Source organism: Tubulanus polymorphus, chromosome 3 (assembly GCF_964204645.1).
Source record: "Tubulanus polymorphus chromosome 3, tnTubPoly1.2, whole genome shotgun sequence".
NCBI lineage: Eukaryota > Metazoa > Nemertea > Palaeonemertea > Tubulaniformes > Tubulanidae > Tubulanus > Tubulanus polymorphus.
In genome coordinates this window covers 17,009,209-17,153,387 of record NC_134027.1, presented here as the reverse complement: position 1 = coordinate 17,153,387, position 144,179 = coordinate 17,009,209, and the positions used below count along the sequence as shown (strand labels likewise).

At 32.1% G+C, this 144,179-nt stretch overlaps 1 protein-coding gene and 2 long non-coding RNA genes across 3 annotated transcripts; 2 read left to right on the top strand and 1 right to left on the bottom strand.

The window, feature by feature from the left end:
* Positions 1-44,744: 44,744 nt before the first annotated feature.
* On the top strand, positions 44,745-45,921 carry LOC141902681 (uncharacterized). Its single transcript, XR_012618914.1, has 3 exons — positions 44,745-45,023; positions 45,277-45,355; positions 45,456-45,921. It is a non-coding gene; the product is annotated as an uncharacterized LOC141902681 (long non-coding RNA).
* A 456-nt stretch (positions 45,922-46,377) lies between these two features.
* On the bottom strand, positions 46,378-50,392 carry LOC141902667 (uncharacterized). Its single transcript, XR_012618911.1, has 4 exons — positions 50,185-50,392; positions 49,762-49,869; positions 49,370-49,451; positions 46,378-49,236 (listed from the first exon to the last, which is right to left on the bottom strand). It is a non-coding gene; the product is annotated as an uncharacterized LOC141902667 (long non-coding RNA).
* Positions 50,393-51,876: 1,484 nt separating this feature from the next.
* LOC141902133 (arrestin domain-containing protein 2-like) lies at positions 51,877-142,737 on the top strand. Its single transcript, XM_074789772.1, has 7 exons — positions 51,877-51,895; positions 52,003-52,152; positions 52,259-52,479; positions 86,450-86,632; positions 86,810-86,989; positions 142,164-142,270; positions 142,584-142,737. The coding sequence occupies exons 1-7, from the start codon at positions 51,877-51,879 to the stop codon at positions 142,735-142,737; spliced, it is 1,014 nt and encodes a 337-aa protein (XP_074645873.1).
* The last annotated feature ends 1,442 nt before the right edge of the window (positions 142,738-144,179 follow it).

Here is a 144,179-nt window from a genome sequence, read left to right as displayed (position 1 = left end):
ATTTCATCAAATATTAAACCTGATCCTTCAAAATATTTCTCTTCTATTTTAGTTTTTACTTCATTATAACATTTATCTAATTTTTCATCTATATGTTGTTTAGATATAATATGTTGTGAATGAGAATTTATATTATATATTGGTTTATCTTCAGATTTTATAAACTTTACTTTAGAAGATATACTAATTTTAGGGTATTCAACATCAGTAATTATCTTTATAATATTTTTCATATTTTCTAAATGTTTTTTATTTTCTTCTAATGTTTTACCTTTATGAAATTTAAACTCAATAGCTGCTGGACCAATATCACTTTTAAATGCTTCGGTTATCTTTATATCTTTTTTATTATATAATGAATTAATATAATTTCTTACATCTTCCATGTATGGTCTTTTATTGTTTAATTTATTTCTTATTCTTTTAATTGTCTTATGTTTCTTATCATTATCTTCATCAAAATAATCCTCACCTAAAATATCATTATTCATATTTCCAATATGACTTTTAGATTTTAAATGTTCTTTATAATATCTTTTATCACTGAATGATTCATTACATGTATCACATTTGTTTGTTTCTTTTTCATTCTTTAATTCTTCTAATTTAGTTTCTAATCTATCATCTTCATATTCTAATTTCAATTTATTCTCTAAATGTGTTTTAGTTTTATTGTGTCTTGCTTTTTGGGATTTATCTATATTGATATTACATGTTGAACAGTAGTACTTATTTGCTTCCATTTTAATACTAAATTTTTTATTAAAATTGATTTTAGAAGTTCAATGATTTATATATGAATTATTTCAATCACACTTTACTAACACTTTTAATGTTTAAAAATCTAACTCATACAAATATAAATATTGAAATATGTTTAAAATATATCTATATATCTATTCTATAAGAGCTCGTTAATTACTCGTTACTTTTATATTGAATAATCTATCAATTTATATGTTATTCATGTAAATTTTGTTTATATATTAATATTTTAAGAGTAATAGGGGTTTAGTTGTTCTAGGTTAAAGGTTGAATGGTTGAGAAATTTTCCAAATGTGAAATAATAATAATTTCTACTTGCATTAGGAGTGTGCGCGACTAATTCAAGTAGAAATTATTGTTATTTTCACATTTGGAAAATTTCTCGACCGTTCGACCTTTGGCTTAGAACAACTAAACCCCTATTACTGACCCTCAATGCTAGTCTGAATGCAACTGGTTGATGTTTGCCTGCGAACGGAATCTTTTAATAACAATTAATAATAATAATTTATTGAGCCTAAAATCCATATAAAATATGCTCATTGGCTTTACAATATAAAGACACAATTTAAACATAAAGATAGAAGAAACAATTTACATCATTAGTTAAAAGCTTTAGTGAACAAATGGGTTTTAAGTTGCGATTTAAAAACATCAGTAGAAGGATTAGATTAAATTGCATCTGGTAAGGAGTTCCAAAGTAGTGGGGCGGAGTAAGAAAAGGCCCTGTGACCCGCAGAGACTAGATTGACACGAGGGATGACTAGAAGGACACTGGAGGATGCCTTGTATTGCACTAATGATTTCAAATATTGTGGGGCCTGACCATTCAAGGATTTATAAGTAAGGATCAAGATTTTAAATTGGATGCGGTATTTGATTGGAAGCCAATGCAGATCATGTAGAATCGGTCTTATGTGACAAAATTTTGAGTTTCGAGTCAGGATCCGGGCAGCAGAATTTTGAACACGTTATAATTTATCTAAAATGTTGTCAGGGAGGCCAAAGAATAAAGAGTTGCATTAGTCAAGGCGAGTTGTCACAAAAGCGTGAATAAGGCGTTCAGCAATTCCTTAATTCAAAAACTGTCTGATCTTACTAATGGTTCTAAGGTGATAGTAAGCTACAGAGCATAAGTGGTTTACATGTTTTACCATGGACATGTTCTGATCAAAAATGACGCCGAGATTACGTAAGGAGTGGGATGAAGTAATTTCAGCATCATCAAGATTGAGATCAAATGTGCGAAGCTTAGTAAGCTGTGATGGAGAGCCAATTAGGGAGAACTCGGTTTTGTCACCGTTTGCCTGAAGAAAGTTTAAATCCATCCAATGTTTAAGTTCAGTATAGCAAAGTTGGAGATTATTTTTGGACACCAATTCGTTAACTTTTGGTTTTATCCTGATATACAACTGTGAATCATCTGCATAAAAATGAAAATCTAAATTGAATTTCCTTACGATATCGCCAATAGGAAGAACGTAAATGGTGTACAGCAGTGGACCTAAAACAGACCCCTGCGGTACACCAAATTTGAGTAAACATGGTTCAGACTTAGAGTCGCCTATACAAACAGTTTGATAGCGATCAGTAAGGTAAGATTCTAACCATTGGTAGCAAGTACCTGACAGACCAATTCGGTGTTTAACACGAGCGAGTAGAGTATCATGGTCAATAGTGTCGAAGGCGGCGCTCAAATCGAGCATAACCAGCCCGACTACCATACCCTGGTCAATTGACATCAAAATATCATTCTGAACACGTACAAGAGCAGTCTCTGTACTACAACCTGACTTATAAGCCGACTGGTAAACCTCATGTAAACCATTATTTTGAAGATGTTGATTAAGCTGATAAGCTACTACTCGCTCCATTACTTTTGATATGAAATGCAGAGTAGACACTGGTCGGTAATTCTTGAGACATTCAACATCAAGACTAGGTTTTTTTTAAAGTGGATGAATATATGCAACTTTATAAGAGTCCGGAAAGACACCTGACTCGAGACGTTTGTTAATCATAACAGTAAAAAACGGAATGAGGTATGGTAGAGCTGCTTTTAACAGCCATATAGGAATGGCATCGAGTTTACAATGCTTAGAAGGAGACTGCATTATAAATTTGGCCAGCTCAGCCTCTGTAACCAACTTAAATTCATCCAAGTGAATACCATTGAATTCGGGTTCGTCCAAGACTGTAGTGGAAGGACTAGGATAATCAAGTCCCTGATGTTGGTTATCTTTACTTGAAAGAAATTAGCAAAGTTGTTGGCGAGTACAGTCTTGGAGGAACACGATGGTAAATGAGTAGTACATTTGCGGTTTAGGAGGTTATCTATAATTTCCGACAACCTCTTAGGATTGTTATAATTACTATTTATCTTATCAGTTTTTGACGAGCTAATGCCATAGAGTGTGAGTAGGTTCGTATCCTATATTATGCTTCGGGCGCAATTTATACCTACTTTGCGGTCTGTTCATAGCGGGTGTAGAATCAGCGCTTCCAACTGTAATTTCCACTCATGCTACGTAATTGCCATTGTTTGATTAAACCCCAAAAGTTTGATTTTTGGTTCTGGCCGTGGAGAATAGAATACATGGAATTCAGAGAATTGGACCATCTACCCCACGACTGAACCTCTGAGTGAAGATCGAAATAATACAGTAATACTTTTTCACGTTTGAAATTTAGTTTATCAATAAGAAAAATGTATAGCAAAATACATAAAAAGCAACAACTGGAAAATAATCAAAATAAAAACGATTTACGTTGCTCATAAGACTAGAAAATTCGCTAAATTCGGATCACCAGCAGGTGATGGGAAATTGTGTCATTTGAACGAAATGCGAATAATGTATTTTCATTTGAACAGAAATAACCTAGTTAACGGACTTGAATTTTAGTCCGAAATATGTGAAAATCCGAATGTAAACCGAGCCAAATTAAACGATTTATATACATGTACTTTAATTGATGGTGACAACGCAATTTTGATTCTCACCTGGCCCAATTTTCAATTATTAAAATCATCGTACGATATCAGAAATATGTTTGAGCTGTTGTCCATTTCTTTGATTTAATGTTATTAATTAACAGTAGGCCTACCGGCCCTACACCAAAACAAAATCATTTTAGAAAGCACCATGGTGCCTTCTAAAGCCTAACGGAAAATTATCGTAATAAATGGATTTCGTATCCTATATTTAATGTGAATCAAGGGGTTTAAAACCTATATCTAATGCACATAGAACCAAAATCAGTGCAACTTATAATAGAAATAAACTGTAAGTTGTCATGTGAGTTATCATTTGACATCAACCAGTTTTTGTTTCGGCTAAAGCCCAACGCACACGGCAAAACATTTGTTTCGCCGAAACAGAAAACGTTTTTAAGTTCGGCATTTTGTTTTGCCTCTCCCGCACACGGCATAACAAAAGAACATCGAAAACGTTTTTTCACGAGGAAAAAAAGTTTTTCGGTGCCGTGTGCGGCAGCTGGAATGATTCTTAATTTGCAAACTGAAATACAATTTGAAATCGGTTCCTGCCAGGTCTGCAATTTTTGTAGTACCTTCATGGCAAAAAGTAAGGAAGGAGATGTGGAAGAGTACAGAGCTATTCGCCCGTGCCCAATGCAGAGAACGGTAGACCGTGCGTAAACTGTCGGTCCACGTGTAGTTTGAGACCAAGAAATATACCCCGACTTAGAAGTCCAACTTTGAATAAGCAACCGTTTTCTGAAAACTACTAATTCTCTCCTACGCGGAATATTAAATCAGCATCTACGTCAAGTGCATCTAAAGATACTGAAATAATTCGGTTTTATTTTTGTAGTCTAACTCTAACCACAACTAAAGGACGGTTGACTGTTGTTTCTCGATTTCAAGCTAGGAACAGGAGTCGGAATCGGGAAGTTGAAAGTAGGCCTACTGCGGCGAGGTCCGACTTAGAAAAACCCTATACATTCAAAATTTCTTTCAATAATCATAACACACCCCCTGAGACAATGTGTCAATTTCTGGGTGGTACATTGGTAGTGGAGTTAATCATTCCGTGAAAGTGAACACGGGCACGTAGCACGACAAACCTAAAATGAAATATCACAAAACAACCTTTTAAGAAACATTCAAACTCGCCTGAATTATCATTTGGATGATTTATCAACATAAAGACAGTTTTAAATTACTAGAAAAGCTAGTTAGCCTAATATTAAATCTCGTTTATCGTACCGAAGGTACGTTCGGCAAATCTTTCCAGATTCGTTCTAACTTATGATAGCTGAAATCAAAACCTGCAAGTTAATATTTTTGTGCCCAAAAAGGTCAAAGAAATTCTGAAAGACATCGCTACTTTTCAGCTGCACCAAAGTGTACGGTGTCGACTTGACTTACTCCTGCGCTGCATCTATGAAAGTAATTGGGAATATGTTGTTTCAGGCCAAAGGTCGAAGGGTCGAAAAATAAATTCCCGCACACTCGAATATATTTTTCGACCCTTCAACCTTTAACCTGAAACAACATATTCCCTATTACTCTTAAAATATTCATCTAATAACTTCTAAAATCAATTTTGATAGAAAATATGTTGTTAAAATGGAGAGTAAACAAGCACACAGTGAGAACAACAAATCATTTCTAGATAGAATCAAAGATATTACAAATGTCAAATCTGGAGATTATAAATTTAAGAAGTTAACTGAACTAACAATTCATAAGAAATATCTAATTACAAATATTGATACAGTTACTAATAATCATGGAGATAAATTAGTTATCCACATAGAATATGAAGGATTAAAACGAAATAAATATAAATTCAGAACATATTTACTAGATAGATTTCATAGATTATCTAGTGAAGATTTAGAAGAATTATGTTCAAGTGATTTCTATTTCATACATAAAGGTAAGAATGAAAAAGGGCACCATGAAATAGATTTCGAATAAGAAAATCAATTTTAATAAAAAAATTGATATTAAAATGGAAGCAAATAAAAAGTACTACTGTCCAACATGAAAAATCAATATAGATAAATCTCAAAAAGCAAGACAGAATAAAACTAAATCTCACTTAGGGAATAAATTGAAATTAGAATATAAATATGATATATTAGAAACTAAATTAGAAGAATCATAGAATGAAAAAGAAACATACAAATGTGATACATGTAATCAATCAATGAAAAAAGATATTATGAACAACATTTAAAAATCTAAAAGTCATATTAGAAATATTAATAATGATATTTTAGGCGAAGAATATTTTGATAAAGATATTGATAAGAAACAGAAGACAATTAAAAGAATAAGAAATAAATTAAACAATAAAAGACCACACATGGAAGATGTTAGAAATTGTATTAATTCATTAGATAATAAAAAAGAAATAGAAATAACCGAAGCATTTAAATGTGATATTGGACCAGCTGCTATTGAATTTAAATTTCATAAAGGTAAAACATTAGAAGAAAATAAAAAACATTTAGAAAATATGAAAAATATTATAAAAATAATTACTGGTGTTGAATACCCTAAAATTAGTATATCGGCTAAAGTTGAATTTTTAAAATCTGAAGATAAACCAATACATAATATAAATTCTCATTCACAACATATTATTTCAAAACAGCATAAAGATGATGAATTGAATAAATTTTATAATGAAATAAAAAGTAATTAGAAGAGAAATATTTTGAAGAAGTTTAATATTTGATGAAATGATATCCATGACTTTACTTGCGTGTAACACAAAATATAATAAATTACCTTAATCAAAACCAATTGATGAAAATAATTTATCATATTATAAAGATGATAATATAAATGGATCAAGTTATATCAAATTACCATTTAAAACTAATGCTGTTATAAATGTACAAAATGAAGATGATAAATGTTTTCTATGGTCAATTATAAGTTGCTTACATCCAGTTGAAGATTATAATCAACATACTTATAGATTAACAAATTATAAACAATTTGAAAATAATTATGAGATAGATAATTCTATCCTGTTAGAATTAAAAATATCCCAAAAATAGAAAGAGATCTAAAAATAAATGTGTTTGATTTTAATCAAATTAGCAAAAACAAAAGGTAATAATATAAAACATTATACATTAGAACCTTTATACCTATCAAAAGATTATGATTCAAATGGTGCTATAGATATATTATGATACGAGAATCATTATATGTGGATTAAACAAATTTATTTTTTTTTTAAATCAGAAAATGATTATACTCGTAAAATATATCTATGTAGAAAATGTTTACATAAATTCAGTAATGAAAGTGCATTATTAAATCATAAACAATTATGTGATAATCATGATTATTGTAAAATGATTTTACCAAATGAAAAAGATAAGATATTAGAATTCAAAAAATGTGATTACAAAAATAAAGTACCATTTGTAATACATGGAGATTTTGAATCACTCAATAAAGAATTAACTGATCAAGATAGAAAAGAAATATATCATAAAAGAAAGAAATTAAATTCTGAAATGATATAATTCATTATTTTGATCCTCTAATAACAAATACTATTAAAAAGATTCATCAAAGTGCTGCAGCTTTTGGATTATATATAAAATCTGATTATCCAGAACTAATTGAAAGTGAATATTATGATTATAGCAATGAAAATGACATCAATCATTTTTGTGACTTATTAATTGAATATGAAATACAATTTAATAAAAATAAATAAAACAATTTTTAGGATTTAAATTTGGATTTTTAAATGGTGAATATTTGTTAATATCAATATCAGCATTTGGTTCTTCTTCATTTATTCTATTGAGTGCATTCCATATAATTCTGAGAAATTCTGAACCACCTTTTGAACGTTCAATTGTAGATCCTGCCATGCATCATTTTTAAATTCTAAATTATTCATGAAATGTGGATCATATTCTAAAATCTTATCTACAATATCTTCTGTATCAACTTTATCTATTACATCTTTTGGTAATAATTCGTTAATAATTGTATCTATTACTCTATGTTTCATTCCATATAATTGCCTTATCAAATAAGGATCAGTTGTATTTACTAATCTATTCATTAAATCTTTTCTAAATGTTACGGGTTTAATAACTTCCCTTTCGGGAGCTGTCATATATTCTTTAAATTTTTCACGCGTTTCGTAATCAATTACACCATCATCTTCATCAGCTAAACTAGAATTATATGATGGATCATCATCTTCATCATTATTTAAACTATTATTATATGCTGATGCATCATTATAAATATTAGTTTCATTAAAATCAGGTTGTGGTTCATCACTTATACCAGGGGCGTCACCAAAAGTATCCATTGGAATATCTTCTTCCATTAATATATAATAAAAGATTAAGATTTAAAATATAATATTCCTCCAATTACAATTCCTATACAAGTTATAGCTAATTTAGCATTTTCATGTGATTTATTATCATTAGTAGTTTTAATTATATCATGTTCAATAATATCAGTTTTTATATTTTCTGTAGTATTGTAATCTTTTATTTTAGAATCATTATTAGGGTTTTCTGTTACATCACAGAAAACCCTATTGAGATTCGCGTGTTTCTTATTATTAGGGTTTTCTGTTATTTCACAGAAAACCCTATTGATATCCGCGTGATTATTATTATTATTATTTTCTTCCACACTATTTTTACCAAAAGAACATAGGCTTTGTTAGCTTACCGCTGTTTCATATACAATCCATATAATATCGTTCAGCTCACTGAGATCTACAAATAGCCCGCGTGTTTTTTCACGAATCATCGTTACAAAAGCGCTGTCGGGCCGTAGACATCGAAAATTTAGCCCCATTCAATGGGGCGACATGTTTTTCGAGTCGTCATCCCGAAATCAACCGGCAGGCCGACTGTCACTTCGATTATCAATTCAAGTATAAATGAACTAATTTATTGCCGCAGACTTCAAATTCAGTCGCGGTCTTCAAACAGTGATTTTAACAATAGCCCATTTTCCTCATCAAATCATATTACCGATACACTGAAAATTTACTACTTTAGATTTTAAAAGCACTGTCGAGCCGTAAACATCGACGAATGGACGTGTGTTACTACATCGTCGTTCCGGGGATCAGCTGCGAGTTTCTCCTCATCATGAGAATCAAATCGAGTACAAATTAATTTATTACTACCAGTGATTTGGCTGCAGGTTTCAAGGAGTTAGTATAACAATACCTATTTTTCTTTACCGAATTAACCGTGTATTTACTAAGATAAATCTTTAGTGTACCGGGGAATCGTAGGCCTAAACTAAACACGCCGAAGAGATATAGCGGAGAAAAGCAGTTATGTCGACGAGGTATCAAAATAAAAGAATATATTACTTACGATAGGTAGAACACAATATCCGTGTTGACGCGATGAGGAGAGAATCCCACAATGATAATAAAAAGTCCGAAAATGAAACTTCGAGATAGTAGTTTATTTCAACGTTTCGACTATATCCTAATAGTCATCTTCAGGAATAATGAGATACTACAGAAATTATGAGATATATATACAATCTAGGGACAGAGAGACTAATTCAAGTAATCAGAGATGATACAAACTAAAGGAAAATTAACGTAGAAACAGTTACACGCTAAAATAGATTAAAGGGAAGCAAACTAAGGGGTGATTATAAACAACAATAGTGAGTATAAATATAAATGAAACTTAAAGTCAGTAGTAAAAAGAAAGACAAACTAGGGGGCACTTAATTTAAAACAAAGGTGAATACAAGTTAAGTCAGAGACGAAATTGATGAGAGAACAAATAACAAATAATCAAGGGGGAAATCAAGTGTTGAGTTTAACCAGTTTACAGAGGAATTTTGATATAAGTTTATTATGGGGTGAAAAACCATTGTTAAGGTTTACAGCGTTGTTCGAATTTTCAATAATTAATGCAGATTCCAAAATATGTCTTCTAGTTTTATCGCTGCAAGGGTAAACTAATTCAGCATTAGCAAAATCAAAATTGTGTGAAGTCTGAAAAACATGACTAGCAACTCCGCTTTCAGGTTTAAAGTTTTTTACATCTAATTTATGCTCTTTTATGCGTTGATTAAGATTCCGACCTGTTTCTCCTATATATACTTTGTCGCAAACTTTACAAGGTATTTTATAAATTCCACAGTTTAGGGATTCGGTTTTCGGTTTGTTGTTAATCAATATGTTACTAAGTTTATTATTGTATTTAAAGATAAGTTGTTTATTTAGTGACCGAAGAGAAACTTTAGAATTCTCGAGGAAAGGTACATACGGTACAATGATAGGCTGTTTATCGGTAGCCAACGTAGGAGTTCTAAGGTTGTTATTTCTAAAATGCGTAGTACGAGCTTTAAGTAGAGCTTTTTTCAATAGGAAATCGGGGTAGGCAAGTTTTTTGAGGGATTGGTTAATATGGTGAATTTCATCGGGTAGAAATGAGGGGTCGCAAATTCTCAAAGCGCGAAGAAATAATCCTTGAGCTAAACCGAGTTTAATATCCGGAGAAGTAAAAGAGAAGTAATGGAGGTAGGATTCAGCGTTGGTAGGTTTCCTATAAACCGCGAATTTCAAAAAGGATCCACAGTTAAAAATCAAAACATCCAGAAAAGGTATTTTACTATTAGATTCCCATTCATGCGTAAAAGCCAGAGACGGGTAAAGGGAGTTTAAATATATAAGAAAGTTATCAACATTGAAGTCAAAGGGAACCAAAGCCAGAACATCGTCAACATATCTGAGCCAGATTTTAGGGTGAATATCAGTGTAAAGAGGCAATATTTCAGATTCAACATGTTCTAGGAATAAATTAGCTAGAATAGGACTAAGAGGATTTCCCATAGCGATACCGAATGTCTGTTCGTAAAAACAATTGTTGAATTCAAAAAAGGAGTCCGTCGTACAAATAGAGATAAGGTCGATGATACAATCCGTAGGAATGCCGAAGTTAATGTTAAGTGATGGTAATCTGCGTTTTAAGAAATCAAGAGTAGGTCCAAGAGGAACATTGGTCAAAAGGGAAGTAACATCAAATGATATGAATTTGTCGTTGCCAGGGATAATATTCTTAATACGTTCAAGTAAGTGAAATTTAGATAACCGGTATGTAGGAGAATTACAATTGGAGACTATAGGGCACAGTGGAACATTATCTTTATGAATTTAAGGCAATCCATAGATATATGGTAAAGAGGGAAGACGTGAATGGAACTTATTCAGAGTTTCTTTAGCGGAGGGGAAACGTTTAATAATATCCGAAAGACTTCTGTTGAAATTAGCTTGCATACGAGGAAGAGGATTCGATTTAAGTTTCTTATAAACACCAGGATTAGCCAAGAGAGATTGCATTTTAACATTATAATTATCCAGATCTAAAATCACAATCTTGCCACCTTTATCAGCCTTAGATATTTTAATAGTCTTTAACTTCCGTAGTTCTTGGAGGGCGAGCCGAAATCGACGAGGTAGATATTCAAAAAGGTTCGCTGTGTCGCTTGAAGTGTTTATCGAGTTTGACGCGGCTTTAGGCCTACCCGCGACAATTCATTAATTTGGTTTTGTCACCCGCGACAAAACAATATTTTGGTTTTGTCGCCCGCGACAATTCAATATTTTGGTTTTATCGCCCGCGACAATTCATTATTTTGGTTTTATCGCCCGCGACAATTCATTATTTTGGTTTTGTCGCACACGACAATGGCGACAATTCAAGATTTTGGTTTTATCGCCCGCGACAATTCATTTTTTGGATTTGGCGCCTACGACAATTCAATATTTTGGTTTTATCGCCCACGACAATTCATTATTTTGGTTTTATCGCCCGCGACAATTCATTAGTTTGGTTTTGTCGCCCGCGACAATTCAATATTTTGGTTTTATCGCCCGCGATAATTCATTATTTTGGTTTTATCGCCCGCGACAATTCATTATTTTGGTTTTGTCGCCCGCGACAATTCACCATTTTGGTTTTGTCGCCTGGACAATTCACCATTTTGGTTTTGTCGCCCGCGACAATTCATTATTTTTGTTTTGTCGCCCCCACAATTCTTTTTTTGGTTTTGTCGCCCGCGACAATTCATTAGTTTGGTTTTGTCGCCCGCGACAATTCAACATTTTGGTTTTATCGCCCACGACAATTCATTATTTTGGTTTTATATTTTGTTTTTGTCGCCCGCGACAATTTTTTTTTGGTTTTGTCGCCGGCGACAATTCAATATTTTGGTTTTATCGCCCGCGATAATTCATTATTTTGGTTTTGTCGCCCGAAGAAAATTTTGAAGACTCTTTGATCAATTACCTTGATCTTTCGTTTATATTTGAATCTACCAAAGGGCCATCAGCATAAGAAAATTGGGTCGATCTGACTCAAGATGGCCGTCCTATGACCTTTTTAGTGCCCAAAAATGTCAATTTTGGCCAGAATGCTAGGTCCTGTAGCTTCCTACTGGTTTGCCATTTCTCATTGCAATTGCTGATGGATATTCTTTAGAGAGGGATGTTTTATACCTGGGACAGGTATTTTTGATCAGCCAATTATGACGCAATTGGCGGCCATCTTGGTGTCATCAGTACTCATTCGTAGGTGGGAAAAAGTTTTTCCACAATTAATTGATACCTAAGCATATTGTGTTACTATATTTAATTGGAAAGTTGTAGCCCATAACGTGTTCTATGATTTTGGTGAGTTTCAAGGTCATTGGTTTTTGTATGTGGCCATCAGGGGGCGTTGAATAATACAATAACTTAGTATCGCTATATTATATTTGTACCAAGGCATACTTTGTTACCATGATCGATGGCAAAGTTGTAGATCATGACATCGTCTATGATTGTGGTGAGTTTTTAAGGACATTAGTTATTCCATATAGTCACCAGGGGGCGTTGAATAGTAGAAAAGCTTAGTTTTTCCTTATTAGATTGGTACCTAGGCATAGTTTGTTACCATGATCCATTGCAAAGTTGTAATTCATGACATCGTCAATGATTGTGGTGAGATTTTAAGGACATTAGTTATTCCATATAGTCACCAGGGGGCGCTGAATAGTAGAATGGCTTAGTATTTCCTTATTAGATTGGTACCTAGGCATATTTTGTTACTATGATCAATTGCAAAGTTGTATTTCATGACATGTACTACGATTGTGGTGAGTTTTAAGGTCATTGGGTTTTGCATATGGTCACCAGGGGGCGTTGAATAGTAGAATAACTTAGTATTTCCATATTAAATTGGTAACGAGGCATATTTTGTTATCACAATCAATTACAAAATCATAGCTGCTCACATGTTCTATGATTGTGGTGGGTTTCAAGGTCATTGGTTTTTGTATATGGTCACTAGAGGGCGTTATGTATTGAAATTGTTAGATTGTTGAGCATTTGAAACCACTGCCCAAGTGAGCATGGTGTCCCTGGACCCCTAGTTTGGTTTTGTTGCCCGCGACAATTCATTATTTTGGTTTTGTCACACGCAACAATTCAATAGTTTGTTTTTGTCGTCTGCGACAATTCATTATTTTGGTTTTATCGCCCGCAACAATTCAATATTTTGGTTTTAATGCCCGCGACAATTCATTATTTTTGTTTTTTCCCCCGTGACAATTCAATATTTTGGTTTTCTCACACGCGACAATTCATAATTTTGGTTTTGTCGCCCGTGGTTTTGTCGGAACATTAAGTTTTTGGTCGAACAGTGTGTTAAGGTTGTTTTGAAAATTTACTCGGTCTGGTATATTTTGGATTACTGTGTATGTCATTTGTCAGGACATTAAACAGAAGACGACTTAGGATACTACCTTGCGTGACTCCACTAGTTAGACCGTCTCATTCCAAGATGAGGCGTTCCGTTGATTTTGGTTACAAGTTTCCGTTCAGAGATAACTGCTGTGCCATTTGGGCGACCTATCATTGATAATGTTTCCTAATAGCCTGTTCAGTAATGGCTGATGTTGAGCCTTATCAAATGCTTTGTTGAAATCCACCGTTGAACAGGATTCTAAGACTGTGCAGAAAACCCGTTATCGCTGCTTTGCAGCTATATTTTAATTTGATATTCTTTGTTTTAGCTTCTGTTGATTGAATATGTTTTTTAATTTTTTCACCTTCCATTAGTTTTGGAGCAGTGATAATCTTTTTATTTATGTCATTTAATCCGAATGAATTATTTGTTGTTGCAGTTTTAATTAAATTATTATAACCAATTATATTTCCCATCTTTTGATATCAAATCATTAGAAATAATTAACAAATAAGGGCCTATACAATAATTTAATCTAATATGTGATTTATCTAAATAATTTTGGTACCTGACTATATTTTCTGGAATTGATCTATTATTATCATTATGAATAGAATCTTCAAATAAAACTTTACATTGTTTCTGCGCGTCAAATAAAGTATTATCATTTCCAAATATTGGGGATCTTGTTTCAACTTGTGCACCTAAAAAAGAAATTAAATATATTCGAATAGATTGATTCATTCTCTGTATTCCAGCTTTAGTAAAACCTTCACTATTTTCTAAAATGAAATTAATCCATCCATTATTATTATGTTGTTGTATATTATTATAAAATTTTGGTAATTCATTCCAATTTAGTGTTCTTAAATCTGTATTTGTTATTATTTTACCAAATTCTTTAGTATATAATATTCCTAATCCACCCATTGTACCAATTTTTGCTCTAAAGTCATATTTTGAATTAATATTAAATTCATTACATATTTTATAAAACTTAGAAAAAGTAATATTATTATTTAGTTCATTAAAATATTTTGAACCTGGTAAAGGGCACTCTAATTCATTTAATATTAATTTTATTTGAAAATATGGATGAAATCTAAAAAGTGATAATATCAATGGTAAACTTTGTTTATTTAAATGATCATTCCAACAAATACCACACCCTGTTGTTGCACAATAAACTGCAAAATTTAATTGGTTCTGCCAATACTTCATATTAGATTTTAATAACCATTTTTTGCCTCATTTAAATTTTCAAAATTAATTACGTAAATATTGAATATATTTTCCATCTTAACATTAGAATTATTAGTTTCAGTAACATAAATATCTAAATTAATAAGTGAATCTAAAACTGCACTTCTATATGAAATATCTTTATTAAAATCTATTGCCGGAATATTATATTTAATTGATTTATTATATTGGAAAGCTTTTGGTAAACTATCCGCCATTTATATAATAAAAAAATTAATAATTTATTAATTCTAGCAATAATTTATCCTGCTCTTGAATTGTTATATTTCCATTTAAACTTATTATATAATCTAGTGTATTTTTTAATTTATTAATTTCATTTTTATTAGATTTTATTTTTTCTTATTACATTTTATATTCAATTTTGAACTTATTCCAGTTAAAACTCTTGAACTTTATCCTAACACACAAATTGATATAGCTAATGGTGTTAATGGACTGAGATGTTGCTCTATTGCTAGAGATGTAATCACCGAACTAATTGTAACTGAACCACTAATAATAAAAAAATTCTAATTTTGGTTTATTTATATCATGAGGAATAATATTAACACCATCAATTTTACCATCCATTTATTTAACAAAAAATAATATGTAATTAATTAGTAAATTTATATGCTACAAATATAACAACAACTGTTCCACCTAAAATCCAAATTATTTCATATTTCTTCTGTTTACTACTTGGGGTCTAATAATCTGATAATTTAGGTTTATATAGATGTAATATTTCTTTATTTGTTACTGCGTTATATAAACTCCTAGCTTCATCAACTGATTGAAAATCTTAATGTGAAATTTTCTGATCATATAATTCTTTGTTAATATAATCCATATAGTTTTGTTTTTTTTCTCTATATTCTTCTGCAGCTTTATTATATTTCTCTAATGCTAAGTTATGTCTTCTTTTTTCTGCGTTTGAATGAATATCCCCCGCCAGTAAATGCTAAAGCGTTAACAATTGCCGATCCTATAATTGCAGATGCCATTTATTTTGTAAAAAAATTACGCATTTATATAGGAGGAATATATTTTTGTTTTTCTAAATAATCAATTGTTAAATTAGATAAAGTAACTGCTAACGTTAATTTTAAGATATCATTGATACCAAATTTATCAACATTAATACTTCCCATTTTGAATACTTTTTTTAATACTATTGTATATCCAACAGTTCCTACTGATAATAATGCTCCATTATATAATCCATTTATCATCCACTTATTATCACTCATTTATTAATCAAAAAAATTACCATCTTCAAAATATTTAGTTATCTTAGTTATAATTATTTCAACATTTATTTCATTACTACTTTTATGATTATCATATATGTGAGATAATATATTTTTAATATCATCGTAATTCCATCTTCATTTAATTCATAATATTCTAAAGGTGTTTCGATTGAACCAATTACTTTTTGTATATTATAATTTCCTTTATTAATCATTGATGCATTGTTAAATGATTTACTTTTTATATCAGTAATTACATCATCTAGTTTAATTCTCATTTCTTTCTCACGTTTAAAATCAAATCCAAAACATATACTCGGTCCTACTGTTATATTTATTTATATAGGGGAAAAGTACTCTCTACATCTTATAACTAATTCATAAATTACAGGAAAGTTATTTAAATCAATTAAGTATCCATTATGATTTCTTACTTCTAAGTTACAATTATTAAATTTTGGAATAAAAGGTTTAAAATCACACCCAGCTATATTACAATTTATTTGAGTTCCAAATTGTTTAACATTTTTTAATGGTAAAATATTTAATATACTAGAATTACAAATTGTATCTTTAGTTGCTTCAAATGTTTTTGTAGGATCAATTAAACTGCAATAAATATAAAAGTGTGTAAAAGGCATTATATTTGAATTACCGTATATGTTTCCTGTAACAGTATCTGGTGCAATTCCTAGCAATTTAGCTAATGGTTTTTTTGTGCCATAAATGCATTTTGACATTCATCACATACCTTTATTTTAATTTTATTTGTGCTATCACTTTTTATAAATCTAATTAAAAATTTATCATCTCTTCTAATTTTCAACCGTGCTCTTCGATTAATTTCTTGAGCTAATGTTTCTAAATTATATAATCCTGGTTTTAAAATTAGATGAAACAATCTATTTATATTTCTAATATGAATTAAAAAAGTATTATCTTCAATAGTTTTATCCGTTATATTATGAAAAGAATTACATAAACTTACATTTACTAATTTTAAATCTACACTTTCTTTTAAATCTTTGTTTTCTCTCCATTCTAATAACATATTTTCTATCAAAAGTGATTTTAGAAGTAATTACATGAATATTTTAAGAGTAACAGGCAATATGTTGTTGCAGGTTAAAGGTTGAAGGGTCGAAAAATAGATTCGAGTGTGCGAGAATTTATTTTTTGACCCTTCGACCTTTGGCCTGAAACAACATATTCCCTATTACTTATGAACCCTGCATAGATTTCGAATGACGCGCTCGTGATACCGGGATTAGATCTGTAGAACTAACATTAGCAATAAATGGTGAATGTTGAACCTGGTACTATTATTCACGGTACCGCTTCATTCCGTTGACAGGCAAACATCAACCAAATTGTAGTCTGAATACCAGTCGTTATTACGGTTCCCTACAACGTCTGACGCGTAAGTATCATATGGAGGTTAACTCCTGTTAATTGCAATGCAACAACTAATTTTAGCGTCATATCAAACCTTTGTACTAAAATAAATTAATTAGTTACCTTGTTGACTTTGAAAACGTGTTTTATAATAAAATTGTTGCTGATTTAAATCGCGAACCGGAGAATTTATTGATTCGATTTGAATTGAATTGATTGCCACAATCGGGATTTCCAATACGGACTAAATTAATAAAATGTGAAAATTCAATATATCCCTTTAAAATTACTCTAAATGCTTTTTATTGCTGATAAAACGCATCAATTTTGGTCAATTTTAACCTTAAGAATTTGAAACAAGAATAATATCTGCATTGGCATCAATTTCAGTCCAAGTTCAAGTCCGAATCCGTAATTTACACTCCCACCATGCACAACGAAAAGCCGACATATTTGTTATGGTGCTTCACTTCAACTGTTTTTTGAGGCGACTAGTCCGAAGTTTTGAGATACTACGATCGTCATAAGCTACTTAGGATTACAAACTTATGCACAAACAATAGTTAACTTCCATCGGATTACAGAACAGTCAGTTAGTTTGAGGTAAGTTGGTGGTGTTTTAAGGGGTGAAATAGACGCTCAAAGCCTCGTCCCTCAAGATGAGGGGCGAAAATTAACCTTATATGTGGAACAACGGCTAGGTACTAGACTACACTCAATGCTAGTGTTTAAGGCCCGTAAACACGAGTTCTCAGCGCGAAGGGGGCAGGGCGCAGCGTCACGTGGTCCCGCTCCGCGAAAGAGCGTGCGGGCACCGGTGCCTGCTCGCTAGATCTTCAAAGAAATGAGTGCACGCGTACGGCCGTGACCACTTGTTAGTAACGTCATCAAGAAGGATGGCTCCAAGAATCGCCAAATCACAGGTTACTGTGAATAAATGGGATTCGACCATTCAAAAGTTCAAAATGTACTTTCTTGTTTTGTAAAACAAGTTTATTCATGTTGTTATATAAAGCATTTTGTTTGAAACATTCTTTAATAATGTTTGTTGGGTTTAAAGCCAATTTTCGTTGTGTAATTCCATACCTGGTCACTGACATCAAAGTTTTAGTTTCTGTTCACATGTTTCGACTTATAAATATCCACCTTGTATGTTCTATCTTTTAATACAGGCCATGTGATTAATTGCATATCACTCCATTAGTTAGAAAGATCATTAAAAAGAGAGCACATATTTCGATATTGTAAAATAATTAACTACATTTTTTTTCTGTCACACGTTGATTTTTACACATCACTTATACAATTCAAATGTACGTGATGTATTATGTAAGCTATGTAAGCTTGTTCTTAAAAATACACTATGCATTTTCAATTTGTACTGACCTAGTTTATTTTTCATAAATGAAATTTATATTTTAATTAGATAATTTCAAAATCTTTTCTATGCCCCCTGCAACGGAAAGTTACCAAGGACTATTACATATTCAGATGCACGCTGATAATTAATTTCAATCGTCCCTTCAAATGATTCTATGAACATTATTTCGGAAAATGCAGGCGGCGCACAAGCATAATACATACAACTCATCAAGCTGACGAGTCGTTTCCGTAACCAATGTTACAGACGGGTAACCAATCTACTCGACTCCACAGACAACTAAACGACCGGAGTAACCCCCAATTTGACTATTACTACAAATTATGTTATGTTATACCGTATTGGTGTGACTTGACACATCAAATGCGTATCCCGCATTGATATATTTCTATTATCCACTTTTCAAATTATGAATAGCACGCCTGCTCAGAAAACCCGTTATCGATGCTTTGCAGCTATATTTAGGGTTTCTGCTGCCTCGGCAGGAACCCTATTGGATTCCTGCTGATTATTATTTAAACATATTTTCCACTGAGTTTCGTCACATAAACATCATCTTCTATTAGATTTGACTACTAACAACTTTGAAACGAAATGTTAAACTCTGATAATAATATAACAGTCTCTTTCTGCGCGTAGTTTCTATGGATGTACTGTGCTTCCTATTTTAAACTTGAAGTTACTTAAAGATTACACCGGTGGAAATAGCAATCATCAATCATTGCGCGCATACTGGCGCGAATCTGAAAGTTTGTGACGTCATTTCATAAATAAATAAAGAAGGAATGCTCCGAGAATATCCAAATCACAGGTTACTGTGAATAACCATTCACAAGTTCGACCATTCACAAGTAAAAAATGTACTTCCTTGTTTGTGAAGTAAGTTTATTCATACTGTTATTTAAAGCAGTTCCTTTTAAACATTCTATAATAGTATAGTTTTGTTCGTGGATATCAATACTTCGAAAAGTCAACAGCGGTTTATTTATTTATTGTACCGGTACGCGTTTTCTTAATTGAATTGAATTGGTCCGGGTCATACTAGTTAGCGTCAGAAAATGTCAGCGTCGGTGATACCTTGTTATCGTCGATATTGAACGGTCTAAAGTCAGTTTATACATCACATACATTACAAATAAGAAGTTCTTGTACATGTACATCACATCGGGACGCAGCGGCGATGGTAATGTCATAGAAGAACAAAGTGAGTTGAAAATACCTACCCACTGCAGTGCATTATGAGTTTTCCGGTTTGCTCGGCTACCCGTACTGGCGGGGTAGTCTAGATAGGCAAATGAAAGCTCCGGTTTGCTGAACTACCCCTCTTTGCGGGGATGCGGTATGATGTTTGATCTGACAGTTTCAAGTGGTTAATGGGTGTTTCAAGTGCTTACAACGATGCTTATTACTTAATGTGGTACATGGTGGTTTAAAAAAAGATTTCATAATAATACGCTCAAAGTATAGGCCTACCGCGTGGGCTTCGTAGAAAGACCACTGCCTGTGGCCTTCCCAAATTTTAATTGTTCTGTCCGATTTGGTTTCGTCCAATCGAAAGACTGCCTTAGGTTAGGGCATTTTTGGATCACATCACTCAGGAAATGACTTACGCTTTTGGGCCCTTTCGTCGGTCCCACGTGTTTCATTTGAGCTATAGACCACAATGGTGACACCATGATGGTCAGAAACTGACCAATTGAGATATTCCCGAGTCTGAACACCTGACTGCGAATTCCGGAAATTTATCAAGTCATGTTTGTTTTCAAACTACCGAGGTATCATCATTGCAAATTCATAAATTGACCATCACTGACCACCACTGACCAATTCAAACTTCTCGAATATGAGTTCGATATACCGCGTTATAGTGTCAAACTAGAAAGGATTCGCCATAAATATTGAGAATTCATAAATTGACCATCACTGACCACCACTGACCAATTCAAACTTCTCGAATATGAGAACGATATACCGCGTTATGGTGTCAAACTAGAAAGGATTCGCCATAAATATTGAGAATTCATAAATTGACCATCACTGACCACCACTGACCAATTCAAACTTCTCGAATATGAGAACGATATACCGCGTTATGGTTGTCAAACTAGAAACGATTCGCCATTGAAAATTCATGAATTGACCATCACTGACCACCAATGACCAATTGAAACTTCTCGAATGTAAGAAAGATATACCGGTACCGCATTTGGTGTGAAACTAGAAAGCATTCCCCATTAGAATTCATAAATTGACCATCACTGACCACCACTGCCCAAGTGAAACTTCTCGAATATCGTCGAATTCGAAAGTGGTTGTCGTCGTTTTGTTATTTCTAGAGACCAGCAGTATGTTTTGCTACTGTTTCTGAATGGCGTTGACATGATGGAAATATATTACTCCTAAATAGGTTACACATCTGGATCACAGCACCTCACTTGCCGCAGTGCGTTATTTTGACTGCATAGTAATGCTAATACATAACCTTTTTTACTACTTGACTCAAAGCTTGACGCGAATCATCTGAACAGTACTGCGTTTGAAAACGAATAGAAAATGTTTGCGAGAAGCACCTGCAAATAAGTTATGATAAGATGAAATCTATGGTTAATCGATGCTTAAAAAAACAATTAAATCACAGGCAAGATGACTAACAACCGTCTTTCAACCAATCAGCGCGATGCCAATTAATTAAATCATTAAACGCATTAGGCTCCTAATATTTGTAATCATTTGTCGTTCTTTAAACTTGGCCACTTTTGTTTCAGAAAACTGCGTACTAGACCAGTGGTCACCAAGGCATTAAAAAAGTTTTGAAAATTCGATGGTAACGATTTGTCCGTCAAAAAACTGTTTCGTTAATATTTCGAGTTTTTTTTAACTCTTGTACATAATTCACTATATGAAAAGTATTCATAGGAATTGAAATTCGGTGTGATATCAGTCACCTGTTACCCATTTTTCATTGTCAGTTCTTTATTGCACTATCATGCGCTCTTCTAAAATAGAAAAGAACATGTGTGTTTCGTTATAAACAAGGTTAAATTCCAAACGCACATGAAATATCACACAATATACACATCTAGCATTTTCTCTAACTAGGCTCTTTCCAAATGGCAATTGTTTAGTTTTTTAACGGCCGACATTCAGAAGCACCTAAAAACCAGTGGTAGCGCTTGAGATTTTCAGTGTAGGCCACATCTCACATCGACTCGGCTCGCAGTCGGTTCGTTTAATGGGAACACATCTGGTTGACACTAGTTTCACAGTTGACGAAATCAGAAAACGTTTTTCAAATGCCTTTGTTAACATCTTAAACATAGTATTCTTCTTAATTACATTTCGTTGATTCCATAGATATGTTTTTATGAAAATTGCTCCAGTTATAACGGATTCAAACATACATGTGAAATCATTATTTTCAAAATATTCAATTTTCTCCGCTTTTGAAGAAATTCTGACACAATATCATCTCCACTCGACACCTGATTTTACTTTGGCGCCTTTAAGGGAGTGTCCCTTAAAGTTGAGTTCTTACTTAGTCAAACAAGGAGATATGCCTGATTCCTTTTTAAAATTTAGATTTCGACAGATATCATCAAATTACTAGAAAGGGACAGCAGCGTTCGGTCATCCACGAAAAATACCTAAAATGCAGTCCTAGGGTTATGGAAAAACAGGACACGAAACATACAGAAAAATCCTTTGTTTGGTTGACTGAAATTATTATTGAACTCTTAAATAGCGACATTCAGAGAAACAAAAACATAAGAATATAATCTCGCCCACCCGTTAAAAAACATAACGTAATGATATGAGGCCATGTGTCATCTTTAATTGAAATCACATTATATTCATTCTCATGCGAGGATGGGTCTCCAAATTCATAGGATAAGGAGAATAATGGGTTTGAATGATGAATACAACTGATAAAGCGCCGATTTCACTGATTCTTGCATATAATGCTCAAAGGCGCTTTACAGTAATCGAGTAAACAGGTGCGTTTTTAGGAGTCTTTTGAATTTGAATTCAAATCGGGTTTTTATGACGACTATAATTGAGCATTCTAGGGCTGGAGCAAGAAACGTGTGGGATCGTCCGCCAAGGTATCGCTAAGGAGTCAGTCCGTGGTGGCTTTTGAAAGCGACGACCGCATATGAATGCATTGATTGAATGACATCTCAAAAGTCAGATTATATAAAATTAAACATGATATACGGATAGGTTCTTCCAATTAGGCCTATACTGGTAAAAATGAAATGACCCAATATGTGACATAGTTCAATCAAAAAGTAGAAAGTGAATCCGTAATTCAGTATGGTAGGCCTATTGTTACAACATCAAACACTCAAATTCAATCCTTTGTTAAATTAGTTGCCAGTGTAGATGAGCAAGTATCGTGGTCCCTGATTTTAGTTATCGTAATAATTCAAGCCACGCGATGTTGAACTGTTCAACAAGTTGGAGTTTGTGTAAAGATGAATGAGTTTGAAATGGAGTGGACTTCAGATATTACTGTTTGCATGCCTATGTCTATTACTTAATCTTTTTACTAATCATAGAAAATTGTGGTAAAATATTTGACTCGACGGTTGGTTTTAGATTGTATCTCTCCAAGCCAGAGGTAATCACGGATATCGGACTACAAAAAAATTCCTTGTGTAAAGCTCAACTTCGTAAATTCCTGGAAAAGCTCGCCTCGGATATTTCAATAATGATTAAACATTAATTTTCCCAACGAAATACCTAAACAACCAATGTACGCTATCGTTGCTTTTTCTAGCTATTTGTACTGTTTGCCGCAAAAAGATTGCATCCTCTATTACAGGATTTAAGGATACAACTCTAAAACCAGTTAGTTTAAATTAACCATTATACAATATGATAGGCTACATGACCAAATACACTGTTAATATGAAAAAGATCCACTATGTACACATTTCAAATCTCAAACCAAGTTTTATCATTAGAAAATTACGACACAACGTTCGATCGTTCACTAGAGACCATCTTTTTGAATTTGTACACAGTGAATTTTCGTATCGTATTATGGTATTATCACTTCTCCGCATTTGAGTGTGACTATTCTACGAATACAAAGTTATTTTTAGCAATGAAGTTTTAATTGTCATTTAAAATGTTAACTATCCACTGGTATGTAAACTTACTAACTTTTGGCAACTGACCTCAAATCGTGGAATGGGCTCAGGTAGCCTGCTGATCCACTCTTTATTAATACTACTAAAGAAATATTCAGTATAAGAAGTAAAAAGTATATTAAAGTACTATTTATCTTTATATCGCAATAATTTGTGTACGTATCATTGAAAAACGATATTCTATGGAGTGTCATGTTACGTACTTATGATTATTGTGTATAAGATCAATAATTAGCAACCTTCCACGGATACGAAGCGGCCTATGTTTACATCCTACCATAATGTTCTCTAAACTCTCAGCATTATATCAAGATCGGTCTTAGAAAATATATGAAGGACGTGTTCACAGGTTAACGAGGCCAAAAATCTTCCTCAAAATTTCAAATTTTTACGAGCAAAGATGATATACTTCATGCTTTTGATGCAGAAATAATGGATGTCCACAAATTGCAAATTGTGTTTTCAAAGTAAACGATCCGAGTGTGGAATTGTTTCGAATTTAGGGTTCTCCCATTTACTCTCCGGTATTTTACAATGTTTCAATAAGATACGTAAGTCGCACTTTTGTTGTGATACAGCTTTCTCTATTGGTCAGCGTTGTGATCACTTAAAATTACCCATAAGTTTGAATTCTCACTGAACTACTACATCCCTTATAACGAATATATATATTTCATATGAGGCGATTAACTTTGGTGATCTGTGGTCAGTGGTCAGCAGTTACGAAACATTCAAAACTACTACATTATCTTCCATCTATTCATTATTCATATATATGATATGATATGATATGCTATGATATGATATGATATAATATCTCCTTTAGTGTTCAGTTTAAACGTCTTGAACGCAAAAGTTTGACAAGTTTCGCATAATGGTACCGATACGCACGTTCACACTAGTGAAATGTGCACGTTACAGGCTCAAATGCGCACGTTACAATTACAAATCGAAACGTTGTTCGTTCAAAACCCGATGTGAAAATCATTTGCATTTAGTGGGAAATTTCAAAGTTAGCTCGCTTCCTACAATAAAAATTGGACAAGACTTTTAAAACGACACATTTAATAAGAGTAGTACTGACGAAGGATTCAGGCAATACCCCGTGTTATTTCTAAAAACATTTAACCGGTAATTAGACAGTACTGGTGTAGCTTGTACAGGTAAAAGAGTTGTTATATTTACGTTCAGACCGAATGAAATTATTTGATACGAGACACGACTAAGTTGTGTCCGAAACAGATAAATATAGCTATGTGGTCAGTATTGGTCAAGATTTGGTCACTTGAATAGTTGTTAGATGAAAGTCCACACCATTTCTAATTATTTGACACCAAACACGACTGTGTTGCTTCTAGAATAAACAAATTACTTTAAGGTCAGTATTGGTAAAATATTGGTCAGTTAAATAGTTGTTAGATCATAGCCCGCACCGTATCTAGTAGCTCGACGCCCAAACACGATTTTATTGCTTTACTAAACATATAAATTACTTATGGTGGGTTCTAGTTAGTGGTAACTGGTCAGTAATGGTCAAGCATTGGTCAGTTAAACAATTGTTACTTTAATGTCCAAATTATATCTAGTTATTTGACACCAAACAACTTAATTGTTTGCAAAACAGATAATTTACTATATAGCCAGGACTGGTCATGGCATTGGTCAGTTGATAGACCAAGGTCCACGCCACGAGTTATTTGATACTAAACATGATTGTGTCGTTTCCGAAAATTTATCTGTTGGGCAATTTGTGGTCAGCCCTGGTTCGTTGGTTCTTATTTTGCGGGCATTTTATCTCGAACCACCGAAAGACTGAATTACTAATTAATTCAACAGATCATTAATTAATGGAAATGAAGATCAGTGTTAACTAAGTCCTTAGTCTGAATAATATGTATGTGGTATTATATGGGTGCTATGGTGCTGTACACCGAACTGTAACTTTTTATTTTCACTACTACCGTAATTGACTATGATGTTTTCAAGTGGTCTTAAGTACCGCTAATAGCCGAAAGTCGTTGATTTATGTGAAATTTACACACAGCGCCACCCGTTGGTAGTAAAAGTCACCCGAGCAATACGGGTGTTAAATAGATACGCTAGCAAACCGGCATTCTCATAATGGCACCGATAAAGAATGATTGCTATCCAGAGACCAGTCACAGTCAGTAATGGGGAGTGATGGTACCGTTCGTGATAATGTTTTTATAATGGTTATTGGACGTCAATTTCATGTGTGAATTGCAGTCCCCATCTGATCGCTTGACTTGTCAGACTGACTTGTCACTCCTCTACTAATAGTAACTCTATAAGGCCTTCCCTCCTGCATAGTTTACCCTATAGGCCAAATTTGTGCTTTGGGCCAAATTCGGTTTTCTTATCTAGTGGACTTTTTTTGGAACTAATAATAACCGAATATGCGCTTAAACTGTCACTGTTATTTCCCCCAAAACCGGGCACATTAGTACTTTGCGCGTAGTAGCACATGTGGGTCAACATATCCATGTTGTGAGTTGACCCCTAGGTGGCACTCTTTCAAAAAAACGGAATGTAACGAACTGATTTAGGGTGAAATCTTTGCTCGCATCCCTGAACGACATTCAATCCAGAAAGGCAGAAACCCGTTATCGCTGCTTGCAGCTATATTTAGGGTTTCTGCTGCCTTCGCAGAAACCCTATTGTATTCCTGCTGATTATTATTATTATTAGGGTTTCTGCTGCCTTCGCAGAAACCCTATTGTATTCCTGCTGATTATTATTATTATTATTATTATATTCTTTTTCACACTGGATCTTACTGAAAGGATATAAACAACTGCAACTTACTTTCACTGTCGGTGAAACCATTCTGTATCACAAGTACTACGCTACATTGACAAATACTGTACGTGATATTAATCAGAATTCCATTTTTTACTCACTGTAAGCCTCTAAACATCGAAATTTAAGCCCGATTCAAACAGTATCCATCTACGTATGTGTATTGCCTACGTGTCATTCCCACAGCACGTCAGTGCGTCTGTTTGTGTCAGTGTCCCTATAAGCAGAGATAGAGCGTGTGTACTAGATCTGTAGTTTTTTTTTAGTATCTTTATATATGTGGCTCACTGAATGGGGTCAGTCTCGAGTGAACGCAACTGAGGAATTTTTGTGCCACATATACAAGCAATAGCATCCTTGCAGTAACTTCCCTGGATAGAGCTAATGAATGCAGCTACGGTATCTATACGCGAGAGCCTGGATGGCTATATTCTGTTAGCATTACAATATTCCTTGACGGATTTACTTGAAACTTACGTGAGATGTACGGAACACAGGTACCTTGAGGTAAGTATAATGGCTCTTTGATTGAGGACCCCGTTCACCCACCAGGGGGCGTTTTACTTTTGAAAATTCTGACATGGAAAAGTTACTGTGAGAAAAATTTTTGTCTTTGAGTTTTCAGGTTCGGCCGTGCACGAAAGTTGTTCATGACAGCCTGGAGGCTAAAAAAGTCAGTGGCACGCCCCATCTGCGATTAACCGTTTGGGCTCTACGGGCTCGTAAATGGGACCCCAAATTTTTCAAAGAGATTTTTGCTGCTAGCTCCTTAACCGTTGTAGATATAACCGTGGTTGCAACGAGTGATCAGTAGCCCTTGACAAGATGCTTGTATTGATATATGGTATAACTATGTAACTCATATGGTTCTCCAGTAGCGCAACTTATAAGAGGCTGGAAAACACATTTTCATCTATATCGACTAACGGTATCAATGGATTTCTATAAGAATTGATACACATGTACCTGGTTACTAAATGCAACGAACCTCCCACATGATTAGTTCCTATTTTAACCACTAGGGGGCGTACATTTTGAAAAATCGATTTAGGCATCCATTTTTCGTATGTAATGCGGTCTGTTTATTATGAAAATCACAAAACTTGGTATAAGTACAAAGACACGTGTGTAATATGCCAACCTGCATGATTAGTTCATACAACTGCCCCCAGGGGACTGTGAAAACAACGATTTTTGCTCCTAGGTCCTAAACCGTTGGTCATAGAATCGAGGTTGAAATGTGTGGTTAGTAGCCCTTTACAAGACACTTGTATTGATGTATGGTTTAAGTAGGTAACTCATATGGTGCTCCAGTAGCGCCACCTACAAATTGTTGGAAATGCATTTTCATTGATATCTACTTATCGGATGGAGGAATTTCTATGAAAATTGATACACAGGTACTTTGCTACGAGGGAATGGTAGAACACTGTATCACCTATTCTCACCTGTATCACCAAGTTATTTTCCCTAAACTTGGTACATCATTACTTTGCACTTAAGAGCCATGGGTCAACATATCCATGATATGGGCTAACCCATGATACAGGATGACCCCTAGGTGGCGCTTCTTCACAGATATTGGTACGTAATGAACTGATTTCAGTGAAATCTTTTGCAACCTTCCTAGTCCGGTATCTAACCCGGCAAGGCAGAAACCCGTTATCGCTGCTTTGCAGCTATATTTATTATTATTATTATTATTATTATTATTATTATTATTATTATTATTATCATTATTATTATTATTAGGGTTTCTGCTGCCTTCGCAGAAACCCTATTGCATTACTGCTGATTATTATTATTATTATTATTATTATTATTATTATTATTATTATATTCTTTTTCACACTGGATCTTACTGAAAGGATATAAACAACTGCAACTTACTTTCACTGTCGGTGAAACCATTCGGTATCACAAGTACTACGCTGCATTGACAAATACTGTATATAATATTAATCAGAAATGCACTGTTTACTCACTGTGAGCCTCTTAACATCGAAATTTAAGCCCGATTCAAACAGTATCCATCTACGTATGTGTATTGCCTACGTGTCATTCCCACAGCGGCTCCTAAATACGTGTGTTTGTGTCTGTGTCCTTATATCGATAGAGCTGTGTTGTTCTAGATCTGTAGTAAACACGTAAGCAGTAGTGATATTTTTATCTCTTCCTTCTACGAATCGATTGTTGAATTAGGACATTGCTCGACTGAACGCAACTGAGGAATTTTTATGGCCTTGTTTGTGCCGTATGTTAAAGAGCATCATATATAGCTTCGGCAACACAAGTTAGAGCATCATATATAGGCTTTAATTCTTCGAATTCCGCTAGTAAGTAGAATATTGCTCAACAGATTTACTTGAAACTTACGTGAGATGTACGGAACACAGGTACCTTGAGGTAAGTCGAAGGGATCTTTGATTGGGGACCCCGTTCACCCACCAGGGGGTGTTTTACATTTGAAAATTTTGACATCGAAAAGTTAATGTCTGAGAAAATTTTTTGTCTTTGACTTTTCAGCTTCAGGCGAGCACGAAAGTTGTTCATAACAGCCCGGAGGTTAAAAAAGTCAATGGCACGCCCTATCTGCAATTAACCGTTTGGGCTCTACGGGCTCGAAAATGGGCCCCCAAATTGTTTAATAAGAATTTTGCTCCTAGCTCCTTAACCGTTGGAGATAGAATTGTGGTTGCAACGAGTGATCAGTAGCCCTTGCGAAGACGCTTTTATTCATGTATGGTATAACTATTATGGTTCTCCAGTAGCGCCACCTATAATATGCTGAAATGCGCATTTTCATCTATTTCGACTAAGGGTATCAATGGATTTCTATAGAAATTGATACACATGTACCTGGTAACTAAACGAAACGAACCCATTATATGATTAGTTCCCATTTTAACCACTAGGAGGCGTAGATTTTGAAAAATCGATTTCAGCATCCATTTATCGCATTTTATGCGGTCTGTTTATTGTGAAAATCACAAAACTTGGTATAAGTACAAAGACATGTGTGTAATATACCATACTGCATAAATAGTTCATACAACTGCCACCAGGGGACTGTGAAAACAACGATTTTTGCTCCTAGGTCCTTAACCGTTGGCGATAGAATCGAGGTTGCAATTTGCGGTTAGTAGCCCTTTTCAAGATACTTGTATTGATGTATGGTTTAAGTTGGTAACTTACATGGTTCTCCAGGAGCGCCACCTACATTTTGCTGGAAATACATTTTTATTCATATCTACTAAACGGATAAAGGGATTTCTATGAAAATTGATACACGTATACCTGGATATGAGATACAACGAACCCCTCACATAATAAGTTCCTATTCTAACCAGTAGGGGGGGGTACATTTCGAAAACTCATTCTAACATCCGTTTCCTTACGTGTAATTCAGTCATTTTATGATAGACCTAAAAAGCTGGCGTGAGTACATATACATAAGTATAGTATGCAAACCGCCAAAATTAGTTCATCCAACTGCCACTAGGAAATGGTAAAAATACTATATCTTCGCTATTCTCGATTTCCTCTAAACTTGGTACATAAGTACTTTGCGCGTAGTAGCCCTTGTGGGTCAACATATCCATGTCATAAGTTGACCCCTAGGTGGCGCTCCTTTCGGTGAAATGTTTGCCCGCACCCTTGTACGACATTGTATCCAGCAAGGCAGAAAACCGTTATCGCTGCTTTGCACCTATATTTATAATTTTTTTCCCTTTCCCACTCAGTTTTTGTTAAAAGTGCAAAGGCCTCCCTACCTTACCGCTGTTGCCGATACAATCCGTATGATATCCTTCAGCTCACTTCAACCTCCAGTTACTGCATGGGAATTTTGATAAATCCACGTTATAAAAGCACTGTCGAGCCGTAAACATCGGAAATTTGGCCCCGTTCAATTAGTAGCTATGTTGTGTTTTCTTCCGACATTTCTCTCTTCTTTTTGAGGAAGAGCTATCGAATTATTCCCTCTCTTCTCCACAATCAATTTCAAAGGTAAGTGCACTAATTCACTAGAAAAGCCTATTTTTAATACAATACAGTGAAGTATTCACACGCAACATCGGTGAAAGTTTGATTACTGTATACGTGTACTGTAGGTTTTCATGTTGTATGAATATTTTGCCATTCAAATGGGTATGATGCTGATTCCAATGTACAATAAACACATTAAGTTAAATGGTCAGGGACAGTCAACACCAAGATATCTCTCTTCGAGCGATGCTGCACCATAGAAGATCTGACACCTTCAACTCAAGCAAAGTGATTGAACACAATCGACGTAGTAGGAGTAGGTTTGCAGTGACTAAGAGTTTCATTTAGTCCTATGTACTTTTTAGCCAATTTGGATTTGATTGTAATTGAAACTCTGAAACTGTTAACAAGAGACAAGTAAGACAAGTTATTTGAACAAACACAAGTTATACTTGATTCTCATATTCAAATTTAATTCAAATTCAAATTTATTTTATTACATCATATTTACAAAGGATATCATTGGTTCATACAGTAATAAAAATTTGGACAGAACAAATATAATTATAGAATTTTCAAAAAGGCAATGAATTTCTATAACTAAATGAACATTATTTTTCTAATAAGTAAGATCAACAGTGACTCTCCCGTTTATTAGGAAACACTCGCAACTAGTGGAATAGGTTTGATTTGCACACATGTTGCAGGTATAAATGGTTTATCACTATAGAATTTGTAATCCATAAAAGCCAAAATCAACATCAGCCGGAAACCCAGACCAAATCAATTCATAATTTATTGATTGAATCTACACTACAATAAATGTATTTATTCAAATATTTCAATAAAAAGATTAACTTCTTAAATCTATTCCAAATCATAATACGTTTTTATGTGTAAATTCACTCAATCTATCGACTCAGCGGGTGCTTAAGATGAGTTCTTAATAGGACAGATCCATTTTAAAGCATGGTGATAATACAGTATCAAAATGTTTGAATGTCAAAATAAATGCCTGGTCAAATAAATTCATATTTGTTGATTGTACGTCCGCGTATGTTCGGTTTCAAAGCTGAATCATATTTGACGTTTACACAGTGGTTGCATATTAGGTTCGAATCTGCCAATGCATTTTATTCTATGTTTCGGTATTTCAATTTACTAAAATTCACATTATTCCGAATGGCTTTGTAGAAAACCCGTCATCGCTGCTTAGCAGCTATATTTTTTTCTACTTTCTTATTACAAAAAAGCAAAAAAGATAAAATTCGCCCGCCCTTGTTACTTTCCAGAAAATAATCTGATGATAAGCTAGGGTATTTCTTTGCGTTGCCTTATCATAATCACTGGAGCGGCTGATCTGATGGGTAACTAACATACCTCTGATATATGGATGGGTTTTACGCTTAACTAACTGACGTAAAGTTAGGCTTTACGCCCAACGTATATATATATATATATATATATATATATATATATATATATATATATATATATATATATATATATATATATATATATATATATATATATATATATATATATATATGTAGATATTAATAATCCGATGCCATCTCCGAGAGAAACAACCCATAGGTATTCCGTTTTGGTTCCTATATACTCTTATTTCATTTGACTGATTATTTGCGAGGAGAGACTTGGTGTTAGGTCTCTCCCCGGAGCCTGATGGTTAGTAACTGCCGAGGTAAACTACATGACTCAGTACTCATACTGTACTGCGTAACTAAATATGGTCAGCTATAGGAGTACCGGCTACTCTAGAGGTCTATTTAAAACTGAAGAGAACATGCACTGGTGATTATATATAATCATAGCTCAACTCTGTATCACCTCCATCGAAATGTTACTTTAAGTTTTCATTTGTTAAAATGGTGATAGTAAAGAATTAGAACAAAAAATATTGATTATAGTTGTTCATTAGTTGCCGTAGAGCTGAGTAATTGTATAAATAGGCTTTCATACCAGAGCTCATAAAAAATAAAAAATAAATTCTCGCACGCTCGAATTTATTTTTTACTGTTTATTCACTCACCCTCTCAACCTCTGATATGAAAGCCAATTTATACAATTATTCTAATTCCATATATACGAATGACATATAAATGAATAACATATATAAATGGATATCATATTCATTAATAATATATATATTATTCAAACTATCTGAAATATAATTGATATTATCGTTTAGTTCTATATATTTAATTTTACAGTTATCAAAGATATCTAATAACTGTTTTAATGAGTAAATTGAAAAAGAAACTAATCCTGAAAGCATTATAATCAACTTAATGCGCTCTTGATTTTTGTAAATAAGATGTAATAAATTTAATATATTTTCACTCATTTTTATAGTTAAAATATATAAGATAAATTAAATTAAAAGATGCTGTCTTAATCCTCTAAATCATTTTCTAAATGAACTTTTTTATTATTTTTATTTTATGATTTCCATTCAATTTCTTTAATTTCTTACTCAATTTCATATTTTCATTCATTCAATCCTTACTGATATTTTCATAATAAAAGTACAACGCAGCCGATATTAAACCTCCAGCAACTAAATAATGTTTCAAGTCACTACTTCCGGTTGGGAAGAAATCATTCATTTATTAAAGAAATAAAAATTAAAAAATATTTACTAGTTTTTGATTTAATATTTTATAACTATTTTTGAAATATTAAACTTAAAAATTATTATATCAAATAACAATTAAACAGTTATTCATTAAGTAATTTCACAATGTTTTAACTAATATATATTTGAAACATACAGCTTAATCTTATTTCAATATAGAATTATAATTCTTTTCATATTTGATATGTTTAATTGTTTGATAATGTTTTGATTCATGTGATTTTAAATATTTACCTTCACAATAACAATACACTTTTTCATTAGGATTAAATTTTTTGAATTCATTATCTAATTCACATTGAATTCCAATATCTTTATAAGAATTATTATTATCTAATTCACATTGAATTCCAATATTTGATGAACTTTCGTTATAAACTTTATTTGTTTATTATCAAAATTGAAAAAATATATAATTGTCGTTTTTCAATTTTTAAGTTAATTATATCATTGTAAACTTTAGAAAGTATTAAATCATCATTTCTTTCATTGAAAGAAGTTTCAAGAACATTTATTATGTTTTCATCTAAATTACCTTTATAATTTAAAACTATATTAAATATTTTAGGATTTTTAGCACCATTATCAAAAGTACCTACTACTTCAGTAATTAAATATTTTTCATTTGATAATATTTGATTAATTACCGATTTTATAATGTCTCTCATACAATAAATTTGTAGCTGAGATATGATTTTTAAAGTTAAATAATGAAAATATGTTATTAGTTTCGTTTATTTCGATTTTGAATTTAGGTGCTTCTTCTTCTGTCTTTATTTTTTTATAAAAAGAACTTTTATTAAAATGAATTGAGGAGAGAATCCCACAATGATAATAAAAAGTTCGAAAATGAAACTTCGAGATAGTAGTTTATTTCAACGTTTCGACTATATCCTAATAGTCATCTTCAGGAATAATGAGATACTACAGAAATTATGAGAAATATATACAATCCAGAGACAAAGAGACTAATTCAAGTAATCAGAGATGATACAAACTAAAGGAAAATTAACGTAGAAACAGTAAGTCTCCAATTGTAATTCTCCTACATACCGGTTATCTAAATTTCTCGCGAAACAGTTATCTCCGGTGCTCGGTTCGTTCTCTCCGTCGCACCTTCGCCATAATCAACACTTACTTGAACGTATTAAGAATATTATCCCTGGCAACGACAAATTTATATCATTTTTATATCACCAATGTTCCTCTTGGACCTACTCTTGATTTCTTAAAACGCAGATTACCATCACTTAACATTAACTTCGGCATTCCTACGGATTGTATCATCGACCTTATCTCTATTTGTACGACGGACTCCTTTTTTGAATTCAACAACGATTTTTACGAACAGACATTCGGTATCGCTATGGGAAATCCTCTTAGTCCTATTTTAGCTAATTTATTCCTAGAACATGTTGAATCTGAAATATTGCTTCTTTACACTGATATTCACCCTAAAATCTGGCTCAGATATGTTGACGATGTTCTGGCTTTGGTTCCCTTTGACTTCAATGTTGATAACTTTCTTATATATTTAAACTCCCTTTACCCGTCTCTGGCTTTTACGTATGAATGGGAATCTAATAGTAAAATACCTTTTCTGGATGTTTTGATTTTTAACTGTGGATCCTTTTTGAAATTCGCGGTTTATAGGAAACCTACCAACGCTGAATCCTACCTCCATTACTTCTCTTTTACTTCTCCGGATATTAAACTCGGTTTAGCTCAAGGATTATTTCTTCGCGCTTTGAGAATTTGCGACCCCTCATTTCTACCCGATGAAATTCACCATATTAACCAATCTCTAAAAAACTTGCCTACCCCGATTTCCTATTGAAAAAAGCTCTACTTAAAGCTCGTACTACGCATTTTAGAAATAACAACCTTAGAACTCCTACGTTGGCTACCGATAAACAGCCTATCATTGTACCGTATGTACCTTTCCTCGAGAATTCTAAAGTTTCTCTTCGGTCACTAAATAAACAACTTATCTTTAAATACAATAATAAACTTAGTAACATATTGATTAATAACAAACCGAAAACCGAATCCCTAAACTGTGGAATTTATAAAATACCTTGTAAAGCTTGCGACAAAGTATATATAGGAGAAACAGGTCGGAATCTTAATCAACGCATAAAAGAGCATAAATTAGATGTAAAAAACTTTAAACCTGAAAGCGGAGTTGCTAGTCATGTTTTTCAGACTTCACACAATTTTGATTTTGCTAATGCTGAATTAATTTACCCTTGCAGCGATAAAACTAGAAGACATATTTTGGAATCTGCATTAATTATTGAAAATTCGAACAACGTTGTAAACCTTAACAATGGTTTTTCACCCCATAATAAACTTATATCAAAATTCCTCTGTAAACTGGTTAAACTCAACACTTGATTTCCCCTTTGATTATTTGTTATTTGTTCTCTCATCAATTTCGTCTCTGACTTAACTTGTATTCACCTTTGTTTTAATTTAAGTGCCCCCTAGTTTGTCTTTCTTTTTACTACTGACTTTAAGTTTCATTTATATTTATACTCACTATTGTTGTTTATAATCACCCCTTAGTTTGCTTCCCTTTAATCTATTTTAGCGTGTAACTGTTTCTACGTTAATTTTCCTTTAGTTTGTATCATCTCTGATTACTTGAATTAGTCTCTTTGTCTCTGGATTGTATATATTTCTCATAATTTCTGTAGTATCTCATTATTCCTGAAGATGACTATTAGGATATAGTCGAAACGTTGAAATAAACTACTATCTCGAAGTTTCATTTTCGGACTTTTTATTATCATTGTGGGATTCTCTCCTCATCGCGTCAACACGGATATAGTGTTCTACCAATCGTAAAATGAATTTTCTAGATTATTTATATCTTTAAATGTAAATTATTTTACTCACACTTTACTCACACTTTTATGTTTAAAAAATCAAAATTCTCACTTTTACTCACACTTTTATGTTTAAAAAATCTAAATTATTTTACTCACACTTTACTCACACTTTTATGTTTAAAAAATCTAAATTATTTTACTCGCACTTTACTCACACTTTTATGTTTAAAAAATCTAAATTATTTTACTCACACTTTACTCACACTTTTTATGGTTAAAATTGATTTTTATACTATTCGAAATCTATATCATGATGCCCTTTTTCATTCTTACCTTTATATATGAAATAGAAATCACCTGAATATAATTCTTCAATATCTTCACTAGATAATCTATGAAATCTATCTGGTAAATATGTTCTGAATTTATATTTATTTCCTTTTAATCCGTCATATTCTAAGTGAATAACTAATTTAATACCATATATATTAATAATAGTATTTATACAAGTACTGAGCTGTTTGAAAAACGGCAAATCCATCGATTGCTTATCGCGTATATTGAAAACCGACTACAAGCACCGCTACCGACGTGTGACGTCACAAGTTGAACCGGCTCCGTTGCATTACTGTTTGAAACTCACCAAGAAGGCTTATAAAAGACATTTAAACAAATAATTTTTCATGATTTCATCGTGATTATTCGAAATGGACTGAAATAGTTCGGACATGCGTTTTACCTTCCTTTATTAATAATATTTTGGATTTCTAGAAGTAGGGCAAAATGTCGATGCGAAATTAACCCAGGCAGATCTGTAGTTCTATTGTACTGGATGTTGTTCAGGTTTTGATTATGATAAGAATATTGCTCAATCAATTCACAATTGACTTCTTTCGTCAAGTTATCAGACCTGGGGCCGTAGTGTAAACACCGGGAGGCTTGTTGGCGCATAGTAACTACGAGCGTCAATCACTGGGATTCAGAACATTTTTTTATATAGTACCCACACGCAATTAAAGTCTTATCTTATAAACGATGAGGTCTGTTTCGGTTAATCTACGGCATATCTTTGCTGGTAGTCATATGCTACAAAGGCAAAGAGATGGCGGATGACCAAAGTCTAAATCAGTAATTGCAAAATGTGGGTTTCATACCAGAGGTCGAGAGGTCGTCACATTTTCTATGTAAATGGGAGGTAGAAGGAATCAAACAGAAAAAATTGATGATAAAAATGAGTTTGAAAAAAAAGAATCATTGTCCCTATTATAAAAGATATATTGTTAAATCTAAAAAAATCTCGACCAGAAAAAAACTGTAAAACATTTTTAAAAATGTAAAAGATTTTGAAACTCCCAGAAAATTACAATGAAAGAAAAGAACAATAAAAGAATATGAGAATAGATGAAATTAAATGCGATGGTTGCAATGCATTTACAAGTAAAAGGAATTATAATAGACTTGAATCACAAAAACATCAACAAAATTTAAGTAAAAATATTTTAGTAACATTATATTTTGATGATAAATTAAAAAAATCTATTAATAAAGACCAATGGGCCAGTGGCTCGCCAAACTGGTGTGAGAAAGTAAAAAATCTGTCACGTAACCTACCGGTATGCACAAATTCATTTCATTGAAAATTAAACAAGAACTTTTAGTCAGTGTGATCTTTTAATGATCACTGACCTTTCGAGAAGGATTGATAGTGGGCCTTTTGTCTGAACAAATTTTCATAATTTTAATACATCCTTGAATGACTCAAAACAACTAAAACTATGAGTGACCGGTTAACTCTTTGGCGTTGGCATCAACACAATAACATATACTCCATTTAATGTAGATGGGGTTGGCATCAACATACTACCATTGACTTCTACACCCCCTAGATGGTGAATTAGAGAAAACAAACTCCTGCAACGCACTCCATTGGTTGCCTGCATGTTTAGCAAGTGTGCATATACACTATATAAGCAATACTAGCTGGTAGATTACTCAATTTTACACTCGGCGTCTGGTTGCTTAGAAATGTAAGCCAAGCGCTCTATTAGTCATTGTCTCAGATACACGTGCTCAGTTGCTCGTGAATGCGCCCAGCAACATATAAAAAAACACTTATCACCCACTCAAAAGTCTTTAGGGATAATTATCTAATGGTCTATTGTAAATAAATAACGAGGATACTGGAAGAAAGAATGATCTGCAATCATGAGTAGAACATTTGTGAAAATTGTGTCAATTTTCACGCTTGGATGACTTTGACCTTTTTAGGAAATTCTGACCCACCAATGAAAACATTTATCATTTTGATTGAGTAACACATACATTGATAGTATTGAAATAGAAAATAGGCATTTGCTTTTAGATTTATACATTATTCTGGCTTCATTATAATGAATAACATGACTTTTTATAGCACATGACCTGAACATGACCCCATATTTTGGGGACCCACTTGGACCCTGGTGTCAAAAAGTTTTGAAAACCATAAATTTCTAATAGCTATAACTAATAGCTTTCAGAAAGTTATAGGTTATACGCAGGTTATGGCATTAGAAAAGCACTTTAATGGACATCTAAAATCATATGTCAAATTCGCCTAAATTAATTAACATCAGATTGAGTGGATTTTGATTAAAAAAATTCACACATGGAAAGAAATTTAAGATACGGTACACACTTGGTGAGAGCCTGGGTTTCATCGGGAGTTTTTCATTATCATATACGGACCAATCAGGACAGAAGCTACCAAGTTCTTCAAATATGAGGCCAGTGCCTGACGAAACAAAGTTTATCCACTGAAATGATTTTTAATAATTTCAAGATAGGATTGCTTTATGTAGCTTACATCTTCACTCAGACAAATCGTTGTTACGCGCGACCTACACCGTGGCGCGCGTACTCTATAACTGATACAAACACGCAGTGAACACGAGAGTATAAGGCGCTATCACCTACGCGACTGTACACGACTGTTTTCAATGCGAACGCTCATCACTGTGCCGCAGTTAACAAAGCAATACTAATAAGCAGGCTCCAAAACTGATCGCTAATGCGAACGTTAATAAAATAACTTCAATTAATGACGATAAAACAAGTATTCCAGTCGTGTAAATATCAGACTCATCTCTAGAAATTCGATGATATCAGTAAATCAGCCGTTTGGCGAACACGGAAGTAAATGTCCGCATTTTGAAACCACATTTTCGTCAGATATCTTGATGTAACGTTACCTTACGTACGGGATAACAAAACTAGATGAATCATTGAACACATCGCCACAATAAATCGTTATATCATACGCCTTGAATATCAGTAATCGCACTAGAAATGATGAATATCAACCTGTTCAATCGTGCCGCCATTTTGTTTGTGAAATAACGCGCACCGGCTGATCCACCACGTTCAATGTTATGACGGAATGATTGAAGTCAAAGCCGGGTCAACACAAATTATATATAACAGATTTTTTTTTTTTGGGGGGGGGGGTTCGTCTTTGAAAGCTCATACAAGGGCTACCACGTAAAAAGTATTGATGTACCAAAATGGCTACGTAACCGAAGAAATGGTTCTTTCAAAGTCCCCTGGTGGCAGTTGCATGAACTAGTCTGCACATGCTCTACTTGTACGTTTTGATCCATAATTGCGTTAATTGAACTATAACAACTTTGAAAACAAACTTAACCACGTATACTCAATGAATAGAATTTACTTCAATCACAAAGAGGAAATTATACGTAATAAAATTATTGCATTGTCGGGATTCGAACATGATGTGTGATTATTAATTATAGAGAATCAGCTTGATTGGATGTATCAGCATAGAAATAGGTTAATACGAATGGAAGGTTAATTTTTCTAAATCTATTAACTAGAGTTATCAGGGTTGGGGAGTTCTTAATGTCATTACAGCTGTTCTGCCAGACTATTGGTATTTTCCCTGAGAAAGATTTGTGGAATAAAGAAGAGGAATGAGGTGCAAGGCTAGTGTGATTTTTACGTCGGGTATTGTAATTATGATAGGCTGCATTTTGCTCAAAGATGTTCAGGGTGGGGGATGGGAATATGTATCCTGATTTAATCAATTCAAGGTTTATAAGATCATCGAAGTTTAAAACTTGATATTTCTTAAACAGGGGTGACGAAGGGGCATTATATGGAGAGTTGTTTATTATGCGCATGGCCTTCTTTTGTAATTTGATTAATTTTTTCTTAATGATTTCTTGAAGATGAGTGGTTCAAACAGTAATTTAAATGACTATGAATATAGCTAAAATATGAAATTCGTTTGATCCAGGCAGGTATGATGTTCTTCGTGCATCTAATCATGAATGAAAAATGACAGTTTGTGCAAGAAAGCTTCTCATCTATTGATATGTTTTTAATATTTATTAATTTTTTAATTTTTTCATAAATAAATGAATAATTTTATTCCAACAGGTATTAGTGATTTAAAACATTATTTGGTTTACTGGAGGTTTAATATTTGCTGCATTTGAATTTTATTATGAAAATATTTCAACAGCTATACTAAATCAAAATATGAAATTAACTAAGAAATTGAAAAAATTGAATGGAAAACAATCATTTGAATGATAATATTAAAGTTAATGATATAAAAGAGGTTTTAAAGGTATAAAATCTTGACTTGAAACGAATTCAACTGTAATTTCAAATGCAAATATTAATATTAATAATTGTATAGTATCATTTAAATCAAATTCAATCACAGTATATTTGATTTTCATTCATAAAAATCAGTAATTTATCAAATTTAAAGTTATATAGAAATATAGAAATCAAGAGAAAATTAAATTAATTATCATGATTTTATCTGTTTCAATTTACTCATTAAGACAATTGTTAGAATTTTTTGATACTTGTAAAATTGAATACATAGAATTGAAAAAATTTAAATTACCTATCAGACAGAATTAATAATATTCAATGTGAAATATGCAATAAAAAGTATAAAAATGAAAAAAGCTTTAACAAATCATAAATATATTAGTGAACTAAATGAAATAATGAAATGAATACATTACAAATTAATCATTATTGAAGAATATCAACATAACTTCATAATATTGAAATAGTAATAAATGCGAAAAACTATTTATATACTTGTAAATAATACCCCCTGTGTCTTTATCTGCTCAGCCGTTTAAGTTGTTTTAGAAAATAAGGAATATAAAGTAGCTTGAAAATAAAATAATTAAAAATATTGATTCTATGAATTTAGATATTCAGATTAAATAATAATATTATTATTATTGAAACAGTAATATATAATAATAATAATAACAATAATAATAATAATAATCGACCTAATAGAAATATTTTCATAATTGTTTGATAATGTTTTGATTTATGTGATTTTAAATATCAACCTCCACAATAACAATACATTTTTTCATAAGGATCAAATCTTTTTAATTCATTATTTAAATCACATTGAATTCCAGTATTTTTGAAAGATTTATTTTCTAGATTGCATTTTCTTCATTGCATTCCAATATTTGATTTATTTTCATTATATTAATTTGTTTATTATCAAAATTAAAATAGTTTAATCGTCGTTTTTAAATTCCTAAGTTTATCAAATCATTACCTTTTGAAAGTATTATTTCACTTTTTCTATCATTAAAGGAATTTTAAAAATATTTATTATGTTTTCATCCAAATTACGTTTCTAATCTAAAACTTTATTAAATATTTTAGGATTTTTAACACCATATCGAAAGTATCTTTTAGTTCAGTAATCTAATATCATTTAATAATATACAATAGATTATCTACTGAGATACAATTTTTAATGTTAAATAGAGAAATAAGTTATTTGTTTCTTTTATTTCAATTTTGAATTCGGTTTCTTCCTTCATTTATATAACCAATCTTTTATTAAATTGAATTTTCTAGATTATTAATATTTTAAAATCTAAATTATTTTACTATTTTACCATATTTAATGTTAAAATCTAAATTACTTGTTACTTTTAGTAAACAACTTACATATTTTATAATAACTATATTCTATGTTAGAAATCTAAATCATTTTACCTTTTTAATTAGAAATATTAATATTTTTCTATATTTTTTGTTGGAAATCTAAATAATTTAACTGTTTTAATTAAAAATATTACTATTTTTCTATATTTTATGTTAAAAATGTAAATAATTTTACTTTTTCAGTTAAAAACTTGACGATTTTCCATGTGATATGTTAAAAATCTAAATTATTCTTAATTTTTCTTAATTTTATGTTAAAAATCTAAATTATTTACTCACACTTTACTCTTTTTATATTTCAAAATATTTTATTAACACTTTTTTATTAGAAATTTTGATTACTTTAATATTTTACTGACAATTTTTATCTTTCAATTTATTAATATTTCATTAACACTTTTTTTATTAAATAGTTGGATTATTTTACTATTTTTCTATTTTTTACACATAAATATTAGAGTAAATGTATAATTATGTTTTCATATCAGCCGCTACACGTATTGGCCCAAACTCCGCGTGGTTGTGCCACCGCGCGGGATTTACGCGAAGCAGCAGAAACAAACATGGCTACCTGGAATTTTCAATGTTAAAAATTGTACATGAATTTCAATTATTTCTTTTAGGGTTTCAAGGCACAATATAACTAGACATTGTGATATGGCGATGTTACAAAGTTTTCAAAGACAATATAGCAATCACAATTGAAGATAATAATGATATACAACTTAAGTTAAAATTATGGCCATTATCACCCATTTGAAGTCAGCGCAGAACGTTTGGTTTGGAACAATAATGAGGGCTGTTAGGTAGGTTGGTAGTCACGATTTACCACATGTTACTTCCGTGTTTTTGAAAATCTCGCGAGATTGACGCAACATTGGCAAAAAATTCCAATTATCATACATATTTTTTTGTACATGTTCATAATTTATCCGCTACAAAGTGCCGATAAACAATTGCATGTTTACGATCAGTATGTTTAGGCGCGATGCTTGCCTGGGGCGCGATATTTCACGAGAGTTTCTGCCATCCGATCGGACAGGTGGCGCTTAGAAAGGAAGACACGCTTGCTCATTCAAATGTAATTACTGCTACAAGAAGTCTTTTCTTAGTATCTGTATGTCCATCTAAGCAAATCAACTTAGTCTGTGATTCCTCCTTTTATAGATTTAAAATTTATTTATAGTCTAAAAATAGGAATTGATACATTTTTCTAACAGATGGTATCTCATTTCTTCAAAATAATATTATAATTATTTCACCACAGCAAATTAATTATACCAATTGTAAATCCATTCCATGCGCACGATGAATTAAAAATAAATTAAGTAAGGTTTTTTTGTCCAAAAGCCGCATCATCATTATAACAGGCCATCAAATTCAACTTATCCCCAGTCTCCAACAGAGAATACCACAGTCACCCAGTCATAAGTGGCTTGTTGAAAAAAGAAAAGAGGCTATCATAATCATATTTTATATACATTTGAAATGTTCAAATAAGATTTGTTCTTCTTGTAGAACCACATTCTTGGAATATTCAGCATCGTGTTTAAAGTTGGCTTGAACGGTTGTGATAGGATTTCGGTTTTAATACTCCACACATACTGTTGATGCGCCTCTTTAACCAAAAATTAGGTAGAGAGTAAGGCAAAGGCAGCGGCCCCGGCCCGGAAAATATTTCAAAACGTGTATTGTCGGTTCCTAGCACGATTTCAGCGTTTTTCGGGAAAACCCTGAAATTTCAGCGTTTTCTTTTCAGCGTAGCAGTGTTTCAGCTTTTTCAGCGAAGTTCAGGAACCGCACGGTGATTATCGTTTTCAATGGCTGTCAACTATTGACTCCTGGTTTTCTAAACTAGGTCTTAACTATACTTTTCCCAACATGAGAATATTGCTTATAACTATGAATATTTAAAAAAATGTGTTAAACCGATACTGAATGATCAGTTTAAACAAACAGTCTTGGCAGATGTATCCAAACATGATTACAGTGAAAAATAACAGATTTTTAAAAGGAATTTTGCGCTTGAAACCTATTTATTGGATCTTTCTGCTGGAAGTAGAATTCGTTTGGCGAGATTTCAAACATTGTTCCAGTGTCTAGACTACGCTTTTCTGGAGAGGACAGGGCTCAATTGAATTGCCCATTTTGTAACAGAATCGGCGATGAATATCATGTATTAATTGAATATCCGCTGTATACTGAATTAAGAAAAAAATTCATTCCAAAGCACTATTGGCAACGTCCAAATATATTGAAATTTATTGATTTAATGAATGATAATAAATATGTTGTAAATATTTCTAAATTTCTAAGCGCAATTATTGAAGAATCGACGTTGGTTGAAATCATTAACGCATATTTGATGTATTTAAATGGTCATTGCTATCACCCATCGCCGTTTATACATTTTATCATTTTCCATCATGTAATACATTATAACCTTATTTGGAATCAAGATAAATTGAATTGAATTCACGACCGTAGGCGAGATACGAATTTTAGAAATTGGAACAATCGATATCTTAAAATCGATGGCGTGCGCTGATTGGCCGGGCCGTCTCGCTAATGCTTAAAGATATGGCCGGAGCTGCGTCCGGAAAACTTCGGTAGCTCAGCTATTAATTATGGGATTCGAACCGAACGTGTCTCAACTTGTAGACAACATTCAAATCTAGGGAACTAAAGAGCCGATTTCGCGTAACTTCCACCAAATCCGAGTACGGCGCGCTCAAAGAACCCGGAAGTCAACAGATCAATTTTGTCCGATTTTTGCTCTTCAAAGTACGTATTTTTGACCCTAATGTGCCTTTTATTCAAAATCTAAGACTTTAGTTCTCTGAAAAATTGGATAAGCTGTCCAGTGATACCCAATTTATGAGGTATTTTTGCTTCAATAGTGAAGGCAGGACGAATTTAGAGTTCAAAAATTTGCAATTCTGAAAAAAAATTTCAGCGCTCGTGGCCTATCGTAATTGATATGTTCTTTTCTGTATATCAAGTGAATATAAGCTTGTCAATGACTATTATTTTTCAGCTGATGATTCTATGACATTGATCTGTTGACAATGCCTGTCGATTTTGATGAGATGCCCGTCGATTTTGATGAGATGAAGGTAAATTTAAGAAAAATAAATTCAATCATTTTTTATTGCCTTTTCATTTCTCTTTGTATAAGAAAAGGCTGAAATTCAAACGGTTTTCTTTGATTTTTAGATGGAAGAATCAAATAATAAGCGGAAAAAAGGTTTCAACTTTGGCCACGGCAGGAAAAAGAAAAAGTTTGCTGATAAAATGAAGAGCATGAGTGAGTAATAGGCGGCTAGGCCCTATACAGACTGCATGAATTACAACTTTTGGCCCATAAAATGTATGATAACTATTGTTAATTCACAAAATAAGTCTGCGGTTACATGACCTTACCGACCTGAACCTTCAGTTGCAACCATTTGGCTACAGCAATATAGCCAAGGACCCAATTTCATTCCATTCCCGAGGTATGTCATGTAATTGCAGATACTTTGTTAAAGAGTAAAGAGGTTTTCGCTGCAGAAATACATTAAGACTTGTTCAGAAAGAGATTTCAATTTCCGTATCCCAGTGTTAACCTCTGATCTTGATGCTGTTTCATTGTTCGAGACCATATTTTGTATGAAAATGTTTCTTTTTTTGTGGAATAAAGTGGAGTATAATTATCATTTAAATTGTAACTCTTCTGCATTCTTTTTCTTGTTAGTTTGTTTTTCTTTCGTCATCGTTTGATAGTCAAAAGCTTGCTCAACCCGGATGAGTTTATTCCAGAATTAGGCCAAAATATGTGTGTAAACCTGGTTCAGTCGGAATAATTAGGGATATACTATCCGATTGGTGCAAATTTGACTGTACAACGAACGTGTCGGCATTCACATCCAGGAAATCGGGTTACCTACTCAATTTTTTGACGGGACCAAAATTTACTGCGGCATGTATTGATTCATTCGATCATGATTTGCTGAACACAAACTGGAACAATTTCATAGGACAAATGCCCCCAGTAAGCAGGATCTACTGTTTCACCAATCCAAGAGGACCAAAGACTAGCCTGGAGTGAAAATACAAAATCAGAATAACCAAGCCATAGATAGTGTATACATGTATGATAATATTTATTTTGCCCTAAAAATTTACAACATTTCACTATATACAACGGAGCAACGCAAAGACTGTAAGTACATTATTGCCTCATTCTTTCATTTTTGTTAAGTTTAGATTAAAGGTTATTACTAATAAACACCCAATTAAGAAATAAAAAAAATAATACTGTCTTAATAATTTGACAAACAGTACAACGTTTAATCATTCATAACATCCAAGATAAGTGCAAAAATCAATAAATATCAAACATTGAAATTTTGGAACAAAATTAAATATACAAACATTTAAGTAATGCTCGCTTTATAACCTGATTTGTTGATAGGATCGTGTATCGGTAGTCGTAACAGCGCTAAATCAGATGAGAGTACCAGCGAATCCCTCGAGCTAAGTGCAATATCATCAGCATCAACTACTATCAATCCCGTTGACTCAGATATTGCAGAACCAGAGTCATCTTATGAGATATCGTATCAGTCTAGTTCAACTCCTAAAAAACAGCCAGCGCCGCCATCCATTTCCCAAGAAAATGTAGATTTAAAGGAAAAAGTGCGTCAGCTGGAGCAGGAACTTCAAACTATCAAATGTATCCAACAGAACAAAAATACGCTGATCATCTGTGATGGAGACGAAGACAAAACAATTTTCAGAGCTCGAAATACATATAAATCGAAATCCCGAGACAACTACAACTATTTCATCAAATTAGATGAGCCGAAGATACAATCCTTAGATGCTGGTGAAAAAACTCTTGAGAAGCGAGCATCCCTGTTGAAACTTATAATCCAATTCATCTCCAAAGATAAAGACCAATCAATTGAAAATGCTGCCAAAACAATATCGTACTTATTAAGAAAAGACACATCCATTAAAGAAAAGGTTATTTCCCATATTCCCGATATGAAACCAGCGCGGATGCTCACTGCTCAAGAGTACCTTGAAATCAAAATGCATCTTCGACTGACAATGACCCAGTCTTTGGAACTAGGAAAACTTTTACGACTGTACAATATCAATATTTTGCCATCAGCTGACAAACTGCGCGAGGAAATTAACAGTCGATCTGAAGCTTTAAAAAACAATCTTGATGTAGGTCAAGCCGAAATGATTGTAAATTCGAGAACCTCGGAGAGAAAAACAACTGCGTACGCTAAAGTGAATAGTTTCCGTGTTCAGTTACTTGTAAAAATTAAACGTTTGTCTGAAAAAGGTCAACTGTTGTTTCCTGCAGAGGTTCATGGTGAAATATGGATTAAGATTGGGGCGGACAAGGGGGGAGGTAGTACGAAACTTGTATTTTCAATTATCAACTGTAAATTGTGCAATAGTACAGACTTTACAGAGATGATCGCGTATTTTGAAGCTGTAGATTCATATGAGAATATGGAGCAGGTTTTCTCACCAATATTTGATGAGATGAAGACTATCTCTAGTGTAGATATTGTAAATAGTGATGGAAAATATGTAGCCGTCGCGATCCGTTTTTTTCTATTTGGTGACCTTGCCTTTTTGTGCACATGTATGGGTCACCAGGGTTCAACGGCCAAATTTCCTTGTTTGTGGTGTCAAGTGAAGCTGGATGACCTAAGAAAGCACCACGGCTCACCACATTGTCCACAATCGGTGAAATTTGAATCTCGATCAGTTGCCCTCTATAAACAGAATGTAGCAAATCCAGGTGCTAATAATTTAAGTGTAGTGAAAGCTCAGATGTTTCACCTACAGGATATCGATCATTTAGTTCCTCCTGGACTTCATATCTCCCTGGGACTTGGCTTACTATTTTTCAACATGTTAGAAAAAAAATGTCAAGAATTTGACAACGAATCTTTGGGGGAACGTGATGAAACACTTTACAGAACCTGGCAAGAAATTTCAACAAAAACATCGGAAGTCCAAGAGGAACTAAATGATCTTTCAAGTCGTATTGATACGAAATGCAAATACTTACAGAAACTCACTACTGCTAATAGACGTGGTCGATGTGTTGTTTCGTGTACATCGAAAATTTGTCTAATAAGGACAATTGAGAATCCAAATCCGAATCGGTATATATATTGTATCAAATGTGACGCTCCGTACCATGAGCAGTGTATCGAAGATTGTCCAGATTTTCAGTGTGAACTATGCCTTACAGGAAAACAATTGTCGGCCAACAAAATCATCAGATGCATCACTGAAAATCTGGCCAACCTTAAATCCAGACAAGTTGAGTTAAAAAAGGAATTCCAAAAGAAATCAAGTGAGTTAAATGCTGTGTACAGTAAAGTTCAGGCCCAAATGGGACCTTTATGTAAGACATTAAATCAAGTCCTGATAGAAATCGGCGTTGATCGTCAAGCGTATCATAGCAATAGTTTTGTAGGGAATCATATTCACAAGTTGCTAAACAACGCGGAAAAATTATGCAAAGTGATTCCCGACGAATCGATTAGTTCCTTGTTCCAAGAGTTGTTCGAACGACTACGTTCGCTATATCGATTATACAGCGCATCTCGGTTTCTTTCTAAAGACGAGATATCCAATATGACAACACAATGCCACGATTTTGGCCGCTTTTTTACGTCTAAATTTCCCAATGTAAATATCACTCCGAAAATCCATATTCTAGTATACCATGTTCCCGAATTTGTAAATATGTGGGGAACACTTGGCTTGTTCAGCGAGCAAGCTCTTGAAAGCAAACACGCTAGTGTCAATCGAGATAATCGGACATTTTGCAGCATACGCGACAATGTTTTACGCTCCAAACTTCTCTTCCAAAACCAGGCCTTGTATGCGACGAAAACATTAGAGCAACCGGCGTCTGTTCCACGTAAATGCAGTTGCGGCGGTTTCTATAAGAAGTGTCTAGCCGATGGAAAATCTGTAAAGAAATGTAAATCGTGTCAGAAAATTGCCGAATGATTTTGATGTAACTTGAATTATCTGAGTAAATCACCTGTAACTCTATACATGTTAAAATTCGATAGCAATTGTGTAAATATTTTTCAAATTACCTTGAAATATGTGGTAAGCTTTTCTATAAATCTCTAATTGATTGAGTCGACATTACTGATCAGCAGGTAGCTATGTAAGATCCTGAAACGTGAATAGTGTACGGAAGTGAACAGACACAACTGTATGGAAATACGGTCAATGTCGTGATAATAAAGCTTTAAATTCTTTTCTCAAATTATGCACTATGCTCCAAATCATTCATTTCGAATCAGCATTTTAATAAGTATAGGTGGCAGGTATTACGATCCGTCCCTGATTATAATGAAATCATGGATCATCACCCCTTTCCAGCCTATCATATTCACCAGAAAGACCTAACTAGAAAGAGGACTATGAACCCCAGAATCTTACAACGATAGGCCAACAGCCCAGCATTCTAGACGGCACTTACTTGTAACGTTGATGCTAAACACAGTTATTGACAGTCTTATCATCCAAATTTGCTAGTCGTCAACGGACTTTTGCTCTATAATTCAATGAAGTAAGGATCATCAATCAACTGAAATGAAAGGATATAAATAAAATCATTATTAGTCTTGTGGAACTACCCCAGAAACTCTCCAGTCAGGAAACTAATGTTTAGGCCTATCAACTCTTTTTATTGTTTCTTATTCTTATCTTTTTTGAAGTCATAATAGACTACCACAGACAACCCAAACCACAGCCTAGACCCCTTGGCCAACTAATGATGCGGTTTGAGGTGGCTGTCGATTGATACTTTAATTTGAGGTCAAATTGATTGATTTGAATTGACGACGCACGTACTATTTCACATGGAATTTTTATCTTTTGAAGCCTAAATATCGAAACTTACCTCTCATCGTTGGCCATCGCTAGTTATTCATATTCTCTTATAGAATATATGACGTGAATTACTTAGTGAAACCATGTTGAAAGCTAATACTGCGCTAAGAACTTCGCGAAATTCACACAATTCTAATCAGCTGACTGCGATGTTTTTCTACCCGCGACCGGTTGACGACGCAGTGTCGTGTTGTTTATTTCCTTATACAAACATATTGTATTTCAATTATTTTATCATTTCGATGGAAAATATACGGCTAATTTATTAATTGAGAGACAAATAAATCAACTTAGGCGGGTATATTGCAAAAAACACGATTTTACGATAACGCTAACGTAAACGACTTGCCCTCAACAGGTGCTCCACAGGTGCGCGGATAGGTGCTTGCAGGTGCGCGGTTTAAGGTCAAGGTGAATTCGTTTTTCTATTACGCCTACGGTCGTGAATTTGAATTGAATGTACAGAGCGCCATTAAATCTATGGCCATTTAAGATTGAAACAAGTAGGTTACAGATAATTTGAGCGTTGCAGTGATTATGTAAACGAAGCTATACGCGGTTAAAACTTCTGCCGGAATATCGATTACGATTAGTCGTAGCTTGGATAAAACAACATTATTCAATGGAAGGAAATATAGTATAAACCCTATTCCCTACGTTGATGTAAAACAATTAGCCTTTCAGAACATTGGGGCGATAATGACGTAATAAAATACAGAAACAGCAAAATGGGAAAGTAGATAATGCTGTATGGTTTTGCCGTGATCTGGTACTATGTAGTTGGTTCCTCGATGTCCTGCTATGATAGATAATGGGGGAGCTGTTATCGTGTTTCTTAACAAAAGGTCTTTCGTCAAACTACCAGACAGTGTGCAACGATTTTGATTTTTCGTTCGAACGAAATGAGTAACCTCAACAACTCATCGACTGATCAATACAACACGACCACTAGTTTAAGTGAATTGATGGCGGGGTGGACCATGAAACGCAGCCGCGGCCCTACAGGACGCGACCGCATCCGATTACCGATCAGCTAAATCTTCTAAATATCAAAGACAATAGCCATTACAGAATATGTTTTTATTAGATAAATATAAACGATTATATAGATAGTTATTGTAATTTAATTATATTAGATTGTAGATAAAAGTAATTGACCATACCGACTTATCATGGACCGGCATTATACTGAAAGCCCACTTTTTAATTAGTTGGAGTACGGATCCGAATCCCAGAATTCCGAAAAAAAATCATCAAATTAAAAACAGATTTAGCCCTTCAGTGTGTTATCATCACAATGTCGGCTTAAAAAGGCCTGACCATGACATGGGACGCGCGGCCCCTGGTGTAAAATGTAGATGTTAGAATATGAATTTTAACGGTAAAAAAGCAGAATCTATCTGAAAATACAATTTTTGTCAAACTTATCTCATTTGAAGTGAGTGGGTGATATTGAACGGATGTACATCGTATAGTCTATAAAAGACATTTCCACAAGTGCTCCATTATCCTGGTTCCATTATTAAACACACCCGCGTTTGATGAGTCAGTTTGGTTCAACTGTTTAGATATCTTTCACTAACGTTCGTAATTTCTTGCTCCATATATTCTGATTCTATCAATTATGTATTGAAAATTCACCTATGAAAATTAATAATGATGTCGCCACTGGCTATCTGAAAATAAAAATTCATTTCTCACCATGTCCCCTCCGGGGCTCCGTAGTTTGCAATGTTGTTTCAAATTTTAGGTGTCGGTTAGGCTTTCATAACCATGGTATATATGCTTGGATAGAATATTGAATTCAAGCCTTGTGCGTATATTTTAGCTTTAAGACTTTGGTTGCATGGACTTGCAGACACTTCCTGGCGAGACATGCATGGTAATTCCAGTAGAGGTTGTTTCGAATATCAACGGTGCCTTCACGACTGTCTAACATTATTTGGGCAGGGTAAGTCCAATAAACCGATATTATTGAGTGCCACTGATTTGTTATCGACCATTATAGTAATTGCTTTGTGATGCACCTGATACTATAACGATCTCAATGCATTTTTCAGTAGCAGATTCAAAAAGCAATTCAGGCATGATTTTGAAACCAGGCCTTCACTGTTATAAGTTTGAATACACCTTACCAAAGGACATTCCAACATCGTTTGAAGTTCTGCGCCCATGTATGGCAAGGGTACGTTACATGATGAAGGCTCATATTGACAGTACTGACAAAGCTATAAATCAAACAAGAGAACGTAGTTTTTTTGTACTTAGACCGTTGGATCTCAAATCAAATTCCAATGTTGTGCAGGTAAGAAATGATATTTCGTACAATTTCGCCCACCAACTATGCACTTATAGGATCTGACTATATCGTATCAATCACAACCACCTGCTTTTTATTCCGGCTACTCGTCGTTTCAGTTAACATACGATGTCCTCACTTCATGCGATCCCAATGCTTGCCCAATTATTTCCCATGGTTCCGAATCCCATAAATCATCAGATAAACTCATAGACTATGATTGATCGTGTGACGCCGTTCTTTAATCTTCAGAGAATAATAAAAGTGTATTCATAATCGAAACTACAGCCCGTCATCTCTTATTGTATATCCTCACAAAGATATGCGCTCTAGAATAATTAAATGAGTAGGCGACTCTGACACTGATATCGTTGAGTTGTGTTTGTTGGCAGTTTGGGCAGGTGACAACAGAGGCGCATTTGTTTGAAACCGGATCGCACAAACCGGTTTATTTCGGTTACTTCGGCTTATTACGTCACAAACCGGTTTGCCGTAGTAAGAACAAATGCGACGGTTTACTGTTGGTTATTCCAAAATGGCCGATGGTACCAAGAAGAAAATCATTTCATGCGTTTTGTCGATATAATTTTCTTCATCTGGTGGCTCTGCGACTCATAGCGGCGTTCGTTCAAAGCGTTACCAAAATACGCTTCTAAAGTGTTCTTCATCGACTCCAACTTGTCTAGTCTCTACTGATTTAGAGAGCGTTAAACACAAAGAGGAGAACTGTGAATCCGATTACAAATAACTGTGACGTTACAGTAAGTAGATATCTGCCAGAGAACTTTAGGCTACGTTTCAGAATGAGTGGTGAAACATTTGATAGGGTTTTGGAGTATGTGGGACCGTATCTTATCGGAAGTGGTAGACGAAATATACCATGGAAAAACAACTACTTGTGTTCATGTATTATGCAGGAACACAGGCAACGCTCATCCATATTGCTGACATATTTGGCGTGTGTGAAGCATCCGTCCATAAAATTGTTGGTGAGTCGTTTAAACCTATTTTGATGGATAATTTATACTTTAAAAGTAATAATCATCTGTTGTATGTTCTTTTTGTTAGGTAAGGTATCTGCCTGTGTGGTTAGACATGTCATGCCAAAGATAATTATGTAGCCATCATAAGAAAGTGCGAAAGAAATATTTGCCGATTTTGAAGGAATTCAAGGATTTCCGAAAGTTTTAGGCGCTGTTGATGGCACGCACATGCACCAGTCAAGAGTTCAGAAGCATACATAAATCGAAAAAAGTGTTATTCCATAAACGTATGTGCTATTTGTAATAGGGACGATCAATTTATCAACGTTTATACTGGTTGGCCTGGATTAACCCATGATTCCCGTGTTTTTCGAAATTCTCCCTTATGGTATGCAATCGAAAGTACTGATAACCAAGAAGTATATTTCCTCTTAACAGTCATTTCCTTGCTTGGTGATTCTGCCTATTCTCTGATCAGTGTTCCTATTACCCCCTTCAAAGATACTGACAATTCAACCAGAATACAGAAACATTTCAATTTCAAACATAGCTCAACACGCATGAGGGTTGAACATACTTTTGGTATTTCAAAAGGTAGATTCCGACGTTTGAAATATATTGATATGAGCGACATTGAACGGATGATGAACTACGGTAGTTGTTTTGTACTTCGCAATATTTGCATGTTAACTGATGGAGAATTTGAGGATTATGTGCAAGCGGATATAGATAACATGGAGAATCTGTAAATGGGCAACAGAAAGGAGATGTTATATCCATAATACTTACTACTGGTCTGTAATAATGACGTACTATGACGATTTTTGCAATGGAAATTAAATTAGTTTTCTATTTACTTTAAGAATCTTGAATCTCTTAGACGAGAAGATACACAATATCCGTTTGCCAAACCGACTTCCAATAATAAAATGACAAAATAAAGTATGCTCGAGCCTGAATAAATGACAATATTACTACAACATTATTCAAATGTCTCAATACTAAATACTAACAACTTACTCAATAATAATTAAACCAAAACTAACTACCTAATAAATCTAAACATACGAATGCGTTATCAAACGCAACTACACTAAACAAACCCGAATTCCATAGCTAGAGATTGAGTTAGAATAAGCGCAGCAAAAATGCATAATAAATGCGAAGAAATATGATAAAATTATTTTTTACAACATATTATACATTCCAAATTGAGTTTCAGTACCGTCCTACCACGACCGGCAACGCCTGTAAAGTGACACCCTGCATTCGCTGGCTGAGGCCTTTATACGACGAAAGCACGGTGCATAGCGGTCACTGGACAAGCTAACAAATAAATTCATAGAATTTCAACTTATAAATGAGAACGGCTCAGGCCAGCATAATAATAAAAGTAGAATAGATCTATAATAATAGGGATAAACTTAACTATACAAACCCTAGGAAACAGCATTCACATCCCGCCCCCTTTAAACAAACTTGGATGATTAAACAAATTATAATTATTGCTATCATCTATAAAATGGTTAAATATACTAAATAATTACTGCCAAACTTACTAAGCTAATGCGTATTAAACGACTACTAACTTAACATGAACTAATAATGATCATAACTGTAATAATGACATACAATGACGATTTTTGCAATGGAAATTAAGTTAGTGTTCTATTAACTTTAAGAATCTTGAATCTCTTAGACGAGAAGATACACAATATCCGTGTGCCGGCAACCGAATAAAAAAGGCAAACGCAGTGGTTGAATTGCTGAATTGATTTATTTCCTTCTAACTGATTGTTCCAACTGACTGGTTTCTGAAAAAAAACATGAAACCCGACTTCCAATAATAAAATTACAAAATAAAGTATTCTCGAGCCTGAATAAATGACAATATTACTACAACATTATTCAAATGTCTCAATACTAAATACTAACAATGTACTCAATAATAAATTAAACCAAAACTAACTACCTAATAAGTCTAAACATACGAATGCGTTATCAAACGCAACTACACTAAACAAACTTTTCAGAACTGATTCGCCATGTACTGAATTTGTCTCATTCTACGACGACAGTAAATATCATTTTCAACAAAACTTCCATGCGGCAGCCCAGATTTTGATCGTAGCAACAGGAGATGGTGAGGAGTCAATGCCTGCACATCTTGCGGATCATTAGATACCGGAGTGAGTTTTCACGAGTTCATTATCGCCTCGGCTTCACACATGAAAGTTCGTAATTTTACGTATCGAACGTATGCATCTCTCCCAAACACCACCCCAGTGTGATGCACTTGGCGGGTTAAAAATCCACTTAATGTGTTTTTCTAACAACAGTTTTTCTTTCGTGGATTTTATTCTGGTTCCAATTTTCCACAGCTTCCCGGATTTCGCGCTCCCCACCGGTACTATGGCGATTTTTGCAATGGAAATTAAATGAAACTCGCCACCGGTGAAGTTGGTACCATTATCACTACGAATAACGTCGGGGTATCCTCTGCGCGCAATGAATCTTCGTAGGGCATTATGAGGCTGTCGGTCGATAAGTCATCGGTAACTTCTAGATGTAGAGCTCGGCTCGTAAGGCATGTAAATATACATCCATACCTTTTTACTGTCGAACAACCTCGTTTTGCATAAAACGGGCCGAATAAGTCGAGTTCCACATTCGTAAACGGCGGAGAGGGACAGGTACGATTTTCTGGAAGATCTGACATCTTCTGCCATACAGCTTTTCCTTGATTCTTCCGACAGGGTATGCATTGTTGCAAAACTTTACGCACTGCAGCATTACCGTTGACAATCCAATATTTCTTTCTCAATGATGCATGCGTATATTGCTGACCTTCATGTACCGATGCCTAATGATGATGTCTTATCAGCAGTAACATGACACGTTTTAGGTAATACGATAGGATACTTCTGAGCATCAGAAATCGCCGTAGACTTTCTTAGGCGTCCACCAACACGTAAACTTCCATTTATCTTCAAAGGGTTCAGCTTTCGGATGTGACTTTTTTCCCACACTGCAACTGGTGACATCATTACCAGCTGTTAAATCGGGCAAGCTTGCAACTTCATCGAGGAAATGTGACTTCTGGACCATTTTTACTACCTTTTCTTCAGCTAATCTCATCTCTGTAACTGTTCACATCTCCATTTTCATTTTTTCTTAAAACCTTTGCCTTTAGTACGTCAATGTATCTTGTCATCCAAGCAACCGACTTCTTAAATATATGCCAAGAAGAACATTCATCGACTAGAGGATAGGATAAGTCGCAAGGATCTTGAGCGAGTAACTTTGCAGATAGAACGATCATCCTAGTTTCTGGGTCGTCCTGAGGCACATCAATAATTTCTGTCAAAACAGTAGGATATTCAGACTACGATTTCAGCAGAAAATCTGGCCCGTTCTTCCATACGCTATTCTTCATAAAATCATCCATTTTCTGACCACGAGATGCTAAATCTGCAGGATTCAATCTTCCTTCAGCGAATCTCCACTGCTCAGGTAACGAACTTTCATGGGTAATAGCTAGACGATTAGCTACAAACACTTTGTCCTCATTATTTATGTACTTCCGAGTACGGCCATGCTATCAGTCCAGAAATATGAAGTAGTAATGTCCAAATCGAGTTTTCTTCTTAGCATCTAATCAATTTTCACGGATAGCGTAGCAGCAGCCAGCTCCAAACGTGGAATCGCTGAAACTTTAATTGGTGCAACTCTTGCTTTACTCATCAGAAAAGCCACGTGTACCTGGTTTTTCGTGTTCACCAGACATATGTAGCCCACTGAACCATAGCCAGCTTCGGATGCATCGGAAAAGTGATGAAGCGTAGCGTTCTCTCACTCGTCGAATCCACGTGGCTTCAGAAATCTATCCACAGAATATTGGTAAAGCTTCGGTAGCTCTTCTAGCCATTGGTGCCATTCCACCAACTTACTTTCTGGTATTGTGTCGTCCGGGCCAATTTTAGATTTTACCAATGACTGTAGCAGAATCTTCGCTGTCAGAGTTTCAGGTGTCACCAGTCCCAGTGGATCATAGAGTGCACTAGTTACAGAGAAGATGCCACTTCTAGTAGGTTGTTGATCTCGTGGAGTTACACGGAATCCAAATGTGTCTTTTTCCATGTTCCATTGAACACCCAGTGCTCTATCAACCGGAAGTTCTTCAAAACACAGGTCTTTCACCGGCGGTGCTCTCTCGTCATCTGGAATTGCCTGAATAACTTCCTTAAAATTTGATGCGAACTTCGTCAGATGAAATCCACCTTCCGATAATAACTTCGTTACTTCATAGGCAAGACTGATACAGTATTCCTCCGATTCAATCGATTTTAGCATATCATCAACGTAGAAATTCCTCAGAACTGTCTCCACTGCCTGAGAACTAAACGATGCTTGGTTATCAGTATCTTTTTTTCTGTGGGTGAAACACGGGATGATGTGGCAGATACTATTTCAATTCATCAGTTCGAACCTCGTTGGCGGGTACCATCTCGGCGAAGTCACGGACCAACATATCCTCATTAAATCTTCTATTACCAGTACGAAGTTCTTCCTTTCCGTGAAACCTACGTTTGAGTAATTTCAATCTAGCTTCCGCCATTGGTCGATTATCTGGAAGGTACGGCTTTGGAGACTTAAACGGTAAGGCTAATTCACAATGACCATCTTTTAACTTCACCGTTTCTTCCATCACAGCTAATGCTCGTTTATCATCACGTGACATAGCTTCCGTATCACTTCCAGAATCTTAAATTCTCGATTGAAGTAACTCATCAACTGTTGATTAAGAGACTCGTCGTCCATCTTTACCATATTATTTCTTACTGACATACGGCCCAGTGGTCCATTTAGCGCCCATCCGAACGGAGTCTGCACCGCATGAGGACTATTTCCTCCAGACCTGATATCTAAGGGTTCCATGGCGGAATTGTTGTCGTTTCCGATCAGCAACTCTACGTTTATTTGATTAAATGTAGAAATATTGACATCGTCTAGATGTGGCCATTTTCGAATTTCTTCAACCGTCGGCATGTCGTCTCTATTAACGGGTATTTGGTCCGTATAGAAAACTATTCCCAAATTCATTGACCTCTGGTTATCGACATCGCTAATCATTGTCGCTGTGTAGATCCAAGGCGTAAACCGACTCAGATTTACCGTTTTCTTTGGCCTTCACCCATATCGGGACGATGAGCAAACATACCTTTTTTCTCGAAGTATTATTAATTGCCAAAACGTTAAACTTGTCCGGATCATGAAGAAGAGTATGATGCTTCATCTTGCAGAGTTCGCACGTGCTCTTTGGCTTGTAACAGTTTCTTGATACATTGTCTGGGGTAGAAACAGTTAAAGCATAAGCCATTTTCCTTGACGAGCATCATTATGTCTTTATAACTTGAGGATTTGAATTCGTCACAGTTAACCAATTTATTTTCACCGCCGCAGATAGGACACTTCATATTAAATGGCGAAAGTAATAGGGGTATTGGGCTTTCAGGCCAAAGGTCGAAGGGTCGAGCTCATAAAAAATGAAAAACATGAAAATAATAACAATTTCTACTTGAATTAGTCGCGAAACTCATAAAAAATGAAAAATAATTCTCACACACTCGAATTTATTTTTCATTTTTACTCGCTAGAAAAAAGTGTGAGTAAAGTGTGAGTGAAATAAATTCGAGCGCGCGAGAATTATTTTTCATTTTTTATGAGTTTCACTCCTAATTCAAGTAGAAATTGTTATTATTTTCATGTTTTTCATTTTTAATTAACTCGACCATTCACCCTTTAACCTGACAGCCCATTACCCCTATCACTCTTAAAATAATCATATACATGAATAAAATATATATGAATAAGATATAAATTGATAGATTATTCAATATAAAAGTGTGAGTGAAATAATTCATATTTAAAACATTGAATATTTATATTTGAATGAGTTTTAATAAAAGTTTTGTTATTAAAATGAAGAAAGAAGAAGAACCCAACTTTAAAATCGAAATCAATGAAATCAATAAATCATTTTCACAGTTTTACATTAAAAATTATATTTCAGCAACAAATTTAGTGTCCGCAAGGTATTATAAAATTGAAAATATTACTGTAATTAATCAAATATTATCAAATGAAACATATTTAATTACTGAACTAGTAGATACTTTTGATAATGGTGTTAATAAAAGAGGATTACAATGAACCCGCTAGATTGAATTGATTTAATACATTGATACCTCAACCCCCTTTTTGGTTAACAAATATTTCATACAATATTTCATACATTTCAACTAATTTAACAGTCTTATTCGTGATTTATTTCATTCAGTTTATGAATATACAATGTACACAATTTAATACTTAAACAGTTAAACAATCTAGCGGGTTCATTGTAATCCTCTTTTATTAATGATAAGTGTAAATACATAATTGAATATGATTTATACTTTTCCAAATATTTATAATAAATCTGTTAGATGAATAGATATTGAAACAGAAATATATATGATAAAACTATTTGTATTACTTTCTTGGCAAGAATCTTGGATTCTTACTCGTACGTCTAGTACATAGATATAGAAATTAGTTTTATAATAATAAAAAAACATAACATTATTAATCTAGATATAGAAATAGTTATAATATCATCTATTTTTATATTTTCAACCAATTTAACAGTCTATTGCTTAATTTGAATTATACAGTTTATCATCTAATTCATTAATATATTTATGATATCTCGAACTCTTTTTATTTTTATATCTTTTATTACATATTTCACAGCATTTAATATTATTTATTCGATCTGATAGATAATTTATATTTTCTTTCAATTCTGTATATCTAATTTTAAAAGAATCATAAAATTCTAACAACTGTTTTATACTATAAATTGAAAAAGAAAATAAACCTGTCAGCATAATATTCTGTTGATTGATTTTTATATATTAGATGTAATAAGTTTAATATATTTTCACTCATTTTTATAGTCAAAATATATGAAATTAAAAGATGCTGTTTTAATCCTCTAAATCATTTTCTAAATTAACTTTTTTATTCTTTTTATTTCTGTGATTGTTTCCATTTAACTTCTTAAATTTTTTACTCAATTTATTATTTTCATTCATCAAATCTTTTGAAATATTCTCATAGTAAAAATATAATGCTGCTAATATTAAACCTCCAGCAACTAAATAATGTTTCAAATCACTTTTCCCAGTTGGGATGAAACCATCCATTTATTCAAGAGAAGAATTAAACAGTTCATAAAATATTTGCTAGTTTTTAATTAAATATTTTATAATCATCTTAAAAATATTAAACTTTTAAATGATTAAATCAAATAACAATTAAATTTACAACCAAACAATTTAACATTTCAACAGTCTAACAATTTAACATTTCAACTGACAAACAATTTATCATTTCAACTGTCAAACTATTTATCATTTCAACAGTCGCACAATTTATCATTTCAACTGTCAAACAATTTATCATTTCAACTGTCAAACAATTTATCATTTCAACTGTCAAACAATTTATCATTTCAACAGTCGAACAATTTATCATTTCAACTGTCAAACAATTCATCATTTCAACAGTCGAACAATTTATCATTTCAACTGTCAAACAATTTATCATTTCAACTGTCAAACAATTTATCATTTCAACTGTTAAACAATTTATCATTTCAACTGTTAAACAATTTATCATTTCAACTGTCAAACAATTTATCATTTCAACTGTCAAACAATTTATCATTTCAACAGTCGAACAATTTATCATTTCAACCGTCAAACAATTTATCATTTCAACCGTCAAACAATTTATCATTTCAACTGTCAAACAATTTAACATTTCAACTGTCAAACAATTTAACATTTCAACTGTCAAACAATTTATCATTTCAACTGTCAAACAATTTATCATTTCAACTGTCGAACAATTTATCATTTCAAATGTCAAACAATTTATCATTTCAACAGTCGAACAATTTATCATTTCAACTGTCGAACAATTTATCATTTCAACTGTCGAACAATTTATCATTTCAACTGTCGAACAATTTATCATTTCAACTGTCAAACAATTTATCATTTCAACTGTCAAACAATTTATCATTTTAACCGTCAAACAATTTATCATTTCAACTGTCAAACAATTTATCAGTTTCAACTGTCTTATCATTTCAACTGTCAAACAATTTATCATTTTAACTGTCAAACAATTTATCATTTCAACAGTCAAACAATTTATCATTTCAACTGTCTTATCATTTCAACTGTCAAACAATTTATCATTTTAACTGTCAAACAATTTATCATTTCAACAGTCAAACAATTTAACATTTCAACTGTCAAACAATTTAACATTTCAACAGTCAAACAATTTATCATTTCAACAGTCAAACAATTTATCATTTCAGCTGTCTTATCATTTCAACTGTCAAACAATTTAACATTTCAACTGTCAAACAATTTATCATTTCAACTGTCAAACAATTTATCATTTCAACTGTCAAACAATTTATCATTTCAACTGTCAAACAATTTAACATTTCAACTGCAAAACAATTTATCATTTCAACTGTCAAACAATTTATCATTTCAACTGTCTTATCATTTCAACTGTCAAACAATTTATCATTTCAACTGTCTTATCATTTCAACTGTCAAACAATTTATCATTTCAACTGTCTTATCATTTCAACTGTCAAACAATTTATCATTTCAACTGTCAAACAATTTATCATTTCAACTGTCAAACAATTTATCATTTTAACAGTCTATTAGATATTTAAATCATTTAACTCAATTCAATAATTATAATGTAGAATTGTTACTCTTTACACCAGTTTTTATGTTTAATTGTTTCATAATGCTTTGATTTATGTGATTTTAAATATTTACCTCCGCAATAACAATGCACTTTTTCATTAGGATTGAATTTTCTAAATTCATCATCTAATTTACATTGAACTGCAATATCTTTAAATGATTTTTCATTATCTAATTCACATTGAATTCCAATATTTGATAAATTTTCATTATAGATAATTTGTTTATTATCAAAATTGAAATAATATAATTGTCTTTTTTCAATTCTTAAGTTAATCAAATCATTGTAATCTTTTGAAAGTATTATATCATCATTTCTTTCATTGAAAAGAGTTTTAAGAATATTAATTATGTTTTCATCTAAAGTTCCTTAAAAATTTAAAACTGTATTGAATACTTTAGGATTTTTAACACCATTATCAAAAGTATCTACTAGTTCAGTAATTAAATATGTTTCATTTGATAATATTTGATTAATTACAGTAATATTTTCAATTTTATAATACCTTGCGGACACTAAATTTGTTGCTGAAATATAATTTTTAATGTAAAACTGTGAAAATGATTTATTGGTTTCATTGATTTCGATTTTAAAGTTGGGTTCTTCTTCTTTCTTCATTATAAATATTTGGAAAAGTATAAATCATATTCAATTATGTATTTACACTTATCATTAATAAAAGAGGATTACAATGAACCCGCTAGATTGTTTAACTGTTTAAGTATTAAATTGTGTACATTGCATATTCATAAACTAAATGAAATAAATCACGAATAAGACTGTTAAATTAGTTGAAATGTATGAAATATTGTATGAAATATTTGTTAACCAAAAAGGGGGTTGAGGTATCAATGTATTAAATCAATTCAATCTAGCGGGTTCATTGTAATCCTCTTTTATTAACACCATTATCAAAAGTATCTACTAGTTCAGTAATTAAATATGTTTCATTTGATAATATTTGATTAATTACAGTAATATTTTCAATTTTATAATACCTTGCGGACACTAAATTTGTTGCTGAAATATAATTTTTAATGTAAAACTGTGAAAATGATTTATTGGTTTCATTGATTTCGATTTTAAAGTTGGGTTCTTCTTCTTCTTTCTTCATTTTTAATAACAAAACTTTTATTAAAACTCATTCAAATATAAATATCAATGTTTTAAATATGAATTATTTCACTCACACTTTTCTATTGAACAATCTATCAATTTATATGTTATTCATATATATTTGATTCATGTATATGATTATTTTAAGAGTAATAGGGGTAATGGGCTTTCAGGTTAAAGGTTGAATGGTCGAGTTCATTAAAAATGAAAAACATGAAAATAATAACAATTTCTACTTGAATTAGGAGTGAAACTCATAAAAAATGAAAAATAATTCTCGCGCGCTCGAATTTATTTCACTCACACTTTTTTCTAGCGAGTAAAAATGAAAAATAAATTCGAGTGTGTGAGAATTATTTTTCATTTTTTATGAGTTTCGCGACTAATTCAAGTAGAAATTGTTATTATTTTCATGTTTTTCATTTTTTATGAGCTCGACCCTTCGACCTTTGACCTGAAAGCCCATTACCCCTATTACTGGCGAATTTTGCTGGTCTCTGGGCAGATTTACCGTCGGCAGTGCCATTGCTGCTTTTCTGGTTCACGACGAAAGATTTCTTCATTTTCACCTTTGAATCAGACCTTGTATCAGATATGTCGCCGAGTTTCGGATTTGTAGCAACTCTAGCTTCCCTTTCCACGAACTCTGCGATATCTATGAATGACTCGGTCAGATACTTCATTTATGGAATTCGCCTTATTACTCTCCATCGTTTCCTCATATCGTACGGCAATCGATTTATCACCTTCCTTAATGCGTCGGGGTTTTAGATCCAGATCTAAAATCACAATCTTGCCGTTTATCGGTAGCCAACGTAGGAGTTCTAAGGTTGTTATTTCTAAAATGCGTAGTACGAGCTTTAAGTAGAGCTTTTTTCAATAGGAAATCGGGGTAGGCAAGTTTTTTGAGAGATTGGTTAATATGGTGAATTTCATCGGGTAGAAATGAGGGGTCGCAAATTCTCAAAGCGCGAGCTCAAGGATTATTTCTTCGCGCTTTGAGAATTTTTGTGATAATTTTATCTTGAGATACTACGCATTTTAGAAATAACAACCTTAGAACTCCTACGTTGGCTACCGATAAACAGCCTATCATTGTACCGTATGTACCTTTCCTCGAGAATTCTAAAGTTTCTCTTCGGTCACTAAATAAACAACTCATCTTTAAATACAATAATAAACTTAGTAACATATTGATTAACAACAAACCGAAAACCGAATCCCTAAACTGTGGAATTTATAAAATACCTTGTAAAGTTTGCGACAAAGTATATATAGGAGAAACAGGTCGGAATCTTAATCAACGCATAAAAGAGCATAAATTAGATGTAAAAAACTTTAAACCTGAAAGCGGAGTTGCTAGTCATGTTTTTCAGACTTCACACAATTTTGATTTTGCTAATGCTGAATTAGTTTACCCTTGCAGCGATAAAACTAGAAGACATATTTTGGAATCTGCATTAATTATTGAAAATTCGAACAACGTTGTAAACCTTAACAATGGTTTTTCACCCCATAATAAACTTATATCAAAATTCCTCTGTAAACTGGTTAAACTCAACACTTGATTTCCCCTTTGATTATTTGTTATTTGTTCTCTCATCAATTTCGTCTCTGACTTAACTTGTATTCACCTTTGTTTTAATTTAAGTGCCCCTTAGTTTGTCTTTCTTTTTACTACTGACTTTAAGTTTCATTTATATTCATACTCACTATTGTTGTTTATAATCACCCCTTAGTTTGCTTCCCTTTAATCTATTTTAGCGTGTAACTGTTTCTACGTTAATTTTCCTTTAGTTTGTATCATCTCTGATTACTTGAATTAGTCTCTCTGTCCCTAGATTGTATATATATCTCATAATTTCTGTAGTATCTCATTATTCCTGAAGATGACTATTAGGATATAGTCGAAACGTTGAATAAACTACTATCTCGAAGTTTCATTTTCGGACTTTTTATTATCATTGTGGGATTCTCTCCTCATCGCGTCAACACGGATATTGTGTTTTACCTATCGTGATTCCTCATTGATTTGGCTTGAGGACAGGTGGAAATAAAGCAGAATTTCAAATGAAGAAGAGCGCAGCCTTGTAGCTGACTTGGATAAGGCGTATCGTTGGTGATAAAAAGGTTCGAGTCCGGCTGGGTTTGCTTGCAGTGTGCGGGCAACTCTTCAAAGGCTTTGGTCCTGTCATGAGGTTAAATGAATAATCCAATAGAGCTAAAGTCTATTTATTTTCTATCGACGTCGATCTATTTGGGATATTTCGCTTTATTTTCGGTGTACATACCTCAAATAGGTCTTAATCGAATCAGTAGAGTTGTACAGCCCAGATAAATTATTGTTTTTATATTCATTTTGCATTGATTAGAAGGATTAATTAATATTCTCGAAAATTGAGCTTTAAATCGGCGAGAACGACCGCCATCACGACGTCTATGATGTAGTTGCACGCATGCGCAATGAGGCGGGGACGCGTCAATTATATCAAAAGGGACAGAGACGTTTCTTGTTGCTGAGAGACCAATCAAAGATTAGTTTAATTTACTTGTTTACTTGGCTTTCATATAAGAAAATAAAGATTTTCCAACAAACTGCCGCACGAGTCAATGCGGTTTGGAAATGTTTTAGATCTATGATAGCACAACCATTGCGGCTGCGTGCCCGCGTAGTGAAACACGTGCAGGCAATGCATATTCCCGATGAAAAATAATCACACCCAGATCACATGGTACACACTCTTCTTATTTGCATAAAGAAATGAACAAACGCGAACAAAATGGCGGTCGTTCTCGCCAATTTAAAGCACATTTAAACATTTAAAGCGCATTTAAACACATAAGGCCCTCCTTATAGAAAGTCAATGTTGAAGGAAACAATAAAAAAAAAACATCCGATAGAAAACTTACATAAAATCATTTATTATAAACAAAATCTTCAAAATTATAAATGTGAGACCCTGAGTGTCTTAAATGATCATACTCTTTTTATACCTCTTACCCTTTTTTGACAATGTTTTAACAAAAAAAAAGCTAGACAACAAAACTTGTTAAGTCCTGAAATCTTCATTATGCAGTATGCATGTATGTCGACGCTGAAGGACTGTGAGAACGGCCGGTACTGAATAACGCCTGGAGAACTGTGAATAGCGGCCGACCGCGTCGGTCATGTCTACGACAGCTCCACAAAAGTAACAAATTAAAGTGTCTAAAGAGGATTACGGAACTTGCAAGATGCGTGTAACTTGGTAAAAGGAGAGCGAATCCCCACGTAAGCAGATTTTGTTGTCTCGTGAGGTTGCTAACTCTATAAATAAACTGGTTTTTTTGGAAATCAGCTTATTTTCAAATACTCTACTCGGTCCAAAATCCGTTCCGCTTGAGCACCCCTGTGTATTTGTTTGTAGTGTACCTCCTAGTGTACCTCGTGAACCTCGTGAGTTTCTTCACGTGAACTGCGCTCTCATATACATGATCGACCACGAGTGGAGAAAACGAACCGACCATCAGTGCCGTTAAAACAGACTTCGAGTCTTTCATGAAAAGTTCAATAACGGAGATCAAACCACATTTGTTGACTATCGAAACGGAACAAAAACACCTGACAGAAACCTACACGTCGCTAAGTACAAAAGTGTGTTTAAATAGTACCAACATCCAGGATTTGAAAAATGCCAACCTCTATAAGAGAAACAGGGGAGTTAAGTGGATCAGTATCCGCAAACAGTACTATTATCGGGCAATTACAAAAGGAGAATAAAAAAACTGAAAATCTAAAATCAGCCGATAAAACAATCGCAGCACTCACTAAAGAAACAAAGACAGCAAAGGCCGATATGAAAAAGTAAGAGAATCTTTGTATGGATCTTCAAACCGAACCAAACATCGCGAACCCTCTGGACCCGCTTGATAATACAGAGCAAACCCTTATTGTTAGGAACTTGCCGTTCTAGAGAGACGAAACTATTGAAAAGAAATGTAGTGACATGCTGAACGCGCGAGTTGTTAAATGTAAACGTCTCGCAGCTAAAATCCCGAGCGCAACTGGTCTTGTAAAACTAGTGGTACAAGGAAAAGAAACGGAAATCGCCGTATAAACAGCTAAAAATGAGCTCTCTAATTTTCTGGAACACAAAACTGTTTGGATCCAAAGCAGCAAAACGCACGGTGAGCGGTTGCATGAAATAAACACCAATTTAAACTAGCGAGCAACGGTCGACTAATCTCAGAAGAAGAGGGGAGACGCACAAAACCGTCAGCCCCTACTCACGAAGACCAACAGAAAAACGACAACAATGGCAAAGATGCGGCTACGAGTGACGTGTTTACTTTTCGTGCGTGTTTAGACATCCAGGCCCCTCCTGGCAATCCCCCAAAATTTGCGACAGTAAGGTAAACCTATTACCCAACAAAACATTAGACAAAAAGTAAACAAATCAGGAAAAACCGAAACAAAACGGCAAAGAGTTGTCTCAGATGATATGCAACAGAGCACAACAACAGATCTATTAGCAACACCGAGAGCAATACTTGATATGGACAGTGGGAGTGTGGGTCGAAAAAAGGACAGCGGGGAAGTAATCATCCCAGAGTTCAAAAATAACATTAACGTTGAATGCCTTTATGTGTGTGGCTTCCGTTCGAAAAGCGCAGATGATCTTTGGGTCAAAAACTTTCGGACCAGTTAGGGTATACTGCATTTACAAACAACAGGAAAGAACTGTCAGTAATAAGATCTGGTGGTACCGCAATTTTTATTGAGAAAAGTTTTTCAAGCCATATCAAAAATGTTAAATCTTTAAAGAATGTATTTTAATTGGTTGAAATAGATCGTGCACTATTTCAGAGCAGTTAAGATTTAATTAAATGTGGAGTTTATTTAAATCCTGAGTCAAGCCGTTATGGTGACGTAAATATGTTTTATAGTTTAGATGAAATGTTGTCATCCATAAACCGTGAAAATTCATATTTGTGTTTGCGGGGATTTTAACGCTTACACTAAAAATTTGGAAGACTATTTAATTTTTGACGACGACTTGATAATGGACAATTTAATAGCTGATTAGATCGTAAATGAGATAAATAAACCAGTCATCCAACTGCAAAATTCTGAGTGATAGGGGTAATAGGCTTTCAGATCAAAGTTAGAAAGGTCGAGCTCATAAAAAATGAAAAAATATGAAAATAACAATAATTTCTTTTTGAATTAGTAGCGAAACTCATAAAAAATGAAAAATAGTTCTCGCACGCTCGAATTTATTCTTCATTTTTACTCGCTAGAAAAAGTGTGAGTAAAGTGTGAGTGAAATAATTCATATTTTAACAGATTTCGAGTAAAAATATAAGTAAAATAAATGCATAACTAAAAGAATATAAAAGTGTTAGTAAAGTGTGAGTGAAATAGTTTTTATTTTAAACATATTTCAATATTTATATTTGTATGAGTTAGATTTTTAAACATTAAAAGTGTGAGTAAAGTGTGAGTGAAATAATTCATATTTAAAACAGTGAATATTTATTTTTATCCGTGTTAAATTCTTATTTTTAAACATAAAAAGTGTAAGTAAAGTGTGAGTGAAATAATTTATATTTAAAACAGTGAATATTTAAATTTATATGTGTTAAATTCTTGATTTTTTAACATAAAAAGTGTGAGTAAAGTGTGAGTGAAATAATTTATATTTAAAACAGTGAATATTTATATTTGAATGAGTTTTAATAAAAATTTTGTTATAAAAAAGAAGAAAGAAGAAGAACCCAACTTTAAAATCGAAATCAATGAAACCAATAAATCATTTTCACAGTTTAACATTAGAAATTATATTTCAGCAACAAATTTAGTGTCCGCCAGACATTAAAAAATCGATAACATAATTATGATTAATCAAATATTATCAAATGAAACATATTTAATTACTGAACTAGTAGATACTTTTGATAATGGCATTAAAAATCCTAAATTGTTCAATACAGTTTTAAATTTTAAAGGAACTTTAGATGAAAACATAATAAATATTCTTTAAACTCCTTTCAATGAAAGAGAAAGTGATATAATACTTTCAAAAGATTACAATGATGAGTGGATAAAACAAATCGATTTATTTTTTAGAACAGAAAATAATCACAACAAAATATATCTATGTAGAAAATGTATAACTAAATTCAGTAATGAAATTGCATTATTAAATCATAAACTATTATGTGATAATCATGATTATTGTAAAATAAATTTTCCAAATGAAATATATAAGATATTAGAATTAAAAAAATATGATTACAAGAATAAAATACCATTTGTAATATATGGAGATTTTGAATCATTGAATAAAGAATTAACTGATGAAGAAATATATTATAAAAGAAAGAAATTAAATTCAAATGAAAATGATTACTCTGAAGAACCGCCAAAAACAAATACTATTAAAAAGATTCATCAAAGTGCTGCTGCCTTTGGATTATATGTAAAATCTGATTATCCAGAACTAATTGAAAGTGAATATTATAATAATAGAACTGAGAATGTTATCAATCATTTTTGCGACTTATTAATTGAATAAGAAATAAAATGTAAAAATTGTTAAATGAAAATATAGAAATTATAATGACAGAACAAGATAAAGAAGAATTTGAGTTTGCAGATAAATGTTATTATTGTGAAAAACAATTTAATTTTGAAGATAAAAAAGTAAGAGAACATGATCATTTGAATGGTAAATTTAGAGGTGCGGCGCATGAGAATTGTAACTTTCAAGCTAAGAAAATTAACTTTGTTCCAGTTATATTTCATAATTTATCAGGGTATGGTGCTCATTCATTCATTAAACAACTATGTCATAAAATAGAAGAAATCAATAATGAAATAGAAAGATTATCAGAAATTTAATAGATCAAAAGATAAAATACCAACTTATAAATTTAAAATGTTAGCTAAAACATCTGAAAATTATATATCTTTTCAATTTGGGTGTCTAAGATTTATAGATTCATATAGATTTTTAAGTAGTTCATTAGATCATTTATCAAAATCATTAGTTGATGATAAAAATATTAAAGCAACATTACCCAAATAATGGTGATTTTCATTTCATGAGAAAATATGTAATAGAAGAAATCAAAGTGACGGACGCTTCGTCACAGCTTGATTTATTTTTTTTTACTACCAAATCATTTCGATTCGAAAACTACCTCGTGTATTTTGCTACATTGTGTATGTATTGTGTATTTTGAGTGTATAACGAAATACACTCAAAATATTGTCAGTGACTAGGAACACAGAGAAAATTGATTGTAGTCAATCCCATGGAACTGGAAAGTAACTTTGATCAATTTTATTTCATATTGAAAAGCATACCAATTCTTAGATAAAACTTGTTAAAATGAAAAATAATGCCAGAGGGTTGGGGGATGGGGAAAGACGATGAAACTGCAACTCTAAGGTTTGATTCATTTCTGGTTATAGAAAGCGCAATGCGCAGATAATGAAATTCAATATTCTGCCAGAAAAAGACTTGACCCAATTTCCCATCTGAATTTTTTATCATTTTTGGTATTTGGCTTATCCGTGGCACTGTTTATCACTGCTAAAAACTATTTCAATTTAGATTAGTGATCAAGAATTATTCAATGCCTTAAACCACTTTACAAAACCATTATGTAACCGACATTTCAAAGTGAAACTGATTGAGACTGAGACTGGTTTTTGCAAGATTGAAGAATTTTGACCTGGTTGTTAATTTAGAAATTAGCATCATTCGAAAACAAAAGGACATGAAGATTACTACGAATTGTTTAATTACGGAGAAAAATGGAAGACGCGTTGAAACGCATCAATCGGAAAAGTATTTTCTGCCAGAAAGAATCGAATTAATTAATTATCGGCAGAAAAATTCAAATGTCAATACAAAAATTGATTTCTCTTACGAAAAATATTTATTTGTTTCTAATCCTCCGGGAATAACGAGTACCGGGTATCTACGGCTCAAGTAAATAAGCAGTGCACGTGGCTAGCTGTACCGAATTCCTTATTTGGTGAAAGAAGGGGCGGAGACTAAATGTTGTTGCCGACCGCGATGTGGGGGCTGCTGCTCGAGCGAGACCGATCTGCGATCCGCCGCGCTGCCGTGAAATTTTAAGCAAATCGTACGACTCAGTCAAACGCACTCAGTTTAACTCTCATCGCTGTTTTAGAGCCATTTAATTTGATAAGATAATTGAATATTTCAGTCTACGGCTGGGGTTGACTGCTGTACGTGCGCACTCTAGAGCGTAATTCTCCGGGTCCGTCTATAAAGGAGCAATTCCATATAGTTTTTATGAATCGCATAATGATTTCAATATAACTGAACTTACAAAAGAACAATTCTATGGTGAATTAAAAAATGAATATGTTAAAGATGAAGTTTATAATAGAACAATCGAATATTTGGAATCATTTTGGAATACAAAATCATGGACAATTAGTAGATTTATATTTAAAATTAGATGTATTATTATTAACTAATATATTCGAAAGGTTTAGAAATGTAAATCTAAAATATTTTAATATTGATCCATGTCATTGTTATTCTAGCTCAGGTTTAACTTGGGACAGTGGTTTGAAATTTACAGGAGTAAAAATGGATTTACAAACATATAAAACAAATATAGATCAATTATTATTATTTGAAAAATCTATAAGAGGAGGTGTATTAGGTGATAGATATTTCAATGTAAATGATAAACCTGGATATAAGTTATTATATATAGATGCAAATAATCTATATGGCTGGGCAATGATGGAACCACAACCATTTGGAGTATTTGAAATAACTGAAGTTTTACAGTATGAAAATAATGATAAATTTGATTGGAAGAAACGAATTCTAGATATTGCAGATGATTCAGATTCTGGTTACTTTTTTGTTGTAGACTTGGAGTACCCTGAACATATTAAATTTAAATCTAGAAATCTAGCATACTGTCCCGAACATAAAACTGTAACACATGAAGAATTATCAAATTATAAAAAAAGAATTAAACCTGAAAATCATATTCATACAGAAAAGTTAATGGTGACTCAGGAAGATAAATATAATTATTTAGTACTTTATAGAATGTTGAAGTTTTATTTGAACCAAGGAATGATTCTAAAAAAGTACATAGGTATATTTCATTCAGTCAATCTAAATGGTTAGAAAAATATATAGATTTTAACAACAACAGGGTGTGGTATAAGTTGGAATAATCATTTAAATGAACCAAATTTACCATTGATATTATCACTCTAGATTTCATACATACTTTCAAATAAGATTAATATTAAATGAATTAGAGTGTCCTTTACCAGGATCTAGATATGTTAGAGAATTGGATCATAATATTAATTTATCAAAGTATTATAAGATATGTAATGAATTTAATATAGATATAAATAACTCTGATTTTAGATCAAAGATGGGAACAATTACAGGGGGAGATTTATCTAAAGTAGAGAAAGCTGTGGATGCAATGAATAATTCACCATTTCCAATCGGAGGTTTTGCTGTCCCTTATACTAAATAATATAGAAAAACAATAAAAAATATCAACTCAAAAACGTTTAAATGGAATGAAATACGAAAATATTATATTTATATCAAACAACAACAAGATAATGATGGTTGGATTAATTTTATTTTAGATAATAGTGAAGGTTTGACTAAAGCTGACTATTGACTATTCTATACAGAATAAAGTAAAAGATGGTTTTAAAAAATCAGCAAAATATTTATGGGAACTATAAAAAATCTGCTGCAGCCTTACCCGGAGTTATAGCGTCAATAGTTGGTTTTGTTTTAAAATCTGCTGGAAATATTCTTAACTTTGCTGCTGAACATATAATTTTATTTGTAATTACAGTTGTAGGTGCAATTATTTTTGGGTTAGTGAATATGATCAAAAATAAATGATTAATTTTTTTCTCTTAAATAAGTGAGTGGGAGTTATATAAATCCTAAGAATTCTAGAATATCTAATGCTATTAAAGCAGAAAGATCTCATCATATAATCACTCATAATCCTTCTAATATTAATCCTGATGAAACTTTATATGTTAGAATCCCTCGATTAACACAAAATAATTTTTATGTTCCAAATAGTATTTATTTATCGGCTGATATAAAAGTAACTGGTCATGATAATAATTGTTGTTGATAATGCTGGAAGATATTTAATTAAAAAATCAACTATAAAGATCGGTCCGGAGACTATTTTTTCATTAGATGATTATAATTTATTTACGCATTATAAAGATTTATGGTTAACGAAAGAAAATAGAAAAAATTATATATTATTTATATTATATCAGACCCGCAATTAGATTCATAAATTCTCAACTAGATAGTGTTATGTATGAAAATTTTAATTTTAATAAAAAATTGTATAATAAATGGAAGGTAGAATATATGAAATACAAAGTCCAATTGAAAAGATATCAGATATATATTATATAATACCTTACGAATAAAGTAAGTATTTTGGAGAATACTTTCATCAATTCAAATATAGAATAAGTAAAATAGATAATAATATTGAAACTAAAATAGAAGATAAGAATATTGAAACTGAAATAGAAGTTACTAATAAAATTGAACCTAAGAAAGAAGATACTTATAAAATTGAATCTAATAATGAAAATATAGATGTTATACCTTCTACATCGAATAATGATAATTATAATACAAAGATTGAACCTCATATCAAAAAAGACGTAAAGAATACGTAAAGAATATAAAAGTTATAAGAATTGGGCAACTCATATTAATTCACTCAAGCATAAGAAAAATAAGAATATAAATGAATTGAATAATAACATAAATGAATTGAATGATAATAATGATAAATATTGTGAAGAATGTGACAGTAATATAAGTCGTAGTGATTTTTCAAAACATAAATTAACTCAAATACATTTGGATAATGTAGAAAGAAATATATGTGAAAAGTGTTATGTTGTTGTATTACCTAAAGATAAACTTAAACATGATAATTCTATTGAACATACAATAAAAGCTATTAACACCTTTAGAGAGTACCAATTGTATTTTTTTTATATAGAAAATAATAATCATGGGAAATTATATAGATCAATGTTCATCGATTTTGTAAGAAATAAATAGAATGCAGTATCATCAGACGTAAAAAATCGTTGGACAAATATAACTAAATTTCCAGATGATTGTTCAGGTATACTTTATTTCATCAGATTTAAAAGGAGAGATTTTTAACAGAATTGAAAAAAGTTCCTGCTAATGATAATAAAAGTGATAACTTTGATGAAATAATTCAATATACAGTTATGAAGATTTTTCACAAGATTTTATAAATAAAATTATAAATGATGCAAAAAATAGATATAAAAATATAAGTGAATATCAATTAAATCAATATATCTATTCAAATTATGAATTGTTTGAGGGCTAGCGATAGTTATCATACCAAAAAATTATGTGAAGTTGAAGGCAATAGAAAATCAGAAGAATTAAGAGATGCATGGCATCAAATTGTGGTTAGAATTAGAATCAGAAAAGTAATTTAAAATATGAATATAATACCCCCTATGTATTTATGTCTCTAGTACTTTTAGTACATGAAGAATACATCTCTATTTTATTCGTACTTGGAAAAAAAAAATAAAAATAAAGATAAATTAAAATTTAGTTAAGACAAATTTGGTATTGTATAATATTTATTTATCACACAGATATATTATATATTACTGTTTCAATAATAATATCTATTTAACGCACAGATTTATTATATATGACCGTTTCAATAATAATATTTATTTATCACACAGATTTATTATATATTACTGTTTCAATGATAATATTTATTCATCTGATAGATTTTATATATTACTGTTTCAATAATGATAATTATCATAGATTTATTATATATAAAAATTATTTATATATTTTTTTTTCTAAGTACTAATAAAATAAAGATATATTCTTTATGTACTCAAACTACTAAAGACAATAAAGATAATAAAGACATAACAAACACACATAGATTTATCATATATATTTGATTCAGTAATAAATATCATTGACTTATTTATCTCACAGATTTATTATATATATTTGATTCAGTAATGATAAATCTATGTGTCTTTATTGTCTTTAGTAGTTTAGTAGTTTTAAAAATGATTAAAATCAGTACGAATAAAATAAAGATTTATTCCTTATGTACTAAAGGTATGTAAGACAATAAAGACATAAGGGGGTATTAATTCAAATTATATAATATCGTTTAATTTATTCATATATTGGTTGAAAATTGTATAAATAATAATTATTTAAAAAGGGGGTTTTAAGTATTAAGGTATCTAATACGTATCTAATACGTATCTAATACATAAATGCTTAAATTATGATTTTATTCTATAAATTTATATTCATATGGAAATTGGAGCCTGAGTAATGATTTTGAACCTTTATTATTCTTTAATTTATTCATATATTCAGTATGTAATTCAGTAGATGTTATTTGATTTTCTACCAATGATTGTTGCTTTGATTTTCTATCTATATTGTAGAATAATGCTAAAAATCTAATGTTTTCTCTTAAATCTTTCACAATTGAATTATATTTTTGATTTAAAACCCATGTTCTTATCACAAAATGTCTTCCAGAGAAAGCTAAATAGCATAGTTCACTTTCTCTAACTTTTGAATCATGTAAATTTGCACAATCAACTATAATGAATAATGTATTTGATCTATAATGAATAATGTATATGATCCTTTATAAATATCAATTGCTATTTTAATACAATTATCTAAATTTTCTTTTACTGTTTTAGGATCTAATATAATAAACTTTTTTATCTTAACTATATCCCTATTATACGTTTCCTTCATTTCATAAGTAGGACAGAATAATATTATATTATCAAAATGATTCGTATAAACAGTTTCTAACAAATCTAATATAAAATGTGTTCTACCACAATTTGGTACTCCAGTTACTAACATATTATGTGGTTCAAATATAATTAAATCTTTATTCATTTATTCTTATAATTTTGCTAGATAAAATCCATTCATTAAATTTATCATCGTACCCTTTATATTTCACCAAAGAATACTTTTTTCCTTTAATAGTTTTTGTTTTCAATACTTTTTTTTATTTTGTATTATATATCTTCTGGATTTGGTACAAGTGATAATTCTTGTTTATAAAAATAACCTAATATTTCTTCATCTTTTAAATCTTCTAATTTATTAACAATAGGTTTAGTTAATATTATCTTTTTAATCTTAAATTGTTCTTCAGTAAAATGTGGGGTATAACCTTTATAAAATGTTTTTCGATATTAAGATATGGTAACATGTTGTCCTATTTTAAATTTAGGTTCTCCGAAATCATGTGTAACAAACGCACCATACAAATTATTCCAAACAACTTCTGAATTATCTTCTTTTCTAGCTTGTGTCGGTTTCATATTTATGGAACTATGTTTAGAATAATTATAACATTTCACTAAATCATCTAATACATCGATATATTTATATGTTTCATTAGAAGTGAAATATTTCCACATTCTAGTTTTCAATGTTTTATTAAATCTTTCTATGATAGATGCTTTTTTATCTGAGTGTGTTAAAAAATACTCTACATTGTTATCAGATAATAATTTTTTTAAATGTTTATTATAGAATTCCTTACCTTCATCAAATTGTATCTTACCTGGAATAGCTTCTTTAAATATATATTTTAAAAGCATTTGTTACTTCTATACCAATTTTATTTTTGATTGGTATACTCCATGCGTATCTACTGAATATATCTATAATATGTAATATCCAAAATATCTTTTAATATATTCTTCTAAGTTCTTCATATCAATTAAATCTGCTTGCCATTGTTTATCAATTTATGAAACCATAACTTTTCGAGTTAAATAATTTTTATCCATTTTCTTATGGATTTGATATGTTGGTTGATTTTGTAACCATGATTTTAATTCACTATATTTTATATTTTCTTTATCAGATTTAATTTTATCCCATAATTCTGAAACACTAGAATATGATACTTCACTCTCTGGGTTATAATATAAATCTCTTAAATATTGCTCTTTTTTCATCATATTTTAATCCATTAATAATAATCTTGATTTATTTTCTGGTATAATAGGTTTATAATCATCACTACTATCATCATTATCATTATCATCATTATTATTAGATTTGGATTTATACTTACATTAATATAATACACCAGAGAATATGATTACTGTTACTAATCTAATGTATTATTACTTCCAGTATTTCGAAGCATGAGATAAATTATTATTTGAATTAATAACAGGTGATTCATTTATATCAGTTAATTTCTTTTTCTTAGCTTTTTTTAACTCAGAAGATCTTCTGCCTAATTCCCTTGCCCATTTAATTTGTTTTTCAGATCTAGGCTTCTTCTTAATATCATCACTCATTTATTTTAGTTAATTTATGTTCTGATTCAATATATTCTGATTTATTTCTATCTTTGTATTCTATAGGTTTAATGTTAGAAAATGTTATTACACTAGTAGAAATTAATGTCATTATTCCACCCAATTGAAATGAAGCGTACCCAACCCATTTTTGTAATTCTGTCATAACTAAATAATCATTTTTTAAATCACTATATAATTTATTTTCATCATCAATTGGTATTATCCGGTTACATAACTTAGAGTAACATTTTACTCTTCCATCACTAATAGAGTCATTTATTCGAGCTAATCTAGCTTCTCCATATATATTTGATTACTTTATCTGGTTTCATATTATCTAATTCTTGATAAGTTGTAATTTTTCCGATAAACTCTTTAGACTTTCCACCAGGAATTAGTAACGCAAGATGGTGCTTACAATATAAATAGAATTCATAATCTATATTATTATTTTGAATACAATTAGTTGCTACATTATCATTATTATTTTCAATTTTAGCTTCGGTTAATCCTAAATCATCTAATGTTTTTTCAATATCAATATTATTCTTATTCGATTTTTTAGACATTTATTTTAGCAAAAAAGCGAAAAAAGATATTATAATATTTCTTTAGGCGTTACTATTTAGTTAAAGTTAAAGAATTCTAGTATTGTCTAAGAATACTAGCTATATGAAGTTAATGTTTCTTTAATATTTTGTATGTGTAATATAAGGTATTCTCTTTTTGAAAAGAAAATATTAGATTTTGAATCAAATTAAAATTTTAAAATATTCTTTAAAAAAAATGCTAGAATATAATTTTTATATCTCACTACTTTTTTCTATCTATGCGGAGCAATTAAATTGTCCGGATAAGTCATTTCGGATTCTCGATAACAAATCATATTCCTTTAATATTATTCCATAATTGTATAAATCTTTCAGCTTTAATTATTTGATTATTCTTCCAATTACATATTGTTTTTATTTCAGATTCATCTTCTATTGATGATCATGGGATAACATGATCTAACTCCCAATATTCTCCATGATTCTCAAATTTCATGTTATTATCGAACTGATATTCTATCCATGCCTTACAAAATTCTATAGAACACCCTAAATAACCAATTGATCTATCAGATTTTATATAATTTTTGAAAACTTTGTTCAAACTAGTTCTATTAGTATGCTTTAATTTGAATAATGGATCTGAATTATATTTTACTTTTTGGTAATTATTAATATTTTCACGGTAATTATATTGATATGTTCACTTTTTTCCAATCTCTCATGTATTCTGGATTACTTTCTCGATATTTTGCATTACTTGGTTTCCAACATGTTTTACAAATATTTCGTAAACCATCTTTGTAAAGCTTATGTTTATAATATTCTGAAGATTGTTTATTTAATTCACTCTTAGAACATATCTTATAATATATATTTATAACGCCAGTGCAATTTGTAATATTAATAATTTGTGGCTGTTTACTTTCCATTTACAATATATAATTTTTTTTATTTTATTCGAAATCTATTTGCTAATTTCCGTCTGTTCGTCTTCGACTTACGTCATTGTCTGGTCTGAAATCCTTTTTAATTCCTCACTACTTTTGATAAGTCATTTCGGATTCTACATCAGTTGCAATATCCAAAAGCGGTCATTGATGACCACCTATAAATATTTATGTCAAAACCACCTCCAACCAATCACAATTGTATATATATTATGCAAATTGCAACGACTGAACATGGAACATTCACCATCTCCGCCTATAGATTTACACAAGCGTGAATACATATACAAGGGTGTTCGGTCGTTTCAACCAATACATCATTTGATTTCTACAACAACAAAAACTGTACTTACATTTAACTCGCGAATTGTAAACTCCGAATTATATCACCAAATGGGAGAGATATTGTAACTGTATATGTCTGTTTGAGCGGTCTCTGATTCAGTGTTGTTAATACGTCCTGTGTTTCTACTAGCGCATACGGAACTGCCAGTTATTCAATTAACAAGCACCATCTGTGACCGTCTGCAGTAAACGATGATTAATAATTCCGCGCGTAAGTGGGCGACAGGTGTTTTTTTTTCAGTTGTATAGTGTTGTATGATTTAATGTTAGATATCAACGGGTAGTGTGATACAATCCTTATCTAATTGATTTTGTCTATCTATGCTGTTTTAGTTTTATTATGTCTTGCTTTTTGAGATTTATCTATATTGATATTACATGTTGGACAGTAGTAGTTCTCATTTGCTTGCTTCAATATCAAATTTTTTATTAAAATTGATTTTAGAAGTTATTCATATATAAAATATTCATTTATATGTTATTCATATATATGGAATTATTTGAGTAATTGTATAAATAGGGGTTCAGGTCAAAGGTTGAGAGGGCGAGTGAATGAAAAATTGAAATAAATTCGAGCGTGCGAGAATTTATTTTAATTTTTTACTGAATTTCACCTGCTTGAAAGGAAACGAAAAACATGTGGTGGACTATATGATATCACCAGACTTTTTCCCATTACTACTTCATTTTAGCGTTATCGAATTCGATAACGTAGTTTCTGACGTGCACTGTCCAATCGGTGTTGTCATATCGCGGAATCACGGAATCGCGGAATTTTCAAAAAAAAACACGGAATTTCTTCATTTTCACTATACGTAGTAACTGAGTTTTTCCACGGGGATACCCTTTGTTGGACATGGCACCGGACGCATGTTTTTCATTTTTTCATTGCCGGTACCTGGTAGGTCTATGTGATAATCTATTACTATCGTCGCTCAACTAATTAACGATATTTCCAGACGATAAATTGGAGAACCGACGCAGGCAATTAATCTATCAACATTGGAACCGCATCTACGAGTTCTGTGAATGTTACCATTAATAAACCTTTATTTAATTGAATCATGCTGCATTGTAAAATGGATATAAAAACGATGATTGATTTAGACTGCACATTTTCACTGGTCGTATTTAGACCAAAATGAGGTATGTTTCTATACGGTCAAGAGAAATATCCTAAAATGAACGATGTCAGACGAAAACAGATATACATTTTGCATATTCTGGCTTGAGATTTTTAATGCGTCTCGTGCATCTAAGTTGTGATTAATGCGAGTGTGGTGTATCTAGAAGAGTTATAAAAGTTGTTGAATGATATCAAAGATTATTTTTAAAATGGTATCTTTTCTTAACTCCGTTATTTGTGAAGAGAAAGCTGTTACTTAGTTGCTTCTCCTATTGATTCCTTAGGTCTGAAAAACGTACTATCGGTACTAGATATCAAATATAAGTTTTAAGGAACCGCGGTACATGCTTGGTAGTAGCACATTTCACGTTTGCAGCCATCTGAAACTACGGCCCAACCTAGAGCGACCGTGCTCAAATCTACGAAGAAGATCGCAAAAAGTCGATTAACTTCGATAACCGATGCTTGCACTAGTGCCAATCTCTTTTTCCGACTACATTCTGACTGTTAATGAAGCTGCAGGTAACTGAACGGTATCATAAAACAATGTCAGATAAAATTGCGTGCGAATAGTGTGATTCGAAGCTAACTCAGTGCATTGATTGTTCCGGTTCCTTGTTCCCCGCAGGAAAACCAGGTGACTATTTATAGTGAAAGTGAAGAAATTCCGTGTTTTTTTAAATTCCGCGATTCCGTCATTCCGCGATATGACAACACCACTGTCCAATCCCAAGCTACAACAAACTTTACCAAGCCTAGTAATAAAAAGAACATAATAACAGCTCCCCCTGCCAGGACTGAAAAACGGGAAAAAATTAAATGGGATCAAGACAGAAAGTCTGCTTTCTCAAATGTGTTCAACATGGTTGACCTAAGTGGTATAAAAGAAGCCCTGATAGCAGGTGAAATTGATCGCAATCAAGCAAACAATCTCATCTCTGACCATCTCAAAGAGACGACCAAACAAACTATGGGGACTGCGAGGCCGGTTACGAAACTCGTCAGCGGCTAGAAATAAACAGAAACTGAGTAAAAAGAGTAAGAAATATAGGCAAGATTACCGTCGAGCAAAACGACGATATAGCGGATGTAAATCGATGGCAAATAGGGAAAACGTTAATCAGTCTTTTAGAGCTTATAAAAAGTGAGTAAAACAGGATAGCCAAATTGAAAATGAAAAATAAACGGCTAAAATCACTCAAAAAGTCTAATCCGAGGGAATATTGGAAAATTTTGAATAAGAAAGAAAAAACCCTAGCTCTGCCAGTATGGGTGATTTACTTGACCATTTCCGAAAACTCAATGGAAAACCTGATTTCTATGATGATGACATGGGTCCCATGGAAAATCCATTTGATGTCGAAACTTCAAATAACGACGCTCTCGAAAGACCAATATTCCAACCTGAAGTACTCAACGCAATTCAAAAACTTAAGAATAACAAAGCTCGGGCTCAGATGATGTCGCCAACGAATTCTAAAAAATTCCGAATCTAACCTCTCTGTAATCCTTACCACTCTTTTAAATAAGATATTAGAAACAGGAATTATACCAGAAAACTGGCTTCTCGGTACGATTATACCAATCTATAAGAATAATGGCAACAGGGAGTCGCCCAATAACTACCGAGGAATAACTCTGCTTAGCAGTTTGGGAAAATTATTTACTAGCTTAATAGATACATGTACAAGACTATCAGAATTCCTGGAAACTAACAAACTTCTTAATTTAAATCAAGCAGGCTTTCGTAAAAAACATGGGGTTAACGATCATACCTATACCCTGAAACCATCAATGATATTTCCCTGGCAAGAAAGAAGAAGATATACTGTGCTTTTATATATTACGAAAACGCATTTGATAAAATATGGCGAAAAGCACTCTGGAATAAACATTTAAATACTGGAACCCAGGGTAATATGCTAAATGTAATCAAAAATATTTACACGAATGTTAAATCATGTCTAGTAAACGGAATTCAGTCTGATTTCTTTGACAGTTTTAACGGCCTAAGACAAGGAGATGATTTGTCTGCTATTCTATTTTCTGTCCTTATCAACGACTTAGAGTCGTATCTCTGTAACAAAGCCCGCAGCCCAGTAGTTCTCGAGGGTTGTAACGACGGCATTTTGCTGAAACTTTTTATCCTACTTTACGCAGACGACACTGTAATTGTATCAGAATCTACAGAAAGTCTACAACTTGCTCTAGATTCCCTAATTGAGTACTGTAAAATATGGAATTTAGCTATTAATAGTGACAAAACCAAAATCATTATCTTCCAGAAAAGAAAACCACGCCAGACAAATCTAAAGTTTCCCCTTGGTAAAGATGATATAGAAATCGTAGTTGACTTTATGTACCTTGGTATTGTGTTTAACTATAATGGTTCTTTTACAAAATGCCTCATTTAAAGCGTATTCTATCCAATATGATTTAAGTACGTCACAAAATATCTATTTCAAATGGTTATCTATCCAGAATATACTCCATGAGTGTGGAATGGCTAATTTCTGGTTCGAGCAAAATTTTCCTAACGTCCAGTATATCTATGAATCTGTAAAGCTACGACTTACTGATCAATTTATCCAGAAATGGCACGCAGACTGTACAGCATCATCTAAAGCATTGACTTATCGTCATATTAAACCGACTTTCAATACGTTTGAGCCTGGAAATTACATCCTCTCGTTACCCACATCGTACCGCATTCCCTCTGTAGATTTAAATGTAGCATAATTTACCCATAGAATCAGGCAGGCGATACAGAATACCTCGGGAAGAACGACTTTGTACAAATTGTAACCTCGGTGTTTGGGGGGACGAGCGTCACACTATATTAGAATGTAGGTTTTTCCAGATGCAACGCGAAAAACTTATCCCTAGAAGATTTTGGTCAATCCCAAATTTTGAAAATATGAACTCACTATTCTGTACAAAAAATCAAATAATTCTGATGAATCTTTCTAGATTTATTCGAATATGCTCAAATTAAGTTGTAAACATGTATAATAGAGATGTGAATTCTCCACGCTGTTATACCGTCATTCTGTATTTATGTATTATTAATGTATGTTTTGTTCATTGCGAATTGTAAAATTTATGAACAATAAAAATTGAATCTGAATCTGAATCTGTATTAGTTACATCTTCTAGATACCATGTTTATTCAGCTTAGACGAAACACTGAACGAATGTAAAAGAAATCACTTCAAAACTAAATACACCAATCCTAGGCTAAAAATTGATACCTTGTTTCTCCTTTCTGCCAAGCTTTTAAAATTGATCCAGCTGGCCGTCTATCTCCCCTGTACAAAACTTTTATTAAAGCATGATCAAGCTTACCATAACAGATCCGGTAGCAATAGAAATGAACTGATTTTAAAATTTTATCACGATTTATAAAAAATAAACCCCGGCCGATTAGGAGAAACGAGGTATCATTTTCTTTAGTCCTTACTCTACTGCTTATCCTGCAACTTTTTAAACGATTCTTTGAACACCTGGACTTTTTCTTTCTCAACTTCAGTTCTTTCATTTTCTAATTTCAAAAGCTGTTCATGTTCCTTTTTCATCTCAGTCATAATTCTCGCCTTACTTTTTCATAACCCGCTAAGATAACACGTAACTCCTGCGTCCGTTTATTTGACCTTTTACGCTTCGAGGGGTTCTGGGGGAAATCTGAAGGATCGTCACTGGTACTGATTTCACTCTCGTCATTGTCATAACTGTTGAGATTTTCAAATGCTGAGACTGTGAAATCAGGATGGGTGTTGGGCTTGGAGCAAAGGATACTGTCCAACTCATAGAAAAATCTACACGTTGCAGGGGAGTTCCCAGTTTGATTGTTTTTATCACAGGTTTGTTTGTACATATGAACCAAATTGTCCCATTTAACTTTAATCTGTTCCCAATCTATTCTTTTTTCAATCTTTTAGTAATTCTTTCCCAAAGTGGACGCTTCTTCTTCCACATCTTACAAAAGTCCTCATCCATTTCTGTGCGAAGGTGAATGATAAGCTTAACTGCATTTTCAGGCATGTAGTTGTTTGTCTGAACATAAAAAGAAATTTAATATGATATTGTTCACAAAAGACTAACAAATTTGTTTTAGCAAGTCGAATATTGGGCTAGATATATCGATAAAGGACGGATGATCAATGAAAGATTTCCCCTATAACAAAAAATCATAAACGACAAAGCTGTAATATTCAAAGATCAATGAACATGACTGCGTAGTAAGGAAATGTTACTAGCTGTAAGCCTATTTGATATATGAAATAAGACTTACCACTATCAATCCCTTTCATATTAGTTTTACTGTTTGCTGTATGCGTGTTACCAGTAATTTTATCCGTGTTAGGTACGCCTACATCATTTTCGGTTTGAATTGGTCTCGTGTGAACTGAAAAAGGGAAACTAATAAGACCATCTATGAGCATCATAGGGCCTATCTATTTTCATCATATAGGTCCTAAAACGCAATGATTTATACAAAATATTTCAAATGTTCATTATCATGGCGATTAGACATATGATACTAGTACTCATATGAAAATCAATAGCATACAACTATTTACGACTATTAGTGCCAGGACTGAAGATGGAGTAGTCTACCGTAATCTACCATTCTATTGGTTAGGTTAAGTTTATTTGACGAACTCATCAATAACATACAAGGCACGTAACAAAGAAATATAGATACAATATGAGCACGCATCAGGGATTCAAAAAATCCTAAGTATTGTCAAAGTTGAACCCCTGCATAGATGAATACAAATTCTACAGTACAAAATTGGAAGAATTTTCAGTTAAAGAAAATCTAAAAATACTTACCATTGCCAGGCAAAATATCCTCAGGCACTCTGATGTGAATTGTTTCATCAGAAGGTAATGCAGCTAAGTTATAATCAGATCTAATATGTTCAATGACGACAGGTGACTCTGAAATAAGATCGATGATTATCAATAAATTAACTTTGAATTTAGTATAGATGGAGAATTGCGAATTACAGCATATGCTAAATCACTATTAGAAGTAATTTTGCGAATCATATATCCCACGCATAAAACATCTTAATCTTACTGTCTCTGATCCATTTATACGCGTCCATATTGTCAGCTACGGCGGATATTTGCTTGTTGTCGATGACCAACTCAAAGGGGACCGCCATGTTGGAAAAGTCGGTTTGCTCTCGTAAACCGCTCGGCGAACGGTTTAGTCGGTTTGCGCAAACCGTTAAGGTTTACGCCTGAACAAAGACGCTAGTTTATGCAAACCGGTTTGTTAACCGGAATGAACAAAGCCGATTTCTCCACCGTTTCGGTTTGTGCAAACCGGTTTCAAACAAATGCGCCTCAGTTGTAGCATTTTGATGTAAATAGTCTTTATGCCTTCGCCCGAGTGAAGCGGAAGTGAGAACGCTATCGTATTTACGTATCTGGTTAAAATTCAAATGCTAACATGAAATGAACTAACCGAAACATGAACTACCCGAAACGACGAGATAAAAAAAGGTGATAGAATATAGCCAGACCCGCTCAAATGGAGGGTGTTTACAATCACAGAGGAAAATTGTTTTTTTTTTCAGGGCCCTGTATCGCTTCTTGTGCAAAAGCCTCTTGGTTGCTTTTGCTGTAGGCGTGGTACGATATCCTGTTCGGTTAACTTGGATAAGAATGGTTATGTACCGGGCGAGACTTTGCACATTGATGTTGAAATAAATAACAATAGTAAAATTGAGATAGAAACTTCAAATGTAACATTTGAACAGGTATAGTCTGCCACCCGTCTATGCTATTTCTAAGGCTACAACCTACTCAGGTATTGCACACTTGATTGCCTCTTCCAGAAAACTCATGTCTTTGAGCAAGGCACATCAAATCGCAGAGTCGGTTGCAGCAATATATTATAATATTTAATATTTGTCATTGTTTGATTGTTTCTATAGCATATAAAGCTCAGTGCACAAGGCAACGTGAAGAACATTACAGCGTGCATTTTCAGTATATCCGGAGCTTTGATTAAACCGGGAGATTCTGGAATGTATCACGATGTAATTCACATTCCCCCACTACCCCCATCCGGTCTCGATGGATGCAAATTGATTGACATTGACTACGTTATCCATGTAAGTATGTTATCTTTGGTGATATATGGTTACCGCGGTGATGTTCACAACTGAACTCGCCACAATTCGTTTTCGTAACTCACGCATAGCCACAGCTATATATATATATATATATATATATATATATATATATATATATATATATATATATATATATATGTATATATATGTATTCCGTACCCTAGCGTAAAACATATCTACTGGACTGAATATTTACTATCGGCAGTCCAAATACGTGTTTTACGGCGCGACCTTCAACTAAGCGCGGATTCAAGGTAGACAGACGTGACAGTTGAATACCGGTATATCGAGGGCTTATGATGTTTCGAAAACCATTTCAGTGGATTTAAAGAGCGTCGTCCGTTAACGTAAGTATAGAATAGATTTTTGAGCCCTTATGAATTGATGTGTGTGCATGTCAACACAAAATTTAAAAATCCGACAGAATTTGTTACTTTAGGGTCTTTACGGACTTTATGGAAACGTTTAGATGATTTGTTGGTCAGTTTGGCCTAACTGCAGTTTAGGTCACCTCTCTACTATGTGGCGCTAGTGATAGTATGGTAAGGTTAGGTACATAACCAATAGGGACACCCAAACTATAGTCGCTCCCTGAGTTAAAGAGATACCGATTTATATATAATCTTTAATATCATTCAACTTTCATCAACTCTTCTAGATACACCACACTCACATGAATCACAATTTAAAAATTCAAAGTCAGAATATGTATAATATGTATCTGTTTCCGTCTGACACCGTTCATTTTTAGGATATTTCTCTTGAACGTTTTTAAAACATACCTCAGTTTGGTCTTAATACGACAGGTGAATCAGTGCAGTCTAAATAAACCATCGTTTTTATAACTATTTTACAATGCAGCATCTATTTGATTACTTTAAGGTTTATTAATTACTTTAAGGTTTATTAATGGTAACATACACAGAACTCGTAGATGCGGTCTCAACCGACGCACTGCCTTGGGTATCGGCCCGATGCACAAGTTATTGAGACGGGGTCAGCAGTCACTGTTGATAGATTAATTTGCCTACGTAGGTTCTCCATTCTCTCGTTTGGAAGTGTCGTTAATTCATTGAGTGACGATAGTCATATATTATCAAATAGGCCTACCAGGTACCGGTAATGAAAAACTTGCGGCCGGTGCCAAAATGGGGTATCCCGTTGAAAATGAAGAAATTCCATGTTTTTAGAGAAAATTGCGCGATTCCGTGATTCCGCGATATGACACCAGCGGATCACCTGGCATGGGCACAATAGGGCAACATTTTCTACCATTTATTCGCCAAACGATAATATTTTATTCGTCAACTTTTCATTTCTTCAGTTCAAAAACAAAAAAAATCAAGTTGACTCGTAAAGTCTAAAATGCTTATAAAAAATGGTATTCAAATGGGTTACACTGAATACAGTGATTTCTTGATTACATTGCCAAAATAAAACTGCCTTAATTGTCAAAAACGAATTGTCAATTGAGATGAGGATATTCTCTCAAAATTAAATGTTCATTTGACGTGTCAAAAATCGTTATCATAGATTTCAAACAATTCACTTGTTAGTCCCTGTTTGAATATATTTTAGCTCTCAAAAGCATCAATTCTAATACCCGTCAAACTAACTGATTCAACCAGTCAATAACTTAGATTTTTCAAGTCAAATGGTCATGGTATGAGAAATGGGAAAGTGAAATCTCCATATATTCGAGATTTTTTTAATATCCTTGTCACCAGCTATGTATTTCGTAGGCTTTATATGTTGTTTTATCTCTCGGCTCTATTTTGACATAACCGGTTCATAATACGTGTTAATGTTCATAGTCTAGTGTCAGTCATTGACTTCAGTCTTTCGCATGAAAAATGTAAAATCCTCTTTTGTGGGAAAAATGTGACAAAAGTAGAAAAAAAAGTACTATGAAAAATTGCAAGGTCTGGCATTTCATCCCGGAAGAAGTCCTAGGCCGTCTAACCAAAGTTAGTGGAATTTCTCTGATCACCAAACTCAAGTATCTTTCTTACTTTCAGGAAAGTATTACAACATTCTATCATTCTACAGATTCTACTGCTTCAACCAGTTTGACTTGCTTATCTGTTCTTGGCATACAAGATGACTACAACAACATTACATGAAGATACCTAACAGCTCAACAGACTTCTCTGTAGCATATGTGCGTAAATGGTCTTGCACATACACCTATTATAGGTTTACTCGAGTAATATTTCTGAATCGACCGATTATAAATCAGGTAATTTATAATGTCTACTCAATCATTATACATTTATTTTATCATTTCAGCTATTAATGAGCATTATAAATATTCCTGCAACACTCACTCGACAAAACAGAATAAAGAAAGAAAGATTTAACGTGATTCGTACGCACCGAATTGCATTCATATATGAGGACTCAAGTTTATGCGCTGTATGCTCTCATGTTAGAATTCTATTTAATCTGATGAACGTATAGAAAATTATGATATATTCATGTTTCATCCATGTATAAGTTTTGTTTCTTATGAGTAATAGGGATAATAGGGGTTCAAGCCAAAGGTCGAAGGGTCGAGCTCACTCTCCCCTTCAACCTTTGATATGAACCCCCATTATCCCTATTACTCTTAATAATTTCATATAAATGAACTTTATTTACATGAATTTCATATATTTTAAAATCATTTATATGTTATTTACAAAAGTGTGAGTAAAGTGTCAGTAATAATTCATATTTTAACAGATTTCGAATAAAAATATAAGTAAAATAAATGGATAACTAAAAGAGTATAAAAGTGTGAGTAAAGTGTGAGTGAAACAGTTTATATTTTAAACATATTTCAATATTTATATTTGTATGAGTTAGATTTTTAAACATTAAAAGTGTCAGTAAAGTGTGATTGAAATAATTCATATTTTAACATTGAATATTTATATTTGAATGAGTTTTAATGATAGTTTTGTTATAAAAATGATGACAGAAGAAGAAGAACCCAAATTCAAAATCGAAATAAAAGAAACCCATAAATTATTTTCACAGTTATTTCACAGTTAAAAATTATATTTCAGCAACAAATTTAGTGTCCGCAAGGTATTATAAAATTGATAACATTACTATGATTAATCAAATATCATCAAATGAAACATATTTAATTACTCAACTAATTGATACTTTTGATAATGGTGTTAAAAATCCTAAAATGTTCAATACAGTTTTAAATTCTAAAGGAACTTTAGATGAAAACATAATTAATATTCTTAAAACTCCTTTCAATGAAAGAAAGAGTGATATAATACTTTCTAAAGATTACAATGATTTGATTAACTTACGAATTGAAAAAAGACAATTATATTATTTCAATTTTGATAATAAACAAATCACCTATAATGAAAATTCATCAAATATTGGTATTCAATGTGAATTAGATAATGAAAAATCGTTCAAAGATGTTGCAGTTCAATGTAATTTAGATGATGAATTTAGAAAATTCAATCCTAATGAAAAAGTGTATTGTTATTGTGGTGGCAAATATTTAAAATCACATAAATCAAGACATTTTCAGACAATCAAACATATAGAATATGAAAAGAATAATAATTCTATATTGAATAAGATTAAGCTGTATGTTTCAAATATATAGTAGTTAAAGCATTGGGAAATTAGTTAATGAATAACTGTTGGGTAGTAAGTTTAATTGTTATTTGATTTGAAACATATAGAAGTTAAATATTTCTAAAATATTAAATATATTTATCAATTTATTAATTGTTTTCTTAAATAGATGTATGATTTCAACATACCAACCGGAAGTAGTGATTTGAAACATTATTTAGTTGCTCGAGTTTAATATTGGCAGCATTATATTTTTACTATGAGAATATTTCGAAAGATTTGATTAATGAAAATAATGAATTGAGCAAGAAATTAAAGAAGTTAAATGGAAAAAATCACAGAAATAAGAAGAATAAAAAAGTTAATGATTTAAATGATATAAGGATTAAAACAGCATCTTTTAATTTAATTTATTCTATATATTTTGACTATAAAAATGAATGAAAATAAGGTATTCGAAATATTACATCTAATATATAAAAATCAAAAGAATATTAAATCAATTATTATGCTTACAGGTTTATTTTCTTTCTCGATTTACTCATTAAAACAGATGTTAGAATTCTATGATTCTTGTAAAATTAGATATACAGAATTAAAAAATATTACAGTCCCTCTAATTTATGTGGAGAGACGCTCTTAACCGGCAAAACCGTTGTCCATTTCGTGTGATCGTTGGCCTACGTGACTGACCTTGCTTGAGCGTTCGCTACCGGCGCGCCGCTTCAAAGTTATGAATAAAGTATTATATTACAGAGTGTTAATGACATACAACAAATAAACATTTAAAGAAAGGTACCAAGTATCTTACATTCTACTGAAAAATTCCAGATTGATTCACCGCATAGTTTTTTCATAGTGAGCATTTTAGTATATGAATCAATTAAGATGATTGACAGATGCGGGTGCGGTTGAAGACGTTCGATGTAAACAGTTATCTTAACCACGTGCGCGATGAAAACAGGCACATCAAACTAAGAAGCACTGAACTATTTAATTACATGTGATTAGAATTTATTGGTTTCTTTTATTTCGATTTTGAATTTGGGTTCTTCTTCTTCTATCTTCATTTTTATAACAATAAATAGGGATAATGGGGGTTCATATCAAAGGTTGAAGGGGAGAGTGAGCTCGACCCTTCGACCTTTGGCTTGAACCCCTATTATCCCTATTGCTCCTATGTGGTTCCATTGGAAGTATACATGTTCATTGTAAAACATTGTGCTTCCTATGAAAGAAAATTTATGTTGTTCAATAGAGATTGATTGATGGTACATGTATGACAATTTTTTGATATGGACATTATGACATTAGGCCATCCCAAAATAATAGTCTGTTTGCCGTAACACCGACTCAAGTTTTCAGGATTGCCATTGCCATTTCAGTCAATCAATCTATTGTTGATCACTACAGAAAAACTTTCGCATAACAGCGAAAGTATAGTAAAATATTCAACGTACAACTGTAAGGGTAATCTCGGCTGACTGTGGTTTTTCTTCCATGAACAGTTGGGCCCTATTGCTTAATAATGAAAACAAAAACAGAACGGTTTTTCTGAATGCAAAAAAACTGTGATGCATAATAGGTAGATCAGCCGGACGCATCAAGATGTCGCACGGAGAGCAATGCCGACGTTGGTGTCACTGAGGCAGGCTGATGATTGCTTGTTTGTGTTTTTACCTTCATGGCGTAGTCATGAAAGTTATAAGAGGGTAGTGAGTCGATGACGTCATTTTCGTGTCGCCACTAAATTATTTTTAAATTATCCCTAAATTATTTGAAAATGCCGATAGTAAGACCGTGGGAAAGTTTTTATCGTTGATTTGGCGAATCACGGCGGTAGAGTGCACCTGTCATAAGGCGGAAATAGTTCCATGTGATGGTAAAGCTTTTAAATGATCAGATAGTCGGAGGTGGTTTATCAACTTTTTCAACTATAGTTCTGCTATTTTCCCAATCAAGTTGCTAGATTTCGTTTCTCATAAGTCAAAACTTGTAATTCAAGTGTGATTTTGATGTGTGTAGCGATAGATCGTGACTAGCGTATTAAATGGCGGCGCCATGTTTAAGCTGCGCGTCGATCGTTTAATAGTGGAATTATAGGGTGGAATTATCTTGATCGTATCCATACGAAGTTTATTAAAGGTTAGTGTCAACAAATGGTCTATTACAGTCCCTCTAATTTATGTGGAGAGACGCTCTTAACCGGCAAAACCGTTGTCCGTTTCGTGTGATCGTTGGCCTACGTGACTCACCTTGCTTGAGCGTTCGCTACCGGCGCGCCGCTTCAAAGTTATTAATAAAGTATTATAATACAGAGTGTTAATGACATACAACAAATAAACCTTTAAAGAAGGGTACCTAGTATCTTACATTCTACTGAAAAATTCCGGATTGATTCACCGCATAGTTTTTTCATAGTGAGCATTTTAGTATATGAATCAATTAAGATGATTGACAGATGCGGGTGCGGTTGAAGACGTTCGATGTAAACAGTTATCTTAACCACGTGCGCGATGAAAACGGGCACATCAAACTAAGAAGCACTGAACTTTTTAATTACATGTGATTAGAATAGGCATCTGTGCTGGTTTTTCAAAAAGTCTAATCTTAATTGACTCCTTCCTATTGCATAGGCCTAAGCCAGGCCCTCTGGAATTGAATTAAGTTCGACGCAGTAATTCACCTGTAATTTGCGATGAATCTTTTTCAAAATTAGCTTGAAGATTGGGTCTAGCGAGATGTCCACCCCTATTGTAAAAAAATGTCATTGGTGATCAAATATGGCTACCATTGGGGTGGCCATCTTGAATTTCTTGTTTGCACGATGCAGCCCGCAATTCTTCATGGACCTCCACAAAATTTGGTGTGAGGATCAGAGTAGGTAAGCTGTCCATGCCATTTGTATATGGAAGTCATCGGCTTTCAAATATGGCCGCCAGGTCAGCCATCTTCTATTTCTAGCATGAAACGGCCTTCAATTCTTGATGCATTTTCATGATACTAGGTGTAAGAATTTTGGTAGGTGAAATGTCTACCCCTTATTGAAAATTGAGTTGCCATCCATCTTGGATTTCTTTTCAGCACGATGCCTACACCAATTCTTGATGCATTTTTTCATGTAGTGTGATCTTCGGGCAGCTTTTCATGTAAGGATATATTAACAGAAAATGAACATTATCGCCACATACCATCTTAAAACTTGTTACATCGTTACAATGTAAATCTTTCTGTACAACTCTGAATACTGAATCAGTCTTCTTCTACTGCGCCATGAAGGTATAAGTCCCATGGGCCTCTCGTTGGTTGTTAACGTCGTTCGGACATAGGTTTTTAACCCTTTTGGATTGTCCATTTAACCTCACGACGGGACGGCATTTGAATTGTTGCCCGCACACTTAAAGCAGCCAACAGGACCCACTTGTCACTCAGCACTGATAGAGTGGATACAACAGCATCGCGCCTTATTTCACTGAGCTACCGAGGCTGCTCGATTCAATTCCAAAAAACTACAGTAGCGGCAAATAACCACCGCAATATTGCAATTTACGACAAACAACGTGTAAATTTAATCACTGTTGTGGTGTTCAACGCATGGAAAAGATAAAAGATATATTTCCCTGCGCGCATTACAAAGCGAATCTATCTGCCGAGTGTGTAAGTGCTGCTACCGCCCGCTCGTCAGTGAGCAGGAAGCGGGCGAGCATCTTTAAGTGAAAACTTATCGTAGAATATAGCCGAACCGATGGAATTTTACAATAAACTGTCAGTCAACTGATTGATGATACAACATGGTTATTCTCGGCGTATTTAACAATGGCATTTTTCTCCAATACATGGTTGGGTGGTACTGTTTACCGTTTGATGTTTCGTGTCATCATGAAATAGTTTTAACTTTAGAAAGGGCGTTCCTGCGCGATCACATACGGGTTTCAGTCATGAGTATGCCATCCGTTCCACTGCTCTAAAAATATGTATTCTGCCGCTGAGAATAAATCCCAATTAGTTTCATTGCTTCTGATAGGAGGAATAACATTGATATTTAAAGACTATGGTATTTATATACCGGGGTTAGATAAATTTATGTTTTTCTATTCAAAAGTTAGATAAATTTAAGTTTTTTTATTCAATTTTAAGTATTTCTATAACTAACGAGAAAATGCGATAGAATAACTTTTTAGGCCATTAGATCAGAAATCTGTCGACACTATCTGGTAGTGAATAATTGACATATTATTTTGAGTAACTTACAGCTGTGTCTAATGTTTTTACGAGAACGGAGTTTTGAAGTTTCTATGGAAATTAGACTACGACTTTCGATCAATTTTACTAGCATTGGCATGACTTCATAGACGTCAACCAATGCTAAAAATGAATATGGAATAACATTTTGTTTTAATTGTTTTATAATACACAATAAAATGAATATCTAAACATAGAATATCAAAATATGATACAGCTAAAAAGCAGCGATAACAGGTTTTTTGCTTAGCTTTGTTCATATGCTTGATCTTGTCTGGATACTCGGTCGACCACGATCGCGTGTATGCTGACGCAGATTGGATACAAAGAAAACCCAAGTTCATATTCTACCTATTGTGTCCGAGTGTGAAGATTATTTCGATCGAATGAAGATTATTCATTATAATGAAAATACTATTTAGTTCCACGAAAATCTTTTCTTTGCAATGAAAAACGCTTCGATGGATCAATATACTTAAAAACGAACGTAAAACTTAATGTTCCGATGAGAAAATGTGGTTCGAATGAAAACAATTCTGTGTGATCGAACAAAATAATTTTTATTCGAACGGAAAACTTTTCGTTCTAATAAAAAGATGTTTTCGAATAAAAAGCTGTTATTATTCGAACGAAAAACTTTTTGCCGTGACAAAAAATATGTTGAGCGAAAACAATTTTGTTCCGACAAATTTTGCCTCAAAGGTTTTGTTCAAACGAATTTTGTTCGATTGATTAAAATATTTTTGATTCGAATGGAAAACTTTTCGTTCTGACAAAAAAATCTGTTCGAATAAGAGCTATGTTATTCTTTGAACGAAAAACTTTTGAAAAAAAATTGGTGAGTGAAAACAATTTTGTTCGAATAATTGTTCGAATGAAAAAGATTTTGTTTGATTGAACAATTTCGATTTTTTAAAATGTATTATTCGAACGAAATGAAATTTGAACGATAACATTGTTGGTTCGAACGAAAAACTTTTTGTTCTGACAAAAAAAAATTTGTTCGAACGAAAAGATATTCATAGACAAAAAAAGCTCTTATCATTCGGAGCTCCGTATGAAAACTAAGGTCATCAGGAACAATAAAATGCAAGTTTCATTATTGACGAAAAAACTCAAATGAAAACTCTGGTTTACAAAGCTGCCTGCTCAGACGAATGCTAACAGCTTTTCAAAAAAAATCTTCATGTTCAGCTTTTATAGGCCTACGCGTCCGGACAGACGAGTCTCAGGCCTATTGCAATTTAACCCTCCTAAACATCGTATTCCTACACCTCTATGTAACTGGGTTAGGTCTCATGTTGTATACTATTTGTAAAATCAATTTCATTTTTAGACGAAGAAACAAATCTTTTGTACTACGTGCTTGGCAATGTTGCCGGATTTTCTATTGCAAATTTTGTTTGTATTTCAAGTAAGCACGTATGCCTAAAAGTAGCACAACTCAATAAACACACCGAATATCAAGCGTGAGTCCAGCTTACGGAAAAGAATGTGTTATATACAGTTATTTAGTGAATATCCTCTGGATTTGGTAAAGATCGGTGTGTACTGTGTGAAAAATAGAATATTGATACATGGCTGAAGCCCGCGGCCGAATTACAGTAATGAATTCATTTATTTTGCTCTCAGCTGCATCTGTTCGGTGTGTTTAGTTTAGGCCTACGGACTACGATTTATCGTAATAAATATCCGGTAAATTTTGTAAAGGAAAATAGAATATTGTTAATACTAACTGTTTGAAGCCCGCGGCCAAATCACCGGGAGTAATAAATGTATTTGTACTTGATTTGATTCTCATGACGAGGAGAACTCGCAGCCGATCCACGATGTAAAGACACACGTTGATTCATCGATCTTTTCAGCTCGACAGTGCCTATAATATTTAGAGCAGTAAATATCCTGTGGATCGGTCAAGTGGATTTCGGGATGACGACTCCTCACGTTGTCTCATTGAATGGGGTTCAATTTTCGATGTTTACGGCCCGACAGTGCTTTTGTAACGTCGATTCATCAAAATACGCGCGGAGTATCTGTAGATCGAAGTGAGCACAATGGAATTAAAAGGATTGTGTTGGAAACAGCGGATAGGTAAAAAGCCTACGTTCTTTCGACGAAAATAGTGTGGAAAAGGGAAAAAAAGAATAATTCACGTGAATATCATAGACGTACAAATCGAACGCACAGATATCGAAACAGCACATCGTGTTCCGAACAGGCAAAAATCAACATCATCTGATAGCATCATCATAAAATTCAGCAACCGTGAAATCCGAAATAATATTTACTTTAACAAAAAATTGTTAAAGACACAGGAATAACGATTAAAGAAGACTTAGCCCCCGAAATCTCGCAGTTAGTGAATCGCACCGTGAGGAGAAAACATTTTTCTAATGTGTGGACTATAAATGGTAATGTTTTTGCAGTTAGAGCGGGAAATCAGCAGAACGAAAAACTTCAACCGTTTTTAATTGTCCTTTTCAAACAATATAATTTACGGTTTAAGTCTTGTGAATAATTAATTAATAGTGCATTTATTTGTAGCTAGCAACTTGCATCGATAGCTTAAGCTACCATAATGATCCTGCATTTAATCCCAATTTCTACAATAGACATGTATTTATTTGATAAGCTATGTGACTGGTCTATACAGCTATCATTTGGAGACTACTTTACATTTGGAAACTTTCAATTGGTTTCATGAATCAGTTCGACTGTTTTTACTATTCCATTACTAATTTATCAACTGTGACCCGAAAGGGACTTAAATTATTCCATGCAAATATTAGAAGCATTAACAAAAACTTTAACCAGTTACAATTATTACTAAAAGCCTAGATTTGACCTAATCGGATTAACAGAAACTTGGACCAGAAGCGAATATGATAATGATAGCATGTTTTATCTGGATGGATATAAGTCCTTTTTTAAAAGTAGAAAAAATAGTAGAGGAGGTGGTTTAGTTTTCTATGTGAAGAATCAGTTAAATTAAAGAATTAGATCTTATTTAGTCTTTGAGTCTATGTCCATAGAGTTTGACATGATTGAAATTAATAGCCCAGGTTCAATAGGAAAATTCCTGGTTGGTTTGCTCTATAGACCGCCAAGTCTGAATATTAACAACTTCTTAGGCTAAAGAAAATTGATACCTTGTTTTTCCGCTCTGGAAAGCTCAAAAGTTGCCTATCTACCCTATACATTACAATTTTTTTTTTAAATCGTGATCAATTTTACCATAACAGACCCGGCCGCTATATAAATAAGCTGTTTACAAATGTTATCATATTTTACAAAAATGACCCGGCCGCTGCGGAGAAACAAGGTATCATTTTTGTTTAGTCTGAGAGGGATTTTCTACCATTTTATATTAATTATCTAACCATGATAGAATGAATCTCATGGGAGACTTCAATATAAATATTTTTAATGACAAGCATATACCGACTAGCTAATAATGTTATTTCTTCTCTCTCCTGTAAATATTTTGTTCCCCTTAGATAAACCAACTCGTACTACGAGTAAGTCTTCCACTTTGGTTGACAATATTTTTATAAACTTTAATTGTACTTGTAAATCAGGCATATTGATGTCTGACATTTCTGATCACATGCCGATATTCACAACATTTGATATGAAAATTACCCATGTGAAACCCAAATATATCAGCTATAGGAATTATCCTGATAGAAATACAAACTTATTTAGAAGGCGGCTTATGACAGAAAATTGGTATGAGGTATTACTCCAAATGACACCGACCTAGCATATACCGATTTTATTGAGAAATGCAGGCAGCTATTTGATGACTGTTTAAATATTGAGCATAGACAAATTGAATATGTATAAAGACAGAAAAAATCCGTCGTTATTACAATACACAAATTCATATAATCAAATATATTCAAATAATAATAATTATTCTATTATTCAACTGAAATGCATACGGTTATGAAAATATATTTTAGTTTTAAATTACTTTTAATAATTTGTTTTTAATGAACTCGACCATTCAACCTTTAACCTGAAAGCCTATTACCCCTATTACTCTTAAAATAATCATAAACATGAATAACATTTAAATTGATAGATTATTCAATATAAAAGTGTAAGCTCTTATAGAATAGATATATAGATATATATTTACAACATTATTTCAATATTCATATTTGTATGAGTTAGATTTTTTAACATTAAAAGTGTTAGTAAAGTGTGATTTAAATAATACATGATATAAATCATTGAACGTCTAAAATCAATTTTAATAAAAATTTTAGTATTAAAATGGAAGCAAATAAGTACTACTGTCCAACATGTAATATCAATATAGATAAATCCCAAAAAGCAAGACACAATAAAACTAAAACACATTTAGAGAATAAATTGAAACTAGAATATAAAGATGATATATTAGAAACTAAATTAGATGAATTAAAGAATGAAAAAGAAACATACAAATGTGATACATGTAATCAATCATTCAGTGATAAAAGATATTATAATGAACATTTAAAATCTAAAAGTCATATTAGAAATATGAATAATGTTATTTTAGGTGAAGATTATTTTGATAAAGATAATGATAAGAAACAGAAGACAATTAAAAGCATAAAACATAAATTAAACAATAAAAGACCATACATGGAAGATGTAAGAAATTATATTAATTCATTAGATAATAAAAAAGACATAGAGATAACCGAAGCATTTAAAAGTGATATTGGCCCAGCAGCAATCGAGTTTAAATTTCATAAAGGAAAAACATTAGAAGAAAATAAAAAACGTTTAGAAAATATGAAAGAAATAATAAAAATAATAACTGATGTTGAATATCCTAAAATTAGTATATCGGTTAAAGTAAAGTTTATAAAATCTGAAGATAAACCAATATATAATATAAATTCTCATTCACAACATATTATATATAAACAACATATAGATGATAAATAAGATAAATGTTATAATGAAGTAAAAACTAAAATAGAAGAGAAATATTTTGAAGGATCTGGTTTGATATTTGATGAAATAATATTTATGACTTTACATGTTTATAACACAAAATATAATAAGTTAACTAAATCAAAACCAATTGATGAAAATAATGTATCATATTATAAAGAACCAGATATTGAAGCATCGAGTTATATCAAACTACCATTTAAAACTAATGCTGTAATAGTACAAAATGAAGATGATAAATGTTTTCTATGGACAATTATAAGTAGTTTACATCCTGCAACTTATAATATTTGTATATTAACTCATTATAAACCATTTGAAAATAATTATAAGATAGATAAGTATCCTGTTAGAATTAAAAACATCCCAAAGATAGAAAGAGATAATAATTTAAGAATAAATGTATTTGATTTAATCAAATTACCAAATACAAAAGGTAACAATATAAAACATTATACATTAGAACCTTTATATCTATCAAAAGATTATGATTCAAACGATGTTATAGATATATTATATTATGAGAATCATTATATGTGGATTAAACAAATAGATTTATTCTTTAGAACAGAAAGTGATCACCATAATAAAATATATCTACGTAGAAAATGTTTACATAAATTCAGTAATGAAAGTACATTATTAAATCATAAACAATTATGTGAAAATCATGATCATTGTAAATTAGTTTTACCAAATGAAAAGGATAAAATATTAGAATTCAAAAAATATGATTACAAAAATAAAGTACCATTTGTAATATATGGAGATTTTGAATCATTAAATAAGGAACTAACTGATCAAGATAGAAAAGAAATATATTATAAAAGAAAGAAATTAAATTCTAATGAAAATGATTTTTCAGATGAACCACCAAAAACAAATACTATCAAAAAGATTCATCAATCAGCTGCTGCTTTCGGGTTATATATTAAATCTGATTATCCAGAACTAATTAAAAGTGAATATTATAATTACAGAAATGAAAATGTTATCAATCATTTGTGTGACTTATTAATTGAATATGAAATAAGATTTAGTAAATTATTGAATACAAATATAGAAATTATAATGACAGAAGAAGATAAAGAAGAATTTGTGTTTACAGATAAATGTTATTATTGTGAAAAGATATTTAATTTTAGAGATAAAAAAGTAAGAGACCATGATCATTCGAACGGAAAGTTTAGAGGCGCTGCACATGAGAATTGTAACTTACAAGCTAAGAAAATTAACTTTGTACCAGTTATATTTCATAATCTATCTAGGATATGATGCGCATTTATTTATCAAACAGTTATGCCATAAATAGAAGAAATTAATAATGAAATAGAAAGAGTAAATTCAAATAGATCAAAAGATAAAATACCAACTTATAAATTTAGAATGTTAGCTAAAACATCTCAGAATTATATATCATTCCAATTTGGGTGTTTAAGATTTATAGATTCATATAGATTTTTAAATAGTTCATTAGATAACTTATCAAAATCATTAGGTGATGATGAATTGAAAATATTAAAACAACACTACCCAAATAATGATGATTTTCAATTAATGAGATATAAAGGCGCAATTCCATATTCTTTCTATAAATCACATAATGATTTCAATATAACTGAATTATTGAAAGAATAAGTCTATGATGAATTAAAAAATGAATATGTTAAAGATGAAGTATATAATAGAACATTGAATATTTGGAATCATTTCAAAATAGAAAATCATGGGCAATTAGTAGATTTATTTTTAAAATCAGATGTATTATCATTAACCGATATATTCGAAAGGTTTAGAGATGTAAACCTAAAATATTTTAATATTGATCCTTGTCATTGTTATTCAAGTCCAGGATTAACATGGGATTGTGGATTAAAATTTACAGATATAAAAATGGATTTGTTAACAAATATAGATCAATTACTATTATTTGAAAAATCTATAAGAGGAGGTGTTTCAGGTGTATTAGGGGATAGATATTTGAATGTAAATAATAACCCTGGATATAAGTTATTATATATAGATGCAAATAATTTGTATGGTTGGGCAATGATGGAACCACAACCTTATGGAGTATTTGAAATAAGTGAAGTTTTACAACATGAAAATAATGATAAATTTGATTGGAAGAAAAGAATTCTAGATATTGCAGATGATTCAGATACTGGTTACTTCTTTGTTGTAGATTTAGAATATCCTGAACATATTAAATTTAAATCTAGAAATCTAGCTTACTGTCCCAAACATAAAACTGTAACTCATGAAGAATTATCAAATAATCAAAAAAGAATTAAACCCGAAAATCATATTCATACAGAAAAGTTAATGGTAACTCAAGAAGATAAATATAATTATGTAGTACATTATAGAATGTTAAAGTTTTATTTGAATCAAGGAATGATTCTAAAAAAAGTACATAGATATATTTCATTTAGTCAATCTAAGTGGTTAGAAAAATATATAGATTTTAACACCAAACAGAGAACTGAAGCTAAAACTGATTTCGAGAAAGATTTCTTCAAGTTAATGAATAATGCATTCTATGGTAAGAATTGTGAAAATATTAGAAATAGAAATGATATTGAGTTAGTCAGTAATGGTAAAAGAATTAGACATTTACAAACATATCCTAAGTTCATTGGTAACAGAATATTTGATGAAAATTTAGCTGCAGTTAAGATGAGAAGAACATCAATGAAATTTAATAAACCAATCTATGTTGGCGCTTCAGTTTTAGAATTATCAAAATTACTAATGTATGAATTCTATTATAATGTATTACAACCACTTTTTGGAGAAAAACATATAGAAATCTTGTATTTTGATACAGATTATTACATATTAAAGATAAAAACTGATAACATAACTGATGATATAAAAATATTAAAACATCATTTTGATTTCAGTAATTATCCTAAAGATCATGAATTGTTTAGCAATGATAATAAAAAAGTTCCCGGTAAATTCAAAGATGAATTAGGTGGTGAAGAAATGATTGAATTCATTGGTATTAGATCTAAAATGTATTCATATAAAACTAAAGAACATGAAGCTAAAAAGTTAAAAGGAATAACCAAAAGTGAAGTAGAAAAGAATATTCATTTCAAAGATTACATCAATTGTATATTCAATGAAGAAGTTAGAAAACATAAGATGAGATGTTTAAGATCTGAAGATCATGAAATGTTTATTGAAGAAATTGAAAAGATAAGTCTAAACCCATTTGATGATAAAAGATATATTTTAGATGATGGAATTCATACAGTTGCATATGGTTGCAATTTAGATGAATACTATGAATACTTTAGATGAAATTTAAAAGAGAAGAAACAAAAGAGAACGTGATAATGAAAAGAATTCTAACGTGTTAATCAAATTTTAATAAAAATATGTATTATAAATGGAGAGTAAACAAGCGCACAGTGAGAACAACAAATCATTTCTAGATAGAATAAAAGATACTTCAAATGTCAAATCAGTAGATTATAAATTTAAGAAGTTAAAAGAATTAATAATCCATAAGAAATATCTAATTACAAATATTGATACAGTTACTAACAAATATGGAGATACACTTAGAATATGAAGGATTAAAAGGAAATACATATAAATTCAGAACATATTTACCAGATAGATTTCATAGATTATCAAGTGAAGATCTAGAAGAATTATGTTCTGGAGATTTCTATTTCGTATACAAAGGTAAGAATGAAAAGGGGCACCATGAAATAGATTTCGAATAAAATATGTAAAATAAATGGTAGAATTAAAAGAATACAGAATATTTGTTGATTCTAGAAGACTTACAAATTATAAATCACATAATTTACTAATACAATTAGATAGAGAATTCAAGAATTGTGTTGATTTAAAATTAGTTAATATAAGTTTATGTAATTCTTTTTATAATGTATCGGATAAAAGTTTTGATCATAGATTGTTTATGATTCAAGATAGAAATATAGATAAATGGTATCATCTATTTCTAAGACCAGGATTATATAATTTAGAAACATTATCTCAAGAAATTAATAGAAGAGCTTGGTTAAAAGTGGGTGAATCTGTTGGGTTTAACATTAAATTTAATAAAATTGATAGTACTAATAAAATAAGAATAAAGTTAACTAATGAACAATATAAATTCATAGTAAGAAAACCATTAGCTAAAATGCTAGGAGTTAATCCAAATAAAGTTTATTCAAATGTTGATACTACGCCAAATATAATACCTTTTAAGCACTTCTATATTTATTGTAATTTAATTGATCCTACAAAAACATTCGAAGCAAATAAAGATACAATTTGTAATTCTGGTTTATTAAATATTTTACCATTAAAAAATGTTAAACAATTTGGAACTCAAATAAATTATAATTTAACTGAATGTGATTTCAAACCTTGTATTCCACATTTCGAAAATTTTAAATTAGACATAAGAAATCATAATGGTTATTTAATTGATTTGAATAACTTTCCTGTGATATATGAATTAGTTATAAGATGTAAAGAGTAATTTTTTCACTATATAAATGAATATAACTGTTGGACCAAGTATATGTTTTGGATTTGATTTTAAACGTGAGAAAGAAATGAAATTTAACATTAATGATGTAATTACACATATCAAAAATATTGCATTTTCTAATGAAACAACATTTGAGTATGAAAAAACAATAGATAAAGAAACTTTTAATGTAGAAAAGATTACTAATTTAATTAGAGAATCTTTAAGATTTTATGAATTAGATGAAGATTTTATCATCGATGATATTAAAAAAATAATAATTGAAATATATACAAATGAAACTAGTAATGAAATAAATGTTGAAATAATTATAAATAAGATAACTAAATATTTTGATGATAGTAATTTTTTTGATAAATAAATAAGTGATAATAAGTGGATAATAACTGGATTATATAATGGAGCATTACTATCAGTTGGAACTGTTGGTTATCCAATGGTATTAAAAAAAGTATTTAAAATGGGAAGTGTTAATGTTGATAGATTTGATATAAATGATATTTTAAAATTAACATTAGCAGTTACTTTATCTAATATAACTATTGATTATTTGGAAAAACAAAAATATATTCCTCCCATATAAATGCGTAATTATTTTACTAAATAAATGGCTTCTGCAATTATAACTATTATAGGATCGGCAATTGTTAACGCTTTAGCATTTAACGGTGGCGGTTATTTAGTCAAGCATTTTGATAAAAATAGTTCATTAGGAGAACAAAGAAGACATAACTTAGCATTAGAAAAATACAATAAAGCAGCAGAAGAATATAGAGAAAAGAGACAAAACTATATGGATTATATTAACAAGGAATTGTATGATCAGAAGATTTCACATAGAGATTTTCAATCAGTTGATGATGCAATGAGTTTATATAACGCGGTAACCAATACAGAAAAATTACATCTATACAAACCTAAATTATCAGATTATTATACCCCAATTAAAGAACAACAGAAATATGCAATAATATGGATTTTAGGTGGAACTGTTATTGTTATATTTGTAGCGCGTAGATTTACTAATTAGTAATTTTTTTTGCTAAATAAATGGATGATAATATTGATATTATTCCTCATGATATAAATAAAACTAAATTAAAAATATATTTAGAAAAACAAATATTAGAATTTGAAAGTGACTTAAGGATAAAAAAGAAAAAATATTTAAAAAGTAAAATTATATATTATTTGGTTATAAGTGGTTCGGTTACAATTAGTTCTGTAATAACATTTCTAGCAATATTCAGCCCATTAACACCTTTAGCTATATCAATTGGTGTGTTAGGATTAAGTTCAAGTGTTTTAACTGGTATAAGTTCAAAATTAAATATAAAAAGTAATAAAGAAAAAATTAAAACTAATATAAAGGAAATTAATAAATTGAAAAATACACTAGATTATATAATAAGTTTAAATGGTCATATAACAGTTGAAGAACAAGATAAATTATTAAAAGAATTAGTTAATTATTAATTTTTTTAATTATATAAATGGCAGATAGTTTTCCAAAAGCTTTCCAATATAATAAATCAATTAAATATAATATTCCAGCAATAGATTTTAATAAAGATATTACATATAGAAATGAAGTTTTAGATTCATTAACTAATTTAGAAATTTATGTTACTGAAACTAATAATTTTAATGCAAAGATGGAAAATATATTTCATGTATATTTAATTAATTTTAAAAAATTGAAAGATGGAAAACAATGGTTATTAAAATCTAATATGAAGTATTGGCGGAACCAATTAAATTTTGCTGTTTATTGTGCAACAACAGGTTGTGGAATTAGTTGGAATGATCATTTGAATAATTCTAAATATAAATTAATTTCAAAGTTTATTTAGATTTCATACATACTTTCAAATCAGAATAATATTAAATGAATTAGAGTGCGCTTTACCAGGATCTAGATATTATAAAGAATTAGATAATAATATTAATTTATCAAAGTTTTATAAAATTTGTAATGAATTTAATATAGATATAAATAATTCTGATTTTAGAACAAAAATTGGAACAATAAGATCACTTCCTTGCCCTAAAAAGATTGCAGAATATTGTGCACTTCCCATACCATCTAATAGTTTTTATAATATCTATAATAATAAATTAGGTTATGGTAAAATAGAAACTAAGGATTTAGAAACATTAAATTTCAATAAATTACCGAAATTTTATGATCATTTAAAACAAGAAAACAATAATGGTTGGGTTTATTTTATTTTAGAAAATAGTGAAGGTTTTACTAAATCAGGTATAGAAAGAATAAATCAATCTATTAGAACTTATTTGATATGTATTTTAGGTGCGCAAGTTGAAACAAGATCCCCAATAATTGGAAATTTAAATACATCATTTGATACACAGAAACAATTCAAAGTATTATTTGAAGATTCTATTCATAATGATAAAAATAGATCGATTCCAGAAAACATTGTAGGATATCAAAATTATCTAGATAAATCACATATTAGATTAAATTATTGTATAGGCCCTAATCTATTTATTATTTCTAATGATTTAGTATTAAAGATGGGAAACATAATTGGTTATAATAATCTAATTAAAACTGCAACAATAAATAATTCATTTGGATTAAATGATATAAATAAATGATAATTACTGCTCCAAAATTAATGGAAGGTGAAAAAAAAAACATATTCAATCAACAGAAACTAAAACTAAGAATATTAAATTGGATAATGATTCCAAAATAAAAGATTATAATACATCAGAAAATATTAGAACTGATAATATTCAACATGAAATAATTAAACTAAATGATGATAATAAATCCCATGAAAATACTAAATTAGCTATAACTTGTATAGGAATTGTAATCGGAGGAATATTATATTTTAAATTTTAATTTTTTTATTATGTAAATGGATGTAGAAGGTGGAGAAGATATTCCATTGGGTGACATGGGAAATAATAATGAAGGATATATTGATGATGATTATAATGATGCAGGTGCTAATCGTAATGAAACTAATATTGATGATGGTAATGAATCAGCATATAATTCTAATTTAGCAGATAGTGGTTCTAAAGCCCCATCAACAGAGGATTATATTAGAAGAACTAGATCGAGAATAAATCCTGAAAATGAAAATCAAGGTTTATCAAGACAAGATTTAGAAAATAAGGAATTTATATATAATATCAAACCTGTAATTGAAAGGTCTGGGTATAATATAAATGATAGAGGCGCCAGACTTTTAGTAGAAAATTTAAAACTTTTTAAAGGTAAATATTATTATCATTTGGATGGTGATTATTATATTGATATCACTAATCAAAGGACAAGACTAACTAAAATATTAGCAGAATCAACTTTGCTTAAGTTAGACCTATCTAGAATTAAAAGAATAAGAAATAGTAATGAACCAGAAGATGTAACACAAGAAGAAATTATTACAAATGAAAGAGTATTTAAACAAAGAATTGATAAATTATTTGAAACAATCGATAATAATTTAGAACCAGAAAGAAACTCTGAACAGAATATAAATTCCAAAACTAGTAAACTTAAATCAAGTAAAGTTCCAATTGAAAAACTTTTACCGAATGGATTAATTGATGCAACAGATCAACAATTAGAAGATTTAAATAATATATTTTCTGATGAAGCAATTAGAGAAATTAAAAGTATAAGACTTGCATCTGATAAAATTGCGCATGATAAAAGTATAAGAGATTTTAAAATTAGAACTTTAGAAAAAGAATTAACTGATACAAATAAAGAAATAGAACAATTAAAGTCTGATTTAGATCATCAAGTAATTGATGAAATAGAATATAGGCAAAAAGAATTACGTTTCGAAAAAGAAAAAGATGATTTAGAATATAACAGAATTACAAAAAGAAGAAATTAAATTATTATTAAGATCATATGATTATAATATAAATAGATTAAAAGTTATTTTTAAAGATTTGTTGATGAAACACGATTCTGAAATATCATTGAAAGATAGAATAAAATTGTTATTTAAATTAGAAGGAATAACAATTCTTTCAATTCTAACAGCTGTAACTATGTTACTTACAACAATAGGTTTAGATATATCAAATTCACTGAAATCTACTCCTACTCCCAATAAACCAGATAAACCTCCAGATAATAATTCTATACAAGATAAAGTTAAGGATGGTTTAAAGAAATTAGCAAAATATTTATGGGAACTATCTAAAAAATCTGCTGCAGCATTACCAGGAATTATTGCATCAATTGTTGGTTTTATATTGAAATCTGCAGGAAACATTATTAACTTTGCTGCTGAACATATTATTTTATTTTTAATTACAGTTGTAAGTGCTATTATTTTTGGATTAGTAACCATGATAAAAAATAAATAATTAATTTTTTTGTTAAATAAATGAGTGGGAGTTATATCAATCCTTCTAAGAATCATAGAATATCTAATGCCATTAAAGCAGAAAGATCACATCATATAATTACTCATAACCCTTCTAATATTAATCCTGATGAAACTTTATATGTTAGAATTCCTCGATTAACACAAAATACTTTGTTCCAAATAGTATTTATTTATCAGCCGATATAAAAGTAACCGGTAATAATAATAATTATGTTGTTGATAATGTTGGAAGATATTTGATTAAAAAATTAACTATAAAGATTGGTCCAGAAACAGTTTTCTCATTAGATGATTATAATTTATTTATGCATTATAAAGATTTATGGTTAACTAAAGAAAATAGAAATAATAATATAGCTGCAAAGCAGCGATAACGGGTTTTCTGAGCAGGCGTGCTATTCATAATTTGAAAAGTGGATAAAGGAAATATATCAATACGGGATACGCATTTGATGTGTCAAGTCACACCAATGCGGTTTAACATAACATAATTTATAGTTATAGTCAAATTGGGGGTTACTCGGGTCGTTTAGTTATCTGTGGAGTCGAGTAGATTGGTTACCCGTCTGTAACATTGGTTAGGGAAACGACTCGTCAGCTTGATAAGTTGTATGTATTATGATTGTGCGCCACCTGCATTTTCCGTAATAATGTTCATATAATTATTTGAAGGGACGATTGAAATCAATTATCAACGTACATCTGAATATGTGATAGTCCTTAGTAACTTTCTGTTGCAGAGGGCATAGAAAAGATTTTGAAATTATTTAATTAAAATATAAATTTTATTTACGAAAAATAAACTATTATGGTCAGTACAAATTGAAAATTCATAGTGTATTTTTAAGAACAAGCTTACATAGCTTACAGATACATCACGTACATTTGAATTTTATAAGTGATGGGTAAAAAATCAACGTGTGACAGCAAAAAATGTAGTTGAATATTTAACAATATCTAAATATGTGCTCTCTTTTTAAACAAATAGAGTGATACGCAATTAATCACATGGCCTGTATTAAAAGATAGAACATACACATTGGATATTTATGAGTCGAAACATGTGAACAGAACTAAAACTTTGATGTCAGTGACCAGTAGTATGGAATTACACAACATTTGAAGCCCTCGACCATCAAAATCAGTGAAGGATTTCGTGTCGAACTCAACGTTTTAAATTTCGAAATCGGCAAAAACCGGCGTCATAGCATTTTCGGTCCAGGCGATTTCGGCCCTAATTTCGCGTTCAAAGACATATAATTCACGAACTATTCATCGGAAATTAACGGGATTAGTTTCGTTAGAAGCAGGAAGGTATTAGCTTTCATATCAAAATCGGATGAAAAATAACGAAAAAGTATGCGACTGAAGTTGTGTAGTTTGTGAGCGTCGTTAGCCCCTTTGTTATTTTATATATACTATATACATTGGATTAACAGATTATCGTTTTTACATTACCTACAACTCTGATACGAGCCCCTGTGGTTTCAGCACACACACAGCCCCTCTACCATCAATGCCTAACCCCTGTTCGACCAACTGTGGGCGTTTTCCTTTGAAACATAAGCCTAATTGTAAAAGATAAGCATTAATCTATGTTAATGCTGCATCTTTATCATGAAACCTAAGAAAGATTATTCTATAATTTAGGCCTATTAAAATTTTCTGTCCACTACCACGTGGAAATAATAAGACCCAGTCAAAATTGTGCATCATGCTTTGACCAAGAAATTGGTTCTAGGCTATAAATTTTACGACTCAAACGAATCTTTTCCCCAACAAAGCCGCTTTTAGTTTTGATGCAAAATGAAATTTGCTTTTAAAATGTGTAACTAGGCCTAATCAAAAGGATATTTCAAAAGCAAACTTTGCCGGGCCAAGAGCCATATTGAATTCATTTTTTTCCGAACCATTATGCCTCTTTCATCATAACATTATTTATCCTATTTCAAGATCTTAGGCCTACAAGTAGAGAGAGGGCCTACGTTGGGTTCAAATCGGAATTTTAAGATTTATTTCATTTAATTCCAGGTTTTCACTGTAGATTATCAAAGACATGTGGCGTTGTGGGAGTTCATGGTTGTTTGATAATCCATTATTTGTAAGTGTAAGGCTATTTGAAGGATTCGAAACCGACATTTTGTAAATTTTGTAGCTTTATTACATTTAATTCCAGATGTTTATCGTGACATGTTTCATTTCGGGGGTTTGTCAGCGAGTTGGTATGCTGTCGGCAGAAGTAGTTTGATAATTCGTTTCATGTAAGTAAACAGCTATTTGAAGGATTCGAAACCGAAATCTGTATTGTGAATTTTTTAGTTGTATTTTGTTTGATTCTAGGTGAATAGGACATGATTCATTTTGGGAGTTTGTCCGCGAGTTTGTATACTGTCAAATGAAGTTTCTTCGTCAATTTGTCGTATGTAAGTATCAATCTATAGGTTATATAGGCCCTATTAGGGGTTCGATACAGAAATTTGGTGAATTCCTCAGATTTATTTTAATTTATTCCAGGTTGTTATCAGAAAAATATGTACTTTATATCATAGGTTAGTCTTTGATTGAAAACTAAAAATGGATGATAGTTCTAAATTTGATGTTGATTCACATGACCAATCTAGTAAGTATGGCTCACTCGTCTTTTAGAATAAGAGACCTATTGCATTAATCCTTCAATTCAAGTTGCTATACAACCTTTTATACAGATATTTACCTTATCAATATAAACATGTATTTGCCATTAGCCATACAATTCAGTAAAACATTTCCCGTCCAGATTTTAAAACATCATTTGACTCAATTTTTCCTCCTAGAAAATTGCTTTAGCTCATTCCAATGTTCGCAGTAAAAGTGAATGTAGCATGTATGATTCCCATCCATCAATTTTGTCTTGTTTCCTATTTTTAGCGAAAATCTCGAAAAAGTCTGACGTCGAGGCAGGTGGTGGCCAGACAAAGAGATATTCTTGGGAAATATTTAAAGACGCATGGCATGACTTATTGTTCACTTTTTCACTTTTTCCTATCCTTATTTTGAAATTGAAGTATTGTAATAAACTATTGATTTATTTTTGTTGATCAACGCAACTAGTTTTGTTGTTTTCTTTCTTAATTTACATTTGAATTGGATGGTCATCTTGCGTAGGAGTCAGTTTGTCATCGAAGCAATACAGTCTAACTTGTTGACGTCTCAGATGCAGCGGGGCAGGGCGGTCATTATATTGTGGACTTTCGGCATTATAAGACAGTGAGGAATTGAGTTTTAGTCACCTGAGCCCTCGGCTTGATTCGACCAAAAAGATCTTAACTGACTTCACAGAATTTGATTATGAGTCAAGGATTTTCTAAATTTCTGAATGCTTTCTCTGGTTTTAAGATCAATTCAAATTCAATCTTCAAAATATTTTATTGAAAGAAATTCTACTGAAGACAGATTTTGAAATGAAGGATATATCCAGGCAAATAATTATAGCAATATCAACTGATGATCATCAAGGTGAAGTTTTCATTCATCTTCGGCTAATTGGTCTACCCCTGATGATTGAAGCATTTTGGTTACTCGCGCCAATTAGTCAGCCACAGTCGATTTTCATGCCATCTGACCTCTTTCCATCTGTAATTAAGCAATCAAATGTAAGAATTACTTAGGTTAGGAGCGAAATAATATATAGATATCTTAGGAGACTATTTGAAATCATGAGTTTGTTGTGAAAATCTATTACTACAGTCTCGTAGAGCATAGACACCAAGCCACGTGGCATTGGTATTTTTAGGGCTATTCAGTTTACTCCAAAACAAGTCAATGATTAACATTAAAAAAGCTTCATATCAAGGGTATGTCGCAGGACTCGTGACGCCCCCCATGAATTATCATCCCATAATTACAATGAATCCAATTCTGCATGTACGTTAGCACGACTGATTGCTAATCCAAATATTGCATTACAAAAAAAAATTACGCAAAACGTCAAGTACTTACAGCATCTGAGACAGTTGCGCTTAAGTTAGCGTGTTAAGTTACGTCTTTGGCTGTCAATGTGGAAAAAGCCTAATTTGAAACATACATTTGCGCACTGTGGTTTAATATTCCTGCAAGAATCCGCAAAGGAATTGAAGACCGTAGTGCCCAGTTCATTCCACGAATAATAGCTGGAAAGAAAGTAATCAAAATAAATTGTCATGCACATTCAGTTTAAACCAGGCCATAACTAGCTGCTATTAAGGCATTCCACTGACTGGCTCTACCCATTATATTTAGGGCCTAAATCTATTCTAGGCGCATCCCCCAAAAAAGCTAGGCATTAAGTAAGTAGCCAACTCATTTGCTAGCATACTCATATTATTAAAGAAATCATTTAATACATTCCCTGGTTAACGGATTCTCACCTTAAAATACATAAACTCCGCACTCGTTGTCATCGATCCGAGTCGTCAACTGAACGCGGAAGTAAAATTCCGTGTGAAAATTCCTACAATTTCTGTCCATATCACGTTGATTTGACCCCGAAATCTTCAGGAAATGTAGCCAACGTAAATTGATTTACGAATAGAATTAATCAATTGACTCATTTTAGAAATCATGGTTTCGTGAAATTCATTAAAGTCCTAAAACTCGCGATAAATTTTAGCCGAAAATGATTTCAACCATCCACCATGTTGTTTCATTAATAAAACAATTAAAATGTGATAATGCATGGTTTCACTAGGATTCGAACCCTCGACCTCTCAGTTGGGAGTCAAACACCTTATCCACCATGCCACAGGACAGGACGCTGTTTTTATCGTTAGTGGGAGTACCCGACAGGGCGAGTCGCGATTGCTACTATCATCCGGTGTTATCTTTCAGTAAGTAATTTTAAGTTTAAAATAGGACGGAGAGTGCATAGGTATAATCTACGCTGAGCGAATGCGTGTTATATTACTATCAGAATTCTACATTTCAATTAGAAGCAGTTAGTTGTCGAATCTGATAGAAGATGAATTTTATGTGCGAAAAAAAGTGGAAAATATGTAAATAATAATAATAACAATCGACAGAATTACAAAAGGGTTTTCAACGAAAGTCAGAAAACCCTAATGATATTTCAAGGAATCCAATCAGAAAACCAAAATAAATAAAGATCAGAAACACATAATGCAATATTAACTAATGCTATAGATAAATTGATAAAAAGTATATATGGAAGCAAATATAAAATTCCATTAGACTTTGAATTGATAAATAATAATGCACCTTTATATAAATACGCAATTCAAGAAGATGTTATATTCGAAATAACATTTGCTCCTGTTAATGAAATCGTAATATCTAGCGTTAATAAAGATATGAGTTATAAATTATCGAATACATGTTTAGAATATGATACAGTAACTGATGAAAATATTTCAAGTATAATTCAAACTCAAAACAATCAAGGATTTTCATTATTATATTGATAAATTTAAAACTGTAACTATTAATGCAAATGATGAAATAATTAATGAGAATATTAACTTCCCAAGAAGATCTATTAAAGGTATATTAATATTTTTTACCATTGCAACATATACTAATGGCGCAATAAATGTTGATAATTATTATAATCCTGAAATAACAAAAGTAGAAATAACTATCGAAGGAATAGCAAATAAAATATTTTGTCAAGGAATGAGAATGATTGATCAATGGCCAGAAATTAGAAAACATTTTATGAATGAAAAAGTAAAATCATCTGAAAATTGTAATATTAATCAAATTGATTTCAAAGGTACATATTACTAATGTTATAGAACGTGTTGGTTTAAGAGAATTTATAGAACACCAATTTAGATATGTTACAAAATTTGTTTCAAATAAAAAAGTAAAAGGTAAAGAATTATATGAAGATTTTTTATTAGCAACACCTAATAAAGATGAATTAGATTTAACCGATGCTAATAAAATATTAGGATCAAACAATGTAAATGAAATATTCGGAGCAAACACTAATAAAGATGATAATGAAAATATAGTTACAGATAAGCATATTGATAATAAAGATTCTATGAAACATAAAGTAGAAAATAATGATAAATTTGATTGGATGAATAAGCATAACAATGAAACAACTATTGATGATGCGGTAAAAAGGGTGAAGAATAAGTATAAAAATAAAACAACTATTGATGTAGATTCGGTAGAGCATTTGAATAAATTGTTAGGGCCTGATAGTGAATTGGAGAGTGATGAGGAAAGTGATTAAGATTATATGTAATTATATTTAACACAAATAATTATATTGGTTGAAAATTGTATAAAATAATAGTAAATAAAAAGGGGGTTTTAAGTATTTAAGGTATTTAAGGTATCTAATACATATCTAATACAATCTAATACAATCTAATACGTAAAATATCTTATTTTATAAACTTATATTCATATGGAAATTGAAACCTCAGTAATAATAAATAACCTTTATTATTTTCAAACTTATTCATATATTAGTTGAAAAAAATAAAAATAAATTGGTTGAAAATTGTATAAATAATATTTATTTTAAAAAGGGGGTTTTAAGTATTTAAGGTATCTAATAGGGGTATCTAAGGTATTAGGGTATCTAATACATAGGTATACAAATAGTTATTTTATAAATTTATTTTCATAGGGAAATTGTAATCTCAGTAATAAATTTGAACCTTTATTATTCTTTAATTTATTCATATATTCATCATGTAATTCAGTAGGTATAATTTGATTTTCTTTCAATGATTGTTGCATAGATTTTCTATCTTTATTGTAGAATAAAACTAGAAATCTTATATTCTCCCTAAAGTCTTTAACAATTGAATTATATTTTTGATTTAAAACCCATGTTGTTATCCCAAAATGTCTTCCAGAGAAAGCTAAATAACATAACTCACTTTCTCTCACTTTTGAATCATGTAAATTTGCGCAATCATCTACAATGAATAATGTATTTGATCCTTTATAAGTATCAATTGCTATTTTTATACAATTATCTAAATTTTCTTTACTGTTTTAGGATTTAATATAATAAGCTTTTTTATCTTAACTATATCTCTATTATATGTTTTATTCATTTCATAAGTAGGACAGAAGAATATTATATTATCAAAATGATTCTTATAAATAGTTTCTAACAAATCTAATATGAAATGTGTTTTACCACAGTTGGTTACTCCAGTAACTAACATATTATGCGGTTCAAATATAAATAAATCTTGATTCATTTATTATTTTAATTTTACTAGATAAAATCCATTCATTAAATTTATCATCATATCCTTTATATTTCACCAAAGAATACTTTTTTCTTTTAAGAGTTTTTGTTTTCAATACTTTTTCTATTTTGTATTCTATTTCATCTGGATTTGGTACAAATGATAATTCTTGTTCATAGAAATAACCTAATATTTCTTCATCTTTTAAATCTTCTAATTTATAAACAAATGGTTTAGTTAATATTATCTTTTTAATCTGGAATATTTCTTCTGTAAAATTAGGGGTATAACCATTATAAAATGTTTTTCTATACAATTAGATATTCTAACGTGGTGTCCTATTTTAAATTTAGGTTCTCCGAAATCATGTGTAACAAATGCGCCATATAAATTATTCCAAACTATTTCTGAATTATCTTCTTTTCTAGCTTGTATAGGTTTCATATTTATAGAACTATGTTTAGAATTATTATAACCTTTCACTAAATCATCTAATACATCGATATATTTATATGTTTCATTAGCAGGAAAATATTTCCACATTCTAGTTTTCAATGTTTTATTAAATCCTTCTATAATAGATGCTTTTTTATCTGAGTGTGTTGAAAAATAATCTACATCGTTATCAGATAATAGTTTTTTGAAATGTTTGTTATAAAATTCCTTACCTTCATCAAATTATATCTTATCTGGAATAGCTTCTTTAAATATTGATTTAAAAGCATTTGTTACTTCTATACCAGTTTTATTTTTGATTGGAATTGACCATGCGTATCTACTGAATATGTCTATAACATTCAGTATCCAGAAATATCCTTTGTTGTATTCCTCTAAGTTCTTCATGTCAATTAAATCTGCTTGCCATTGTTGATCGATATATGAAACCATAACTTTTCTTGTTAAATAAGTTTTATCCATTTTCTTGTGGATTTGATATGTTGGTTGATTTTGTAACCATGATTTCAATTCACTATATTTTATATTACCATTTTCCTTATCAGATTTAATTTTACCCCATAATTCTGTAACGTTAGAATATGATACTTCACTTTCTGGGTTATAATATAAATCTCTTAAATATTGTTCTTTTTTCATCTTATTTTAATCCATTAATAATAATTTAGATTTAGTTTCAATGGCTTTATGATTTGATTTATTTTCTGGTATGATAGGTTTATTGTCATTGGAATCATATTTATCATCAGATTTGAATTTTGATTTATATATTACACCGGATAATATAATAACTGTTACTAATCCAATTGTAATATAGAATTTATAATTACTTCCAGCATTAGAAGAATCAGATGGATTATTATTTGAATTAATATCAGATAATTTCTGTGATTCATTTATATCAGTTAATTTCTTTTTCTTTGCTTTTTTTAATTCTGAAGATCTTTTACCTAATTATCTTGCCCATTTAATTTGTTTTTCAGATCTAGCCTTTTTCTTAACATCATCACTCATTTATTTTAGTTAATTTTTGTTCTGATTCATTTTCTGTTTCGACGTTTGGTTGTAGTACAGCGTCATCTGTTTCGTTCTTACCTGATTTATATTCCATAGGCTTGATATTCGAAAATGTTATGACACCAGTAGAAATTAATGTCATAACCGATCCTAATTGAAATGAAGCATATCCAAACCATTTTTGTAATTCAGTCATAACTAAGTAGTCATTTTTCAAATCACTATATAATTCATTTTCATCATTAATTGGTATTAACTGGTTACATAATTTTGAATAACATTTGACAATACCATCTGAAATAGAATCATTAATTCTAGCTAATCTAGCTTCTTCATAAATCTTAAAATATTTTTTTACGGGTTTCATAGCATCTAATTATTGAAAAGTAATTATCTTAGTTAAAAACTCTTTAGATTTCCCGCCAGCAATTAGTAATTCAAGATGGTGTTTACAATATAAATACTATTCATAATCAATATTACAATTAACTTGAGCACAATTAGTTACAACTGTATCTTTATTATCACTTATACCCAAATCATCTAATGTCTTTTCAATATCAATACTATTCTTACTCGATTTCTTTGACATTTATATTAGAGAAAAAAGCGAAAAAAAATATAAGTATTATAAAATGATACCAGTATCTCTTTAGATTAATACTAGCTTAGTTAAAGGTAAAGAATTTTAGTATTAGTTATTGTTTTTTTAGTATTCTTTATTGGTGATATAAAGTATTCTCTTTTGAAAAGAATTGTAAAAGAAAATATCAAAAGTTAAAATAGAAATAATGGCTAGTTGAAGTTATTGTTTTTTTAATATATTTTATTTGAATTCTATTTGATATCTCACTACTTTTGTTTATCTATTAGGAGCAGTAATTATAACTGTCCAGATAAGTCATTTCGGATCCTTGATATCATTATTTGGATCATTGTTCCATTGATCAATAAGTTTCTTTGCCTTTGTTAACTGTTCTAAATATAACTGTAAATCTAGTTTATTAGATTTTATTTTATTTTCTTTCTTTTCAAGAGGTCTTAAATTTTTCCAATTCCAAATAAGTTTTTTATTGTATTCATCATTCCTTTCCATTTATAAATCAAATTTTTATTAAAATTGATTAACATTTAAGAATCCTCTTCCATTTCTTCGACTAACGTCATCCTTTTTCATTCCTCGCTGCTTTTGATAAGTCATTTCGGATCCTCGATAATAAATCCTCAACTGAAAATCAATTCAACGAAACGACTGGTGGAAATATTATTTCATAAACACATATATTTATTATGTAAATTTTAGCGATCGATGATAGAACAATGGAGAACAATAGAAAAGCGGTCCAATCGGACCGGTTATTGCGCAATACACAGTTATATTTTTATTCTGTAAACTACAACATTCAAACATAGAAATTTAACCAATCAATATTGAGCAGCTGTTTCCGTCAACAACGATCGATAATAGAACAATGGAGAACAATAGAAAAGCGGTCCAATCGGACCGGTTATTGCGCAATACACAGTTAACAGTAAACAATCAATACAGAACAACCGCCGCCATTAACAACGATCAATAATAGAACAATGGAGAACAATAGAAAGGCGGTCCAATCGGACCGGTTATTGGGCAATACACAGTTAACAGTAATCAATACAATATTAAAACAGATATATACAATCGAGATTATATTTTTTGATATCTAAGACCTTCAGTGTTATAATTTATAATTTTGTCCAGAATTCTTTAATTACTGGATTGTTTCCAATCATTTCTTCAATTTCTGGTAAATATCTGACTACTTCACTAAATGCTAATACTAATATTTTGAATTTTTCATATTTTATTAATCTACCTACTCTTCTCAGTTTTCTTTCAAAACCGGCACTGATATCTATGTTCTTTTTAACCCACAGCCCCCAAGAAATCCCCTCAGTTTCTTTATCAAACATTGAAAACCTTATATTTAGATAACCCCCGAAAATGATGTGGTCCCATAGGTGATTTGCTTTTCCATTTAATATGGTTTTATAACTTTTTTTTAAGATATCAGTAATTTCAGCAAATGAAATAACTTCTACACTTTGTATTTCCGGAAAGTTTAAATGTTCTGTGTCAATGATTAATTTAGATTTTAAAAACTCGTTCAACTCTTCTCCACTCATTTTCTTAGTTTTCGATTCTTTGAGTCCCAACAGCAATTTAAGTCATTTTAATGGGTAATTTTGGTAATTGTAGTTCGCGCGGTAATTGTTTATTATGTATTACATCGCTCAGAATTTTCACCATTTCTTAATGATAGTCCAAATGTTCTTGTAATTTTTGTGAAGTTTGTTCGTCAAAGCGAGAGTTTCATCCTCCATCTCTATTGACTCCTGAGTTTCACTATCCATCGTTTCTGGTTCCTCTTCCGATGGTTGACTTGGAATTTCTGGTCGATCTCTGTATTCCATTTTAATCTAAAAGATATCGTGAAAATGAATTACTATACTTAAATATGTTTAAAGGTTTCCCTACTTCATAATAACTACAAAAACGGTACTTACATATAGATTTAGAACTGTAAACTGTATTTTGAGAGAGAATATCCAATGCGTACTATGTTTGTGAATGTTGATTTCTAACTGCCGACGTGGCGCACGTTCGACCAAACTAATTATTTCTGCACGTTTGCCTGGATTGTAACAGATGTTCTTTATGATGAAGTTAATTAATTCTTTAGAATTGAAAACAAGATATATTTGGCAACATATGTTTTAGTAGTAAGCAAAAGCTATGTATTATAGACATACAAAGCTCAAATAGAATTGCCAGCTTTCTAACCACTGGTTAAAACCTCAGAATGCGGTTGATTCTGTGAAATACTATTCCATAATTCAACAAATGTCTTTGCTTTATCCAGTTGATCTAAATATAACTGTAAATCTAGTTTATTAGATTTAATTATGTTTTCCTTCTTTTCTAAAGGCCTTAAATTTTTCCAACCCCAAATAAGTTTTCTTATTGTATTCATCATTCATGTTAAATTTAGATATTGGTAACACATGATCAATATGGTAATAATCCCCATTATTATCTATATTCATTTTATCATCGAATTGAAATATAATCCATGATTTTAAGAATTCATCTGAACAACCCAATAAATTAGATAGTGTTTCTGAATGCGTTTCTTTGTTGAATAATTGTGTTAATCTAGATCTTAAGCATTGTTTCAATCAAAAATTTAGATCTGTTTGATATCTTTCTCTCATATATTCTGCCATATAATAATTATAATGTTCTATATTATCTTCTCGGTATTGTTTGGTATATAGTTTAAAACAAGTTTTACAGCAATATTGAAAACCATCTTTGCTAATCTTACGCTTACTAAATTCTGTTAAAGCTAATTTATCTAATTCACACTTAGAACACTTCTTGTAGTATATATTTATGACGCCAGTGTTATTTGTAATATTGATAGTTTGTGGTTGTTCTGATTCCATTTATTATACATATTTTTTTTACTAAATTGATTTTAGAAGTTATTAATTTATATGTTATTCATGCATATATATATATATATATATATATATGAATTATTTCAATCACACTTTACTAACACTTTTAATGTTTAAAAATCTAACTCATACAAATATAAATATTGAAATAATGTTGTAACTATATCTATATATCTATTCTATAAGAGCTTACACTTTTATATTGAATAATCTATCAATTTAAATGTTATTCATGTATATGATTATTTTAAGAGTAATAGGGGTAATAGGCTTTCAGGTTAAAGGTTGAATGGTCGAGTTCATTAAAAACAAATTATTAAAATCTAATTTAAAACTATAATATATTTTCATAACCGTGTGCATTTCAGTTGAATAATAGAATAATTATCATTATTTGAATATATTTGATTATATGAATTTGTGTATTGTAATAAATCAATTGGTCGCGGAGCGGAGCGGTAGCGAAGCGGAGCGACCAATTGATTTAATACAATATGCTTTTAAAATTAAAATTATCAATATCTTAGAATAAATATTTAGTTATAATATGAAATGCACACGGTTATGAAAATATATTATAGTTTTAAATTACTTTTAATATTTTGTTTTAAATAATGTACAACCGTATCAGTCGTTTTCTACATCAGCACAAAGTATTAGTGATTCTCAATTTGGATTTCGACGAAACTATTCAACGGTCATGGCAATAACTTGTATAACTAATAAAGTCATCAAAACGCTAGTTAAAGGGGAGACAACGATTAGTATATTTCTAGATTTATCCAAAGCATTTGATACGATTGACCACAAAATTATTTTATCCAAATTAGAACATTATGGCATTAGAGGAAGAGCACTGTCATGGTTTCACAACTACTTAACTAATAGACTACAGTCCGTCAAATATAAAGATTGTATTTCTACCCCAAGAACTATAAGTTGAATTCCACAGGGCTCTCTACTAGGTCCCTTATTATTCATTCTTTGTATAAATGATTGTACAAATGCTTCAGAATTGTTTAGATTTATCATGTTTGCGGATGATACCAACACATTTGGTAGTCATAAAAACCCTGACATCCTTGAAAATATTGTGAATCAAGAATCAGGAAGGTTATTCATCTGGTTTTGCAGAAAAAAATTATCACTTAATCTCATAAAAACACATTATCTTATATTCATTAGAGCTAGAAAAAAAAACCCGACTTACATATCTTTAAATGGTAGTATCTTAAAAGAACTGCCTACTCCAGATTTCTAAGTGTATTTATTGACAAAGGCTTAAACTGGAAACCACATATACAGCAAACTGCTCATAAAATCTCAAAACATCTTGATATCATGCGCAGATTGGCAACATAGTTGCCCTCGAAGATTCTTATTGAACTACATCATACTATGATATATTACACTATGATGCAACAACCACGCTATCTTAAATAGGAATGCTCTCCTTCAAAAAAGGTAATCAGAATTATAACTAAAACCCACTACTAAGCACATACTAGCCCATTATTTAAAGATTTAAATATCCTTAAATCAGATGACGTTAATAAAATACAAGTTGCTCAATTTATGAACATGTATGTATCGAACCTTTTACCAGATGTATTTAATGGCTTCTTGGAGTTAAACAGAAATTGCAGAACTCACCACACTAACTATTTTGTATTGCCCTTATGCCGAAATAACAATTTACTGTGATGAAAAAACCGAGTTGAAACAAGTTGAATGGTGTCGGCAATTAGGAATAAATTCAAAAGTATTTTAAAAAGCGAACAAATAAATAATATAAATGTTATTAACAACGATGGAGATAATGATATTTCTACTCCTTCTAAACTGTTTAATAAATATTTTATTATTCAACTGGATTTGTAATTTTACTAATTCTAATTGGTTGTAATTGGTATAAAAAAAATCGGATTCTTGATATTAAAATTAAAAGTAAAAAAATATATTTCTGTTTCTCCACAGAAAACCCTATTGAGATTCACGTGATTATTAGGGTTTCTGCTGCTTTCGCAGAAATCCTATTGTAATTCTGTGGATTATTATTAGGGTTTCTGCTGCCTTCGCAGAAACCCTATTGTATTCCTGCTGATTATTATTATTATTATTATTATTATTATTATATTCTTTTTCACACAGGATCTTACTGAAAGGATTTAAACAACAGCAACTTACTTTCACTGTCGTTGAAACCATTCTGTATCATAAGTACTACGCTGCATTGACAAATACTGTGTATAATATTAATTAGACCTCAACTGTTTACTCACTGTGAGCCTCTAAACATCGAAATTTAAGCCCGATTCAAACAGTATCCATCTACGTATGTGTATTGTCATTCCCTTAGCGCGTCGGTACGTTTGTCATTGTCCCTATAAGCATTGATAGAGCTGGTGTACGACATCTGTAGTTTTTTAGTACTTTTATCTCTAATATGTATGTGGCGCACTGAATGAGGTCAGTCTCGAGTGAACGCAACTGAGGAATTTTCGTAGCCGCATATACAAGCAATAGCATCCTGGCAGCATCTTCCCTGTATAGAGCTAATGCAGCTATCTATACGCGAGAGCTTGGATGATTATATGCTGCTAGCATTACAATATTCCTTGACGGATTTTTTTTGAAACTTTCGTGAGGTACCTTGAGGTAAGTCGAAGGGATCTTTGATTGGGACCCAGTTCAGCCACCAGGGGGTGTTTTACATCTGCAAATTCTGACATCGAAAAGTAACTGTGTGAGAAAATTTTTTGTCTTTGACTGTTCAGCTTCGGGCGAGCACGAAAGTTGTTTATAACAGCCCGGAGGTTAAAAAAGTGAATGGCACGTCCTATCTGCGATTAACTGTTTGGGCTCTACGGGCTCGAAAATGGGACCCCAAATTTTTCAAAAGAGATTTTCGCTCCTAGCTCGTTAACCGTTGGAGATAGAATTGTGGTTGCCATGAGTGATCAGTAGCCCTTGACAAGACGCTTATATTGATGAATAGTATAACTATGTAACTCAGATGGTTCTCCAGTAGCGCCACCTATAAGACGCTGGAAAACGTATTTTCATCTATATCGATTAAGGGTATCAATGGATTTCTATAAAAATTGATACACATGTACCTGGTTACTAAATGCAACCACTAGGGGGCGTAAATTTTGAAAAATCGATTTCAGCATCCATTTTTCGTATGTAATGCGGTCTGTTTATTATTCGAATAACAAAACTTGGTATAAGTACAAAGACATGTGTGTAATATGCCAACCTGCATGATTAGTTCATACAACTGCCACCAGGGGACTGTGAAACAACGATTTTTGCTCCTAGGTCCTTAACCGTTGGTGATAGAATCGAGGTTGCAATGTGTGGTTAGTAGCCCTTTACAAGACACTTGTATTGGTGTATGGTTTAAGTAGGTAACTCGTATGGTGCTCCAATAGCGCCATCTACAAATTGTTGGAAATGCATTTTCATTAATATCTACTCATCGGATGGAGGGATTTCTATGAAAATTGATACACATGTACTTTGATATGAGATACAACGATCCCCTCACATAATTAGTTCCGATTCTAATCCCTGAGGGGCGTAAATCTTGAAAAGTCATTCTAGCATCCGTTTTCGCGTGTTATTCTGCCATTTTATTATAGATATCACAAAACCTGGTGTGAGGACATGAACATAGGTATACTAGGCTAACCAGCTAAATTAGTTGATACAACTGTCACTGTATCACCTATTTTCTTGAAGTTATTTTCCCTAAACTTGGTACATCATTACTTTGCACTTAAGAGCCATGGGTCAACACATCCATGATATGGGCTGACCCATGATACAGGCTGACCCCTAGGTGGCGCTTCTTCACAGATAGTGGTACGTAGTGAACTGATTTCAGTGAAATCTTTTGCAACCTTTGCAACTCTTTTCCTAGTACGGTATTTATCCCGGCAAGGCAGAAACCCGTTATCGCTGCTTTGCAGCTATATTTATTATCATTATTATTATTATTATTATTATTATTATTAATTTTATTATTATTATTATTGTTATTGTTTTGTTATTGTTATTGTTATTGTTATTGTTATTGTTATTATGATTATGATTATGATTATGATTATGATTATGATTATGATTATGATTATGATTATGATTATGATTATGATTATGATTATGATTATGATTATGATTATGACGATGATGACGATGATGACGATGATGACGATCATGACGATCATGACGATGATGACGATCATGGCGATCATGGCGATCATGGCGATCATGGCGATCATCGCGATTATCACGATTATCACGATTGTCATGATAATTCTGTTATTTCACAGAAAACCCTATTGATATCCGCGTGATTATTAGGGTTTTCTGTTATTTCACAGAAAACCCTATTGATATCCGCGTGATTATTATTATTATTATTTTCTTCCACACTATTTTTACCAAAAGAACATAGGCTTTGTTGCCTTACCGCTGTTTCATATACAATCCATATAATATCGTTCAACTCACTGAGATCTACAAATAGCCCGCGTGTTTTTTCACGAATTATCGTTACAAAAGCGCTGTCGGGCCGTAAACATCGAAAATTTAGCCCCATTCAATGGGGCGACATGTTTTTCGAGTCGTCATCCCGAAATCAACCCGCTGGCCGACTGTCACTTCGATTATCAATTCAAGCATAAATGAACTAATTTATTGCCGCAGACTTCACATTCAGTCGCGGTCTTCAAACAGTGATTTTAACAATAGCCCATTTTCCTCATCAAATCATATTACCAATACACTGGAAATTTACTACTTTAGATTTTAAAAACACTGTCGAGCCGTAAACATCGACGAATCGACGTGTGTTACTACATCGTCGTTCCGGGGATCAGCTGCGAGTTTCTCCTCATCATAAGAATCAAATCGAGTACAAATTAATTTATAACTACCAGTGATTTGGCTGCGGGCGTCAAGCAGTTAGTTTAGCAATACCTATTTTTCTTTACCAAATTAACCGTGTATTTACTAAGATAAATCATAAGTGTACCGGGGAGTCGTAGGCCTAAACTAAACACGCCGAAGAGATATAGCGGAGAAAAGCTATTATGTCGACGAGGTATCAAAATAAAGAAATATATTACTTTATTCGGCCGCGGGCTTCAACCTCTATATCAATACCATCAATACTCTATATTTCCTACAGTACATACCGATCATTGTCAAATCCACAAGGTATTTACTAAATACAAGTATACAACACACTCCTATCCGTATGCTGGACTCACACTTGACATTCGGAGTAAGCGTTCGCTGTGGAGGAAAGGAGATCGTTTGCTGTGTCGCTTGAAGTGATTATCGAGTTTTACGCGACCTTAAGGCTTTAGTATGCTGGCTGATAAGATAAAAAACACGAATATGCAAATGAGGGCGACATTACGACAAAACTAAAATAACGCGAGAAAACAATGATTTTGATTTTGTCGCCCGCGACAATTCATTATTTTGGTTTTGTCGCCCGCGACAATTCAATATTTTGGTTTTATCGCCCGCGACAATTCGTTACTTTGGTTTTATCTCCAGCGACAATTCATTATTTTGGTTTTGTCGCCCGCGACAATTCTTCTTTTTGGTTTTGTCGCCCTAGACAATTCATTATTTTTTTTAATATTTTGTTTTTATCGTCCGCGACAATTTTTTTGGGGTTTTGTTACCCGCGACAATTCAATATTTTGGTTTTATCGCCCGCGACAATTCAATATTTTGGTTTTGTCGCCCGCAAAAAATTCAATATTTTGGTTTTATCGCCTACGACAATTCATTACTTTGGTTTTATCGCCAGCGACAATTCATTATTTTGGTTTTGTCGCCCGCGACAATCCTTCTTTTTAGTTTTGTCGCCCGCGACAATTCATTATTTTGGTTTTATATTTTGTTTTTGTTGCCCGCGACAATTTTTTTTTTGGTTTTGTCGCCCGCGACAATTCAATATTTTGGTTTTATCGCCTGCGACAATTCAATATTTTGGTTTTATCGCCCGCGATAATTCATTATTTTGGTTTTGTCGCCCGCGACAATTCATTATTTTGGTTTTGTCGCACGACACAATTCATTATTTTGGTTTTATCGCCCGCAACAATTCATTATTTTGGTTTTGTCGCCCGCAACAATTCATTATTTTGGTTTTGTCGCACGTGACAATTCAATATTTTGTTTTTGTCGCCCGAGACAATTCATTATTTTGGTTTTATCGCCCACGACAATTCATTACTTTGGTTTTATCGCCAGCGACAATTCATTATTAGGGTTTTCTGTTATTTCACAGAAAACCCTATTGATATCCGCGTGATTATTAGGGTTTTCTGTTATTTCACAGAAAACCCTATTGATATCCGCGTGATTATTATTAGGGTTTTCTGTTATTTCACAGAAAACCCTATTGATATCCGCGTGATTATTAGGGTTTTCTGTTATTTCACAGAAAACCCTATTGATATCCGCGTGATTATTATTAGGGTTTTCTGTTATTTCACAGAAAACCCTATTGATATCCGCGTGATTATTATTATTATTATTTTCTTCCACACTATTTTTACCAAAAGAACATAGGCTTTGTTACCTTACCGCTGTTTCATATACAATCCATATAATATCGTTCAGCTCACCGAGATCTACAAATAGCCCGCGTGTTTTTTCACGAATCATCGTTACAAAAGCGCTGTCGGGCTGTAAACATCGAAAATTTAGCCCCATTCAATGGGGCGACATGTTTTTCGAGTCGTCATCCCGAAATCAACCCGCAGGCCGACTGTCACTTCGATTATCAATTCAAGTATAAATGAACTAATTTATTGCCGCAGACTTCACATTCAGTCGCGGTCTTCAAACAGTGATTTTAACAAAAGCCCATTTTTCTCATCAAATCATATTACCGATACACTGGAAATTTACTACTTTAGATTTTAAAAGCACTGTCGTGCCGTAAACATCGACGAATCGACATGTGTTACTACATCGACGTTCCGGGGATGAGCTGCGAGTTTCTCCTCATCATGAGAATCAAATCGAGTACAAATTAATTTATTACTACCAGTGATTTGGCTGCGGGTTTCAAGGAGTTAGTTTAACAATACCTATATTTCTTTACCGAATTAACCGTGTATTTACTAAGATAAATCTTTAGTGTACCGGGGAATCGTAGGCCTAAACTAAACAGGCCGAAGAGATATGGCGGAGAAAAGCTGTTATGTCGACGAGGTATCAAAATAAAAGAATATATTACTTTATTCGGCCGCGGGCTTCAACCATTTATTAATACTGTATATTTCCTACAGTACATACCGATCATTGTCAAATGCACAAGGTATTTACTAAATACAAGTATATAACACACTCCTATCCGTATGCTGGACTCACACTTGACATTCGGAGTAAGCGTTCGCTGTGGGGGAAAGGAGATCGTTCGCTGTGTCGCTTGAAGTGTTTATCGAGTTTTACGCGACCTTAAGGCTTTTGTATGGTGGCTGATAAGATAAAAAAACACGAATATGCAAATGAGGGCGACATTACGACAAAACGACAAAACTAAAATAACGCGAGAAAACAATGATTTTGATTTTGTCGCCCGCGGAAATTCAATATTTTGGTTTTATTGCCCACGACAATTCACTACTTTGGTTTTATCGCCAGCGACAATTCATTATTTTGGTTTTGTCGCCCGAGAAAATTCATCATTTTGGTTTTATCGCCCGCGACAATTCATTATTTTGGTTTTGTCGCCCGCGACACTTCACCATTTTGGTTTTGTCGCCTGGACAATTCACCATTTTTGTTTTGTCGCCCGCGACAATTCATTATTTTGATTTTGTCGCCCCCACAATTCTTTTTTTGGTTTTGTCGCCCGCGACAATTCATTAGTTTGGTTTTGTCGCCCGCGACAATTCATTATTTTGGTTTTATCGCCCACGACAATTCAATATTTTGGTTTTATCGCCCGCGATAATTCATTATTTTGGTTTTATTGCCCGCGACAATTCATTATTTTGGTTTTGTCGCACGAGACAATTCATTATTTTGGTTTTGTCGCCCGAAGAAAATTTTGAAGACGCTTTGATCAATTACCTTGATCTTTCGTTTATATTTGAATCTACCAAAGGCCCATCAGCATAAGAAAATTGGGTCGATCTGACTCAAGATGGCCGTCCTATGACCTTTTTAGTGCCCAAAAATGTCAATTTTGGCCAGAATTCTAGGTCCTGTAGCTTCCTACTGGTTTGCCATTTCTCATTGCAATTGCTGATGGATATTCTTTAGAGAGGGATGTTTTATACCTGGGACAGGTATTTTTGATCAGCCAATTATGACGCAATTGGCGGCCATCTTGATGTCATCAGTACTCATTCGTAGGTGGGAAAATGTTTTTCCACAATTAATTGATACCTAAGCATATTGTGTTACTATATTCAATTGGGAAGTTGTAGCCCATAACGTGTTCTATGATTTTGGTGAGTTTCAAGGTCATTGGTTTTTATATGTGGCCATCAGGGGGCGTTGGATAATACAATAACTTAGTATCGCTATGTTATATTTGTACCAAGGCATATTTTGTTACCATGGCAAAGTTGTAGTTCATGACATCGTCTATGATTGTGGTGAGTTTTTAAGGACATTAGTTATTCCATTTAGTCACCAGGGGGCGTTGAATAGTAGAAAAGCTTAGTTTTTCCTTATTAGATTGGTACTTAGGCATAGTTTCTTACCATGATCCATTGCAAAGTTGTAGTTCATGACATCGTCTATGATTGTGGTGAGTTTTTAAGGACATTAGTTATTCCATATAGTCACCAGGGGGCGCTGAATAGTAGAATGGCTTAGTATTTCCTTATTAGATTGGTACTTAGGCATATTTTGTTACTATGATCAATTGCAAAGTTGTATTTCATGACATGTACTACGATTGTGGTGAGTTTTAAGGTCATTGGGTTTTGCATATGGTCACCAGGGGTCGTTGAATAGTAGAATAACTTAGTATTTCCATATTAAATTACAAAATCCTAGCTGCTCACATGTTCTATGATTGTGGTGGGTTTCAAGGTCATTGGTTTTTGTATATGGTCACTAGAGGGCGTTATGTATTGAAATTGTTAGATTGTTGAGCATTTGAAACCACTGCCCAAGTGAGCATGGTGTCCCTGGACCCCTAGTTTGGTTTTGTCGCCCGCGACAATTCATTATTTTGGTTTTGTCGCATGCAACAATTCAATAGTTTGTTTTTGTCGTCCGCGACAATTCATTATTTTGGTTTTATCGCCCGCAACAATTCAATATTTTGGTTTTAACGCCCGAGCGACAATTCATTATTTTGGTTTTATCGCCCGCGACAATTCATTATTTTTGTTTTGTCGCCCGTGACAATTCAATATTTTGGTTTTGTCACCCGCGACAATTCATAATTTTGGTTATGTCGCCCGTGGTTTTGTCGGAACATTAAGTTTTTGGTCGAACAGTGTGTTAAGGTTGTTTTGGAAATTTACTCGGTCTGGTATATTTTGGATTACTGTGTATGTCATTTGTCAGGACATTAAACAGAAGACGACTTAGGATACTACCTTGCGTGACTCCACTAGTTAGACCGTCTCATTCCAAGATGAGGCGTTCCGTTGATTTCGGTTACAAGTTTCCGTTCAGAGATAACTGCTGTGCCATTTGGGCGACCTATCATTGATACTGTTTCCTAATAGCCTGTTCAGTAATGGCTGATGTTGAGCCTTATCAAATGCTTTGTTGAAATCCACCGTTGAACAGGATTCTAAGACTGTGCAGAAAACCCGTTATCGCTGCTTTGCAGCTATATTTATTATTATTTTCTTCCACACTATTTTTACCAAAAGAACATAGGCTTTGTTACCTTACCGCTGTTTCATATACAATCCATATAATATCGTTCAGCTCACTGAGATCTACAAATAGCCCGCGTGTTTTTTCACGAATCATCGTTGCAAAAGCGCTGTCGGGCCGTAAACATAGAAAATTTAGCCCCATTCAATGGGGCGACATGTTTTTCGAGTCGTCATCCCGAAATCAACCCGCAGGCCGACTGTCACTTCGATTATCAATTCAAGTATAAATGAACTAATTTATCCGCAGACTTCAAATTCAGTCGCGGTCTTCAAACAGTGATTTTAACAATAGCCCATTTTCCTCATCAAATCATATTACCGATACACTGGAAATTTACTACTTTAGATTTTACAAGCACTGTCGAGCCGTAAACATCGACGAATCGACGTGTGTTACTACATCGTCGTTACGGGGATCAGCTGCGAGTTTCTCCTCATCATGAATATCAAATCGAGTACAAATTAATTTATTACTACCAGTGATTTGGCTGCGGGTTTCAAGGAGTTAGTATAACAATACCTATTTTTCTTTACCGAATTAACCGTGTATTTACTAAGATAAATCTTTAGTGTACCGGGGAATCGTAGGCCTAAACTAAACACGCCGAAGAGATATAGCGGAGAAAAGCTGTTATGTCGACGAGGTATCAAAATAAAAGAATATATTACTTTATTCGGCCGCGGGCTTCAACCTCTATATCAATACCATCAATACTCTATATTTCCTACAGTACATACCGATCATTGACAAATGCACAAGGTATTTACTAAATACAAGTATATAACACATAATCCTTTCCGTATGCTGGACTCACACTTGACATTCGGAGTAAGCGTTCGCTGTGGGGGAAAGGGATCGTTCGATGTGTCGCTTGAAGTGTTTATGGAGTTTAACGCGGCTTTAGGCCTACCGGTACTGAGCTTTACTGTCTCAAACAAACACAGTACAATTGTTGCGTTTATTAACGGACTCATTGGATTGAACTTCAAAACAAAATTTACGATATTTAGGTGGGTTGTTAAATTCAATAGGCCTACGACCAATCTGTCCGGATATTAGGCCTACGCATATACATAGGCCTACATAGGCTAGTAGCCTCTACTAGGTTAAGCGTTCGCTGTGGGGGAAAGGAGATCGTTCGCTGTGTCGCTTGAAGTGTTTATCGAGTTTTACGCGACCTTAAGGCTTTATTATGGTGGCTGATAAGGGCCATACGTAAAAAAAACACGTATATGCAAATGAGGGCGACATTATGACAAAACGACAAAACTAAAATAACGCGACAAAACAATAATTTTGGTTCATTATTTTGGTTTTATCGCCCGCGACAATTCATTATTTTGGTTTTATCGCCCGCGACAATTCATTAATTTGGTTTTGTCACCCGCGACAAATCAATATTTTGGTTTTGTCGCCCATGACAATTCAATATTTTGGTTTTATCGCCCGCGACAATACATTATTTTGGTTTTATCGCCCGCGACAATTCATTATTTTGGTTTTATCGCCCGCGACAATTTTTTTTTGTCGCGGTTTTATCGCCCGCGACAATTCATTATTTTGGTTTTATCGCCCGCAACAATTCATTAGTTTGGTTTTGTCGCCCACGACAATTCAAGATTTTGGTTTTCCTGCCGCGACAATTCATTTTTTGGATTTGTCGCCCGCGACAATTCAATATTTTGGTTTTATCGCCAGCGACAATTCATTATTTTGGTTTTATCGCCCGCGACAATTCATTATTTTGGTTTTATCGCCCGCGACAATTCATTAATTTGGTTTTGTCACCCGCGACAAAACAATATTTTGGTTTTGTCGCCCACGACAATTTAATATTTTGGTTTTATCGCCCGCGACAATTCATTATTTTGGTTTCGTCGCACGCGACAATGGCGACAATTCAAGATTTTGGTTTTATCGCCCGCGACAATTCATTATTTTGGTTTTATCGCTCGCGACAATTTTTTTTTCTTTTTGTCGCGGTTTTATCGCCTGCGACACTTCAATATTTTGGTTTTATCGCCCGCGACAACTCATTATTTTGGTTTTATCGCCCGCGACAATTCATTAGTTTGGTTTTGTCGCCCGCGACAATTGAATATTTTGGTTTTGTCGCCCGCGACAATTTTTTTTTCTTTTTGTCGCGGTTTTATCGCCTGCGACACTTCAATATTTTGGTTTTATCGCCTGCGACAATTCATTATTTTGGTTTTACCGCCCGCGACAATTCATTAGTTTGGTTTTATCGCTCGCGACAATTTTTTTTTCTTTTTGTCGCGGTTTTATCGCCTGCGACACTTCAATATTTTGGTTTTATCGCCCGCGACAATTCATTATTTTGGTTTTATCGCCCGCGACAATTCATTAGTTTGGTTTTGTCGCCCGCGACAATTGAATATTTTGGTTTTGTTGCCCGCGACAATTTTTTTTTCTTTTTGTCGCGGTTTTATCACCTGCGACACTTCAATATTTTGGTTTTATCGCCCGCGACAATTCATCATTTTGGTTTTACCGCCCGCGACAATTCATTAGTTTTGTTTTGTCGCCCGCGACAATTGAATATTTTGGTTTTGTCGCCCGTGACAATTCAAGATTTTGGTTTTATCGCCCGCGACAATTCATTTTTTTGGTTTTATCGCCTGCGACAATTCATTATTTTGGTTTTATTGGTTTTTTGGTTTTATTCATTTTTTTTGGTTTTGTCGCCCGCGACAATTCAATATTTTGGTTTTATCGCCAGCGACAATTGATTATTTTGGTTTTATCGCCCGCGACAATTGATTATTTTGGTTTTATCGCCCGCGACAATTATTTTTTTTGGTTTTGTCGCCCACATTATTAGCTTTTGAATAATTACGCCAATTAATAACGTAATAAAGACTTATGCATTCGCCTATTTTGAAGTCGATTAATCTGATATAGTACGGAAACGATAAAGGGCCTCGAGTTGTCGCGTTCAAACTCGACAAGTCGCCATATTTATGTCGATATATCGCGATATATCGTGTCAAGTCCACATGAATATGTCTACGTATCGTGACGTTTTCACGACAAATTTCGCTTATTTGCTTATTTTCCACGGGACAAGCCGTCATTTGAAGACGTTGAAGATGTCTAAATGTAAGATGAGGACGCCAGTAATATGACAACTGAGTTTCAAGTCGTCATGAATATGTCGACTTGTCGCGAGGAAAATGGTTGAGAAAACGAAATATGTCGTCAAAACGTCATGATATATCGACATATTCATGTCGACTTGACGCGATATATCGCGGTATGTCGACAATAATATGGCGACTTGTCGAGTTGGAACGCGTCATCTCGAGGCCCCTTATCGCTTCCGTAGATATAGTGTCGAATATTAAGGTCATTTTGGCAGATTCTTTTTCTTTTAAAGTGATATTAAAGCGATCATTCAAGTGATCCTACTTAATGAAAGATCTACGGAAGCGATAAAGGGACTCGAGTTGTTGCGTTCCAACTCGACAAGTCGCCATATTTATGTCAATATATCGCATCAATTCGACACGAATATGTCGACATATCGTGACGTTTTGACGACTTGAAACTCAGTCGTCATATCACTGGCGTCCTCATCTTTCAGCAACGCCAGTCACATTGAGTCGTACGTGTTCTACTTTCTGCGACGCGACACGACTGTCACAACCAACCGACGCGCTCTTGCGACTGGCAGAAACTAGTCGCACACAATCGTATTGCAAGCGACTTGCAATGCAACGCGAGGATCGCATCGAGTCACAAGAACAACCTACGTCTGGCTTTAAGTTACTGCGGAGCACCAGAAATATCTTTTTTTTCGTTCAAAAGACCTTTCGCTTGAAAATTCTTTCGTCGGAACAAAATTTATTTCGTTTGAACCAATAATATTCTATACAATTGAACCAATTTGAAAGAATCGTTAGAACAAAGTTGAACAAACTTTTTTTTTGTCCAAACGAAAGGTTTTTCGTTCGAACAATCATTCAATTGAACGGAATCGTTTTAATTTGAAAAGAATTTTCTTGTCAGAACATTAAGTTTTTCGTTCGAACAAGTATATTGAACAAAGTTTTTTCTCCGAACCGAAAGTATTAAGTATTTTGTTCAATCGAACAGAATTGTTTTCATTCAAACATTCGTTCGAAAAAAATTGTGTTCGCTCAACCTGATTTTTTTTCATTTCAACAATAACATAGCTTTTTATTCGAACACATTTTTTGTCAGAATGAAGAAGATTTTCTTGTTGGAACATTAAGTTTTTTGGTCGAACAGCGTGTTAAGGTCGATTTGGAAATTTACTGGTATGTATTGGATTACTGTGTATGTCTTTTGTCAGGGTATTAAACAGAAGATAGGATACTACCTTGCGTGACTCCACTAGTTTGACCGACTTATTCCAAGATGAGGCGTTCCGTTGATTTCAGCTACAAGTTTTCGTTCAGAGATAACTGCTGAGCCATTTGGGCGACCTATCATTGATACTGTTTCCTAATAGCCTGTTTAGTAATGGCTGATGTTGTGCCTTATCAAATGCTTCGTCAAAATCCACCGTTGAACAGGATTCTAAGATTCGTCGTCGTCGTCGTCGTCGTCGTCGTCGTCGTCGTCGTCGTCGCCGCCGTCGTCGTCGCCGTCGTCGTCGTCGCCGCCGTCGTCGTCGCCGCCGTCGTCGTCGCCGCCGTCGTCGTCGCCGCCGTCGTCGTCGCCGCCGTCGTCGTCGTCGCCGTCGTCGTCGTCGCCGTCGTCGTCGTCGTCGTCGTCGTCGTTATTGTTGTTGTTGTTGTTGTTATTATTATTATTATTATTATATTTATACTAAATTTATTAGTCATGTCTGTATATATTTATTTGCGCACACCTATACACTGTGTTTCATCAACCAGTTGATGTTGACAGTTATCAGAAGAAGAAGAAGAAGAAGCTAAGAAAGCCTACCGCAGTACCGGTATTTATTTGTCTATAGGCCTATTATATAGTAGCCAATACCAGTAAGTACGTAGTTGTTACTCGTACGTGACTGTACGGTGATCTCCACAGATTAACCGTACGTGAGTTCCCTACTAACGCCGTACGTGAGTTCCTAGTAGCCAATACCATTTTTTAAGTACGAAGTTGTTACCCGTACGTGCCAGTGACTGTACGGTGATATCCACAGGTTAACCGTACGTGAGTTCCCTAAAAAGGCCGTAAGTGAGTTCCTATAATCTGCAAACGTGCATGCGTGAAATAATAGAGTTTGGGTTAGGTGAGGCTAGGCTATTTGTAAATCAAATTCATCCACCCTGCAGTTACGTTCTGTGGCACAATGGGTAAATCACTGGACTACAACTGGATTTTTTTTTCGTTTGGTTTCGAATCCCAATATTGCAAGTCTGAGCGTCAACATACTCACATACGGCTAACCTGTAGAAATCACCATACAGTCACGTACAGGTAACAACAGCGTTTTAAGTACCGGGTATTAAGTGAGTACGACAGGCCTACCATGCCTATGTACTAGAAACACAACTTTTTCCCTCTCATCGGCCCTACAGTTATGTTACTATAACTGGTGCAATTATAACATGGATAGGTTTTGGCCAGGACTAGCCTAAAGTCTAATTCAGTCTATATACTAATTCACTCGATAGGCCTATTTTTAAAACAGGGATCATTCATTTATTACGTACGCATAAAATTTGATTATTTCAACCCCCTCTCCCTCTGTACGCAAAACCTGCCATTTTTTCATGTACATTAAGCATTACAGTACGTAATTGCCCTGACCCCTCCCCTCCCCTAATGCGTACGTAATAAATGAATGATCCCACAATACAGTGAAGTATTCACACGCAGAAAGGCTAATTGATTTGAGCCATGTGAATAAATTTGGCCAGGCCTTCTCTGACCTGCTGACATTAATAGTCAAACCAAAACGTTCATGTGGTCACGGCTTGTATACCAGAAATCATTGTAGGCCTGTACATTTTGCTGTTCGTAGGTTTGGTATACCGATTTCTCCATTCTTGACTGATAAGTGTACAGTATAGCGTACGCATTATACAATTGTTCCAATGGGAATAGGGCCTATTGATTGGGCTTATTATTTCCTGCTTTTTAGAATACTGAAATAAGCCCAACGTTCATAATATCCAACATCGGTGAAAGTTTGATTACTGTATACATGTACTGTAGGTTGTATGAATATTTTGCAGTTCAAATGGGTATGATGCTGATTCCAATGTCAAACGCATGCAGTTAGATGGTCAAGGACAGTCAACACCAAGTTATCTCTCTTCGACCGATGTTGCACCATAGAAGATCTGATTCTTTCAACTCAAGGAAAGTGATTCAACACGATCGACATAACACTGGAATAGGTTTGCAGTAACTAACGGTTCATTTCATTTAGTCTTATGTACTTTTTAGCCAATTTGGATTTGATTGTAATTGAAACTCTGGAACTGTTAACAAAAGACAAGTTGAAAAAACACAAGTTATGCTTGATTCTCATGTTCAAATTTAATTCAAATTCAAATTTATTTTATTACATCATATTTACAAAGCATATCATTGGTTCATACGGTACTAAAAATTAGGACAGAACAAATATTATTACAGAATTTCCAAAATGGCAATGAATTTCTATAACTAAATGAACATTATTTTTCTAATAACTCAGATCAAGAGTGACTCTCCCGTTTATTAGGAAACACATGCAACTAGTGGAATAGGTTTGATTTACACACAGTTGCAGGTATCAATTGTTTATCACTATAGAATTTGTAATCCATAAAAGCCAAAATCAACATCAGCCGGAAACCCAGACCAGATCAATTCATAATTTATTGATTGAATCTACACTACAATATATGTATTTATTCAAATATTTCAATAAAAACATTAACTTCTTAAATCTATTCTAAATCATAATACGTTCTTATCTGTAAATTCACTCAATCTATCGACTCAGCAGGTGCTTAAGATGAGTTCTTAATAGGACAGATCCATTTTTAAGCATGGTGATAATACAGTATCCTGATGTTTGAATGCCAAAATAAATGCCTGGTCAAATAAATTAATATTTGTTGATTGTACGTCCGCGTATGTTCGGTTTCAAAGCTGAATCATATTTGACGTTTACACAGTGGTAGCATATTAGGTTCGAATCTGTCAATGCATTTTATTCTATGTATCGATATTTCAATTTACTACAATTCCCATCTTTCTGAATGGCTTTGCAGAAAACCCGTCATCGCTGCTTGGCAGCTATATTTATATTTATCTTCCTGAGTTACCATTAACTTTTCTGTATGAATATGATTTTCAGGTTTAATTCTTTTTTGATAATTTGATAATTCTTCATGTGTTACAGTTTTATGTTCGGGACAGTATGCTAGATTTCTAGATTTAAATCTAATTTTTTCAGGATATTCTAAATCTACAACAAAGAAGTAACCAGTATCTGAATCATCTGATATATCTAGAGTTCTTTTCTTCCAATCAAAATTATCATTATTTTCATACTGTAAAACTTCAGTTATTTGAAATACTCCATAAGGTTGTGGTTCCATCATTGCACAACCATATAGATTAGTTGCATCTATATATAATAACTTATATCCAGAGTTATCATTTACATTGAAATATTTATCACCCAATACACCTGAAACTCCTCCTCTTATAGATTTTTCAAATAATAATAATTGATGTATATTTGTTAACAAATCCATTTTTATATCTGTAAATTTCAAACCACAATCCCAAGTTAAACCTGGTGATGAATAACAATGACATGGATCAATATTAAAATATTTTAGATTTACATCTCTAAACCTTTCAAATATATCAGTTAATAATAATACATCTGATTTTAAATATAAATCTACTAATTGTCCATGATTTTTCATTCCAAATATTCAATGTTCTATTATATATTATTGTTCTTTTAATAATTCAGTTATGTTAAAATCATTATGATTCTCATAAAATGAATTGCTCCTTTATATCTCATTAATTGAAAATCATTTTCATTTGGATAGTGTAGTTTCATTATTTTTAATTCATCATCAACTAATGATTTAGATAAATTATCTAATGAACTACTTAAAAATCTATATGAATCTATAAATCTTAGACATCCAAATTGGAAAGATATATAATTCTCAGATGTTTTAGCTAAGATTTTAAATTTATAAGTTGGTATTTCATCTTTTCATCTATTTGAAATTCAATCTTTCTATTTCATTAATTATTTCTTCTATTTTTTGACATAGCTGTTTGATGAATAAATGTGCATCATACCCTGATAAATTATGAAATATTACTTGAACAAAATTAATTTTCTTAGTTTTTAAGTTACAATTCTCATGCGCTGCACCTCTAAACTTTCCATTCAAATGATCATGATCTCTTACTTTTTTATCTTTAAAATTAAATAGTTTTTCACAATAATTACATTTATCTGAAAACTCAAATTCTTCTTTATCTTCTTCTGTCATAATTATTTCTATATTTGTATTTAATATTTTACTAAATTTGATTTCATACTCAATTAATAAGTCACAAAAATGAATTATAACATTTTCATTTCTATAATTATAATATTCACTTTCAATTAGTTCAACTGGATAATCAGATTTTATATATAATCTAAAAGCTGTAGCACTTTGATGAATCTTTTTAATAGTATTTGTTATTGGAGGATCTGAATAATCAATTACATCATTTTCATTAGAATTTAATTTCTTTCTTTTATAATATATTTCTTTTCTATATTGATCAGTTAATTCCTTAATTAGTGATTCAAAATCTCCATATATTACAAATGGTACTTTATTCTTGTAATCATATTTTTTGAATTCTAATATTTTATCCTATTCATTTGGTAAAACTATTTTACAATAATCATGATTATCACATAATGGTTCACGATTTAATAATGCACTTTCATTACTGAATTTAGTTATACATTTAGTTCTACATAGATACATTTTATGGTGATCATTTTCTGTTCTAAAAATTGAATCGATTTGTTTAATCCACATATAATGATTTTCATAATATAATATATTTATAACACCATTTGAATCATAATCTTTTGATAGGTATAGAGGTTCTAATGTAAAATGTTCAATTTTATTGCCTTTTGTATTTGATTAAATCGAATACATTTATTTTCAGATTATTATCTCTTTCTATTTTTGGGATATTTTTAATTCTAACAGGATAACTGTCTATCTTATAATTATTTTCAAATTGTTTACAATTTGTTAATCTTAGACTATGTGTAATATCTTCTGTTGGATGTAAACAACTTATAATTGTCCATAGAAAACATTTATCATCAGAATTTTGTACATTTATAACAGCATTAGTTTTAAATGGTAGTTTAATATAACTTGATCCATTAATATTATCATCTTTATAATATGATAAATTATTTTCGTCAATTGGTTTTGATTTAGTTAACTTATTATATTTTGTGTTATAAACATGTAAAGTCATAAATATTATTTCATCAAATATTAAACCTGATCCTTCAAAATATTTCTCTTCTATTTTAGTTTTTACTTCATTATAACATTTATCTAATTTTTCATCTATATGCTGTTTTGAAATATTATGTTGTGAATGGGAATTTATATTATATATTGGTTTATCTTCAGATTTTATAAACTTAACTTTAACTGATATGCTAATTTTAGGGTATTCAACATAAGTAGTTATTTTTATAATATTTTTCATATTTTCATATTATATGTTTTTTATTTTCTTCTAATGTTTTACCTTTGTGAAATTTATACTCAATAGCAGCTGGACCAATATCACTTTTGAATGGTTCAGTTATCTCTATTTCCTTTTTTATTATCTAATGAATTAATATAATTTTGTTACATCTTCCATGTATGTTGTTCATAATATCATTTTTCACTGAATTATTGATTACATGTATCACATTTGTATGTTTCTTTTTCATTCTTTAATTCATCTAATTTAGTTTCTAATATATCATCTTTATGTTCTAATTTCAATGTATTTTCTAAATTTGTTTTAGTTTTATTGTGTCTTGCTTTTTGAGATTTGTCTATATTAATTTTACATAATTTTTTATCATATCATCATATTATCATTATCATACCTTTAATATCAAATTTTTTATTTAAATTGATTTTAGAAGTTATTCATATTCATATACATGAATATTTCAAGAGTAATAGGGATAATGGGGGTTCATAAGAAAGGTTGAAGGGTCGAAAAATAAATTCGAGTGTGCGAGAATTTATTTTTCGACTCTTAGAAACTAAATTAGATGAGTTAAAGAATGAAAAAGTTCCTCCAGATAGTTTTAGGAGTCAAAACACGCAACCCTTCTTGTATGGTGTACAGTGAACTAGGTGTTCTATCTCTGGATGTTGATATACAATCTAGATTACTTACCTTTTTGTACAAATTATTAGGAACCAGAGTAAAATGTATTCCTGTATTCTATAGAGTTTAATGTGCAAGTTTTACGTGCTCGGTGATTTTCGTTTTCAATGGCTGTCAACTGATGACTAGGCTTTTCTGGACAGGACAGGGTGTATTCACTATAATAGTATTCACACAGGGACAGGGGTCAATTGAATTGCCCAGTTTGTAATAGAATCGGCGATTAATATCATGTATTAATTGAATGTCAGCTGTATACTGAATGAAGTAAAAAATTCATTCGCAAGCACTATTAGCAACGTTCAAATGTATTGAAATTAATTTATCTAATGAATGATACTAAATATATTGTAAATATATCTAAATATCTAAGTGCCATTTTTGCGCACATTTGTGGTATTTATATGCTTTCACTCATCGCCGTTTATACATTTTGTTATATTCTATCATGTCATATTTTATGACCTTGTATGGAATCAAAATGAATTGAGTTGATTTGTTATCATCAAATTAACTCGAATAGACACATTAGAAAAATGATATTTATTATGTTGGATTGTCGATGGAATTTTTCTCGACGTTGTTTGGTTTCTGATTGTCGGATTGTTGAAGGAAATGTTTTTGACAATGCTACTGATTGTCGAAAGAAGTCACTATTCAACCAGAAAACTGGAGTTGAACCCTAAGATCACTGAAATCGGTTTATTTACATCATATTCAGCATACGCACTTGGACAAATGGGAGGAATCTTTAAAAAAGGCCTGGATGAGTGGGCACCCTTCTAAAATTTACGCCATATATGTTTCCACCAAACCCTGAAATTTCATAGAATCCGCACAATGTGCAGTAGGAGGGATCTGGGACCCAGACTATGCTCTTGATTCAATTTGTGTACTGAAAAATATCGAAATTTACTTTTTTACAGTTGTTCGATACGAATACATTTGTACATTTTGATTCATATTAGGTTTGCATTGAACCGAGTGGTATGTACGATTCGATTGACGTCGATGTGCCAGTCATAATTGGAACAGAGCCTTTGGCGGGGTCATTCAGAGAGGCAACGCAAGGTAATTTTGTAACATCATTTTTTCTCGTTTTTCCTTATTAAGAAGAATTTACTGTTTTTTTTTTTCATTTGCTGCATTGATCGGGCTCATTCTAAAAATCATTGGCAGGTTTCTAGAAAGCCCGGCCCCCGTAGCATCTTTCGAATTTCGATGTTAATTAGGATTTTTAAGTATTGTACTTTATAATATATTTTCTAGCCGCATTGGTAAAAATACGTTTTGAAACGTCAGAATTTTTCCCTAAAGGCAAATGCAATTTTTTTGAGTGAAAGGAAATACAACCAATACAACTACGCTCTTTTTTGGACGATCGTTTTATTTTCAGTTGAAACCTGTTACGCATCATTTGATTATACATCTGGAGATATTGAAGAACATTCTGACGACAATGGCTTCGAAAATGAATATAAATGCGTGTACAAATACCACAAAACTGTTAATGTCACAAAGCTACCATGTATCGAAAGATAGCGAGACGCATTTATTGTGGTAACTTTTATGTCAATAGAAAAGTATATGTGAATATTTGAGTACAGTATGTATTAGTATTACTTCCGTGTAAAATTTCTGAACCTCTTTGTAAAATGAATATATTTTAGTTGTATTTCCACGAATATTACCGTCGATGGTGGAAGGTTTTTCCTATAGGTATAAGGCGCTATGCTTGCCAGCAATGATACCATGACACTATTAAATTTTGAACTTTAATCAAGGAACGGCATAAGCGTGGCCATCTTAATGTGGTATCTCGCATCAAAAAGGTGAAATAAAAGCTTGAATAAATTCGAAAGTAAGTTTTAAAGCGGCATTTCATTGGTACATATGTGATGCATTATTACATTCTATGTCCAACTGTTTTTCGATTTCGTGCATATCTCTTGAGTGTGGATGACGGTTGATTTAAGTAATGTTGTAATTTAAAATGCTGATAAAAGCCTTAACGATAAGACTGATTTGTACTTTTATTTAATACTCCGCTATTTCATAGAATCATAGCTCATCTCATGTACATACGTACAATCATTATATGTAAATGGAGAAAAAACGAATAGTGAACGCAAATGTTTTGAATTTCAAATGTGTGCTAAGCACACACAAGTGGCAGAAATAAATTGTGATAAAGTTCATGATGAGAGGGAAGTGGTTTTTTTAAGTCTACTGACATCTGGAAAAAGCTACAGTGTTGGCATATGCCCCCAAAATGATCAATTTCATGAAGTTGTTGATCATTATGTAAATAATAAATACATTTATTTTGAGGCGTCATTTACTGGGTATAAATAACATACACGTGACAGGTGCATTATTGTTATATTCTCTTTAAAGTTGTAAATATTTCGGCCATTCAGCCTGCTTCAGTACAAACAATCAGTCACAGTTATCGGTTACACAAATATTTTTCATGGAAACACGTCCTTGTATACGAGTTGCATATGGTATGACAAATAACAATTAATTTAAATTTAATTGGGATATATACATTCATGACGGATTATAAGTATCACCTTCCTGATTCAAACCATACGGATGTAATTTTCCAAGGTTTTCAATGAGCTGGGATTCTTTAATTCTTCGTTTATGTGTGTTATTTATTGTTACTAGAGCGAGAGTTATATTACTGAATTAATTGTTATTTGTCATACCATTTGCAACTCGTATCCAAGGACGTGTTTCCATGGAAAATATTTAGGTGACCGATAACTCGATAACTGTGACTGATTGTTTGTACTGAAGAAGGCTGAATGGCTGAAATATAATATAATTTATTTTTATTTTCCTAATCTGAAACAACCATTATCTAATTACTCTAGTAATTCCATATATATGAATAACATATGAATGAATATCATATATATGAAAATCTTAGCGAACAAAAGTGTGAGTAAAGTGTTAGCAAAATAATTTAGATATAT

What these genes read in the sequence shown, in the direction of transcription:
- LOC141902133 (XM_074789772.1), top strand. An exon ending in ACATTGACTACGTTATCCAT is followed by an intron (nt 86,990 to 142,163) that starts GTAAGTATGTTA and finishes GATTCATATTAG; the next exon opens with GTTTGCATTGAACCGAGTGG. An exon ending in AGAGAGGCAACGCAAGGTAA is followed by an intron (nt 142,271 to 142,583) that starts TTTTGTAACATC and finishes GACGATCGTTTT; the next exon opens with ATTTTCAGTTGAAACCTGTT.